The following is a 144,179-nucleotide window of genomic DNA, read 5'->3' as shown; positions in this document are numbered from 1 at the left end:
AAGTTACTCATAAATATATGTGTGCATCACATGGGTTCAAAATAAGGTATTTTTAAAATACCATTTTTATACATTTTTTACATATAGAAGGGTGTAATATAAAGGGGTTATTTACAAATTGAATAGAAAAGGGTTATATATTTTTTTAAATCACATATAAGGATATTTATAAATAGGCCTTGAATGCACGTGATGTAGAGGATATATATATAGTAACTTCCCCAAGCAAAATCAAGGGATTAAGTATTTTGCATTGGGTGTTGGTGAATCCATGGATATTGTTGTATGCATGCATGTATGTTAGTAATTTGATGTGTTACACATATTTTTTATTGTTACTTTATTGCTTTATTATTTTATGATTTTAAGGATTCTCCTCCATGGATAGGGAACATTGCATTGGTATCCACCATTAGTATCATTTGAAATGAAGACAATTTTTTGCATGAAAAATCCAAGGCCCATGAAGGGTATGTCCTTTTTGACTCAGGGAAGGATCCCCAAGTGCTTTATCATTGAGGTAGACCTCACAACCTTGGACTAGTTGAATTGCTTCGTGGAGGTGCCAAAGAGGGGCAGTAAAGTCAAGTGCTAGGATGTAAGGCCAAATTTCTGGCCTAAGTTCTGTACATTGTTTACTTCATACATTCTTGTCTTCTTTCTCCCACTAATGCCAAATTGTTAGCTATTAGTATATTGCAAGATTCACACCACATCATTTCAACTACCAATCTACTTCCATCTAACACTTAGCTAAAGCTACCTACCTTCCCAACAGAGGAATCATATAGTACATGCATGGTAACAATGAATATATTTGAGGATGCCCTTTTTAAGACTAGCCATCTTTAAAGGAGCTTTAGCCACATATCCTTATAAATGATTAGTTATTCAAGTTTTTTGGGAGGTTAAGGAAGGCAATGTGGATAGAAGCATGCATTTGGATTGTAAACTTGTGCCCAATGCACATGGATTACATTGTGTCTTTGGTTGCTCCTTGACAAATGAAAAGGCTATAAGGTGTAGGCAACTTTCATGCAATGCCTTTGGAGAAGATGTTCTAAAAAAACACATGTTTCCTCATGGGAATATGTTCACCTTGAAACTTTAGATGATGTAGATGATGATGAAATGGAAGATCCAGCATATGAAGAACATCATATGAAAGCAACATTCACCCCATCTATCTTGAGTATCTTTGAATCTATTGTCCTGCAAACATTTGAAAGCACTATCTTTCCACAAGTATATGTATGAGTTTGCAATGGTACTTCTTATTAGAGAGAGTTGTATGGTTTTTTAGGATCAACATTATCCTCATATATGGTGTCCAAGAAGGTAGTCAAGAGCTTGCTAGCACTACAAATGGAAACGTGTAACTAAAATAGACAATCAAATAAAATAAACAATTAACCAAAAAGCAAATAGTATTCCATTCAACCCACATTCTTTCTTGGCCATGGATACCACTTAGAGAGTTCATGAGGATAATTTCTCTGGTGAGTGTATTTGATGTAATGAAAAAAAATATGGTAGTTTGTGATGGAATCAAAATCTTTGAAAGACATTGCTATGTTTGAACCTCCAGATCTCGAAAACAATTCCATTGATAACACAATACATATAATTTTAGAGATTTATTGGCTAAGAGATGCAATCAATGTCCTAAAGCTAATAGCAAAAATAAAGGTGTGTTATTTTCAATCAATAGCACAATCATTCTATATACTAAAAAATTTTAGAGTCGAAATGCCTTACCTTATGCAACAATAAACTATAGAATCTAACAATTAAATATCATTTTTACAACTAGCATGGACTTGTCCTCAAGAGATATGCTAAGATAGTCCTCTTCCTTAGAAGTGCAAGAAACATTGATAACCATTTGTCCATACACCTTACCCATTCTCTTTTAATTAACAGGGCCAAGCATATCAATTTTTCTCTTGCAAACATAATCCTTGGTTTCTCTGACCTCTTGTGTTTTTTCTTCTTAGACAAACTCTTGCTAGGATGTAGTCCTTGTTGGGTATATATGTATCACATTCTCGATCTTTGGCCCTTTTTCTTTCCTAGACAATTTTGGGGTTCGTTAAAGATCTCAATGGCTTTTTTATCAATAATGGACAAGGGCCTCAGTACCTTGTCAAACATGTACCTTATTCTGCTAATCATATTAAAATCTTTGTTCATCAAGGTGATCTTATGAGCATGAATAGCAACAATGTAAGCATAATTCATGAAGTCAATAACAAAGTCTTCAACTGCCTCCTAAAGAGAAAGGATTGTTACAAGCTACCATTTCTTTTGCATGCCAATTTTAGTCAACACTCTTGAAAATCTATCAAAAATATCCTTGATAACTTTAATAAAAGTTGTCTTTGGAATGACATGTTGTAAATCTCTCTGGGCCTTCCTTATCTCAGTAAAACACTTCTACATCACTAAAATACTTCTACATATAGTAAAACCTAGATATGTTCTTTCTCCTTGGCTTGGAAGGCTCACTTCCTTGAGTAGAAGAGGGTCTAGATTGATTGGTTGGCTGATCAAGTACTCTAGGGGAGATTGGAACCTTGGCAGTTGTCTGCTTTGTCCTTGTCATCACTACTGCCTGAGAAAATGACATGAAGAGTAATAAAAAACGATTCACTGTTAGTATGGTCCATAAGACATGGAGAGGATAAGTTGATATGACACGAGAGTAGCAAAGCCAATCTTCACAAGGTCCTATTCGTGCCGTATTATGGAGTAGTTGATACGGCATGAACGTGGCAAAGCATAATGTTTGGTACTCTACTTCTCACTTCGTATCGTGGATGACCTGATATGGTGCAAGAGTAGCATAATGAAATCTCCGTAGGGGTCCTCCTTGCTCCGTATCCTGGGAGGAGTAAACATGTGTGTGCAAAGTACAACCCCCTTGTAATGTCTCATTTTTTGCGATATCTTAAACCTATCAAAAAATTTCAAAATAAAATCCATGAGGTTATTAGGCTCTAAAAAAAATAAAAAAAATTTAAGATTTTTTTGAGCTTTTTTTCTATTTAAAACTATTTTTAAGAAAAATGGATTTTAACTTAAAAATAGTATTAAAATAGCAATGAAAAAATTTTAAGATTTTTTTGAGCTCATTTGCTATTTTAAAACTATTTTTAAGAAAAAATAGCAAACGATCTCATAAAAATCTTAAAAGTTTTCCAATTTTTTTAAAGAGCCTAATAACTTCATAGAATTTTTTTTAATAGGTTTAAGGTCTCACAAAAAAATAAGACATTACAAGGGGGTTGTACTTTGTACACGCATGTTTACTCCTCCATGATATGGAGCAAGGAGGACCCCTACGGAGATTTTGTTGTGCCACTCTCGCACCATATCAGGTCATCCATGATATGGAGCGAGAAGTAGAGTACCAAACATTATGATTTGCCATGCTCGTGCCGTATCAACTACTCCACGATACGACACGAATAGGACCCTGCAAAGATTGGCTTTGCTGCTCTCGCGTCGTATCAACTGATCCTCTCCATGTCGTATTGACCATACCAGCAGCGGATAGTTTTTTATTATTCTTCCTGTCATTTTCTCAAGCAGTAGTGATGAAAAGAACAAAGAAGACAATTGCCAATGTTCCAATCTCCCCTAGAGTACTTGATTAGCCAACAAATCAATCTAGATCCTCTTCTGCTCAAGGAAGTGAGCCTCCCAAGCCAAGGAGAAAAAATATATACTACATTTTATTGTAGCTTGATTTATAAAGGCATCTTATTGTGGATTAAGGGGGAGCATCTTGTTATGCTTTATAATCCAATGTGGCATTGAGGGAGGGGGTGTTGAGAGTGTATGCATGTGAATCTTCCTAATGCTATAGAGGATAAGAGGAGTTGAGTGCGAATGGTCTTGAGGGGAAGGGGAAACCCTAACCCAAAAAAAGCACAAAGAAATCACAAGAAAAGGCCATCATGATATGGCGTGAATGGGGAGGTTGCATAGTGACCCAAGCCCCCTATTCGAGCCATATCATCATGATGACATATTTTTTGTGATTTTTTAGTACTTTTTTGGGGTTAGGGTTTCCCCTTCCCCTTAAGGCCACCAAAAATTAGGCCATCATGATATGGCGCGAATTGGGGGGCTGGGTGATCACCCATTACCCAACCCCACTATTCGTGTCATATCATGATGGCTTTTTTTTTTTGCTTTTTGGGGGTTAGGGTTTCCCTTCCCCTCAAGACCATTCACACTCAACTCTCCTTATCTCTTACAACACATAAGGAGGATTCTCTTCTCCTTTAAAAAAAAAAAAGCTTTAAAATAACAAATGAGCTCAAACTTTTCTTTAAAACTTTTCAAAAAGATTTAGAGTCTAATGTTTCTATGAATTTTTTAATGAACTTTTTAAATAGGTATAAGGTCTTATTAAAAATAAAGATTATAACATTATCAAAGAGTCACATGTGACCATTATCCTAAAGCTTAAAATTGTTTGGGCTATTCCTTTGTTTTTTTTCTACCTATCATTACATAATTTGGATCCAAAATAGACTATCTTTTTTAATAGATATTGCATTAGTATATATTTGCTATAGAAATTCTATCTTCTTTAAGAGCTTTAAAATATATATAAGAAATATGAATAGTTATCTATTTTTGAGATAATATATATTTTTAATAATTTATTTTCTAATCATTCTATCAATTCACTAAAATATTTTTATTTTAGAGAGAGTATCTTCTTAAAGAGTTATGGAATATAGTTTATATTTACTAAATAGTATATTTTATCCTTTTGAGCTATAGAAAAAGATTGAAGAGATATTGAATAATTATATCTATTATCATGGGTTTCATATAAGAATTTGACTACTATGACTTATTTATTCAACTCCATTTTAACTCCAATAATAATTTATTTATCTAACTCCCTTAACTTGTCAAAGGTTCATGTTATTTCATGTAGAGAACTTTATATAACATCATGTAATACTCTTTAAACTATTTTTAAAAAATAAATAAGATCATGAATGCTATAGAGTAAAGGAGATCTATTTACACAAAGATTATTTTGATGGCCTTTTTTTGTGAAATTGAGATATATTACATTTGAAAAAAGATATACAAGGATAAAGCATCAATAATTTAGTGATGCTTTCAATTATAAAATCATTCTATATTAGAATCAGAGTTTTAAGAGAAAGAAATAGAGTCAAGTCCTTTCTATTTCTTCTTACAAATCAAGGGAAGAGATCTTAAGAGATTTTCCAGGATATAATAGCATGAGTAGTATCGTCCCATGACATCAAGCCACCATTTAGATATTTAAATCTAATAGTGCTAATAAGAATCACAATTGAGGATATTGAAACCTGATAGTGCTATTAAGAATCATAGTTGGGGATATGATGAGAAAAAGACTCCCAAGAGCTAATATCAAGTAAGAAGTTGTATCCTTCATATTCTTCGAAGCATCTTGCACACATAAAATCCTCTTAGTCCTAAAGTTGACATGATACACAATATCAATAATACTTTTATCTATTACTTGTTTAATGTTTTTAATATTTTAAGAGACTAAAATTTGAATAATAAAAAATTTAAATCTATTACCAGGTATACATTTTTGTCTCCTAGAAATCAAAGTACTTCCTTTCTTCTAATTATAATATATTATCCTTGTCTTATCCATTAGTACTTGCTAAAAGTTGATATTACAACACTGTATAATGAAGATATTCTATTTTCAAGTGCCAAGATCAAGGTGAAAATTTTCACTTTCTATTCTATTAGCTTGAGGTTTATTCTTAGTATATATATCCCTACCAATTTGTATCAACACCATGGGACTCTTTTACCCATTTTCTTATGAATCAAATTGAAGAGATTGAAGAAAAATCTTGGATTTAGTTGAAACAAAATCTTACAGAATGGATGTCTTAGGGATCAAAGTAAATATGCGGCTTGGATGTCCCAACCTAGTTGGGTCTGCTAAAAACTAACAAGATGATCTCGTTTTAGGCCCATGAAGGACCATATCTCTATAGCTCAATCGGCAAGTAAGTGGTGTTGGTCCTCTATGTAGAGACTCTTTTGATTGTTGATCACCTTCTCAAGATTTTGTGAAAGGAGACAAAGGGAGATGAAGGTAAATGAAGGGAGACCAATGCAAACTACTGGTAAGAACCGGACATGATTTTGGTGAGAAATTTTACGACAGAGTAAAAGCTGCTTTAAGAACTAAGAAACAAAGTGAAGAGGAGAGAACAATGATTCAAATGAATGCATACGAAAAAAGAAGTGTGATTTTGGTGGAAGACATGATAGTAGAATATTTAACCATTCAAAAAGAAAGAATAATGGACGAAAAGTGACCCTTGACATGAGTTAATGTCCTTAGTCAATTAAAGGCCAACCTCTTAAATGAATAATATATTCTCTCATTATTCACATCTAAATGACCAAATTTAGAGGGTTCATTTTTTTAAAACCTCAACTAATTAGTAACTTAATCATTTTCTTACAAGTGTTGTTTTTGAAATGTTTTTTTTCCTAATTGGTGTGATGCTAGATGGCTAGCCTAGGGTAATATAGGTTGCATAAGGTAGAGTGTCTAGGGGGATCCTATGCAAATTAGCTCAATTGAATATATAGATATTTTGTGTCCCAATGCAAGGTTTTTGTTAGGCTAATGTGGTGACCTAGTTCTTTGGTGTTTAAAGGTTTGATTAAGGAAGGGTATAATTATGCCTAGGTTAGTATGTAGATTGATCTACACATGTGGTTATTGTCGGGACCTAAAATGAACCCAATAGACATTGGCTCTATGGCACTAGTTGGGCCTCTACTACACACCCAAACCACCCCTCAGAGCCTCACAGTGGCTAGGAGCATCTAAGGGGTATAGACATTGGATCTATGGCACTAGTTGGGCCTCTACTATACACCCAAACCACCCCTCACAATGGCTAGGAGCATCTAAGGGGTATACTACCCTAACCTCTAATGTAGAACTTTGCATTTGTATGGATTGTAATCCAACAGATAACCCTTTCCTCAGAGAGAGAGTCCCTACACATATCGGTGTAATAGACCACATAAGCACAAATAAAGGGAGTGCCCCTCAATTTTCCTTAAGCTTAATCCATCAAGCTTAGTCTACTTAAGACAAGTCATCTCTGCAAGTCAACAACTTCAGGCCACACACCACAGAAGTCAAGTTCTACAAGTAAATTCTAATCAAGTTCTGCAAGTTCCATAAGTCGGCTAAGTTCTGCAAGTCTGCAACTCTGCAAGTCACATAAGTCTGCAACTCTGCAAGTCAGACTAGTCAACTGGAGTCAGAACTGACTTGTGCTCAAAACTCCTAGAAGGACTGTTCCTGCGCAGAAACTCCGAACTGCAAAGTTGTTCATTGGAAGGTACTCTACCCATACGCAGGTTTACTGAAGCATTTTCAGCATACGAAGAAGGATAAATCGCAGAATTTCTGAAGATTGAGAAAGATATACCCAAAAACACATAAGCCTTGTATCCCCGAAATTGAGCTACGCTCATCCCGCTAACTTGATTTTGAGTGAGAAAGGTCTTTTGAGTTTTACAGGATGACGGAACCACATATGGATGATCTTATGGCTGAAGGTGGCCTACCTGAGCCTACGATGGAGCAAAAGCGGACTTAATCATGATGCAATTGGAAGAAGAACGAAGGGCTAGGCAAGCATTGCAAGCACGACTGGCAAAATTACAAAGAGCGTCTAGCGACAAAGAAGAACCTCAAGCTGAAGATCTGATTCGACGTACCATTGACGCCACTCTTGAAGCTCAAACCATTCGCAAGGAATCAAAGATAAGTAAACGAAGTTTCAAGTTTCGTACTTTCAATGGCATACGAGAAGGAAAAACTATTCTAGCATTCATTAGTCAATTTGACGACTATTTCCATGAGGAAACCTATGCAGAAAAAGATAAAATCAAGTGTGTTACTAATCATTTGGTAGACAGAGCATCACTTTGGTGGACTGTAGTATGCAAGAGCATAGATTGTCCTGCTACTTGGGAAGATTGCAAGAAGAAGTTCATGCAGAATTTCCTTCCACTACAATTTCATGAGAAAGCTATCAAGCAATGGGATCTTCTCCAACAACAGGATCATGAGCCTATTCCTTAGTATATAGAGCGTTTTTGGAATGCACTCCTCCAGCTACGCATGCTTGAAGACGTACCAAAGGCGACACATAAGCACAAGTATATGTCTGGACTCCTTGGGCATTACTACGTTGAAGTTAACATGTTCAAGCCTGCTACTCTTGAAGACGCCATTTCACTAGCTCACAACACTGAAGATAAGCTACGAGGTAGAGACAGACAACCACCACAAATCTAAGCCAATGGTAACTATGGATCTAAACAATTCAATTCCAATTTTAGAAGATTTAATCCAGGTCGTTTCTCTTCATCATCTTTCCGCAAAAATTGGGAAAAACCACCTGCATTACCATCCAATGTCAATCAAAACCCTAAGCCTATTCCACAGCCAAATCCAAATGTACCTAGACTTCCCGCCATTGCAAACAATGTAACCAAAGCCAAGCCAATAGTATGCTATAAATGCTACCATCCTGGACATCTAGCAGCAAATTGTCATTCAAAGAAGCCACCAGCTCATATCAACTACCTTGGAGCAATGGATGAAGACGAACATGAAGATATGCCTGATTTCACTGAAGATGAGGACGACACTACTACTACTTCCGACACTTTACCAGGTATGCCTACTCCACATTCTTTATTGACTATGAAATGTTTGGTGCATGGAAAGGAAAAGACTATTTTGCATGATGACGGTAGTACTCATGATTTTATCTCAGCAAAATTAGTAAAAGAATTGAAATTACAGACTGTACCTACTCATTATTGCATAAAAGTTGCATTTTTAGGCACTAGGTATAATAGTACACAGGAAGTGCAAGACTTAGAGATTCAAATTGGTCCATACACTGAAAGAACAAATTTTCTAGTTGTTCCATTACAGTTGAGTGACATTATTTTAGGTATGCCTTGGCGACACCAGCATAACCCAGATATAGATTATTCCACACACACAATGAATATTAATTTTCAAGGAAAATCTATTACATTATATGGTATGCATGCATCTAATGTTTTTCCATTGCTTTCGCATACTCAAGCTAAACGTTCATTACGCAAGAGTAGTAAATCCTATCTCATTTGGGTGAATGAACTGCAAGTAAAAGAAAATCATATGCATCCTAAGCATAAAGGATTTCTTGCATATTTTAAGGAGTGTTTTGCAGAAGACCTACCACCAGGTTTACCTCCTTCACGTCCAGAAGACCATAAGATAGATTTGATCCCTGGCACACAACCACCTTGCAAAGCACCATATAGGCATAACCAGATAGAGCAAAAAGAAATCCAGAGTCAAGTTGAGGAATTACTAAATAGAGGATTGATTAGACCTAGCAGTTCTCCATTCGGTACACTTGTACTGTTAGTCAAGAAAAAGAATAATACCTATCGTATGTGCATTAACTATCGAGCTTTAAATAAGATCACTGTAAAGAATAGGTATCCTATTCCTAGAGTTGATGACCTTATGGACAAACTGCAAGGATCTGCTATATTTAGTAAAATAGACCTTAAGTCTAGTTATCATCAGGTGAGACTAGATAAGTCTGACATATTCAAGACCACATTCAGAACACAGTTTGGTCATTACGAATTTTTGGTCATGCCATTTGGATTGACTAATGCACCTGCTATGTTTAGTAGAATGATGAACCGTATATTTCTGAAATATCAGTATTGTGTAATTGTTTTCTTTGATGATATTTTGGTGTTTAGTCAAAATGAAAAAGAACATTATGAGCATTTGTCATTGGTTTTTCAGTTATTGAAAGAAAATCAACTGTATGCAAATCCTGAGAAGAGTGAATTCTTTAAAACAGAAATTGAGTATTTAGGTCATATTGTATCATTTGATGGAATTAAAGTTGATCCTAAGAAATTTGATGCAATATTTAATTGGCATGTACTTAAAAACGTGCATGAGTTACGATCATTCCTTGGTCTTGCTAGTTTCTATAGGAAGTTTGTACGTAATTTTTCATTACTTGCTTTACCATTAACCAAACTTCTGAAGAAAGGAATTGTTTATCAATGGACCAAAAACCAATGGAAATCATTTGACTTACTGAAACATGCATTAACCAATGCCCCTGTTCTACAGTTGCCTGACTTTAATAGACCATTCTTTCTAGTAGTGATCGATGCTAGTGGATCAGGAATAGGAGCCGTACTTATGCAAGACAATCATCCTATAGCATATTCTAGTTGTAAGCTGAAACCCTCTGAGTTGAAATATTCCACATATGACAAAGAACTATTAGCAGTTGTACAAGTATTAAGACAGTGGAAACACTACTTAATGGGTTCAGAATTTATGATTAAGACCGATCAGCAAAGTATTAGACATTTACTTAGCCAACCCCAAATCTCTGACCGTCATATCAAATGGCCTTCCTTTATTCAAAGTTTTCATCCTATCATTCAATACCAACCCGGAAAAGAAAATGTAGTGGTTGATGCATTGAGTAGAAGACCTGCCATTCATAATATTTATGTCATATCTTTTGATTCTTTGATTGCTATGAAAGATACATATCACCAAGATATTACTTTTCATTCTGATTGGAATCAATTAGTTCAAAATAATTTTATTCTTGTTGATTCATTGTCATATAATGATGGATTTATGTTTTATGAAAAGAGATTGTGTGTTACAATTCCATTCCGATCTTTTGTTTTGAATGAAATTCATTGTCCCCCATATCAAGGTCATAGAGGTATCATATCTACCTTATGTATGTTAGCTGAAGATTTTTATTGGCCGCATATGGATGCTGATGTATCTCACTTTGTTTCTGAATGTTTGATTTGTCAAAGAGTTAAGAGACATCATGGTAAATAGTATGGATTACTTATGCCTTTGTCTATTCCATCTAAACCTTGGGAACAAATTTCTATGGATTTCATTACTGGTATACCAAATACTAAATCTAACCATGATATGATTTGGACAGTTGTAGATAGATTTAGTAAACAAGCATATTTCATTCCATGTAAGAAAACTTTAATAGCATCACAAGCAGCACAATTATTTTTTAAAACTGTTTTTACTAACCATGGATTGCCAAAAGTTATTATTTCAGATCGTGATTCTTGATTTTGTAATAATTTTTGGATTACTCTGTTTGCTAACCTAGGCACAAAGATTGATTTCTCATCTGCATTTCATCCAGAAATTAATGGACAAATAGAAGCCACATACAGCACCATTCTAGATCTTTTACGTGCATATACTATTTCTAAACCTCAGACATGGGACACTCATTTGCATTTATTACAGTTTACATATAACAATACACCACACACATCTACAAAGAAAGCACCGTTTGAAGTCATTTATGGATACAGATTATCTACACCTATTGCATCTTTGTCAAATAGAATTCAGAGTGCTAATGATATTGCTAGTATGCATAACAGTATTTTTGATGAGGTTAAAGATATGATTGCTAAAGCCCAGCAATCATATACCAAACAAGCCAACAAGAAAAGACAAGCCATGAATTTTAAAGTTGATGATTATGTTTGGTTGAGAATAGAAAAACGTAGACTGCAAAGTGTAGATAGACATCCAGTTGTTAAATTAGCTCCCAGATTCTATGGATCATTTAGAATCATTCATAAAATTAATGACAATGCATTCAAGTTAGAATTACCATCTCATTGGAAAATTCACAATACATTTCACATTAGTTTATTGAGACCATTTAGAGGCCAATTACCTGTACACCCTGTTTATGAAAACCCACCTTTATTAGAGGAAGAGACTGAAATATTTGAACCAGAAGCTATCATAGACAGTGACTTTATGACCACTAGAACTAGCCGAAGGTATTCTAGATATCTAGTTAAATTTAAGAACCATCCTGTAGAGGAAGCACAATGGATGCACACTAGAGACTTAAATGCTTTCCCCATTCTGTTAGCTCCACATTGAGCTAATAGCAATTGAGGTCAATTGCTATCCCACCCCGGGGGTATGATGCCAGGAGGCATATTTCACGGTGGATTCCGTGAGGTTTTACGGTGGATTCCGTAAACTTTGATGACCGGGGCTCATACACAAAGTGGATTCTTTGTGCTAGAAGTTGATGGGGACGCCTATCTTTTTCGGGCATTTCATTAATTTAGTGTGTACATGGGTGATTCCATAGCAGGTGATTCTGCAAAATGCATATTAAATTAATAAACGTTTATGAGTTTAGAGTGTGCACTCGTAATAAATTAAGGTTAGGATTTATTTCTAACCAGTTGATTTATTTATGTAGTTGAAGACTGCTAGGTATTCACTTTTGTCGGTTTAATTGTATTATTTTACTAACGATTGTGAATGCTTCAGTTGATGTGTAGAGATAATAGCAGTGGCGGAGCAAAGCATTGGAGTCTAGCGAGTATTCGATCTATGGATTATATTTTGATAGGCGCCACGCCTATATTTTGTCATGTCTATTGAGGCATCAATTATTTATTATTATTTTGTATGCGCCCATGCGCACAGATATGTTATTTCTATTTGGACATTGTATTGGGCGTGCTAGACTCTTTGGGCACCGTCCATTAGCTTTATTCCTATTTTTGTAAAAGCAAACTCAAAAGCTAAAAGCTTGATATATTTTTGTAAATTGGGCTATTATTGAGCATGAAGATGGAATATACATAAAATACATGCTTTGTGAAGCGCTCACACAAGGCATGGGGGGAGATTGCAACCAATTGGTCTCTTGCTCTTGTCGTTCATGCTTTTTACCTTGTAACTTGTGCAAAAAGTAGAGTTCATTGTTCTTGGGGACCTTCCGGGATTCACTACGTGAGCATACATTGACTGATCTGCGCAGCAATAACATGAAACCTTATGGGGATTAAATGGAGGGCCATCGGACTCTGATCGTCACACCAAGACTTGTATTGTGTTCTTGGCATTGAACTCTATTTAGGAAAACTCTAGCTCATTGATCCACAACCATTTCATTTTCCATGAAAATTTGATATTTTACGCCTCGCGGACCACTTTTCTGCTTCAAGAACGGGCTCTAAAAATCCACTCTCATTTGTGATCATGAGTGTAATGGATGGAAATACTTAGGTCAAGTTGACCTAAGTATAAAAGGGGTAAGGGACACTGCGTGGGTACCATTTGATGAATACGCATTTTTTCTTTCACCTTCTTCACCTTCTTCCCTGTCCTTCCAGGGCTGCCAACCATTTCTCTCTCCTCTTTTTACCTTTCTCTCTCTACTTTTAGTATTTCTCTCTCCTCGTTACCCTCTTTCTCTCTCCTCTCTGTAGTCTCTCCCTTCTCTCCTTCTCTCTCTAGGTTCCCTTCATTACAGTTGGTATCAGAGCTTAGTTTTCAGATCCTTCCTTTCTCTCTCCTTCTTTACATTTAGTTTCTTGTCAGTTTCAGGAAACCTTACTATGCATAGGTACAGCATTGAAGAACCACAGCAGTCAAGAAGTACTAGACATGGCAGCTTTCTTGGACTCCACACAAGCTATGCCAGGAGGTTTGATCAAATTTGAAGGCATGGAGACAAAATGGCAGCTTGTTTTCCAACTTTGAGGTAAACCACTGCTACTTTTCAAAGAGAAGCCTTCTTCTACCTCCCTCAAGCTCTGTTGAGAGCTCCCATGGAGGATCTCTTGCTCCTACCTTTCTCCTAGGACTCCCATGACTCTTAAGGCATACACGACTTGATTCCTTATGCTTAGAGCTCCACCTTGAGTACCATTTAACCTTGTCTCAGAACCTGGTGGTGAGAAGCATCGTCAAGTCAGACCGACTGTTGGAGGGATTGAGCTTGCAGGTGATGGGGGCCAGGGGCGGGACAGAGGCCTATTGTCAGGAGTAGGGGGTATATGAACGGTATAATTCATCTGAGAGGTGACCTCCTCTCCCTATTCATTGTCGTCCTACGCCATTAGAGGCACATAGCGACCGCTGGAGGTCCGCTTGCCTCCTGTGACTGCCACAGGGGATGACATATTCGACTTGGAGTGCTGCCTTGGGCTGCTTAGAGCAATCCCTCGCTGGCTTGTCAGGCTCGTGGTTGAATTCCTAAAGGAGAAGCATCGTCAGGTAATGCTGCTTGGCAGAAGCCATCTCCACCAGTGGAAACGGCACCAAAACCTCGGCAAAGACCATTAGAATGAGCAAAGGGACCTAGAAGGAAGAAAAGTGCCAAAATGGCTTGCTGTCTATTGCTTGATGTAGAGCAACTTCTAAATGGATCGGAGGGGCTTCTTGGGCAGCGCCAATAGCAGCAGCAGTCAAGCAGGTCTGGAAGATGAAGATGGCATTGCTGACGCCAGAATTGAACAGTCAATTGTGTACATCCCAAAACACCTCCACAGGTTTGCTGTCAACAAATACAGTCTGGTTGCCTTAGAATTTCCACTCCACGTTCTTCACATGAACAACCTCCTGCCTGTCCACCCTGATGTAGAGTTAAGGATCTTTCGAAGGTACATTGGTCTGACATTCAATGACAATGTCGTGAGTCTTACCGGAGCCATCAAATTGAGCTTTGGTGCAGAATAATTTCTTGCCAAACACATGTTCCTTCTTGGACAAGAGAGATGCTTCAATGACTAACGGCCTTGCCTTGATTCTCTTGTAAGCCTCCTTGGTCTTGTCCCCCAGGAGCAGCACCACCTCTTCATCCAGACGACGGCAACATAGTACCCATGCAGGGGCTCAGGGCTGCATAGGTATTTGGCAAATGAGAGGTCCCAGAAGACCTCCACCTTGCTCCCACAAACATCAAAGGCCGACCAGAAGCCTATGGTTTGGATGTGCAATTATCTGCTTTTGCCTTGATTTCTGTTAGTTCCTTTCAAAAATTAGCATAGTCTTGGCCAAGCTCCTACCAGTTCTGCCTTCTACCATCTCCAACCAGATTCAAAGGGCCGCTCCCAAGCCCTAAATCCCAAGACCAAGCTCTTTTTGAGGATGCATCAATACCAATGGCACCTTTCTTACCCTCCCTCAATTTATTGGCCATTTTGTTTTCCAATCGCTTGATAATGATCCCGAGGTCCTCGACGAGGCGCCATGTGCTGTTGTATGCGATGTTGTTGTGTGGGGAGGTGGCCCAAGGGCATTCTCACTGAACCCTTAATAAGATTTTCAGCTGCCCTGGTTCTCCTTGAAGCTGATGGATCTACTGTAGCTTTCTTGTATCCCCTAAGCCTCCAAAAGATGTTGTAACCGTTGGTTCTGCTGATAATTCAAGGGACACCTGAATAGCATTATGTGACGCTCTGGTCGATGGATTGCGTAGTGTATCTAGCCACGGGACTGCTGAACTAAAGGAGACATGTTATGGATATTTCTTGAAAATGCAGTAAATGCAAACATATAAACAACTTGGGATGTCGTACTTCTGACTGTTGAAACTTGGAACATACCTATGGATGATACAGTGTAGAACTTGCTAGTTCAGTGAATGCAATAGTATATACATCTTCATGTAAAATCTGATGTGACAGTGAATGCAGTATTCGTACATAAATTGTGAATACAATGGTTATGCATTGGATAATGTCATGCCAGTAATGCAGTCCTGTATACAAAGATTGGGGGCCTTTACAACATTCTATAGCTTATGATCTTTCTTACTGTCATGCCAGTAATGTAGTCATGTATATAGAGATTTGGGGCCTTTACAGCACCAGGGGGAAAAACAGGTGCAATTCCCAACAAAGGACCTGAATCAACTCTTGTATGCTTGTCCTTGGCATTATAATTCTGAACAGGTGAACTCCTTGGGCGATCTGTCCGACAAGCAAGTGTTCGTGATATAGAGGGCAGGGAAGTCTACTTTTGGGACTGACAGAGTTGGGACTGATAGATGTCAGCAGATGCTATTCACTGATCAGTGTTGTTTGCAAATGTCTGTGAAGCAGAGAGAATTACAGATTTTCCATTTCATTGGTTGCAAGTCACTTTGCAACTGAAGGCTTGGCTTTTGCTAGTTTTCTTGAGAGAGGTCAATTGTTGTGGTTGGTTCATGCATTGCAGGGTTACAGATTTGGAGCACATGTTCATAGTGGTAGCATAACTGAAGAAGAAAGCAACTCAACATAACTAAAGAAGACACATAAACAATTCTTTCACACTTGATGATGATGCCCTTATACTTGCAAGCTATGTCCTAAAATCTGTAGCTAAACCTTTTAGACTTCAAAAGGTCTTACCAAATGCAAGTTTGATACAATTGGAAATCCATATTAGTGGGGGTAGAGGTCCTAAAATTCACCAACACAGCAACTTGACTACAATGGCAACTGAGAACAATAGCTCCAGCTCTAGTGAACAAGGTTGGCTTCAAACACATGCTAATATTGACAAACTTGGAGTTTTAACTGATCGGTGTATTGCTCTTATGAAAGCGGTTATGGAGAAAATAGCAAGACATGACTCAAATGCTTCTGCTTATGGCCAACATGTATATGCTGATGGTACACTTGAATCAAATGCTTATCCTTATGGCCAACTTGTATATGCTGATGAGTATCATTCCATTGAGCGTTGGCAGCAGAATGGTTATTATGGTCAACATGCTTATGCTTATGAGCATCGACCTCTTCAATAATATAGTTATGGTTATACTTGTGAGGCTCTCTTAGTTGAGTAGCCCAGTTCTTATGGATGTGACAGAAATGGTTATGCTTATCAGTACCCTTCTAGCTTTGATCAGCAGCAAGCAATTGATTATGACCGACATCATGCCAATAACTATGCTCATGGACTTGCCAATCATCATACTTATGGACAGTCTAGGATGCAAGGACATCATTCTAATCATGTTGAACAATCATCATGCAATCTTGGGCAGCATGTTTATGGGCAACAATATGACCAAAGTTTTGGTAGTAGGCAACAGCAAATAGATGTATTTGGGCAGCAGCATGAACATTTTTGTGACATGCATTCTCATAGAGATTATGGACAACATGACAAATGTTTTGGGATCAATGATCAAATGCAGCATGCTTATGACGGCTGTGCGTGTGATGCGCAGCAGGGCTATTATCACCACATGCAGTATCGAGAGCATGAGTATCATTATGAGCAGCAGCCACATTGCTATGACCATCCATATGGACAGCATGCACATTATGGTCATGAGCATGAACAACCATCTATTGTATATGAGTAGCATGCTTATGTACGTGAGCAACAAACATCACTGGTGGAAGCAAATGCATATGCTCAACCACATTGTCCCTCTGATGCGCAGTAGGGCTATTATCACCATATGCAGTATGGATAGCATGAATATCATTATGAGCAGCAGCCACATTGGTATGACCATCCATATGGATAGCATGAGCATGGCTAGCCATCTGTTGTACATGAGTAGCAAGATGACTATGAGCAGCATGTCAGAACTATTACTGAGCTAACCAATGGTGATGAGCAGGTGTGTAAATTGCTATCTAAGGCTAAACGCATTAGACACCTTATTAGTGATATCATACGGGAATTGCATGCTGCGGGCTTATGCTATCGATGTGCTAAGCCAATATTTGTAATCAACAAGTCACATGTAGGGCAAAGACTGTCAAAATACTTTTGGTATTAGAGTTTTATGATGCAGAGGATGGAGAAGATCTTGTTGAAGACCATTTTGCTAAGGGTCCACAACAAGAACCTCAGCTCAAGAAAGAAGACCATGGGCAGCACGTGGATTTGGATGATCATGACCCCATGTGGGACCCCCTTCAGTCCACAGGCCTGTAGTTTAAATGCTTGGACATCACTAAGAATGCAGGGTCCATGAATATGCAGCACTTAGGGGCTGATGTAGTCCATGCAATGGTGACTTCAGCCTCCTATGCTTCAGTCTTACAGAGCATGGTGATGCCTGAGAGGCTTATGGAAGAGCTAGTGAATACCACCATGACGATCATGCTTCCAGTTGTACTTGACTTTGACCTTATGAAAGTTGATCCAATGCATGGCAGTGATACCACTTTCCCTTTTGATTCGGGTGGCTACAGGCTGATTTTGACCCTCTGCATAGACTAGTACTACTCTTGATTATTAGGCAATCTTTTACTAGGTCTATGCCAAGAAACCCCCCCCCCCCACTATCTTTTGCCACTTGTAATGCTGTACAGAGTAGTACTCTGTAGCCCACTACTTGGATGTACCAATAAGTCCGAACTTTGTTTTTGAGGACAAAAACTTCATTTTCAGTGGGGATGGATTGTAATGGAGGGAAATACTTAGGTCAAGTTGACCTAAGTATAAAAGGGGTAAGGGACACTGCATGGGTACCATTTGATGAATACACATTTGTCCTTTCACCTTCTTCCTTATCCTTCCATGGCTGCTAGTCATTTCTCTCTCCTCTTCTTACCTTTCTCTCTCTACTTTTAGTCTTTCTCTCTCCTCATCACCCTCTTTCTCTCTCCTCTCTACAATCTCTCCCTTCTCTCCTTCTCTCTCTAGGTCCCCTTCATTACAATGAGATAAAGTGACTTAGCCCTCGAATCCCACGAATTGATTTGCACAACCATAAAAAGCATCAAGCTGCCACAAAACAGAATACACAACAAAGCATAAGCACCTCTCTTACCCTACCCCCTAAAAAAATCAAGGCATAAAAATCCTCAAGGGATAGGCCCAACATAATCGGATAGAAATCTAGAGCAAGTTGCTAACCAACTGCTCCAACACAAACTGGCTAAAAAGAACCATCAAAGAAGTCATCCTAGGTGGTGGCTTGAACTACCTACCTAACTTAGGACAACTAGACCAGGGACTCCTACTAGGCAATGACTCCTATAGCTTGGTCATCATAACTTTTCCTTTGATAATATTTTTCCTTCAAGGTTTCCATACTCAAGCGTGTAAAAAGAAGAGAGTTGAGAGTAGTGACCCAAGGAGAACATGGTATCAGCTGCCTTAGGTGTCTTGACTCGATACCTAAGAACCTACCAAGCTCTCGTGAGACGACACTTAATCCTTTTCTTGCACTCACTTTTATTTTCATTCCAACCTTCCTTACTATTCTTTTTTCTAGCTAGCTTAGATTTGTTGTTATTGTTCTATTCTATTTTAGAGGTTAAAATCCCTTTTTAGGGACTCCTAGAACAACTGCATAAAAGGCTAGTAGAATAGAGGCACTAAAACAACCTTCTGAAACAGGTCTTTCAATGCTTGATAATGTCTTTACAAGTGGTAGACAACTACATGAACCCCCCTAGATATACCTAACCTAAGCGTGGGACTTCATGCCTTGATTGCCGGTTCCCAACAAAAGAACCATTCTCCCCAAGTACATAAACACATATAGCATAAAAGAAAAGTACTCATAAAGGAAGAACATCACCTAGACTTGGCCACAAAAAACTTCTGCGTAGCAAGAGGCTCTCTCCAAGTTTCATCAAATCTGTCTAGCATAGCACTAAAAAAACACCCATTAACTTCACTTGCACGAAACAGACATAAACAAACCCTTGGTTCGAATATAACTCCATAGAAGCCTAAGACTGACCAAGGATAAGGGCTCCTCAGGCCCTACACTAAATGCATCAGATTATTGGCTGACCCCTTGCATTTATGCAAGGGGTGTTCGATAAATATGACGATAAATGATCTTATGCATCAAGGAATTGCTACCTAACTCATAATCCAAACTAGTGATCGATAGTCAAAATAGGACATATCCACAAGAAGACCCCAAAGTATTCTTGGGCTAATGTTAGAAGGTAATTGTAAGAGCTCTCTCAAACCACAATTGAAAAAACCATCTTCAACAAAAGCATAATTGGGCAGATAATCTGCAAAGCAATTTCATAGTCAAGAACTAAACAAGTCACCGTCGCAAAAATATGCAACATATCCAAGGCTACACGATAGTACATCTATAAGATGGGATCCCGCATACTATAGGTCCCATTCAACTGATTGATCACTAACTGCGAGTCACCTTTCACCACAATAACAGGCGGATACCACCACATCATGCTACATTTAGTCCCATATACAAGGTCTTGTATTTTTGCCATATTCTTAGTAAAAGAATGTCTTAAATATACTCCCATTTTCATAACAACACGATGTCGGGGATCTTTAATGACCACATCAACACTTGCATGTTTAGCGGGCCCTAGAGAAGCTCCCCAGAGAAGCTTTGTCAAAATACAAAGTATATACCCATTCTTTAGTGATAAGCCATGCCTTATTAATTAGCTCACTCATACTTATGATAATCAATGTCAAGCTGAGAGAGAGGATATATAACAGGTACAATCCCTTATTCCTTGCCAAAATCGATAGGAACACTCATAAGAATCCTTTGGCCATGGTGACAATAGACCTTAATATCCCATGTAAAAGATCTGACTGGCCACTCATTGATATGATAACTTTTACTCCACCAAATCACTCGACCTTAGTTGTAATGTTTCTCTAAATACGAATGCTCAAGATAAGGAATGATTCTTCCCATATGGTTGTCTACGTGCAGGATATTAAAATAGGATTCAGCAACATTGCCCAAGGTCCCCCATATGCTAAATCATGACATTCCTCAAGAATGAATGGTACCTCATTAGGTACTACACATTGATGATAAATCACGTCCATCCCTTTCTGATACAAGACACTTTCTATAATTGAAAAGTGTAATGCTTGTTGCTTAATATTTCTCTTCTCAGACTTTGATAGAGTAGCCCCAACCTCTCTTGTCGATAGATAATGCATTATAGCTGCATACCAGGAAGGGATGGAAGCTGTATCGATTTTGAATAAGCCTTCAATATCACTTCCTTAGGCCAGAATTTCCTTTGGCTCCCCAAAATTCACAAGTCATTCTGCATTACCCTGCAACTTTGATGGCTTATTCCTAATCTCATAATCAAACTCCTACAAAGTGATTAACCACTTTACTAAATGGTCAAACAGTTGCATCTTGTTCATCAATAGTCTAAGTCCTTCCATCTTTGTGAAAAATACCACCTTCTCATAGAGAGCCTAAAGCTTGAATCTCTTTGTCATGAAAACCATTCCAAGGAACAATTTCTCCATGTAAGTATAGTTGACTTCAGATATTCCCAATTTATGACTAGCAGGATGATACTATTTCTCTTTCAAATTTTGGGCTAAACAATAACTAATACTATGCTTTATTGCTGCTAAAAATATATAAAATACCTCACCTCTTTTGGGTGATTTTAGGATTGACATTTTTGCTAGTTCTTGCTTCACATCCTCAAAAGATACCTAACAAGCTTCACTCCAATTAAACAAAAAGTTAAAAGATAACAAGTTTGTCAATGTCAACATTATTTCTATCAATGCATTGATAAATCTCCCATAATACCCCAATGATGATAGTAATCTGTGCACCTCTTCTGGAGTACGTGGCAGATTCATAGTGACTATAACCTTTCTCTTTTCAGGGTCAGTTGCAATACCCAGCCAAGCTAACCACATGTCCCAATAACAACCCATATGGCACCCCAAAGATGCACTTTTGTGGATTAAGAGCAATGCAAAACTGAAAGTCTTATCAGTTGTACGTTGCCAAGAACTAAGCGCATTGCATAGACCAAAGGCGATCACGTGATACGTTGTCATGAGGTTCTCTGCCCATTTTCTAAAAATAAAACTTTTGTTATCTACATATAGCTCATGGTAGCTTCTATCCCAAACATGATACAATATGATTTGCTTACTTTAATACCCTAAGTCGCATAGTTAGCTTGTGACATGATGTAATAATGCTGGGGTTCCCTACCTTGATAATAACAATACCAACTTGGAAAATTCACAGGAAGAAGTTGGGTTTTTATCCAAATTCTACTCTTGATTTGAATCTTTTGCTTAGAGCTGCAACAAGTTCTTTAAGTCATAAGGCATAAAACATGGTATGTATGGATCTAAGCACTTAGATAACTTGAAGGAGAAATATTGGAGTCCCAACACCATGTTGATAAAGTGTACTTTCAATTCATTTAGCTCATCAAGGTCTTTCATGATGCCTATCTTGCAAATAACCCCTCAAGTCCACAAAGTCACCTAGGTTTGCTTCATATGGCATAGTATACGAGTTGTGTGTGACTTATAGGGCCTAGGCATTGCTCATGAGTAAAAGAGGAGAAGAAGCATAGTTCATGCTGACTACTACGGGCTAATCCCAGGCTGAAATGGTGTGCAAGTTGAGAGAGATGGAAGGAGCTCAAAGACTACCACACAAAGGGAGATGGAGACATGCAACCACAAAGGAGGATCAAGCCATCAAAGGGCTGCAACACTTGGCATGTAACTACATCTTCTTTCCATACATTTGTTGCTTCCATGGCCACAAGTGGCTGCCCAAAAGAGGGCTGAACTGTGTATTTAAGGGCACCTTCCCATACTTGCAAGATCTCTTATCATTCTTGAAGAAGGTTTATTATGGACTTGTGTATTCATCTATATGCTGAGTTTGATCTCTCATGCCAAGAGAGGCATCAAATCCACTTTCTTGAATACTTCAAGATTTGAATGAGGGCTACTATTGGCTGTCCAAAACTATTATTTGGTGGGCTGAAGCTCATCTTCTTGCATTCTCATCTAATCTTGTCACATTAAGGGTTATTTTTTACTTGGGATCTTAACTACATGCTGGACATAAAGGCTCTTGCTAAAGGTTTCGTCAAATACACTTCTTGATTTTTTTATGGATTAAATGAAGACTAAACTTGGTTGTCCAAATCTGTGATTTGATTGATAGCAACTTATACCCATATTCTCTCTTCTACTTACAATCAATTCTTAATGGATTCTTGACTTGGTAACACACCTATAAGATGTGATTGGATCTCATTGAAGAGAAGAGGCTTTGAGAAAATTCTTGAAGGGTTTATATATTTCTTTTTGGGCTGAACGAGAAAGCTTCTTGCAAGGAATATTCAGGATACATCTCTCATCCATCATTCTTGAAGAAATTATCATCAAATTTGGTTGTGTTATTGACATTCAATGTATTGAATGCTTAGTGCAAGCTGACATTGCACTAGTATTGTTGAAGAGGACTCAAAGAAGCTATCTTGCTTGTCCTTTTAAATGCTTGGGTTGATATAGGCAGCCACAAATGGGGTAGGAAAGGGCAGGAAGATTACTATCCACCTCTATGCTTCTATAAGCATTCTATGTGCTCTATGTTGCTCATTACATGGTCTTTATTATAGGGCAGATTTGAGTAGTAGATCAAAGTGTTGTCTTGGATAATTTGTGTGATATATTTAGACTGATATAGGTAGTCCACATAGTCATCTTATGGGCAACAAGATAATTTCTTATTCTATTGAATTTTACAAGGAGTTTTGTACTTGCAACTCGATGCTCTAAGCAATTTTATGCTGCAGAAACTTGAGCTACCATCAAAGGTTTTTCTTGAATACATTTTGGGCTGAATTAGGACTAGTATTTTCAGCCATAACGAGCCCAATACCTACAGCAACCAGTTATTATTACCCCTCTTGCACCATACGAGCCCTCTTGATAAGATTTGTATCTTCCAGGAGCTCTTGTGATAGAGCACTACAAGAACCCTTCATCTAGCTAATTCCTCTTGATATAAGAATAAATTTTTATCTTCCAAATCATTGGTTGTAATAGTTGATTCCCTTGGGCTGAAATCTCAAATCATACCGCTTGAAGTTAGTTCAAATCCTATTGCCTTAGAAACATTGTCTTTGAACATAGTCTTACCTAATCTCCAATCTATATTGTGTCTCACTTAAGCAAAGTGGATTAACAGTTGTTTACATGAATGGGTGTTAAGATACAAGGAAGCCTATGGTAATGCATTCCAAGTGATTGAAGGATTACATGATCTTGATTAGTGCTTGAAGTTGGAGTTCTTCAATCCATTTTTGAAACCCTAAAACTCTTCTCTAATCCCATCCACCTCCTGATTCCAATCTTTCTTCCATCTTACTCTCTTCACCCTGTTGCCTCTTACCCCCATAGTAGGCCTTCGACCCAAACACTCCAACAATGTGAAGGTAACAAAGACAGTGATAAATGTTGTTTTTAGCTTATCTTAACTTCACAAAGAGAACTCGCTAAATCAAAATCATGATAATTAGCAAGAGGTTTTTTTCCCTGCCAGACCATTCTCTTCTTTGGTCTTTGAACAGGCTTTGATGCCTCTTTCTTGGCTTTTGCCTTCTTCTTTGGCAAATCCTTATCCTTCTTGGGGTTAGTTTTACCCTTGATGGCTTTAAGAGATTTGCCTTCCCATGTCAAGATTAAGGACTTGTGTCCCCTTATCATCTTGATTAGGGTCTCCCTTGACAGGTTTTATATTGTCTTTGTCAATGTCTTTACCTCTCACTCCATTGCCACTATTAGGCAACTCCTCTACAATGGCTTTTCCTCTTTGTAATATTTGTCTTGGTCCCTCATCTTGTTCGAGATTATTTCCTTTGTGCTTGATGGTTTACGAGACATGGCTGTTTACTTGCTTGCTAGAGAGACCAATCTTGCTCCAAAAGGTACTAGCTAAGTTGCCAAACTTTCTGCATATATCACATTTAACATTTGGACAATTCTTGGGAAAATGTTGGCCACCACACCACTTACAACCGAATCTTGAGGGGTCACCCTCTTCAAGGTGTTGAATCCCTATCAAATTCTGCTACTTCTTAAGGAAATTGACATCAACATCTATTTGCCTATATTGTTTGGTGATCATGTTAGTATAGTGGTTCATCATATCCTTAACTTTGCCAAGGATATTTGAGTCACTTGACTCATAGCTGCGATCATTTACTTATCATTCCATTGGCCTAACCACTTGATTAGGAATTGGATGTTTATTTCTAGAAACAACATTAACACCATATTAGAGATTTTGGGAATTTTCCAAGTCCCACTTTGAATGAATATCTTACTTTTGTGAATGAAAGAGAGCACTATGTTTATATTTATCTTTAAAGGGCACTTTGTATGTTACAAATATGAGATCACACATCTTGAGAGCTTAAATGATGAATGTAAGCTATGTGGCTGTTACGAGATTTGGATTTCACCTCTATCTTTTCTAGTATACTAACAAAATATGATGTTGTATGGTGGTGGAAACATCAAGGAGGCTTAACTAGTATATACCTAGGAAATTTCCAAGTTTAATGTAAGAATACAAAGGTTTGATGGGGTGGAGAGAGAATTTAGAATACAAGAGCCTTAAACATTGTATGAAAATATATTATCATGGTCAAAATTTATAATGCTATGGATTTGAAGATAGTATAATATGAGTTTTTTCTTTTAGATATAGCATCATTTAAAGTGACATGTATAAGTTTCATGAACTAGAACCTTAAAAGAGTCACCACTAACTAGGTGTGGTTTAATAACTTGATCTAATACCATATCGCAATAAGTTTGGATAACCTATGATGTGATGGTTCTTTTTTTGTGTAAACCAATAGACACAAGTAGGTCAAATAATTGCTCATTCCATTTATATTTTTTGTATGTATATGCATGATATATAAATATATTTTATTCAAATTTTCTATCTATCTTGACAATATATGGACAAGATGGATATTGACTTTGGCCAAAATTAACTAGCTTCACACTTTAACTAGCTAAATGAATTTTCATATCATAAAATAAAGATTTATATACCAAGCTAGAAGTTTATGATTTTTCTAAGACTAAAGATTTAACCTTTGACCAATGGTTTGTGTTTCCAAAGAAATAGACATAAATTTTATTATCAATCAAGACTTATTTGTTAGCTAAGACATAAAATACAAAATTGGACTTAAACCACTTTATAAGAATTTTCAACACAATTAACTAATGTTATTGAAAGAATAAAAAACATTAAGTAGATTCTCTCATTGATATTGGTGGCATTTAAAAACACCAAGGTAACTACACAAAACACTTTAAATTTTTAACAAGCATATATTTTATAGCCATGCAAAAGCCCTTAATGTAAGGGATATATTTACTATGGAAGTCAAAATTAGTCTATATAGAGTCACAGTCTTGTTGCATCATGTATATTGGAAAAATACAACTTTTGTAGATAGCTGCACTACCATTTATGAAATGTTTGTGATATCCTAACTCATGAGCAAGTTACATTGCTTCTATATCTTTCAAAGTAGAGACTAAAGGATTCTGCTTCAACATGGATAATTGTGAGTTGTTCAATGTAAATGATAGACGATGTGAGGCATTTGTTGAGTATGCTTGTATAGTAGATGGTTATAAAGTACAAAATAGGATTTAAACCACTTTATAAGAAATTTCAACACAATTAACTAATGTTATTGAAAGAATAAAAAACATCAAGTAGATTCTCTCATTGATATTGGTGGTGTTTAGAAACACAAAGGTAAGTACATAAAACACTTCAAATTTCTAACAAGAATATATTTCATAGCCATACAAAATCCTTTAATGTAAGGGATATATTTATTATGAAAGTCAAAATTAGTCCATATAGAGTCAGTGCCTTCTTGTTACATCATGTATATTGAAAAAATATAAATTTTGTAGATTTTGTATAAAACATTTAGGTACACTACCATTTATGAAATGTTTGTAATATTCTAACTCATGAGCAAGTTGCATTGCTTCCATATCTTTCAAAGTAGAGACTAAAGGAGTTTACTTCAACATGGATAATTGTGAGTTGTTCAATGTAAGTGATAGACGATGCGAGGCACTTGTTGAGTATGTTTGTATAGTAGACTATCATAAAGTAAAAAATAGGATTTAAACCACATTATAAGAAATTTCAACACAATTAACTAATGTTATTGAAAGAATAAAAAACATCAAGTAGATTCTCTCATTGATATTGGTGGTGTTTAGAAACACCAAGGTAATTACATAAAACACTTTAAATTTCTAACAAGCATATATTTCATAGCCATGCAAAAGCCTTTAATGTAAGGGATATACCTATTATGAAAGTCAAAATTAGTCCACATAGAGTCAGCGCCTTCTTGTTGCATCATGTATATTGGAAAAATACAAATTTTATAGATTTTGTATAAAACGTTTAGCTGCACTACCATTTATGAAATGTTTGTGATATCCTATCTCATGAGCAAGTTGCATTGCTTCCATATCTTTCAAAGTAGAGACTAAAGGAGTTTGCTTCAACATGGATGATTGTGAGCTATTCAATGTAAGAGACAGATGACATGAGGCATTTGTTGAGGATGTTTGTATAATAGATGGTTTCTTGAAGAAAGAAGCAATTGAAGATTGAACAAATGTACCATCTTTATCAATCATGGTCTCGTGCGGTGCTGATGATGAAGATGAAATACCATCATTCTCTGCTCTAGTCCATTCATCAATGACAACCTTGAATTGAGCATACAATTCATGTCCATATTGAACTGGATCATGTCCATATCGATCAAACTTGATGACTTCACGTGCATCATGGTATTTGCTTAAGCGAGTCAAGTATGGTAGAAGTTCTTTGATCAAGATAGAGTCTTCACGATCAATATCAAATGTTTTTGGATAAATGCAATTCTCAACAGGATTTGGACATCCTTTGTAAGGACTATTATCTATGAGAATAGTCTTGGTATGCTGACAAACATCTCCATATTGATCCCATACATACTTCATAGGCTTGAACATTGCTTCTACTCCCATCTTATCTGGCCTATATATGATTTTGAGTCGATGTCTATGACATTGTTCTTGGCCCCAAATCATGAAGAAAGGATACTTCCTTTTTGCATGGATCTCCAAGCACTTAATAACTGCCATGACATTCTTATGTAAAGCTGTTGACCAAACTCCCACTTGGAATCTTGCAAATAAGGCTTCAAGAAACTCCATACATCCTGGTCGAAGAACAAGCCATTGCTTTCCCATTTGAAAGCTTTGAAACCTTTTAGACTTAGCAAAGCATCGGTGTAAAAGAAGACCATTGAGATCAAGTATTACACATAGTTGTGTTGCATTTCTTATCAAGGAAACATCAATCACATCATCGTGCTCTACTATTGTTGAATCTGCTAGATATCCAACCATAGATCTCTTAGTTGAAGTTACAAAGAAGAAAAAGAAGCACATTAGATTCATTTGCTTCCTCATCATTCTACCTAATGTTTGAGCTATAAACTAGTATAGAACACTAAAGTAATTTAACTTCACATTGATAAATACATAAATAGGCACTACTTAAAAAATGATGTCTTAAGAAAAGAGACAGTTGACCATGTGGTCAAATCTAATCAAAATTAATATCATGAGGTGAAAAAAATATATATGACAAATTTTTTGAAGTAAAATCTATTCTAATAAAGTCATTTTTCCATACCTACTTTTTATCGCTAGTTATAAGTATACTTGAGATACTAACAATAGATGCTTGTAATTAGTTGCATAAATTATATTATCATTATAATATTTAACATACTCAATTTTTAAAAAGGCCTTCAAAATGGCATGTACAGAGAATATGTTTATTAGTCCTAATTATTAAAAGAAAATTTAAGCATGATACTTTTGACCATGTGACCAAAACTATGTCATATATAAGTGACACATGACAATTTAATTGAGATAAGTTATACTCTATTTGAATAAGTTTTCATAATTTCTTCTTAAGGACTAACCATTTTATTTTTGAACTAGTTATATCCTATAGATATTTAAACTCACGAATTGTAACAAGGATTTTACCTTAATATTCCATATACACATCTCAAAATATACATTGGAGAGAAATCTTTGTTGCAATATTTATAACTGAGGTAAAACTCCTTTGGGAGGTGCAATGAATATTTTTTGGGGTGTGCAATATATTGTTGGCTTTCTTATCCTAAGGTACATGCATAGACATACACTAGTGATGTAGTAAAAGAGGCTATAAGAGATAAGAGATTTGACCATGTGGACAAATCTAACCAAAACTAACATGACAAGATCATAACACAATACATATAAGAGTTTAATTGAAATAAGATCTAAAATAGACTTAAGTAAATTTTTCATAGCTAGCTCAAACTTTTCATTATGATAAGTATTCTTACACACTAGATTACAATTAAATAGTTATCCTTACAAAAGATTATAAATTTTAGTGAGCTCTTTAATACCGATTTGGTAAAATATTTACTTAAATAGATTTTTAAAACCAAACATGCTTGGTACCTTTTATAAATAATTAAAAAACCAAAGACATAGTTTCTTTAATTAATATCATCAAAGAAAGAAAATATTGCAAATGATAATGGAAGTAACTTCTCAAGAAAAAAATTCAAAATTACATCAATGTGTCTTCCTTGATGAAAAGAGAAGGAACGGAGTTTAAACACCTGAAGTAGCCCTTAATTTCTCTTTCATAATTAGACTTGCTATATCTTGGCTTGATTCTTCTATGCCCTCGGGTGGTACTTCAAGAACTTGAACTTCAGTAGGAGGAACCTCTTGGGAGTTTGAATTTTGTTTGGCACTCTCATGGATCCTCCACAATTGTGCTTCAACCTCTCTTTGCTCTTGAGTGTTGCAAACCACTGCAATAGTCTTCATATGATTCATCAATGCCACCTTAGATGCAAGTCCACCTGCATATACATCAAATACAACCTCATGAGCATCATTGAATGCTTTGATTGTAGTTTCCATAACTTTCATTTTCTTTCTCAAAACGGCCTTTGCAATCATTTGTTCTTCTTCAAGATCTTCATCATTGCACTCCTTGTCCAAGCCTTCAAAGTCCAAAATGGAAGGCTTGTTGACATTGTTTATATATCGCTCAAAATTGATGAAGCTTTTCTCCATGGTCACTAATGTCAAAACCACAAAAGAATCTATAGATCCAAAAGCAACTGTTCTATCCATTGGTAGGAAGTCAACACTACCAGCAGCATGCGATACTTGCAAGAAATGCTTTCAAGAGCATTTTCCAAAGCTGCCATTTGCTTTCGATCAAGAAATGATAACAACATGAATTTTTTAGGTTCACATGTCATTTGTAGTAGAGTGGATGCAACCTTTCCAAACTTTATAGAGTCCCATTTCATTCCCTCAACCCCATTTGCTGCATCTAGAACAACAACCCCAATGGTAATTGGATCTTTGTAAACATTATGTATAAGATCAAAGGTTTCTAGATTGCATTCGACAACATATACACGCCAAGGGGAAGTAGTGGAGGATTGAAAAGGATTTTTCTTTTTTCCAATTAGGAAGTTCACAATATCTTTTGCTCCATTTGGTAGGGACCCTGCATCAGCTCCACGTGTGAGCTTCTTTGATACCCAATCATTGCAAATGCCTAAAATCTTTGTGTAGACTTCATCATTGATATCATAATCATCAACAAGCTCTTCCCAAGTCTTCATCACATCGCTACTTTCTGGAACTGAAGCATTGAAAAGAGTGACTAATTCCTCCTTTAGGACCCTATCTTGCTTGATTTGCTTAGCCCTTGTTTCCATGTCAATCATATCTTCCTTATCCCATTTGTTTCTAAGAAAAAGGATATGACCTTCATTTATCTCCTCTTGTAGTGTAAGGATATCTCCATCCTTTAAACCCATAAGGCAACGAAATGCAGCAGGAGAAGGTTGCCTTCCCTTTTTTCTCGAACTATCCTCTTGGGATATAAGTTTACCTCTAGAGTATCTCTTCATGATTTTGATCCAACTATCAAATATTTCTTGGGAGCTAACAATCATATGGCAATCTCTAGATGCACAATTTTCTCCAATGTATGCCACAAATCTCTGCAAAAAAAAAAATCAAAATAGTGAGCATAGAACAAAAGAAAGAGCATCACACTAATCTTCACAAAAAAAGAAGGTAAGCTTATATGTGATTACCTGCCATGGTACTCTTTGAGAGCTTGTCTTAGAAAGCCCTTATTGGGGTTTTGGTGGAGAACCAAATGCTAGCCATTGATCTCTTAATTGTTGAAGTTGCTCAACATAAGGTGCATTCTTCATAACATTATGTGATTCCATATTTGTCATTCATGAAAGCTCAATGCACATATCCGCAGGACAATCAACTAATATTCTAGCATTTCTTGTGGTGTATAAATGCTTGGTTGCTAGACAACGTGTAGTATTACTCTGAATATATATCTTTGCTGCATGAATTGAGTGAAGCCCTAATATAATCCAATAACTATAAGTGTCCAACTTATTAGCATCCACCTCATCACGATGCATGGGTCTCTTCTCATTGTTGTCTTGTACAAAAGGCATAAGATATGCTGTTGTTGCTGGGTTCATGGGAGTCTTTATGAAAGATGTGGTTAGCTTCTCTACATAATCCCAACATAGTGACCTATAAGTATACAAAGGAGGTTCCTGATAACACCTATCAACGAGAATAGAAAATTGTGTTGTTGGACCAAATGGAAAGAATTTTTCAAACATGTGAAATCTTGATTCTTCCTTCTTACCCTTCTTCTTAACTATTTCAGGAAAATCGAATGTTCTTTCTACTCCCTTGACCTCAAGAGAAATTATTGGCTTTGTAGGTGTAACTTCTAACATGGAAGGTAAAGTGACATCATTCTTAGTAGTGTTAACAGCCATACTAACAACAAGAGCTTGTGACAAGGAACTTTTTTGAGGTGATTTTGACTTTGAGCTTGTGGGATTCCATGAATTATTTTCTTCTTTAGGAGAAGGTGAAGATCTCAAGTCTATTTGTTTATCTTGGAGCTTCATTCTTTTGTTGGGGCGATCACATTTTCTTGATAGGGAAAGTAGCTCACTATTTTGAATAGCTTGGAATGCTAATATAATGTCTTATGTGCCCTTTACCTCCTCAAATAAGGTCCATCCCATTGTTTTCAAAGAGTATTCTTCATCCTCTTTAATACGGGCAAAGTGAAATGACAAAGGATCAAGTTTGTATACTACATTTTTTCCCTTGATCTTAACAAGATTACATGGTATTCCCTCTTTTCCAGCACATCCATCTGTTATCTTCTTTATGACACCATCTTGTTGAAAAAATGCAATATCACTCTTCAAAGTGAATAAGAGAACATTGTCAGCCCTTTTTCCTTGACTATCATAAACATCCACATACCATGGATACACAAAACCACCACTAACTCCATCAATGGTTTGGGTCTCCTTTTTGGATGTGCTATCCTTCTTTGCTATTGAATAGTTCTACAAAGAGAAAAAGTTGTTAGAAAAAAGTGGATTTAAAAATATTCAAAATTCACAAAACCCAAATAAATGTATAAGATTTCCAAGTTGAAAATTGAAAAGACAACAACATAAGATTTTACGAAATACAAGACAAATGTACTGTAAAGAGACTCTTCCATAAAATGAAATATTGAAATTTGAGATTAAGTGTGGTATGAGATCCAACCATAAATATGGGCTTAACCAAATGGTCAAGTGATAATGAAATTTTGAGTGTGAGTGTGGTATGAGATATAGTGAAAAGTCATTATGGTTATGTAGAAAATGTCATGGATGATTTTGTCCCTAAGTTAATATTGGATTTCTTCTCCATGTAAGTTTCCTATGCAAGGATCATACTTTAGGAACTTTGCTAAGATTTTTGGCCATGTGGTCAAATACTATTTAATCAAAGAATGAGATTTAGTCCAATATGAGATCCACCTATATATCAATGTGGTTATGTAGCAATCTCACAATTCCATTTGGCCCAAAGTTAACATTTTAATTACTACACATGTAAGTTTCCCTTGAAATGAGCTATATTGTAGAAACATTGTCATTGGTTTTAGCCATGTGGTCAAATCCTATTTAGTAATAAGACTTATCTATCAGATTAGAAACTTTGCCATGGTTTTTTACCATAGGGTTCTTAAAGGCTAGTTAAAGAGAGGATGCGGTTTATTGTGATATGAGATTCACATATAAACAAATATAGCTATGTAGCAAATCCCATAGATATCAATATAAGATAAAGTGAAAAACACTTGAAAGGTGGATATTTGACCTCATGGAAAAACCTACAAGATAACACGATTTCTATAAACTAGTTTTAACCATATGGCCAAATCTAGTTTCACAACCATATGAAGAAAGTGATTCATTTGTTGTAACATGCTATGAAATTGGATTTGACTATATAGCCAAATATTGTTTTATAATGGAATGAAGAAGTGGTCTCATGGTTTGCAAGATTTATGAGATTAGATTTGATCGTATGGCTGAACAAAACAAGAATGTGGGATTCTTGGATACTAGCATTGATAACAAAATGAAAGATTTGACCATATGGCCAATTTTTATTTTGTAGTGGAATGGAAAAAGTGGCTAATTTGTGGTAAAATGATATGATATTTATAGGAAGTTATGAAAAATTGAAATGAAAGAAATGATTAATGAAAACAAAGTGGTTTGTTTGTTGCACAACAAGTTTTGACCACATGGCGAGACTTCCTATAAATATAGTAGGTAATCAAAGAGTTCCAAGTAGAACATGGTCTTCCTTTCTTGGAGATAATATAGAAGATGTTTTTCTTAGAACATTTTTCCATACAACCAAATCTAGCATACCCAAAATTTGTGTGATTGAACCCACTATAGATTTAGTCTTAATTTTTTAGGATCAAATTCTAAAAAAGTGGTTTGTTTGTTGCAAGACAAGATTTTACCACATGGCCAAATTATAGAAAGTAAGGAATTCTAAGTAGAAACTAGCCTTTCCTTTTGGAAGTAAGCAAGGGTTGATAATATAAGAAATAATTTGACCAAATGGTAAAATGTCATTCTTATAGTAAAATGAACAAAGTGCTTGATTGGTTGCAAGATATTGTGATACTACAAGAGTCCTTATTTTGGCCAAGAGATAGCTTAAAGAGAAGATTTGGCCACATGGCAAAATCTCACAGTATATTGGAAAAAAAAACATAGATTACTTCTTATATTTTAAGAAAAGATTTGACCTCATGGCCAAATCTCAGATTGTATTGAATAAAATAACAGAAAGTACTTCTTATATTGCAAGAAATTTTTTGACCATATGGTCTAATCTATAAATTTATGAAAGATCATGGTATGTGTTGTTAGAAAATCAAATTACATCCTATGGCAAAAGCATATTGAGTATTTGTAAGTATTGTATAGCCATATGCTTATTGCAAAATTATAAAGAGTGTAACCATAAAATCTGATGGTAATGCTTTTACTATGAAAATACAGTATAATGGAAAGTTCTATATAGTAAAGTATAATACAATGTATAATAACTTGATAAAATGCTCTAATATTACGGAATGATACAACAAATATAAGGCTAGGTTTAGCCTTGAGGCAAAATCTTGAGGTATATAGCATCACAAAATAGAAAGAAAGGCTAGTATTTTGAAAGCACTCATCATAGATAAAAGCATTGCACAAACCATTTATTCCATATTCACATCTAAAAGACTTTTTTCAACATTACACAAATCATATACTTCATATTCACAACAAAAAGAGTATTTTCAACAGTGCAAGAAGTCATGTTTTCAATATTGACGTAGAGTGAAGCTATCACTTGCAAGGTAGTGGTTGGACAACAAAAAATGCAAGCACTCCAGGAGATCAATCAAGGAATCGAGAAGAAGAAGAAGACATTGAATTCTCAAGAGTGAGCGCCTAATCTCATTGCTACAGAAATACATATACAGAAATACATATTGCATTTAGTTTTCAGATATGATTCTTATTTAGAAAATGCTTTTGGTGTTTGATCTTAATATTATTCAATACTAATCATAGAAAAGAGTAGTAGTGTGATTTGTAGTAATTGTATGGATTGAAATGGTCATAATCAATGTAGTCTAACTCAAAATCAGAAATGAAGTAGGGAAAAGTTAAAAACCTGTTGTAATTAGTAGGTCAGTAATGTGTGCCAATGTAACAGAAATCACCCGTGAAGTAGGAGTAGGCACGGTGTGGACTGGCGATCATTCACTACCTTGTTGAATTGCTGCAGCCTTGGAGCAAGATTTCTGATTTGAAGACGCACGTAGTTTTGGTCATAATACCCTGATTCGAACCAGAAATTGCACTGCAAAATTTGTTTCAGTTTGAGAAAATGAAACAGTGGAGAGTAGTTGAAGAAATACCCTGATTTGAACCAGAAATTGCACTGCACAATCTGTTTCAATTTGAGAAAATGAAACAGTGGAGAGTATTCAAAGAAATACCCTGATTCAAACTAGAAATTGCACTGCACAATCTGTTTCAGTTTGAGAAAATAAAACAGTGGAGAGTAGTCAAAGAAGAGGAGGGGGATAGAACTGCCAAAGATTAGGGTTGCAACACTTGTAGTAAGAGAGGGGCGATAGGAGCAAAGATAAATCTAGAGTGTATCATCATCCAACTTCTTTATTGATGTAGAGAGTCAATGTGATTTGAGTCATTACTGCTAGTGTCCGTAGCATAGATGGTCCAAAAATACTAAAATTTTGGACAATTTCAGCCTATTATTTATTGAAAATATCCTAAAAAGCTAGAAAAACTTCTAGATTAGAATGGTATGCAAAAAGCAAGTTGCTTTTTCAATCAGTTTTGGATTTTTTATAAAAAAAGATAGATGGGCAAAATCGCGTGGGCCGCGATCACTGTTGACAGGATGAAAACTACACTTTGAATTGGAAGAAGAAGAAGGAGTGAACAGGGATATTCTGGAGTAGGTGTCCTAAGGTTTTACCCCCCTTTTGGAGCCAATGGAGCTGTCAGATTTGGGTTTCAAGCAACACAGAAGGAGATGCTATTTTGATGCACATTTTTGGTCTACAAAGGAGCTCCAGAGAACTAATGTCTGGATATTGCTTTTGAGTAGTGCCAGACAAAGGATTTTGGGTTCTGTCAATACATATTGATTCAATTCATTGTGCTTTGTCTTTGTCGTGTTTACCTCTTGTCAATTCTTTTTCTTCCCTTCCATATATTCTCTCTACTTCCTTCTATCTCTGATCCCCAGTGGATATGACCTTTCAACAAAAATCCCTTCGACATTGGTGAACCAGACATGAAAGGTCGTCGCAAAGGAAAGACAAGATGGGGGAACATTCGAACACAATTTCCAGTGATGTTTTACAGTAGTTGGTGCAAAATATGAATGTGCTTATGCAGGTACAAAAATAACATGTGATGCAGGCTTCTGTACAAATAGAAAGTGTTGTGATGAATCCTTTGCAAGTAGTTGAGCATGAGATGAAGTTATTCAATGGTAGGAATGTATCTGCATATGTACATACCTATGCTCAAAAGATGGAATTATTTGATGTGACTCAACTTGCATGGAGCCGATATTTTGTACATATTACTATATATGAACTGAAAGTGTGAATTATTGAATTATACATGTAGGATGCTGACCGTGTAGCTTTCCAAAAGACACTCAGGGAAGAATTTTACATTGAGGATACCAATTTGATTACGCGCAAGACTTTTCAGGAGTGGGTTTTACAACTCAATAAGGGTCTTGTGGCTATAGAATTGTTAAGAGAATTTGAAAGTCGATTTGAGTAGTTAGATCTTGCAAAACAACAAGCTCTTTCAAGTCATAAAATTGAATTGTTTCTACAAGCAACAGATCTTGAGCTTCAAGAAAAACTTGATGATTTGCTAGAGGATCAGACTACAGAGACAAGTTTGAAAATAGAGTGGAGACATGTCAAGGAAGCTATCACTGCACTTGTGAAAAAGCATAGAAGAAGAGAAAGCTTGCATGTCTCTAGTTTGCCCACTATTACGGGTAAAAGAGTTGAAGTATCCAGTAAACCACCCACTTCTATGACTAACCCTATGGCTATACCTACTATTGTTCCCTCTGTTAGGGAAAACTTATTAGATGAATTGGTCAAAGGCATGCATGATCTTCAATTGAAGGTTGCAAAATTGGATGAAAAAAGACAAGAGGAAAGTGGATGGGCAGCAACCCCTAAGCTAGGAAAAAGATGTATGTGGGGTGATAGTTTGCAGCATGAGAGAAAGGATTGTGCTACCTATCAGGAGGCCTTAGCACAACAGCTCATCTTTTGGAAAGATGGCAAGATCCATGCACAAGAAATGGGACTTCCTCTTGCCTTGAATTTTGGAAAGGGTGGTATACAGAAGTTGTTGTTGGAAGACTTGGCTGTCCAAAATGCTTATGTGGTTGTACATGCTTCTACTTTTGGTCTACAGTTCCATAAATACATGGCCAAGTGACGGTTGGTCCAAACTTGGCTGAAATATGGACACATGCTTTACATATAGCTGAAAAGCGAAAAGTTACTAATAGTGAAATGTCTCATGCAAGGCAATGCATTTGTGACATAACTGGTTGGGAATCACCGGAAGATGCATATTCAGTGGATGCACATTTAGCAAAAGGGGAAAACACATATGTATTTGTGGAAGAGAAATAGAAGAGAGATGAAGATAATGCAGGGATATCTAAGGGAGTGACAAGAAAAAGTGTGGATTTTCCTAAAGCTGCAAATAAGCCACCTCCCAAGCATGTTATGGAAGAGATTGGGCACGAGCAAAAACAAGATTGCAAGCAAGAGGGCAAACAACTGGGATATAAGCTGCAGTCTGATATTGAGATAGGCACAAATGCCTTAGAAGATCCTCTAGTGGAAGAGTTAGCCATTACATCTACAAATGTTTTTAATGTATCTAAAGAGGTTTACCAAGATCATGTGTTACTTTTGATGCAGGGACTCAAACGAAGATTGGTGACTTGTTGGATGCACATGATTTGCAAGATGATGCAGTTATCGTTTCTGAGATAGTTCATGAGCTCGAGGATATGCCTTTAGAGGATGTTAGATATGATGCTCCACAAATGGAGAATGTTTCAAATTCTTTGTCAAAGGCCTTCATAGGCAATTCTAAGATGCTTCAAGATATGGATTGCTTTACTATTTTTGGTGATGGTGAGAATGCGTTGGATGCAAATGAGGCTCAGTTTATGTTTGATATGGTATGCAATTGTCAATATGAGTAGATTTCCATGCGCTCAAGTAGACATTATATTATGTATTTATTGATGGGTGCATTGATAGCATGTATATGGAGATTCAAAAACCTCTAGTGTATGATATGCACCCAAGACCTTATGACCCTATAGGGGGTACTAGGTATGGCGCAATAGTTATACAAATGCTTAGTATTTTGATCTATGATCCAAGGGGATGTCTTTTTATATGCATGATGAGCAATAAGTTGATGATATGGGTATTTGGACTTGGGTGCTGCATCGGTGGCACATACCAGAGGATGTGCAGATTCAGAGAGGGGGTGGATGTCATGCCACTGCACAGGCACAGTGTAAAAAACTCTAGAGTGCATCATCATCTAGCTTCTTTATTGATGTAGAGAATCAATGTGATTTGAGTCATTAGTGCTAGTGTTTATGGCATAGATGATCCCAAAATACTAGATTTTTGGATAATTTTAGCCTATTATTTATTGAAAATATCTGAAAAAGCTAGGAAAACTTTTACATTAGGATGGCATGTAAAAACCAAGTTTCTTTTTCAGCTAGTTTTGGATTTTTCATTAAAAAAAGACAGATGGGAAAAATTGCACAGGTCACGATCGTTGTTGACAGGCTGAAAATTGCACTTTGAACTAAAAGAAGAAGAAGGAGTGAACTAGGAGATCCTCGACTAGGTGTTTTGGAGTTTTACCCCCTATCGGAGCCAACGAAGCTATCAGATTTGGGTTCCAAGCAGTAGAGAAGGAGCTATTATTTTGATGCATGTTTTTGGTCTACGAAGGAGCCCCAAGAGAATTAATGCCTGGAGATTTCTTTTGAGTAGTGCTAGAAAAAAGATTTTCTTTTTCTTCCCTTCCATCTTCTATCTCTACTTTGTTCTATCTTTGATCCCCGACGGTGGATACGACCTTTTGACAGAAAACCCTCCAACACCATGACATCTAAGAGACAACACCTACAACATAGGTGAATACATAGCAAGAAGTGGACTTTCTACTATCTGCATGTCCTGTATAATCAGAGTTTGTGTACGCCACAACTCATGTATCCTAGCTGCCATAACAAATACGCATATTTGATGTGCCCTTTAGGTATCTCATGATACCCTTCATTGCCTCCTAATGCTTCTTGCCATGTGTAGCCATATAGCATGCCACAACACCAACTGCAAAGGCAATATCTAGATGAGTGGCTATCATGGCATACATAAATTTTCCCACCATAACTAATGCATAAGGGATCTTGGCCATCTTGGCCCTCTGCTCATCAATCTATGTCTACGGACAATTGGCCTCTGAGACCTTCACATAAGAAGGTAATGGACATCCAATAGGCTTCATGTCCTGCATGCGAAAACGCTCAAGGACTTTATGAATGTACTCCTTCTGTGTGAGGTAGAGTAGTCCTTGATGCCTATCGCAATTAATGCGCATACCAAGAATATGAGAGACATGTCCCAAATCCTTCATCTCAAAGCTTTTCTTCAACTTGCACATTAGGTGCTCCCTGCTAGGTTATGCAAAGCCCTTAGGCTACTCCATGTATATCTCATCATGCAAATCCCCATGCAAGAATGTATTCTTGACATCCATCTGATACATGTCCAAGTCAAGATGCACGACTAAGGCCAAAACCAAGCATAGGTCATCTTGACCATAGGAAAAAATACTTCATCAAAGTCAACTCCATGCTCTTGCTTAAAACCCTTAGCAACAAGTCTTGCCTTATAAGTCAGCTTGGGGAGTCCAGGGGTACTTTTTAGCTTGTATACCCATTTTCATGGCAGAATCTTCTTGCCAGTAGGCAAAGAAGCCAAATCCCAAGTCATATTCTTATGCAAGCAGTCTATCTGAGACTGCATAGCCCTCTCCCAGGAGTGACTATCACCCCTCTGCATGGCCTTATCATAGGTGAGAGACTCTCCTACATCTGTAACCAGTACATAATGCTTCAAGGGCTCAAATCTATCAAGTGGACATCTATCTCTAGTAGACTGCCATCTCACGGAAGGCTTTGCTTCCTGTCCAACACCCTGGCCATATGTATCAGCTAATGCTGCAAGCTAACCATCTGGTTGTGCAGGCTGTACTAGAGCACATGGCTCCTCTTTAAATATAGCCTTGCGTATCTCTACTACCTTCTCAGGCTGCCTATGCATATTGTCTTCATGGAAGACTACATCATGGCTGTGGATGGCTTTCCATGCCCACAGATCCCAGAGCTGATAACCCATCTCACTTGCATCTTCATAGCCAAGGAAAATGCATTTGACACGCTTAGGATCTAGCTTACTATGCTTGTCCTTGGGCACATGGCAAAATGCCTCACATCCAAAGACACATAGATGCACATAAGATAGAGGTTTTCTAGTCCATACCTCCTCTGTAACCTAGAAATCCAAACCATTGGAAGGTGATCTATTTATGATATTCATAGCTATAGTGACTGTCTCAGTCCAAAAGCTATGTGGTAGGCTTGCATGGCTAAGCATACTACTCCTAGATGGTTCTATTCATCCACTCAGCCAAACCATTTTGGGGTGGGGTATAGGGGGCTATCAATTAATGCTTAATATCCCTCTCATCACATAGATGCTCAAGGGTACGTGACACATATTCTTCCTCATTGTTAGTCCTAAGGCATTTTAGCCTATTCCCAATCTGGTTCTCAACCAATGCAAGCTATCTCTGAAATACATCCAAGACATATGACTTAAGCTTAATGGGATAAGCCCAGAATTTATGTGAAAAATTATCAATAAATGTCACGAAATACTTTGCACCACCCATAGACTAACAAGGCATGGGCCCATAGACATCTGAATGTACTAATGCTAAGGGCTCACCCCTGCATGTCCTACCAAACTTCTTATGCATATTCCTAGTCTATCTGCCATAAAGACAATGCTCACATGAATTAAAACATGAATAATCATGTCAAGAATCACGTGGTGGGGAGACTTGCTTGAGCTGCTGTGTCAAACACACACTGTATGCACAAGAGAAAGATCACTCAAGAACACAAGAAGAGAGATGGAGGCCAAAACGTTTTATTTTTTATTTCTTCTTCTTCTTCCACACACTATACAATGTACACAAAGTATAGATAAGATATAACATAAAGAAAAATGGCCTACTAAGTCAAACAATGCATAATAGACTACACTAATCGACTGGTGCTATATCTTTGCCAGCTATAGGTAGGTGTAACAAACTAAATATAATAAGTGATAAGTCATTGGCCATGTGAGTATCATAATGACCACCAATGTGCACCCTGTCAACAAGACCAAAGAATTTATTGAAAAGCCTATCAGGCCCAAAACGAAGTGAGAGTGTGTAAGACGCTTAGATATTGCTTGCCACACTCACCTTGAATTTCCGCACTTGAAGTACACTTAAGGAAAACTGAAAGCTTGATTGAGCACAAGTGCACGGGAAGGAACACATGCACTAAGAGGAGATAAATTGAGGATTGTATTTAATAAGTCAATGAACTCACTCAGATAAACAACTCAAGGAACCCACCAATAGGAGAAGACCCAAAGACAGACAGACTATCGACACACAGAGTAGGACCAAGCAAGTGGCGCCAAAGAGGTGGATTTGACAAACTTACTCAACCTGATCAATAGCTTGGTGGAGCACGAGAACACGACGATGGCAGAAGAAAACCTAGATCGCAGGCCGAATGAGGAACTTGACGTAGGAGTCTTCCTAGAGGTGATTCAACTGGTTAGTAGCTACAATGCACGCACCTAGTATGAGCACCGTGGCAGGATAGCAGATGCCATCATCGCAGACTTAGAAGAGGAGAGGAAGGTAGCCCACAAGGCATTGCAAAGCATAATAGAGTACAATAGAGACTAGAAGGCTAGGAGCCAAAGGCAAAGCACAGAATTGTGCGAGGTACAGCGGGTGCTAAACCTAGCCAGTAGAAACTGAACTAATCACAAGAGAGCCCTGGAAGGAGACTTAATGCTGAGCGAGCTTCTCATGAAGCGACTGCTAGATAACACAGCAGCAGAGCAAAGTTCCATAGCACTAGCGACATCACTGCTAGTAGGATTAGGAGCAAACCAAGGCTCCAAGAGCCAGTCCAAAATCCCAATCGTTGTAAAGCAACTCTACAAGTATCAGTCCCATGACGATCCATACAGTTTCGTAGAGCAATTCGAGCAAGTCTGTGAAGCCAACGGCCTCACCGACCTGACTCAGCACTCTCAAGCATTCAGGCTATGCTTAGATGACAAGGGTAGGACTTGGTATACAAGTTTAGATGCCGCAGAGAAAACCAACTTCAACGGCCTCAAGAATCTCTTCATCAAGAGATTTGTCGAGCTTGGATACTCCAACAATCTGTTAGTGCGACTTATGAACGTCAAGTAGAAGGAGAAGGACATTCGCGATTACGTGATCCATGTGAGGAGTCTCTTCAAGAGAATCCCTATAGGTGAATGACCAACTGAAAGAGTAGTGTCAACTGTATTCATTAGCAGAATTCAAAATGAGGAACTGTATAAGGTTTTGGCAGGCACTCAAGCTTGCACCGAGACGCGCTAGCTAGGGTTTTTGAGGAAGCCATCAGAGTTGACGACCAACAGAAAGAGAGAAGCTCCAAGAGCTTAAACTCAGAAGAAACCTACTCACAGAGGTCAGAGAGAGCTTCAACCTCTAGCAAAGGATCAGGCCCAACCACCCAAGATAAGGGGAAAGCCACCGAGACAAACCAAGACTTGGTTGATGTAAAGATGGAGATAGCCAAGTTGCAAGACATGTTGAGACGACCAACGCGTCCACACATCCAATACGTGTACTGTGGTGAAAACCACTTACCAGCCGAGTGTCAAGACCCTAGGTCAAGACCTTGCACTAATTGTGGTAGGTTCGGTCACGATGTCATGCATTGTAGATTACCAAGAAGACTTCCGTACTCGCAACCATATGTCCAGCCCTACCTAGCAAACAGGCCACAACCATTCTTCGGAAGGGGAGCCCCATTTGCCCTTCCTGCGCATCTAACAACATTAAGTCGGCTGTTCCTAGGATGGACATAAATCCTACAAGCATACCTAGACCACCTACCCCTATGTAACCCACCCACCAAGTGACCCTCTAGTCCACTATGTGGAAGAGCCAAATGAGGAAGAGACTAACATATAGCCTTACTTCTCGCATGACGATGAGGGAAACGCAGTCCTTATGGACTATTGACTAGTATTGATGATGGCATTAGGAAGAGGATGAGGTAGAGGCCTAGGAGGTCAGATGCATGATCCAATCATTTGTTGGACTTGTGGTCACCCAAGGCATGTCTCATTACGCTACCCTGAGACGGAGCAGAAGAATAGAGACAAAGTTGACCTAAGGTGCGTTGAGAGCGGGATCACTCATCTCTTTGTCGATTGCCCAAAGCAAAAACCATCTTTGACTTCATCCAATGTGCCATCTCTCCCATTGGGGCTGTTTGTTGTTAAGAACCTTGATAGGGAGGCCACACCTATCCCATTGCGGGTTATGACTTGTGCCCAAACGAAGCAGGCTGGCATATCACTACCAGGGCCTAGCAACCTTGATGCAGCATCGATAGGGAAGAAGAGGCGTAGACGGAGAAAGAAGAGGCTTGAAGCTAAGGTTGCACTGAAAAATGAGAGTGCTACTACTCTGCCTATTGGAAAGAAGGTCACGGATACAGAGTCAGAAACTGCAACCCCTAAGACAGTCAAAAAGGGAAGTGCTAAGGTAGGGGAATACCCGCATCCAAAGAGCCGAATAGAGGCCATAGAGAAAGTGAAGGAATGGGTGAAAGAGGCCCAAGAGAACCTAAAGGATGCTGAGCCCATCCTAGAGGATGAGATCAATGATCTCTCTAGCATAAGCACGCCAGTCTCATCCCCTCCCGGGGGATGCGACCACACCACAAGCAGTACCGCTTAGGCCTAGTCTTGATGTTGCAGGCCCGCAAATCAGTCACGGACATTGGCCAGGACAATTTGGATTAGGAGAGAGACGAGCATCCAATGACCTCCTTACCACACTGGTGACCACCCCTGTGACGCTAAGTCTGGGAGACCTACTTAAGCAGCATCCCACCCTATGGCAAGATCAGAAACAGTGGGTTGAAGGATCACGAGAGCAAGATGCTGATCTGCATGACCATGATGTAGATACACAAATACCGACTCTGACGCTACACTCTGTGCCAAAGTCCTTGCACATTAATGCCTTCTATGAGGGCACTGAGATGCATGCAGTCTTACCATTCCTAGCCCTAAGCGACACAATGAGAAAGGGGATCGTAGACATGGGAGCTATGATTAGTGTGCTTAGCCACACAGTGCTTCAAACTTGGGAAAACCCACTTGTTGAGACTGCTAAGTTCAATGTCACAGTAGCAAATGGTATGAGAGTGAAACCATTCGGGGTGCTAAAAAACTGGCCAGTGAAAATCACAGATGTCTAGTTCTCGATTGTCTTTATAGTCGTGAAGGGTGTGGACTATGATATCCTATTAGGCCGACCCTAGATGCGCAATGCCAGAGTCATCAAAGATTGGGGTAATGGCTTAATCTTCCTTGGCAATAGAATAGACACTGTGAGGGTAGAGATGGACACTTGGAAGACCTCACCAGTTGACTTGGATGCCATCTCCACAATGCTTAAAGGAAACACTCAAGTCAAGAAGTCATACGGACCCTTGACCAAGTATATTCCATGCCTAGAGGATGAGAGAAATTGGATGCATGTCCTTGCTACAATTGACCTGCCATTCTCGGATCATGAGGCATACGAGCAAGCCATCAAGACAATCGGTAAGTCTAAAGATGCACCCTCCGTACTAGTTTGCATGATGGCATGAACCCTTCAGGGGAGATCTAAACCTGTCACCTTCCAAGTGCCAAATAACAAGAGGGAACCCCAAGAGATTCTGGAATATTTAACAGGCAAGCTAGCTAGCAAACCAGTAGCAAACTTCAAACCACTCTAGGATCCAAGTGGCAATGGACCAGGGTGCATGACTTGAACCTCATGTACAACTAGGCCCTAATCCTCAATCAAAGACAAGAGATATACCAAGACCTAGGAGATAATGAGCAGTTTGACGAAGAGGACTCCAACGACGAATACGGAGACTGTCGATCTTTCAGTGACGAAAGCAAGGGAGAGAGGGATATACCATAGAATATGACACTGAGGGATGGGAAATATAAAAAATACGGGTAGATTCCAAGCCGTATAAAAAGAGTGCCTTTAGGATAGTACAACACTAGTGCCTAGGACAAAGTCACCATTTGAGTTGTGACCACTAGGGGAGAACACCTCTTCTAGCAAAGACGGGGAGTTCAACTCTGATTTGGAGGTACGTTTGGATTACAACCCAAAGATACCTAGGCTAGCCAAGACTAGACGCACCAAGGGGGACCTACCCATCCACTTGAGGCGCATATGGTTGAAAGAGGAAATAATAAAACAACCCAGGGACACACAAATGGAAGAACAGAGAAAACTACAGAACCTCCCTAAAAGATTTACGAAATTCAAGAAAGGCGATAGGATAGTGATCCTATTGGGTGTCAAATGTCAAGGGCAAATGAGTGAACCGATCGAGGGACTAGCCAAGGTCAAGGAGGCGAACCTAGCCTAAGAAGGGGAGACACCCTATCCAGTCTTCATTGCTGATGACTTGACCGAGAAAGAGGAAATGAGTCTTGTTGCTCTCTTGCAAGAGTACATAGACGTATTCGCTTGGTCCTTAGAAGAGCTTAAGGGGGTAGATCGGAGTGTAGTGACTCATAACATACCCATGATGCCAGATGCTACATCGGTCAAGCAACGACTATACCCTATGAATCCAAAACACGCTCACATGGTCAAGGAAGAGATTGACAAGTTGATGAGAGTAGGATTCATTTACGAAATTGAGCACACGGACGTGGTATGGTTGCAAAAGTTATTAGGTGATTTGGATATGTAGGGAGATGGTCCTGTTGTCATTCATTGTGACAACATGAGCAGCATACAGTTTGCTAGGAATCCAGTGTTCCATGATAGGATAAAACACATTGAGGTGCACTACCACTTTGTGAGAGAGAAGGTACTTGTAGGAGAGATTAACTTGGTATATGTCAGCACACATGATCAGATAGCTGACATTTTCACAAAGACATTGGGTATAGAGAATCTTCAAAAGTTCCGAAGCTTACTTGGAGTTGTAGAGATAGAGTTGAGCTTGAGAGGGAGTGTTGAGATGGCAAGCTCAACAAGTGCAGACATTGATGATGGACCGCCTGGCTAGATGAGTTCGCACGTCTACACTTAGCACGTTGGTGGTCATTATGATACTCACATGGCCACTGACTTATCACTTATTATATTTAGTTTGTTACACCTACCTACAGAGCTGGAAAAGATATAGCACCAGTCGATTAGTGTAGTCGATTATTCAGTGTTTAACTTAGAAGGCCACTTTCCTTTATGTTGTATCTTATCTATACTTTGTGTACATTGTATATTGTGCAGAAGAAGAAGAAGAAACCAGCAAGAAAACGTTTTGGCCTCCATCTCTCTTCTTGTGTTCTTGAGTGAGCTTCCTCTTGTGTATATAGTGTGTTTTTGGCGCAACAGCTCAAGCACATCCCCCCATCACGCGATTCTTGAAAATAACACCAGAAACTCTAAAACTAGGAGGCCAAGGCGCAGTTATAGAAATCAATGCATGATCAAGCCAAGATGGGTCCCTAATGCCGTCTTGCATGCGCAAGGCTACTATGAGGGAAATTCCTAGATATGGATCCCTAAGGCCCGCATGGCCGGAGGCACTACTCGCACGCTGTCCTCAATTTTGATCACACCAAGCCCCATAAAACCTCAAAGCTAGAAGCTGCAACACTTTTAAGACCCATATCCATCAAGCTCATCTGCACATATGCCCAAGAAAGTTGAACAAGCCTATCCTCCCAAACGACAAACACTGTCATATGAATCAACACCTGATAGAGCCGCTCAGACTTCCCTAATCCATACCGAAGGCAGTAGTCCATCAGACGTCATTGCTACTACCCCAGCCCTAATTCAAGAGGTCCAACCACAATCTCAAGAACACCCACAACCGCAACTATTTGTTATCAAAGGCTCTAGTTCTATCAAACCCCAAACGCCAAACAGGCCTTCGACCCCCTTATGACCGGAAATCATTCTTAACACTAGCTGCCAATCTGGCTGAGGACACAGAGGAGGATGTGGTTGATTGCATTAGATGACTCGATGCCACTTTCATGTCGTTAGCTCTGAGCTATGATTGCTTGGATTTAGGCCTACTACAAGAACCCTTTGCAAATGAAGTTCGAACGATGCCTTGTTCTTGTAAGACGTTTGAATTTGCATTCGCAAAAGCCTCTAACTCCGCTGCTGAATTGCTCACCAATGAGATATCCAAAGAGTAGTCCATCAAACAGTGCCTCATCATGTCCCATGATAAACAAATCACTTCTGCCATTACTACTGACCAAGAAATCACAAAATTATCAAAACTTGCTGATACTAAATCCCCATTCTTAAGGCACTAGTACACTCTTCAATTGCAATGGAAAGTTGAAGGATGCCAAATAATGACCAACGTTGAGTAGTGCCGAACAATCAAAACAACGGAGTATGACCCCACTTACGTTGAGCCAACCTCGTATAGAGTGTTAGCCACTCTTCGTGGCCGACCCATGGAAGAGCACATCAAAGGACACCCCTACCTCGATTGCCTACTGATTGAGGAAGAGTTACATATTTCTATCCGTGTCGATTCCGGTGACTTCCTAACAAATGTTCTCACATACATCGCACATGTAGGCATTCGACCCTTTGATCTAGACCGCGAAGCTCAGTTAGAGTAAAATCCCAATTTCTATACTTGGCTCCTATGCATGTAAATCCTATACCACATTGCAGAATGCCCTTGACCTCCTAACTTTCAATCCTAGGAAGGATTCTTCTCAAGCTGGAAGAGGAGGGGGATAAGGTGAATCAAACCAAAACCAAGGAAAATCAAGCAAATGCATAAACACGTAAAAAATAAGTGAGGTAGGGAAAATGGCACGAGAACTTTGAAATAAAGGGAAAAAAAGTCAGATCTGAAGGGAAGAATCTAAATTGAATTTTAATGCTTTCATTCAATAAACACATGGAGTCTTTCTTTTCCAGCAAATTATTATTTTGAAAGCACTAATGAAAACTTGGGTTCATTACAGGAATGAAAGATGTCACAGCAAGACCGTGCCCACCAACTCCCGTTCACAGAGGAGGAAAGGACGCAATATCACATCACCCTAGAAAACCACGCCTACAACCTGCTCAAATTTTGAACCATCCATAACATAGAGGGTGTGGTGGCCAAGGAGGAAATAGCCAAGAGAGTTGTCGAGCAGTGCAATCTCATAAAGTACCTTAAGAAGTTTGCACAACAGCCTAACCACATGAAGTGTGTGGAGTTTCTCAGGACGTATAACCCAGACTAGGAGTGCGGCATCGTGACTGTGGGAAGGGGAGAAAAGGCCAAGCAGGTGTAGGTACACTTAAACCTAGCCTTGGTGGAGAAGGCGATGGGGTTGGAGCCGAAGGTAGAGAAAATGCATAAGAGAGATTTTTATGCCATACTTAAGATGAAGAGGGAAGAAGTGCTGACCAATGACGGCATCAGCATCCAGGACATTCTTGATGCGGAAGCCCATCTACAAGCAAAGCTAGTGCATGCGCTCTTCTCTAGCCCCAGCGCTACAACTCCTTGATGCATCGAATCAGTGTGCCTATGCTAGAGAATATGGCAGCTCGCACCTTGGACGAAGTCGACTAGAATGGCTATGCACGTAAGACCATTGACCAAGCGGCAAAAGCATTAGCTTTGGACAGTAAACTAGCAGGTGGGGATTCCCCAGCGTCCAAGACCACAGAAAGAAAAAATGCCTCGTCCAAAGTCTCATTCATTGGCTACGGAAGCATTTTGACTGCCCTCATTCAAGAGGTGGTAAAATAGGCTTAGGATGCAAAGGAAGGAGAAGGAGAAACACCTAAGAGATCGCCCCTCATTAGGACAAAGAGGTATCCATTGATAGAACTGAGAGTGAAGAAGAAGGGGAAGAACAAAAGGAACATATGAGCAAGAAGACAGCAAAGAAACCTATTAAAAAGACGACACAAAAGAAGAAGTAGGATGAAGGCCGGAAAAAAGAGAAAGAGGATTTAGAGAGGGCAAAGAGGGAATCCCTCAAGGAGACCGAAGAGAGGGAGAAGAAGAAAAAACATGAAGCAAATAGATTGGAAGAAGAGTCTAGGAAAACAAAGAAAGAGAGGGAGCGAAGAGCTACTGAAGAAGAGGAGGAGCTAAGAAGGAAGGAGGAGGAAGACTTGGCCAAAGCTACATGCCGGTCAATCGAACAGCAAAACTGGGCAGATGACCTAGGGGCTATGAGCCCATCTAGAGAGGAGGGGCCCAGTTCCAGCATTCAGGTGCTAGAAATCGTATCGTTGGCCATCATTTAGGGCAAAGGAAAGGCTCCCATCCATCCTATTTCGACCCTCCTGGTGCCTCCCACCGAAGCAACAACCCTCACCCCGAGCATCCCCACTAGCGCAGATGTCTCAAACTTCGTGGCGTGGATGCAGTACTTTATTAACCCAAGGGAAGAGCACCGAGGCCACAACAACAAGGCAGAAAAGGCCAGCCATGGATGCCGAGTCAAGGCAGGATCCGAAGCACTAGAAAGTGGAGGCCTCGACCACTCCCATCCACACAACAATGACGCTACTAGCTAATTACGACGAGTACATCGTCGAGGTGCTCTCTCAATTAGAGAAGGCTAAGGAGGAAAGGAAGATAGATATGGCTGAGTTGGTGGTAGAAAAAGATTTGGTGGCTGCATTTGAGCTCGAAAAGACCCGAGTAATAGCCATGCATAGCAAAAGGAGATCTCTGATCTCAAACAGGAGTTGAAGGCTAAGGATGATAGGGAAGAGGACTGGAGACAGCTGGAGGATGAAACACAGGAACTCGTAAAGATGCAAAGAGAATACAAGCTCTTGATTGTGCAACATGAAGAGTTGACTACAAAAACCTCTGATCGAAAAGGTTATGGTTGAGTTTACCACCACGGACGAGAAAAGAAAGCAGGAGTTAGAGCAGCAATAGAAAGATATCGAAACAAGTTGGACCAAGGAAAGAAAGAACATGAAACCATGAGCAAAGAACTAAAGGACCGAGAGCAAAAACTTGTGTCCCTGGTCCAGAGGTAGGGTGAGAGCATGGAAGAGATGAAGAAGATAGATGAGGAATGGGCATGGAAAAATGAAAGAAGCGTGAAGACACTGGCACAGTGCCTGGCTCAGGTAGAGAAGGAGAAGATCCTTGTAGAGAGCAAAGCAGAAGCCACCCAGGTAGCCTTTAATACCCAGCAAAAGGCCTTCCTAGATACACTGATGGACACCACCTGCCCAGAAGAAGGAGAGTCATTGGAGGTGGTTAAGAAGAAACTCAGTATCGCATGCAGAGATCTGCATGCAGGGCTATAGATGCCACCCCAATCTGCAGAGGTTAAGCTGAGCCTAGATGATCAATGAAAGTACCTATTACTGGCCAGCCTAACCCCCCACGAAATTGATGCGATAGGGTTTGAAGAGGAAACACAACAAGGAGATCGGCAGGGGGATGAATCTGAACTTCAATTTGATATGGGAAGGTTTAGAGAAGAGGTGATCTCACAGCCCCCCTTGCCGCATTCCCAAGAGCAACAACCGGTTGACACATTTGCGAAAAGGCAAGCCATGCTCAGGGAAAGAAGGAAAATTTTAATAAAAGAAACCAGAAAGCAGCTAAGGGCCAAGCCAGTCGTGCAGCCCTCCGTGCCCCTCCCACCATGCCCCGATGATATTTCCGCAGGATTCCACGCAGAACTGGTAGTTTGGGAGTGACATGAAAGAGAAAAAGAGCCATTCACTTTTAGCTTTCTCATGCCCAATAGGTTGTGGAGGCTCTTACCACTCACGGTGGAGGAGGTGATTGGGATTGGTAGTAGCTGACTAGGATAGAAGTGGCTGGAAGAAAGAAAAAAGAACCCCACTCTTTGGGGAACTGAAGAAGTTGAATTCTGGTAAAATAAAGTGTTTAAAGTGCCACATTCCGTGTAAGGTTATAACTGCCAGCCCCTATGGAGGAGGCGGATATGCAACATCAACATGCTCGCCTGGATGGCTTTTTGCAACACCCTGCCCTACGAGAGGAACAACCCCACGTTTATGGCATACCCTCGTAGGGTAGGAGTGGATTTTGATGCCACCCTCCATGGGTGATATGATTTTTCCATTATCTACAACTCTAATGTCATATCTTTTAAACACACCCTCATCTTCAACTTGGAAAGCTTAGATGACTCCATGACTCGCTTCCTCACCAACTTCTTCTCTTGCCCTGATCCAGCTTTCATAACTACATGTAATTATCTTCGGCTTCTTAAATTATTACTTAAGCAAGACCCGGCTCCGCAAGAACGTGGCCTGCCTCCCCTCTTCTTTGATCCTAATGCCATTAATAGTTGTGTCATGGCGCGCCTGATCATGAGGGCTAGCCTCCTCCCTTCTTTTTGCCTAGCTCTCCTAAAAGACATGAAAGACATCCAGTTCACCAGATGTAATCATCCCTTCCTCTCCACCACTTCACTGCACGTTGCATGAATCTTAAAGGATACATGCAAAGCTGGCAATTTTTGAGCAAATCCATCCAACCCCCTTCTCCACCTAATTCAAACGATGAGAATTAGGCACTGGCTGTCATCCTACTAGTGTAATACTTTTTTTAAAAAAACGATGACGAAGAAAAAGAAGAAAAATAAAAGCATGAAAGGAAAAGCAAGAGGAACATCACACAAGGACATGGAAAAAATGACTCACTTGAAGAAGCACTTAGCACTACATAAAACACGATCACTACACTTAGAGATCCTCAAGTTAGGTGTGCCCGGTGGCTTCCATCGGCGGCTCTGCTCCTAACCCCCTAGCCCTTTTGATCCCCCACTTCATGTAAAATATTACACGGCGTAGCGAACAGAATCTGAGAAAGAGATAGAGAGTACACAACAGATAAGAGGAGAATCAGTAAATTCTTTAACTCCAAACAACTGATACAAAGATGGCTCTATCCACCCGTGTGCTTCCACTGTGTGAAGCTTAGATGGCGATCTAGACAGAAAATAGGTGAAGAGTTTAAGGCTAGCTGGAACAACAACTCTGACTGGGTGAAAGATGAGTGTATGATGGCTGCGAAGGGGTTTAGCTTTTATAGCCCGCGAAGGTCGTTAGGTCGGCCTGCTGACCAACCTACCATATGAGCCTCCACTAGTCGGCCAGGGAATATTCCAGGGGCCCCTTTTAACTCCCTTACACCACAACTCGATGCAATGCGCCTCGAGTTGCTACCAGCTTAACCACTCCGTCTAACCCAAAGATTAGACCCTCAACAGTCACCTTTTTGCCATCCGGTCACATAGACCTCATCTGATATACAAGTCAGGACTCAACCAATGTCCGGGCTCACACTTGGCTTCTCCTCATAATGGGGGCCTTACAACTTTGAGCACCATGGATCATTGGTAGCACCTAATGAGGGTGGGGCATTGATCATATCTAACACCCCCCCTCAATGTCCACCCATAGGTGAACTATCTCCTCGGCCCAATGCCGAGTCTCTGAAGATGAACTTGAAGCAGATCCTTCGTAAGTGCTTTGGTGAAGATATCTACTCCATTCTCCTCTGTTGGACAGTAGACCAATTCCACTATCCCATCCTCCATAAAATCACGCACATAGTGATACTGGATCTCTATATGTTTGGTGCGTGCATGAAACATTGGATTTTTGGCAATGGCGATGCAACTCTGATTGTCACATCTCAGCACAGTTGGTTCTTCATCCTGCACTCCCATATGCCATAGAATCCTTCTCAACCATACGGCCTCACATGCAACAAAACAAGCTGCCTTGTACTCTGCTTCGGCAGAAGACAATGCCACTGTTGGTTGCTTCTTACTAATCCAAGAGAAAATTCCTGAACCCAAAGAGAAACAATAACCAGAAACTGACTTCCTGGAATCAATGTCTCCTGCCCAATCTGAGTCACAGTTCCCCACAAGAGAAGTTCCGAAACTGTATGTGATACCATAGTCAAGAGTTTTCTTCAAGTATCTGAGCACCCACATCACAGCCTTCCAATGACTCTCATGAGGTTTGTTTGAGAACCTGCTCAAAACACCAACAGCAAAACTGATATCTGGTCTGGTGTTACACAAGTAGATCAGACTGCCGACCAACCTCCTATACCTCCCAATGTCTGCTAATGCTGATGTATCCTCGACGGATAACTTTGCATTCACCTCCATAGGTGTAGCTATCTCCTTGCACTCGGTCATGCCAAATGCCTTCAAGATCTCCCATGCATACTTCTTCTGAGAGATGAAGATCTTTCCTGGCTCTTGCCAGACTTCAATCCCCAAACAATAGTGTAGCAAGCCCAAGTCTGTCATTTCAAACTCAGAACTCAAAGCCTTTCGAGTTTGGTTGATCATATCTTCATAGTCACCTGTAATAAGAAGGTCGTCCACATATAGGACAATCACTACAGACTTTTTACCATCCTTGTAAACATACAAGTTAGCATCTGAGGCACATCTTTTGAAGTTTAGGTTTAAAAAGAACCTATCTATCCGCTGGTACCATGCTCTGGGGGCTTGTTTCAGCCCATACAATGCCTTCTTCAGTTTACACACTTTGTTCTCAGAATGGGGGGCCTCAAACCCTGGTGGCTGAGCCATGTACACCTCCTCCTTGAGGTCACCATTTAAGAACGCTGACTTAACATCCATTTGGTACACTGGCCACTTCTTGTGGGCAGCCACTGCAAGTACTGTGCGAATAGTGGTCATTCTGGCAGTTGGGGCAAATGACTCTTGAAAATCAAACCCTTCAACTTGTGAAAATCCTTGGGCAACTAGTCTAGCTTTGTACTTTTCTAAGGTACCATCAGCCTTGTACTTTACCTTCCAGATCCACTTGGTGCCAATAACCTTCCGCTTTGCTGGTCGATCCACTAGCTCGCAAGTGTCATTCTTCATTATGCTGTCATACTCCGCCTGCATAGCATCCTTCAATGATGGATCTGCAAGTGCTTCTTCTAAGTCAGTTGGCTCCTTTACTTCTCTCATAATCTCAACCATCAAGGCCATATTGACTATGTGAGCAGAAGCCCTCCTTTGCTCCTCTATTCTCTGAGACCTCCTTGGTCCGTCTGCCTTCTCCTCAACAGATGCAGGCATAGGATTATTGTGGTCATAGAGCTGCTTCACCCAGCGCGGCAATGGCTTTTCCGGTGGGGTGATGTCAGGTTGGTGAACTTTTTCCTCATCATCTGAAGATGATGCTTCCTCCTCCTTAAGGATAGGGATAGCTCTCGAGACAGGTTCATAATGGACTACTTCTTCGCTTGATGATAAAGTGGAACAACTTGCCTTCTCCTCCTCCACTATATGCGGCTCCTCCTTGAACACCACATCACGACTCGCGATGATCTTCTTTGCCTCTTGGTCATATAACTTGTAAGCCTTCTGCTCATCACTATAACCCAAGAAGATACATTTTCTGCTTTTTGGTTGTAACTTGTTTCTCTTCTCATCTAGAACATGTGCATAACATTCACATCCAAAAATTCTGAAATGTGAAACAGATGGTTTCTTACCAGTGTAAGCCTCATGAGGTGTTTTTCCCTTAAGAGCCTTTGTATAGCTCCGATTTAGAATGTAGACTGCAGTATTAATAGCTTCAGCCCAAAAATGGTTAGGCAATCCCTTGCCCTTTAGCATGCATCTTGCCATCTCCACAATGGTGCGATTCCTGTGTTCCACAACACCGTTCTGCTGAGGTGTGTGAGGCGTCGTCAATTGACGCTTGATCCCTTTGCTCTTGCAAAAGCCTTCAAACTCCTTTGAGTTGAACTCACTACCACCATCTGTTCTAAATTTCTTCACACTTTTCCCTGTTTCATTCTTAACAAGTATTAGCCATTCTTTAAACTTACCAAAAGCTTGAGCCTTATCACGAAGGAAGTACACCCACATCTTCCTACTGTAGTCGTCGACAATCAACATAAAATAAGAAGATCCCCCCAAGGTCTGTGTAGGCATCTTACCACACAAGTCAGCATGCACCAACTCTAGAGGAGCCTGTGCTCTATTCTTGCTTTCTTGTGGAAATGCCTTTCTCTGTTGCTTGCCCATCATACAAGCTTCACATGGTTCCTTCAATTCAGTTATTGTAGGTAGGTGAGCAACCATACCTTGCTTTTGCGTCTCCTTCAATACTGCAAATCCGATGTGTCCAAACCTTTCATGCCAAAGCTTACTTGTGCCCACTCCAGCGGTGGCTGTAAGAGCACTTAGCTCATACAGGTTGTTCCTTCTCTCTCCTTTGCCAACAATTGTGCCAGCACTATCAATAATTTCTGCACCTGTCTTCTTGAACCTCACTTCATGACCAAGATCAGTTATGGCAGCAACTGATAAGAGATTTCTCCTGATTTCCGGAACATACAACACATTTGAAAGCTTTTTGACTTCACCATTTGCAGCAACAAAAGAAATAGTACCTCTGCCCGCAGCAGGGCATTTAGCATCATTTCCAACCGTCACAGTGATGGATTCTTGTAGAGGCTGCATAGAACTGTATAGACCTTTCTTGTTGGTCATGTGACGGGAGGCCCCATTATCCAACACCCATGAGTCAGTGGTAGATTCTTCTTGCGCCGAGGAGCACACTTCCTCAATGGTCGCCATGAATAATTCCAACTCTGCTTCAGCTGTATTGGCTGTCTCTTTCCCTTTACTTTTAAGGGTACCATTCTTTTCATCTGCCTTCTTGACACGACAATCTGCAATTGCATGTCCTTTCTTCTTACAGTAGAAGCACTCTCCTTGAAACTTCTTCTTGCCACCCTTCTTCTTTTTGTCACCATCATTTTTGGTGGAGGAAACACCTTTGCCTTTTGCATTGGCAGAGAATGCAGCATCTCCATTGTTGCTTCCTTCTCGGGCTTTCAGCCTCAACTCCTCCTCCATTAATAATGCACAAAACTCCTCAAAAGTCAAAGCTTGAGGTCTCACCTGAGTATTAAGGGTAGTTACTAGTCCATCAAACTTTTGTGGACAAATCCGAAGACACCTCCGAGCTAGCTCTTCGCTAGTCTTTTGTATCCCAGCGCCAGCCATCTGGTCGCACAGATTCTTAATCCGAGTGATGAATGCTTCAACTGTCTCTCCTTCAGCAAACTTCTCCGCTGCTAGTTGATTCTCCAAGTTTTGAATCCTTGTTTGGTTTCGTGTTTCATACTGACTCCTTAGTACATTCCAAGCCTCTGACGCTTTGGTTGTATGCTGAATCAGAGTCAAAACACTGTCAGAACAGCTTGTAACTAAGGCACACAATGCATCTGCATTCCTTCGTTTCCAAGCTCGTAGAAGATCTGCATTCGGAGGAATCATCACACTAGGATTTGATGGGTCGGGGGTAGGCTGTGGTTCTACGTCAGTCCCCAGCACAGTCTCCAGAAGCTCATAAGAATCAAGGATAGTTGTAATTTTGAACTTCCACAAGGTGTAGTTTGTACCATCTAACTTGCCTTTGCTGAAGGTTGGTGGATGAATCCTCAGTGTTTGAATAGCCGGTACAGCAGCACCACCTCCTGCACCACTTCCTGATGCGCCAGAACTGCTTCCCGGAGTCGACATCGTTTCTTTTTGCTGTTGAAGCCTTTGCCTCTTGCACGCTCTCCAATCTCTAGAGCCCCCTGGGCTCTGATACCATGTAAAATATTACACGGCGCAACGAACAGAATCTGAGAAAGAGATAGAAAGTACACAACAGATAAGATGAGAATCAGTAAATTCTTTAACTCCAAACAACTGATACAAAGATGGCTCTGTCCACCCGTGCGCTTCCACTGTGTGAAGCTTAGATGGCGATCTAGACAAAAAATAGGTGAAGAGTTTAAGGCTAGCTGGAACAACAACTCTAACTGGGTGAAAGATGAGTGTATGATGGCTGCGAAGGGGTTTAGCTTTTATAGCCCGCGAAGGTCGTTAGGTCGGCCTGCTGACCGACCTACCATATGAGCCTCCACTAGTCGGCCAGGGAATATTCCAGGGGCCCCTTTTAACTCCCTTACACCGCAACTCGATGCAATGCGCCTCGAGTTGCTACCAGCTTAACCACTCCGTCTAACCCAAAGATTAGACCCTCAACAGTCACCTTTTTGCCATCCGGTCACATAGACCTCATCTGATATACAAGTCAGGACTCAACCAATGTCCGGGCTCACACTTGGCTTCTCCTCATAATGGGGGCCTTACAACTTTGAGCACCATGGATCATTGGTAGCACCTAATGAGGGTGGGGCATTGATCATATCTAACACTTCATGCTTAGAGCCCATCAAGGGCGGGACATATCTAGGGAGGTAACACTCACCTATCACCCTAAGCTACTTGCACCGCACCTCCCTTTGCATGAATGGGATCCTTAAGTGTGGGAAGTTACCCAGGCTTGCCTGTGGTTAGATCCACTTCCCCATTCCATTAGCATGATCACGATGCACCACACAATAAGGTAGACACTTCCCTTAGGTAGCGCACCGCACCTTCTAATTTCAGGCATTACAAAAGGCGACAAACCACCAACTTCGGAGGCCCCCATCATCCGCTTCGCATCCAATTGGCTTCTCTGACATACATCATTACCAAGCTTTCATAAGCACCCGAGTCTACATGTGTCCCTAACCTCACCCGAACAATCTGCCAACTGCCTACCATTCCCCAACAGTAGCCAGAAGTGCCATGGGACTGGCACCTGTCTCAGAGGGGGGTAATGTTAATCCCAAGTCGAGATGGCGGAGAAAGATGACAAAGAAATGAAAACACAATATTAGTGAATTTGGAAATCTTCCAATTCTTATTTTTTGAATACTAAAAAGGTGGCACCCAGATAACATGCCCAGAAGTTTCTCAAAACCATATGATGTGACCTATCATTGGAAAGCGCTTGAAAAATGGAATCTATTGAGCTATAGAGCGCTCGATTTGGAGTTATAGTGTTCAAGTTATGCCAAATCCAAAGATTTGACCATGTGTCCCAAACTTATTGAAAATTTTCATATTTCCCAATATGGTGTTTGAAGGAGAAAGTGAAAAAAATGTGAAAAATGAGAAAAGATATGCAAGCAACCTCTAAAGCTAAGCTGGGGCAAAAAGCGCAATTTTAAATGAAAGACACCTCAAAAAGCTCTAAAAACTCTTGTAAAAGAGCATCAAGATCCCTCCTATGCCAATTATAAAATATTAGACGGGTGTAGGCTAGAGGCATAAGGCTAGAAGAGAGAAATAGAGAAAGGACCTTGCCACAATGGCCGCTCAAGTAAAAAAGGGATGGGTGTCCATGGGATTTTAGGGCTTGTATATAAAGTTCAAAAAGTGAATGGAAGCTCATTCTTGTGGTGTGTAGCTAACAAGAGTTCTCTTCTTCTTCTCTTCTTCTCTTCTCCTTGCTTGTGTGTGGTCTTGAGAGAGGGAGTGTGAGAGTGTGTGGGAGTGAGGGATTAAGAGGGAAGCTCTTCACCATCTCCTCTTCTCTTCTCTTCTCTTCTCTTCTCTTCTCTTCTCTTCTCTTGCGCGCGCAGCTATGGTGGATGGAGCTTGGAGATGGAGGATGCTTGAGCTAGCATCTAAGATCGTGGAGCTACTGGCATATGCAAGAGAAGAGGCAACTCATTTCGACATCAAGGTAAGCTCACTACACGCGTAGGATCAACGACGTGTCAGCTAGGTTAGAGATAGCCATTAGAGCTTGCTTGAAACGCTTGAAATAATAAGCGGTCGGTGGGTCTTGGCGATTGAGTGTGAGCTCCCTCTACAGATCAACGTCATAAATACAAAATCCAATATTGATAAGATACTCTCCAATCTTTTCAGACCATGCTCTAGGTGCTTGCATCAACCCATAAAGTGCCTTCTTTAACCTGCACACATATGTGGGATGCTCTAAATTCTCATAACCTACTGGCTACTCCATATACACTTCTTCTTGCAATTCACCATGCAAGAAGGCATTCTTAACATCCATTTTCTGCAAAATTTAACCTTTGGCTGTTGCTAAGGCAATCACACATCTAACAGTTGCCATCTTAGCAACTGGACTGAATGTCTCTTCATAATATATGCCATATGTTTGAGCATAGCCTTTTGCAAACAGCCTAGCCTTATACCTACTAATTGAACCATCTACATTATGCTTGACTTTGTAAATCCACTTATAGCCAATAGCATTCTTACCCTTAGGCAAGGGTACCAAATCCTTTATTGGCTTCTAATGCAACCATCTCCTCATCCATTGCTGCATCCCTATCAGCATGACCAACAGCATTTGCAAAACAAGTGGGCTCAACATCCTCAACTAGTTTCACCATATAAGCAAAATGGTGAGCTGCATAACCTTCAAAACCAAATCTTTTAATAAGGTATCTGACCTTGCTAGACCTGCATACCATTGGATCACTCAATGGAACCTTTACATTACTATGAGTGTACACATGGTGTCCTGATTGAAGGAATACCAAGCTCATCATCCAAACTCTCTGAACCACTAGAATCTCGGTCAAATCCCAAATGACTAGTAAATGCATCATTACCATCCATCACTTTCTTCTTTCCTTTATCTTTTCGTGCAACACTTATAGATCCACCTGAAGATGTGGGGCTACCCCTTAGTCTCCTAGACCGAGGGCTCACTGTAGGTGTAGTACGAGATGATGTTTCTGGTCCACTTGCTTTTCTTTTTGCACATAGCTATCATGATCATTATCATCATCTAATACATCACCAGCAGGTGCATACCAACTACTCATCTCATAAAAAATAACATCCTTGCTCACTTTGAACTCACCTATGACAGGGTTATAACAATGATACCCTTTCTGCTCTAAAGAGTATCCAATAAAAATACATTTTTTAGCCTTTGAATTAAGCTTCTTCCTCTGTAGCTCATCTGGCACATGAACATATGCAACACAGCCAAATATATTCAAGTATGATACGTCAAGATTCTTGCCAATAAAGCATTCTTTAGGAGTCATCCCATGAACTACAAATGTGGGGGTTCTATTCATAATATAGACAGCAGTATGCACAACTTCAGACCAAAAATTTTTTGGCATATTCTTTTCAGCCATTAATACCCATGCAACTTCTGTAATATGAATGTTTTTTCTTTCTGCAATCCCATTTTGTTGTGGGGTATACCTGCAAGTAAATTCTCTTCATCCCATGAGTCCTCAAGAAGCCACTAAACTCACTAGAGAGGTACTCTTTCCCTCCATCTGATCTCAAGCACTTCACTTTCAAGCCTATTTCTGTTTCAAAAGTTACCTTGAAAGATTTGAAGTGCTCAAATACATCACTCTTTTCCTTCATGAAATATACCCATAGCTTCCTTGAATAGTCATCAATAAATGTGACAAAGTATTTGCTACCACCAAGAGAGACATTCTGTGTAGGCCTCCAAACATCTGTATGCATTACATCAAGTATTTTTTTACTCACTTCTCTATCATGCGAGAAGGGTTATCTTGCATGCTTACCAAACTAACATCCTTCACAGACTTTATGAAATTTTGCAACTCTAAAGGAAGGAAACCTTGTAACCAATCCTCTAGATTGCATTAATTTCAGCCTTTGCACATTTGCATGTCCAATATGTTTATGCCATATTTCAATGTCTGCAACCACTCCTTTTCCTTTAACATACACAGCAGCATCCATTGCAGGAATTCCAAAATCTAAAGTGAATATGCGGCCAACTCTACTTCCTTTTGCAACCAACCTACACTTATCATTAAATTCTTCTACAAAACAACCTTTTGCATTGAATCAGACCTACAACCCCTGCTCTACTGTTTAGCCAACAGACACTAGATTGTTTGTGATTGATGGCACATGTAATATATTTGTCAAACTCTTTGTTTAGCCATCATGCAAGGACAAGGGAACCTTTTCAATATGTGAAATTGGGTGGTATGAATCACCACTCGTCTGCACATAACTTGGATTTTTGAAGTCTTGCATCTCTCCAAACCATTCAACATGATTGGTCATATGATTAGATGCACATGAATCCACATACCATACATCATCATGTGTCCTCTTTCCTATAATTGCATTTATCATGTGCTGCATAACAGACAGACACTCATTTTTGTCTTCATTTTGTCGTGGAGACTATGCATAATTTTCTTGCTGTAATTTATTACTATGAATATCATCCTTGTTAGCATAACAATGGGCTACAATATGACATGGTTTTTCACAATAATGGCAAACAATAGCAGAATTGTCAAAACCTCCGTTCTGCCATCCACCTCTTCCTCTAGATCCCCTCTTGCCTCTAAAGTTTCCTCAGCCTCCTAAAACCTGCATTTCACCAAATTGCTGATTGAACCTGTTTTGTTGGTTATCGCGAGCACGTCCCATACCACAGTCTCTTAAAGAGGATCTACCATTTCCCCTTCCTAAACTTGAATAAAATGCTTGGACCTATTCACCATTTCTTTTAGACGAGCCACCCTACATATTAATCTCTTTGGTAATCATGAGAGAGACCAACTTATCAAAATCTGAAAATGGCTTCCATATATATATTGAAGTAACAAATGATTTCCATGCCTTCTCATTATTAAGATCACTCAAAGTGGATGAAACCAAATCATCATCATCAAGCATTGCATCAATTGTTGCTAAAGCATCTGCAATGCTCCTCACCTTCAAAACATACTCATTTACAAACATTTTTCCTTTCTTCAAAGTATTCAACTCTTGCTTGAGTTGAATCTTCTGTGCCTTTGTATTTACTGAAAATATGTTTTCAAAAAATTATCCAAGCTGCATGTGAAGTTTCTGCATTCTTGATATGTCCCAACATCGTATTATCAATGATTGCAAATAGCTAGTACATCACCTTTTTGTCTTTTGTGTTCCACTCTTTCTATGCCTTTAATTCATCCACAATCAGAGGGATACCTAGCTCTGACTCCTTTTCTTCACCTGAAACAAACTCATAAAGGTCCTTTCCAATGAGGAGGTTCATCACACAAAACTTCCATGAAGGTTAATTATTCTTGTCGAGCTTCTTAATAATGGGATTTCCACTATTCTCTACCATTATCACAAAAAATGATACAAGAAACATCCTTTCTCACAGCAATATGATATTTTCTCATACACTAAATCTCACAGCAATATGAGATTTTCACTCTACCCTGCTTCCGGTGCCTCCACAAGCACTATCCAAGAGAAAGAGTGGAAGAATGATAGAGCTTCTTACCTGTTGCTTGCTTTCTCAAACCTTGCTTCTTTTTCTTCACTTCAGCCTTCAAAATCAGTCTCTCGTAGTGGTGCAGCTTTGATGTCATGTCAAGAATCACGTGATGGGGAGACTTGCTTGAGCTGCTGCGCCAAACACCCATTGTATGCACAAGAGGAAGCTCACTCAAGAACACAAGAAGAGAGATGGAGGCCAAAACGTTTTCTTGTTGATTTCTTCTTCTTCTTCCACACACTATACAATATACACAAATTATAGATAAGATACAACATAAAGGAAAATGGCCTATTAAGTCAAACAGTGCATAACAGACTACACTAATCGACTGGCACTATATCTTTGCCAATTGTGGGTAGGTGTAACAAACTAAATATAATAAGTGATAAGTCAGTGGCCATGTGAGTATCATAATGACCACCAAAATACTAAGTGTAGACGTGCGGACCCATCTAGCAAGGCGTTCCATCATCAATACACACACGTGTTGAGCTTGCCATCTCAACAAATCAAGGGGCAGCAAGTGATGCAAACCAGAAAGCATTTTCATTCCCTTAAAATAAATATTTCCCAAATGGGCATGACAAAGAGATACATGTGGGATGGAACCCACTAACAAAACATGGTCAATAGAGGACCCATCACCTACAAGAGAATAGAGACTGCCAGCCTTGGCACCTCTAGCAAGCACAAGTCTATACGGGTGATCTTCCAAGCAGAATCCCCAAATGAAACATGAAATCCAACATCATCAAGCTATCCCATAGATATAAGAATGCATGTAAGTGTAGGCACATGACGTACATCATGTAACAAAAAAGTGCTACTAGTAGAGAATTGCAGTCATACATCCCCAATGCCAACAATAGCAAGTGACCTGTCATCACCCAAGTGAACTGAACTAGAGACAGTGTGGTAGGAGTGGAACCACTCATGGCATGGTGTAACATGAAATGAAGCACCAAAATCCAAAAGCTAGTAGTTTGCATACATAGAGTGAACCTCGGTCAACATTATAGCATCACAGGAACTATCTGCTAGTATGTATACCCCATCAGAGTCATTAATATACATGACATTTATTTCCTCGATTTTCACACTAGATTTCGCAGGCTGCAATCAGAGGAATGTTCTTGTACTTTGTCTTTCCCCTTTTCTTTGCGCTTCTCATTGCGCAACTCATGACATTGTGGGCGTATATGACCCTTCTTACCTCAATGATAACATGTCACATTAGCATTTCTCCCACGAGACTTGCTGCATGACTTACCATGCAACTTAGACCTAGACTTTTGCAAGTCTATGCCACGTCCATATCCACGGACATTCTTTCTAGTATCATCTCTGTCTCTAACAGTCAAAGCATGTGACACATGAGAGGCATCCAAGTTCTTACGGTTGATCTCTTCCTGCCAAAGAACACTCTCTACATCAGGCAAGTTCAAAACAGTGGCAGGAGCACATATGGTAGTGTAGAATACATCCCATGACTCACTCAAAGTCCCAAGAAAAAACAATGGAGAAACCTCATCATTGAAGGTAATGTCTTGTGAAGTCAAGTTCTTGAGAATAGCATGGAACTAACTCAAATGAGCAGACATCGTCATATTCTCCTTCATGCGTAGGTCCATAAGTTGCTTTAGCCAATACATCTAACTTGTTGGACTTTTCTTGTCATAGAGGTTTTTGATCTTATCCCAAAGCTTCCAAGCACTCTGTACATCCTCAACCACATTGTAATGCACCTGTTCAGTGAGAGACAAGATAAGAGTGGACTTTCATAACTCATCAAGCTCATCCCATTCATCATCAATCATGGTTTCAGGTTGCTCGTCATCCATCCTTAGAGGCTTAATCTACGATTTCTGCACCAAACTTGGCTCTTCCAATATGTATAATTCATACCATCAAGCTTAATGATGTTGAAGAAAGCACTATCAATGGAAGAAGATGCCATACTATAGTTCAAACTGGTGCAGATAGTTCAAGACTGCTTGCTGTTTTCTATTGTAAACAACCAAAATACCACCAAAACCAAGGCAAAATTACCACAAACTGATAGCTAATGATGTTGCCCACCAAGTACCATCAAAAGTACATAAAATCAGGATGATTTAGCATGAAAATTCCATGTCAGTTCATGCATAACTGCTTGCTATAATAAATTATAACCAAGTACAATGAGAGCAAATTGTAGGCAAAATGAATGCACCAAGTCAACCACTGACTATCAAAGCATAACTGGCATCAAGCAGGCATAAATAAGTAAGTGAAAGTCATAGGGATGTTGAGCAAACACTTACACATGTCAAATGAATGTGTCAGTAAGCTGACATACCCCCTATGTTATAAGGCAAAGTGTACACAACACTGGCAAGACCTGACACAAATAGGTGTATGCTTAGGAAGTGCAAAGCCCAAATCAGCCCAAGAACATCTATGAGGACCACGGCATATCAACCATGCAACATCCAAGTGAATATCCCAGTCTCAAGTATTTGAATGCTCGAGTAGCATAAATCGCCTATCTGTCAAGTGTATCAAGATGCTTCCACTGGCACAAAAGCCGTAAATATCAAGCAAAGAAGCTCAACAAGGGCATATGATAGAATCAGTTCCAGAAGATCCAAGAGCAAGCATCAATAAGACCTCATAAGCATATAGGCCATGTAGCATCGGTACATAGCATCCATAGACATTAAGTACATCCAAACTGCAACTTTGGCAAGCCGATAAATAGCCAAAGTAAGCTCCGCACAAAGCCAAAGCAAGGCTCAGTAGCGTCCAACTCCAGACAACGTAACCGGCATGTAGTAGTGGCATAGGCCAAGCATGTCAAGACCGGTCAGACATAGGTAAAGTACATGCCATAAGTACATCAAAAATGGAGATCCAAACAAAGTGAGATCAATCTCAACCAATGATCTAAAGCAATATCAAGCTCAAAGTCGATCCTCGATGATCAATACATCAAGGTACATCTCCAAAGCATGTCCCAATTCTGAGAGGCATGGACAAACATGAAGCAATAGGCTTCAGCCCACTGTTGTAGAACAGTGATTTATTGCTTAGAACTAAGTATTTGCAACCCTTATATTAGGCCAAAGACATGGCAAAGCACTAGCATTACATCCACCAATCAAAGAGCATTAATGGCCTAGTATATAGGCATCAAGTGAAGTGTAGATGATCTCCAATCTTCATGTAAAGGTCTGTGACAAACATAAACAACAGGTCTGCTATATACACAGTCAAAACTGGAGCTGAATATTAGTGCCCCAAAGCCTGTACAAGGCTCAAAGCATGATAGGGATCAATCCAAGTAGTGCCACAATGCCCAAGAGTCCAAGCATGATCATTAGCAAGAGCAGAGGAGCTATCTAGGGGTTGCACGAAATAGGTGCAAATCATGTTGATTTGTCGATGGATTCTGCTGCTGCTGCTAAGGATATACTAGGTGAAAGAGGGCTCAACCTTGAGCCAATGAAGGCCTAGTTCATTGGCTCAACCTTGAGCCAATGAAGGCCTAGTTCAAGCCTAAGGTAGCCTAGAAAGGCTTCAGGCACAATATGTTAGAAACAAACTTCAATGGTGGGAGCTATGGCTTCCCCTGATCTTGCAAATCCTACCATATCCGTGAACATCAATGAATACCTTTGTTGGAATTCCCTGATGATGCCCAAGGGGGCTGGGAAGGTGCTTAGGAAGCCGGGGAGTGATGGGAGCTCGAGAAAGTTGGCTATGGCTACCAGGAAGGAGACCCAATGAGTGTAGGTAATCAATAGGAACCTGAAGATGCCATGAACCAAGCTCGAGTAGTCATGAATCCTTGCGCTAATACCAATTGAAAGGAGAGAAGGATTGAAGCTTTCTTGGAAGAGCTATGGCAGGAGAGCAAGACCAAGAAAGATAGAGAGACCAAATGGGAACTCCAACAATCAAAATGTGTGACCGAGCCTTTCTTTATTCAAACTATCACTAAAAGAATAAAGAATAAAGTGACAATGAAGGGCGCCCACCACCTACAGTGTGCAATGGCAAGTACTATTAGTGTAGCAATACACAGGCGGCTAGGTGGAGGCACCTTTACCCCCAACACATGCTCTACTACTGGACCCTCTTAATTTTCAAAACCGCGAGTCTTATATGCCGTGCATCAGAGAAAAAATCCGAGTTTAGTGTATTACCAACCCTTAATACCCCCCTTTCCCCCATCGCTTCAGATTGTGCATTCGTCTCGGTGGTAGGTTTAAAGAGCATTTTTAATGTATTTTCATTTTATAAAAGCAATAAATACTAACTTTAACATAAATATAGGGCTGAACTAAAGCTAAACCTTATGATGTAGTCTTATCATACATTCACAAATACGAATGTGATTTTTTGGATGTAAAAAATCTAATTTTCTCTATTTTTCTATTTATTTAGTGATTTAAATTGATTTATCTTACGGAGAATTATTTTTCTACTATTACATTCCATCCTATACGAACACTATATGCACAACAAAATCCCAAAACTACATGATTTTCCTTAAAATCGTAATGTTGCGGGTTCTGCATGTTCATAAAGAAATTATTAAATGACTAATTTTTCTTGATTCCTTTAACATTTCTGATCAGTCATAGCATTGACAACAAAATGCAACCATTTTCAACCAAAATTATCATAAAACAATAAAATCTACCACTTACTCATAAAACCGCACCTTATAACGTATGTATCTCATGATTGGAGGCCTGTTGATGCTTTTCAACAGCTGCTAGCAATCCTTCCAACCTCGATCTATGCTCATTTGTGCTCTAGCATCATCCCACGATCAAAATCTCTCATCTCAGCCCACCCCTTCTCTTATAGAATCCATTGTGGAAACACACAACAAGAGGAGAGAGAAATATTGAAAATCAGCATTTTGATTCCTTGCATGATAATTTGTGTGTCCACGGTCAAATTGAAACCCTTGATGAGTAGATCAGAGATGTGCCATAATTCCTTAATTATTCCTAGCCTTAAAGAGGCACAAATTTAATAAATTTTGGGCTTAGAAAAATTTGCACCCCATCCTTGCCTTGATTTAGTTTTTTGAGTTTGAGCATTTGAATTAAGGCTTAAGGTTTAAAACTTAAAATATTTAGTTCAAGTTTTAAGGTTTCACATTGCATCAAGTGGTTTTTTTTTTTAAACAATGGAGGCCCAGACGAACTCCCATTCACGAACAGGCTAGACACCCAACTTCATGGCATTGAAATATATCAAGTTGGCCTCACTCATACACTTTTTGGCTCTTGAATCACATAGCTATTTTATAATGCGAAACCTTGCGGGGATTAAATGGGGGGAGGGGGGGGCAAACGGACTCCAATTGGCGAAGTGAGACTTGTATTGTGTTCCGTTTCATTTTCCATGCAAAATTGGTCTTTTTTGTCTGCAACCGTTTCATTTTCCATGCAAAATTGGTCTTTTACGTCTTGTGCGTCACTTTTTCACTTCAAAAATGGGCTCTAAAAATCCACTCTCAGTTACCTAAAGGTGCCTCTTGATATTATATGTTGCCTATATTCTTAAATGCAAGATTATATGCTAACTACCTATTGCCTTCACATTATGATCCTTTTTCTAATAAACTCTAAAAACCTCTAACTTACTATGGAATGTCAGGTTTTTTGAAACCTTGTACTCAGCTTTGGTTGATGCTTATGGATTTGGATAGCTAATGGAACTCAAACTTTTGACATCCTACGAGTTCAAAGGATGTTTGTCCTTTATATTTCCTAAAGCATGTAACACTTCTTGTCAAGTTTTGGATGCTTGTATAGGTAAATAAAGAGCACATCATAGGGGCCTCTTATATTCCTTATTATCATTTACTTTCATGCCATTGGACAGATGTACTTAAGTGCACCATCTCGATGCACATCATGACATGGATCCCATTGGAGCTATACCCAATAACCCTAGTTGTTGTTAAAATCACGGATCTAGAGCATGGCAGCTATGGAGGTTGGAAGATGAAGACCAGATTCATAGTGACATGGACAATGAATAGACCAACTGTTACACAAGTGAATTAGGTTCCAATATGGAAGCTTGGACTCATAAACATAATCTTGTGTAAGAGACTGATAATAACAATGATACTAACTAAAAATACAAAGCATCATGATAGTGCATTACTCACCTTGAAAGTGATAGTCAAGTACAATGCTTTATAGTAGTTGGGTTGTTCCATTCTCCTCATTGTGCATATAGGATTCAACAGATCTCTTCCTAGAGCATACATCATTTGTCATTTCTCAACACCCCCCCTCAAATGATGAGTTTCTACACTTGCTAGCTTTTCCCCCTCCTACATGATAACATGGCTTAGGAGACTAGCTCATAGACAGCTTAGTCAAGTTAAAGCTTGAAACTTTATATATTTGGTAAGGGTTTTCTTTTACAAAGTAAATCCACTAAGGGAAACAAAAAATCTACTATGGGAAAGATAATTTCTTCAAAACAATATGTCAAAGATGTTGTTGATGGCAGAAGCTTCTTCTTCTTCTTCTTCTCTTTCATTCATGAACTGATTCTGGTAGTTACCATTCTGCATCTATTGTGCTCTTTTACGGTGGAAACATTTACTGGCTATATGGCCACTCTTACCACAATAATAACATGTCATCCGATCTTTGTTGTCGGTATTGAATCCTTGATCTCTTCCTTTGGATCCAACAGCTCCTTTAGTGTATGAGAAATTTTCCCTAGATGATGGGACACCATCTTTTGCATTCTTGTTCTTATGTTTATTCTCTTCATCAAGAAGAGAGTGCTTAATATCTTTAAGTGAGAGACTTGGAACATTACTTAGGGTGGACACAAGATTCTCATATGGATCCTTATTTACACTTGCAAGCAGTACGGCTATTGCTTCATCTTCATCAATATTCTTCTTGAGAGTTGCAAGTTGGGTTTTTAGGCTCTTGAACTTGTTAATGTGTATGGTCATGGAAGCACTCTCTTTTATATCTAGTTTATAAAATTGCACGAGTAATTTTACCTTTTAATTCTTTGCTTGGGTACCAAAAATCCTGTCAAGTTCCTCCCAAGCAATTCTAGTATCTTTGATGCTAGAGATATGATGTAGCACATCATCACTTAGTCCCAAGGAAATGATATCTAGAGCCTTATTTTTCATCTTTTTCCACTCCTTTGTCTTGAGCTGCTCTTCTTCAAATGAACATGTCTTCATCTTCTTCCTTCTTGCTATCTGCATTATCCTCATACAGGTCCCACAAGTCCTTTCATATAAGGTGGTACATGGTCTTCTCCTTCTAGGCATGAAAGCCTTCTCCATTGAACTTGACTATTTGCTCAAGTTTAGACATTTTCAAGGAGGTCTTACCACGAGTGTACTCGGGCAGTGTCTATCCTTTTACAATGAGATTCAAGCTTACAAGAGATTTAATGAGTTGGGCATTCCACATTAAAAATCTTCATGTTTGTCATTGCAAGAATTGAAGTAAAACCAACAAATGAATTATTCTTGGATGTGCCAAGAAACACTAGGTTAGTATCAAGAGATACTAGCTTGATTTCAGGCTTGATGTTGCTTGATTTCAAGTGGTCTTCTTGATCTTCAGGTTCGCTGCTTGAATTCGGGTGAGTTGCTCTAGATCTTCTTCTTGAAGTTGCACTTGCTGGAATTACCTCCTTTGCTCATGTGATAGCCATATCAGTGCCAATAAGAGAAACATTACTCAATTGCACTTGAAGTCTAGCCCATGAAAAAAGTATTGGAGTTGAGAAACAACTGGAATGGGAATATAGGTTTGCAACTTATGAAATACTTCAATTTCTTGGCATAGCCTTGAACATTCTCGTGAGGTTCTTGAAATGTTGCATTGACAATACATAGCTAGTATTAATATTCACTTTGAGGGGGCCACAAAGAATAAATCAATCGTAGTTATGGTTCCAGCCTCTAGCTTGTGATACCATATTGGAGCTTGTCCTTTCAGAGTCATAATAAAGAACATTATCAAGTGTCTTTCTGATGCCAGGAGGCATATTCCATGGTGGATTCCGTGAGGTTTTGCGCGTGAGGTTTTGCAGTGGATTCTGTAAAATTTTATTTATTGTCAGGGCTCATACACAAGGTGGATTCCTTGTGCAAAAAGTCAATCGAGACGCTTGTCCTTTTCGGGCGTCTAGTTAATTTAATGTGCAAGTTGGTGATTCCATAGTGGGTGATTCCACAAAATACATATTTAAATTAATAGACATTTATGAGTTTAGAGGGCGCACTCGTAATAAAGTAAGGTTAGGATTGAGTTTTAACCAATTTATTTATTTTGTAGCTGAAGACTGCTAGATATTCACTTTTGTCAGTTTAATTTTATTATTTTCTAACAATTGTGAATGCTTCAATTGATGTGTAGAATAAGCAGCGGTGGCATTGGGAAGCATTGGTGGGTGATAGTGTGTATTCAAGTTATTTAAAAATTATTATTATTTTTGATGGACGCGCATCTTAGGCATAGCGCAAATATTTATTTTGACGCGTTTATTTATAGAAGCGCTTGATATTTATTTATTATTTTGTATGCGCATGGGCGCACGATTTAAATATTTGTATTAGACACTGTATTTGGGCACCATCCGACTCTTCGGACACCGAATATCTTTAATTTTTTAGTGGGACAAAAGTAAATACAAAAGCTAAAGCGTACTAATTGTAAGCTGGGCTATTTTTTTAGCTTGGAGATCAATAATATATCAAATACATGCTTTGTGGAGCGCTCACACAAGGCATGGAGGGAGATTGTACCCAATTAGTCTTTTGATTCATGTCATGCAAGCCTTCTCTTTGTTTTTTGTGCAAATGTAGAGTTCTTTTGTTCTTGGGGACCTTTTGGCACTCACTACATACACATAGAGCATCCAATCTGTGCACCAGTGGTATCAGAGTGAAGCTGAGATCGAGAGCTTCCAATCGCTTACTATGTTGCGCGAAGGCAGAGCTCTTGAAATGATCGGGCTCTATAGTTAGTCTCATGGCAATCCGTCAATACCAGCGTGTTCTTGGCAGTCAAGAACCCCCTGCTACGCACTTGGATCTCGAAGGACTGGTCTCTACAGGCGGAGGACCATGCAGAAAGCTTCTTCAATAAGACGTTTTTTTCTCTCAAAGAAAATAAGCAATTCATCATTAAGTTTGGATTAGCAAGCTTATTAAGCTTTATAAAAAGCTTAAGGCTCAAAATTTTTCCATTTGAGGTGGCAGCATATACTGTACATCACCGAAACTGCTGTTGACATCCTTTTTTCCTAACAATTTACAAAAAATCAATAAGCTTTATAATCCTAAAGCTTCAAAATCCCAAGCTTTCTAAGTTTCAAGTTTCAATTTCAACCCTTTTCCATAGCGGCAGTTCCCACTGGATTAAACACGAACTTGTCTTCAACCCTCTGCAAGCCCCTGTTCACACCTGTGGACTAACAGAGCCAAATTCCAGCAAATAGTTTGCAACACGCAGTCTGACACATGAATATCCTTTTGGAAGATGACCCTGACATCAAATTCTGCATCTGCAAAGAAGAAAAACTACAAAAAGCCATTTAAAAAAAGAAAAGAAAAAGAAATAAGCCTTGTAAACCTGACTTTGAGCTACGCTCATCCCGTTAACAACATTTTGAGTGTGTGAGGTCTTTTGGAATTTTACAGGATGTTCGATCAAACCATGGAAGATTTTATGGTTGAAGGGAACCTACCCGAACCAACAATGGAGCAAAAACTAGATTTGATTATGATGCATCTTCAAGAGGAACGAAGAGCACGCCAAGATGGACCACAATCTTGGTCGATGCAACACTTGAAGCGCAATCTATTCAGAAAGAAACAAAGATAAGAAAAATCAATTTCAAATTTTGTACTTTCAATGGGTCATGTGATGGAAAGATTGTACTTGCTTTTATCAGTCAATTTGATGATTATTTCCATGAAGAACAGTATGCTGAGAAAGACAAAATTAAGTGTGTCACAAATCATCTAGTGGACTGAGCATCCCTATGGTGGACAGTTGTCCGCAAGAGCATTGATTGTCCTACTACTTGGGAGACTTTCCAAAAGAAATTTTTGCAAAATTTCCTTCCACCCCAATTCCATGAAACATCTATCAAACAATGGGATCTTCTGTAATAGAGGGATCATGAGCCTATTTCACAATATATTGAGCGTATTTGGAATGCTTTATTGCAACTACGAATGCTTGAAGATATACCTGAGGTAACCCATAAATGCAAGTTTATGTCTGGCGGCTTACTTGGATATTTTTATGCAGAGGTAAATATGTTCAAGCCAACAACTCTCGAAGATGCAACTTCCTTGGCCCATGACACTGAAGAAAAAATTTGAGGACGAGAGAAACAACCACAACAATTTCAAACTAATGGTAACTTTGGTTCAAAACAATTCAATTCAAATTTTCGAAGATTCAATCAAAATTGTTTCCTTTCATCTTCATTCCGTAAATATTGGACACGACCACATGCTTTACCATCAAACACAAATCCAAACCCTAAGCCATCTCTCCAGCCAAATCCCAACATTTCTAAACTTTCTGCTATTACCAATAATGTATCCAAAGCCAAACCCATAGTTTGTTACAAATGTCATCAACCTAGACATCTAGTGGCGAATTGTCAAAACAAAAAGCCAACTATTCATATCAATTATTTGGGAGCGACAGAAGATGAAGAACATGAAGAAATGCCAGATTTCAGGGAAGAGGATGACGATATTGGTACTAACTTAGATACTTTACCAGGTATGCCAAATTCTCATTCTTTATTAACAATGAAATGTCTTGTGTATGATAAAGAAAATACTGTTTTACGTGATGATGGGAGCATACAAAACTTTATTTCTGTAAAATTAGTCAAAGAATTGAATTTACATACTGTTTCTACATATTATCGCATCAAGGCTGCATTCTTAGGCACTAGATACAATGGAACATAAGAAGTGCATGACCTAAAAATTAAAAATGGTGAATATGTCAAACGTAGAAATTGGTGATTAAGACGTGGCATCATCAGTACAATCCTAATATAGATTATTCCATGCATTCAATGAAGATTCATTCTAATGGGAAACAAATCACATTGCATGGTATGCGCACTTTCGATAATTTTCCATTGCTTAGTCATACTCAGGCTAAACGTGCATTATGAAAAGGTAGCAAATTCTAGTTAATATGGGTGAATGAAATCGAAGCTAAAGAAAATCAGATGCATCCTAGGCACGCACAATTTGTTTCACAATTTTAAGATTGTTTTGGTGCTGACTTACCACCTGGATTACCACCTATACGTCCCGAAGATCACAAGATAAACCTAATTTCTGGATCACAAATACCATATAAAGTACCAAATAGACATAACCAAATTGAACAGAAAGAAATTCAAGCCCAAATTGAAGAATTGTTAACCCGAGGACTCATTAGACCTAGTAGTTCTCCATTTGGTGCACCTTTCCTATAAGTGAAGAAGAAAAACAATACCTATCACATGTGCATTGATTATCGTGCCCTAAATATGATCACTATTAAGAATAGATATTCGATTCCTAGGGTAGATGATCTTATGGACAAGCTAGAAGGATCTGCAATATTTAGCAAGATAAATCTTAAATTTGGATACTATCAAGTAAGATTGGACACATCTGATATATTCAAAACTGCATTTAGAACACAATTTGGAGACTATGAATTCCTTGTTATGTCTTTTGGTTTAACTAATGCACCAGCCACATTCAGTCGTATGATGAATCGCATATTTTTGAAGCATCAGCATTGTGTCATTGTTTTCTTCGATGACATATTGGTTTTCAGTAAGAATGAGAACGAGCATTACGAACACTTATCTTTGGTTTTTAAATTATTGAAAGAGAATCAATTATATGCTAATCCAAAAAAGAGTCCTTTGATTTAGTGAAATATGCTTTAACTCATGCTCTTGTATTACAATTACCTGACTTTAATAGATCATTTTTTCTAGTAGTCACTCATGCTAGTGGATCTGGAATAGGAGCAGTTCTTATGCAAGATTCTCATCACATAGCAAACTTAAACCCTCTGAACTTAAGTATTCTACCTATGATAAGGAATTGCTAGCTGTAGTACAAGCTTTATGTTAATGGAAACACTATTTAATGGGATCAGAATTCATGATCAAAACTAACCAGTAAAGCATTAAAAATCTCCTTACTCAACCACAAATATCTAATCGACACATTAAATGGGTTGCTTTTATTCAAAGTTTTCATCCACTCACACAATATCAACTAGGAAAAGATGTTGCCAATGCTTTAAGTAGAAGACCAACTATTCATAATATTTATGTGATATCTTTTGACTCCACTACAAGGATATGAGGCTATAGCGATGCACGTTAGCGACGACAAATAGCGACACAAGTAGCGATGGTATCCAGAGAAAAAAAACGCGGGTCGAAATCCGAGCAGGTCATTTTTTGTGCATAATGAAAGAGAGAGCGCGAGAGGGAGAGCGACCATCTTGCTGAGAGGGAGAGAAAGAGAGAAAGAAGGCTTCTCACTGCCACCGCTGCTACTGCCGTTCGCGAAGACTAGGAGGAGGTGTACGGAGGGCGAAGAGGAGCCGCCCTCACAAAGAGGAGCCACCAAACCCTTCTTCGAGTCTTTACGGTTAGTGCATTGTCCATTCTTGCTTTGCTTTTTTGTTTTCTCTCTCTCTTTTACTTGTTTTTGGTATAATTCGTGTGTATTGAGAGAGACAGAGAGAGGAAATGAGAGAGAAAGAAAGGGAGAGGGAGAGGGAGGGAGAGGGAGAGGGAGGGAGAGAGAAAGAGAGGAAGAGGGGGAGGGGGAGGAAGAGAAAATGAGAGAGGGAGAGGGAGTTTTCTCTCTCTCTCTTTTACTTGTTTTTGGTATAATTCGTGTGTATTGAGAGAGGGAGAGGAAATGAGAAAGAAAGAGAGGGAGAGGGAGAGAGAGAGAGGGAGGGCTCTCCCTCAATCTTCCCTCTTTCTCTCTTTCTATACTCTCCCTAAATCCTTCTCTCCCCCTATCTCTTTTCTCTCTCTATCTCTCTTTCTATTTCTACCTCTCTCACTTCTCTCCTCTTCTTCTCTAACTTTACTCTCTCCCTAAATCTTGTCTCTCTCTTCCTCTCTATATAAGTAGTCATAGTCATAGTCGTGGTCGTGGTCATGGTCTAGTTGGAGTCATAGTCGTAGTCATAGTCGTGGTCATCGTAGTCGTAGTCGTGGTCGTGGTCGTAGTCATGGTCATGGTGGTGGTCGTAGTCATAGTCGTAGTTATAGATATGGTCGTGGTCGTGGTCGTGGTCGTGGTCGTGGTCGTGGCCATGGTCGTGGTCGTGATCATGGTCGTAGTCATGGTCATGGTCATTATAGTCGTAGTCATAGTTGTGGTCGTGGTCGTGGTCGTGGTCGTGGTCGTGGTCGTGGCCGTGGTCGTGGTCGTGGTCGTGGTAATAGTTGTGGTCGTGGTCATAGTCGTAGTTGTGGTTGTTGTCGTGGTCATCATAGTCATAGTCATAGTCGTGGTCATGGTCATGATTGTAGTCGTAGTCATAGTCGTGGCCATGGTCTTCATCGTAGTCATAGCCATGATCATTAAAGAAAATGAGAGAGGGGGAGAAAGAGAAAAAAGAAAAAGGAACGAGAGAGAGGGAATAAACATACATCATAATAAAGAAAGAGAAAAAGAGAGAGAGATGGAAGGAGAGGAGAACAATTTAAGAAAGAAAAAAAGAATGATAACAAAAACAAATTATTTGCCGTAACGTAGACAAAATGAAAAACGATGAAGGTCTTGTTGTTCAAGATTGCGAAGCATATCTTAATTAGTGTGTCCCATGTCCTTGCTCTCAATGCAAGCTCGCAATTAGATGAAAACGTCGATTGTCTATAGAGCACGTACGATGCTTCGGCGAGTTTCAATTTGAGATCATTGATCAAGCAATTCTGTATTTTCAGCAAATGGTAAGAAAAGTTAATATCAATCATGCATTATACTCACAAGATAATTGAATACCATATACAAGAAGGTTGGGTGTGGCTGGAAAATTTTCTATCCAGGGAGGTGACGTCTCGTCCCAAGGAGGAGTGCACCCTTTGTGGCCAATTAGAAGAGTTCGTGGGTGTGCGATGGATGGAGTGCATGAGCCAATCCACCACTTGGAAGGCACTACCCAATCTATACCGTCAATATCAGAGGAGACATGTAGCCTTCCAAACCTACCTACAATCATGGAGCCTGAGATGGAGGCAATGATCGATGCATTGATTCCCATGGATGTCGAGACTTCTGATCCGCTTAGAGAGAAAGCATCCATACCATTATATGATGGGTGCCGAGTATCTCACTTGAAGACACTGCTTGCACTCCTAAGTATGCAAGCAAAATACGAGTGGAGCGATGCAAGTGCGACCGAGTTGTTCAGGTACCTTGTACGTACGCTTCGTTGATTTCTTTTCGACACTATCATTAAAAACATTTGTGCTTTTTCAAGGTGTTTTATGATTTTTTTCAAGTTATTGAATCATATATTACCACTTGCAAATACCATGCTCGGATCTCGTGATGATGCATGACATGTTTTACGAAAGCTTGGCATGGACTACAACAACATCCATGCATGTATCAACGATTGCATACTGTTTCGAGGAGAATATGAGACTATGGAGACATGTCCAAAGTGTAATGCTCACAGGTATCCATGTGGTAAGTAGTTGACAGGTATCAACGATTGCAATGGATGGATACCTATGGATGGATGGATACCTATGGTAAGTAGTTGACAGGTATCCATGGAGGGCTCGGTCTTGCAATGGATGGCGTGAACCCATTCGGTCTGCACTCAACTTCTTACAGTGTGTGGCCTATAGTCGTTGTCAACTACAATATTCCTCCATGGATTTCTATGAAGAAAGGACATCTCATCCTTAGCTTACTTGTCCCCGGCCGCTACAAAGTCAAAAATATGGACGTGTATCTTCATCCATTAGTTGATGAGCTTAAGATTTTGTGAGAGGAGGGGGTCACCGTGCAGGATATGAGCAAGCGCGGTGGTCAATGGTCTGCCAATATTCGAGCCATTCTCATGTAGACGATGCATGACTTTTCAGGATTCGAAGAGTGCTCAGGTAAATAGGTTTCCATTCTCGTTCTCGTGTATCTATACTTTATCTCGTTCAAGTTTGTATTCACTGGATAGAGGTGTTGGAACAGGTCTGGTTACCTCAGGTTATCATGCATGTCCATTGTGCCAGCCATAGTTAGACTCCTAAAGGTCACGAACCATGAAAAAGATGGTATATCAAGGAAACACCGCTATCTTGCTAGAGGGTCATGAACTCAGGGAAGGTTTTCTTGGACGACCTCCAACACATATGAATGCCCTAAGCTGGTAAGAGCTGAAAATAGTCCACGAGGAGTCACATCCAAATGGAATGCGGCGGTTCTTAGTTTTCTATGAGTTGCCATATTGGACCCACTTACAGATCAACCACTTGTTGGATCCCATGCATATTTTCAAGAATGTGGGCAGCTTGCTATGGGCAACTTTAGGGTCAGGGAAATGCTATACAGATACGGAGGCAGTGAGCCCGTAGTCGGCACGGGATACAGGTGCGACTCCTTGCTCTCGTGGCGGTTCTAAGGAGCATGGCTCAGGTGGATGCTGTGGAAGCACGGACGCAGTGTCTCCGTCTCGTCATTCTGCTGGAGTTGCGTTATCTCCAGGATTTTTCACACCTGTGGGGACGTCTACTCCAGTTACTCTAGCTTTTGCTCAGCCATTTGCAGGTAGCACCCCTATGGGTGCTACTCCGATAGATACTACCCCCGTCGCTACACCAGATGTACAGGGGTCTCCTAGATATGCCCAGGAGCGTGGACACAGGTGGGAGAGGACCCATCTTAGGCATATCCCAGAGGGATATGCCTATCTTGTCGATGATAGGTCAAGAGCCATCATCATGAATGATGAGGGGAGGAGGGTGATGGCTCTCATGAGAGAGTTATGCTAACAAGTTTTTTGGCACAACGTCTTAGATCATTGAAAAAACATACTGGAGGGAAGCAAGGACTACATAGTAGCATCCTTGTATGAGGAGTTTCCAATTCCAGCCACAGCAAATAGATTTTTCACGGGCTGGATGATGGACTGCATGCGTGCATATATATCACACAGATGATCGGACGCACGCAAGGCACTTAAGAGTGGGGCTGCAAAGCTCGAGTGGCTAGACACGGATGACTGGCGCCAACTGAGAGAGGAGGCTACAGATTCTCTAGGACATTGGAGTCAGCAACGTGAGGCGGAGAGGGCACAACTAGAGGTCGAAGTGGTCCATCATCTTGGGAGTGGCGGCCACAGGACATATCTAGAGGACTTTGTAAGTTTTTCTTTTGTTTTGCTTACTTATTTTTTTGTAATATCCTTTGTATTGACAATCATGTTTCTAACAATTAGTATTTTATTTTCTTTGTAGCACTCCATTACAAATCGCGATCCAACTGGCCTTGAGACTCGATATGCAGAGAGGCACGGTCTCACTGCATTGATCGACTGATTGTATAGACATAGCAGCCCTATAAGTCACTCATCTTTATTGTCCGTAGTTACCATGTTTAATTAGAATGCACTATTGTATGGTGGACTGATGTGTAGTTGTTTCTTTTTTTGCAGAGTTCGTTCAATGCTCCTTTGTAGCGGGATGAGCTTTTGGATGGCAAGGATATGTAGCTCGCCCTTGGATCCCTGGAGCTCACACACCCTTCTTTTATGGTTGCCTAATATGTGTAGACATTTTCTATGTAGTAGTGATATCTTGTCATGATTATACCAGTCGCTTTGATTATGCGATCATGTATTTATTTTATATATTCGTGTTATGATTTCAGTACACTTTGTTTTTATTTACACGAGCATTGTACACAGTGCAGAAACTATCTGCCTTGCCACAAATTTTTTTTCCCCTATTACCGTCGCTATTAGCGTCGCAAATTTACTTGCACCCATCGTTATTTGCGTCGTTATTAACATTGTAGAGCATCGTTATCAACGTCCCTATTTGTGTCGGTATCAATGCGATGCTAATACCGACGCAAATAGCAATGCTGATAACGATGCTAATACCGACTGTTCTATGGCATCATCAATAACGATGCTTTTTGTGACAACGGGGGCAAATTTTATTATTTACATTTTCATTGCTTTTAACGTCAGTATAAGGCCTATATCTTATAGTGCTCTCTTTTCCCTATGAAAGATACTTAGACCAGGACCCTAGTTTTCAAGCTAATTGGAATAAATTAGTTACAAATAATTGGATTCCCATTGATTCATTATCTTACATTGATGGATTTATATTTTATGAAAAAAGATTATGTATAACTGTTCCATTTCGATCATTTGTTTTGCATGAAATTCATTGTTCCCCATACCAAGGCCACAGAGGAATTATTTCTACTTTGCATACACTAATTGAATATTTTTATTGGCCACATATGGAATCTGATGTATCTAACTTTGTCTCTGAATGTTTAATTTTCTAAAGAGTTAAAAGATACCATGGTAAACAATATGGTTTATTAATGCCTTCACCAATTCCAGAACGACCATGGGAACAGATCTTAATGGATTTAATCACTGGTTTGCCTAACACTAAAGCTAATCATGACATGATTTGGACTATTATTGATAGGTTTAGCAAACAAGCATATTTCATTCCATGCAAGAAAACATTAATTGCATCTCAAGCTACTCAATTATTCTTAAAAACTGTTTTCACTAATCATGGTTTGCTAAAAGTTATTATTTTTTACCGTGATTCTAGATTCTACAATAATTTTTGGATTACTTTGTTTGCTACTTTAGGAACAAAGATTGATTTTTCATCTGCATTTCATCCTAAAATAAATGGACAAACAAAAGCTACTAACAGTACCATTTTAGATCTTTTGCGTGCATACACAATTTCAAAACCACAAACATGGGATATGCATTTACATTTACTTCAATTTGCATACAATAACACACCACATACAGCTACACAGAAAGCACCATTTGAAATTATTTATGGATATAGATTACCTATACCTATTACATCATTGTCCAACAAAGTTCAAGCTATTGATGATATTGCTAACATGTATGCTACTATTTTTTATGAAGTTAAAGATATGATTGCCAAAGCCCAGCAATCATACACAAAACAAGCCAACAAGAAAAGAAAAGCTATGAGTTTCAAATTTGATGATTATGTTTGGTTACGAATTGAAAAGCGAAGATTACAAAGTGTTGACAAACACCCTGTTGTAAAGTTAGCTCCTAGATTTTATGGACCTTTCAAGATCATTCACAAAATCAATGACAATGCATTTAAACTAGAATTACCATAACACTGAAAAATCCACAATACTTTTCATATTAGTTTATTACGACATTTTAGATGCCAATTACATGTACATCCTATTTATGAAAACCCTCCTTCGCTAGAAGAAGAAATTGAAATCCTTGAGCCTAAAACTATTCTAGATACTGACTTTATGACCACTAGAACTGGCCGTAGATATTCTAGATATTTGGTTAAGTTTAAAAATCATCGTGTTGAAGAGGCCCAATGGATGCACGCTCAAGATCTAAGTGCTTACCCCTCACTGCTGGCTCCACATTTTGAGCTAATAGCAATTGAGGACAATTGATATCCCACCTCAGGGGTATGATGCTAGAGGCATATTCCACGGTGGATTCTGTGAGGTTTTGCGGTGGATTTCATAAAAATTTATTTATTTTCGGAGCTCATACACAAGGTGGATTCCTTGCGTGAAAAGTTGATGGGGACGCTGTCCTTTTTGGGCGTCTTGTTAATTTATTTTCGGGGCTCATACACAAGGTGGATTCCTTGTGTGAAAAGTTGATGGGGATGCTCTCCTTTTTGGGCATCTTGTTAATTTAATGTGCAAGTGGGTGATTCCATAGCGGGTGATTCCACAAAATACATATTTAAATTAATAGACGTTTATGAGTTTAGAGTGCGCACTCAAAATAAAATAAGGTTAGGATTGAGTTCTAACCAATTTCTTTATTTTGTAGCTGAAGATTGCTAGGTATTCACTTTTGTCGGTTTAATTTTATTATTTTCTAATAATTGTGAATGCTTCAGTTGATGTGTAGAGCAGGCAGCAGTGGAGTTGGGAAGCACTAGGCGATAGCGTGTATTCAAGTTATTTAGAAGAAATTATTATTATTTATTGGTGCACATCTTAGGCGTGGTACCAATATTTATTTTGACATGCTTATTTATTGAAGCACTTGACATTTATTTATTATTTTATATATGCATGGACGCACGATTTAAATATTTGTATTGGACATTGTATTTGGGCATCGCCTAACTCTTTGGGCACCCAATAGCTTTAATTCTTTAGTGGAACAAAAGCAAACACAAAAGCTAAAGCGTGTTAATTGTAAATTGGGCTATTTTTTGAGCTTGGAGATCAATAATATATCAAATGCATGCTTTATGGAGCGCTCATACATGGCATGGGGGGAGATTGTACCCAATTAGTCTTTTGCTTCATGTTGTGCAAGCCTTCTGTCTTGTTTTTTGTGCAAAAGTAGAGTTATTTTGTTCTTGGGGACCTTCCGGCACTCACTACGCGTGCATATAGCATCCGATCTGTGCACCACCTTCATCTTGGATTCCACAGTTGAACATTAAATTTTGAAATTCATTAATATAAAGTTCCACATCTTCCTCTATTAACCCATTAAAAATGGGTAGAGGAAATCCTAAGGCTTGCAAGTATGGCATTCCTACTGGGATTGCAATGGGTTGCACCATGGTACTGACAACCGGATTCACTAAAGGAGTTTGAATGGTGGGAACTATTACTCCACTCGAAGTGGACTAATGACTAACTAGAAGAGGAGAAATACTAGAACTTCTACCTCCTCCTACGGACTATGCATGGGGCTAGGGTTACTAAGACCCCTCCCTTGTAGGCTATTAGACCACTCTGCGGAGAATATCTCCTAATAATATCAGCACGTCATCAAGCCCATTTAGCTCTTTCTGACTTCTAAAGCTAGGCTTGATGGTCTTTTGGATCTATCTCATTGCCTTTTGGCATATACTAATAAGTCGGTCCCTATTGATCGAGATTCGGAGACCACCAGTTATTAGCAGCTCTCGGCAATGCACCATCTATTGGGACCTAAAATGGACTCAACATTGGCTTTATGGCACTAGCTGGGCCTTTATTACACATCCAAACCACCCCTCACAGCCTCGCGACCAGGAGTATCTAAGGGATATACTACCCTTACCTCTAATGTAGAACTTTGTATTTATATGGATTGTAATCCAATGGATAACCCTTTCCACACTCCTAAGAGGGAGTCCCTACACATGTCGGTGTAATACATCATGTAAGCATAAACAAAGGGAGCATCCCCCTCGGTTGATTTCCCAGCTCCACTATACGGCTCTCCTACACCTTGAGAATCAGCCCCAAGATGCACCATGAACACATAAAGTAGGTACGACATGCGCTTCACTCTTTTAATTGATCAATCAAAGAGATAATAGATAGTCCTCACTAAATACTCCCCAAAGGAATGAACCACTAATCCTACATCTTAGGGTAACTCATGTCCTCAATGTGCAATGCAATTGTGTATGGTTTATAGTGCTCGAACAATTTTCCTTATCGACAACTAACATTGTGAATGTGAAAAAACCATTTCTTTTCAAGCCTTTACTCTAAATGAGATTGTTGTGTTGCCTAGGGCATCAGTGATGAGCGTGCTAAAAGAAGAGAAAGATCGAAGCTTGCTTGGAAGAGCTATGGCAAATTACAACTACTCACAATTGGCCTGAGAATTGAGCATTGGCAAAGGGGGCGAGTCTTCAATTCCACAAAGCCCCTCGATTACCATGAGCCACCCCAATCGCAGCTCTACTTGCTTGGCAAAGGGGGCGGGTCTTCAACTCCACAGACTCGCCCCTCGATTACCAGGAGCCACCCCAATCGCAGCTCTACTTGCTTGCAGAGAATGAATGAATGAAAAGGAAGTAGCCTATTTGCCTGTAGGAAAGCTTCACACACCACTGTGGAGCAGGCTACCCTCTCTCTGATGAACTTTCCGGCACACTATCGTGAATTAGAGAATGGCCACATTTCTTTAAGGGACGGCGGACAGGGAGGCGCCACCATCTACAATGCCGTGCAACTCCAGTAGGATCTTATCAGGGACACAATGTAGCAATTGAATCACAAGGAAGCTAATCTCGTTCTGAAGCAAGAGGGAGGCGCAGAGTTCAACGTGGAGGGAGTCTTCTATAATTATAGCAGACAGGGTGCTTGCGCTGCAGTGAGAGGCAGCTCCATGTTGCAAGGACATTCTTATATCTAGAGGCCGGCCAGCCAGCTGGATACGAGCTGGGGGGGGGGGGCAACCGATCAAGAGCTTGAGAGGAGAGCTCGATCACAGGCGGCGGGCTTCTTGCCACAACAGGAGCAATATTTACCTTACCAGCTTGCAGTATTGTCATTTATCATCCATGCTGACTCCTTAAGGGGTCAAGAATAATTGCATGCTCTGACAGAGCTGAAAAGCACACTGTACGAAAAAGTGGAGCGTGCATCAAGCATCGACGAGAGTTGATTGCATTGTCCTCGGACTGTGAAAGTTATGTCATGAGACGTCGATTGCCTTTTCCTCTCTTCTGTGGTGAGTAAATGTCTGGTGCTCGACTCTTTCATGAAGAGAGAGATTGTAGTCTTGGATAGAAAGTATTTTCTTCTTGGTATTTTGATGGTTTTTGCTTTGCATGAGTGTTAATAGACTTTATTGATGTTATAGATGAAACGCATGCATTAATCCATGGAGTTGAGATTTAAAAGAACCCTCCTGCATGCACACACTGAAGGATCTAAGACCATTCGCTTTTATGAGAACTAAAAGCTTGAGTTTGTGATTCGTGGGGCTGTTATAGAATCTTACCTTTTATAGCTCTAAAAAGAACCTTGAAAGAGATGGATTTCATCCTCTGATGCTACTATCACTAAGGGCGGGTACACTCTCTTCTTCCTGAAATGGGCATCCACATCACGGTGTGTAACCGACCTAAGAAAGACAATAGAGAGTATGTTTTAATGAAAACCTTTCAACTACCGATGTTAAAAAATGGTTTCCTTGACTTCTTTGGGGTAATTTATTGAATGTCATCCTCCTGATTTTTGTGTCTTTGTTCAAGCCAACCACCTAGGATTGAGGTTTAAGGATTGAATCTTAGGGTCACACAATTCTTTGACATTCAAAGATTAAAGCCAGGACCTAAGACTCAAGATTGTATCTTCGTAGAGAAAGAAACCTACCTCAATAGAGAGGTTTGAAGCCATAGTTTCGAGGAAAGTATAGAAAATTCATGTTTAAGGATCCATCTTGCCAATAAAAACTTGTATACTTCATGAGAGACTCTAGAAAGAGATCAAACATGCTCATGTACTTCTATCTCAGAGTTATAGGACATTAGAGGTACATAAGGGTTGGTCCATCATGATCCAAAAAAGAGGGAAGTCATCTACCAGAGCTTTCAGATTTTGATGTTGGTCTTGTTCGATGGTAGATCAAGTCATACAAAATCTGACACCAAATCACTAAACCATACCAATACTCCTTAGTATCTCTTAACAATGCATTCTTATGTGGGTTTTCCTAGAAACTAAGCACCTGTCAACATGCGCCTATACTATGTATGTGAGGCTGCTATTTCATATGACCTAAGGAACCCTAATTCTTGTTTGTGAATGGTTTCTTATGCCCAAGTGAACAGTCCATCATGTGCACAGGTTCTAACTTCCCTATGCATATGAGTATCAAGTTTTCTATGTGTTAGAGTATGTAAGAATGTGCTCTATTGGGCCCTCATGTAAGTTACTCATGAGTATATGTGTGAATCACATGGGTTCAAAATAAGGCATTTTTAAAATACTATTTTTATACATTTTTTATATATAGAAGGGTGTAATATTAAGGGGTTATTTACAAATTGAATAGAAAAGGGTTGCATTTTATTTAGGAAAATTTTAGATATAAACATATTTATAAATAGGCCTTCAATGCACATGATGTAGAGGATATACATATAGTAACTTCCCCGAGATTGGGCCTTATGTGCATAGGTGCGCATATGAGAATGGGTATAGTAGGATACCTGTATAGAGGTGCTTAGACATGTGTGGCAAGAGTACCTAATCTATGTTTGTAAAAGTCCAAGCCCTACCAAGTATGAGTGAGTTCTACCTAAGTTATGTGTGTAAAAATGCAAGCCCTACCTAGGTTAGGTTATCATGTGGTCACAAGTTCAATAAAAGAATACATTGGGAAAGACCATCTATACAAATATTTTAACTATATGCATACAAGACATTATTTGCCTCACTTCACAAGGTGATAAGAACAATATTGAGACATGAATGGGAGTCTAACAAGAGTCCAACATGTGAAGGAAACATGAAGTCTTTTACATGTCTCAACCTATCGATAGGCATAATGCCCATACTTAGACAAAAAGAGGACTTTACTTCAATTAGCTATGCTTTTTTTAATTGTTTTGAATCATCATGGAGAAAAAACATAGATAGTAGCTCAACCCATATTTTTCACTTGTTTTATATTAAGAAAAAGGTGGATTATATGGCGAGCTTGCATAGGAGATGATTGGTCTTGGTCAGGATAGAAGAAAGAAGCATTCTATAGGGCATAGTTTACATATGTGAAGCTTAACAGTGAGAGATACTTCAAGGCTAATCGAGGGCTACTTTGAAATCTCTTGTATGCTAAAACATACTATTGTATATGTAGGAAAATAGGGTAGCACTACTATTCATAGAGTTTTCTCTCTGATCTATGTCTACATGTTGTTCTTGGGTATACCGAAACAAGGGAATAACTAGATTGCTTTGATGCATCTTGCTTCATTCATTGTATGGAATGCAAGTATAATATTTGGGGGAAATATATATTAAGAATTGCTGTTGTATATGTAGGAAAATAGGGAAACATTATTGCTCAGAGTTTTCTTTATGATCTATCCCTTATCTATGCTTGAAGACGACTCTTGGATGTCTCAATACAAGGCTTTTTGTAGACTGTCTTGATGCATCTTATTCTACTGTTGTAGTATGACAAAATATTTAAGTTTTGGGCCAAAACAAGAGCATATTAAGAACCTAGAATAGGGACCTATATCTCTATATGCATATGTTTCAAAATATTCATATGAATATATGGGCCTACTTTTGAGCCACAAATACATTGTTTGATATCTAAACTCATGTATGCTGGATTGAAAAGCATATGGGCTAAATATAAACAAGTTTATACTAATCCATAGTCTTAGTTCATACCTTATATGCTGATGTATATGTTGTATCTAGTTAAGGCATAAGCTTTTATGTAATAATCATAAACTACAATTGGTATTTTGGTATAGATTGTATTTCCATTGTTTCATACCACCTTCTTCTACAAAAATTCTTCTATTTATACTTTGAGCTCTTCTTACCTAAATCTCTAAGACTTTTGTCTATACACAATAAATATCCTAACATCTTTAACAAACTTGATGTGAAAGGCCAAAGGAAGACTTCTACAATATGATGGATAATACATGTCAAACTAATTATGGGGGCAATTGCTTTAGACTTTTACCATGTATTCGTAATACCAACAATAACAATAGTAGTAGCAATCTTATATAAGTATGAGTCAATTGTTACAAAAGCACTAGAAGTGATTAGGTAAGCTATATGATGAAAAGAATGCATCAAATTACTTCTAGGTGTATACAAAGAAATTATATTTTGTGGGATATCTACAAATTGGATGAGTTAATATTTTTATACCTTATAGTTTATGAATTAAAACTATGAATACATGAAATCTATATAAAAGGGTATATATGGGATGGCTTTATGAAAGCACTGAAAAAAGAAGACTTTGTTGAAGATGCATGATTAGTCATTTAAAAACTTCAATGGAGTGGATTGCAAAACCTAACAAATAGTTGGCTACTATAGACTCACGAAAAAACTCCTTTATTGTTTATTGTTAAGCCATCTGACCTTTATGAGACAACAAACAGCTTGCTACTATAGATTCACTAAAAAACTGCTTTATTGTTTATTGTTAAGCCATTTGACCTTTATGAGACATGGGGTGTTTGATGTACTTTGTTGTGCTTTCCTTTTCCAACCTTGATTCCCAATGTCTCTTTTATAAATTTCAAGTACATCCTATTCTTGACTGTTGATCTTTATAGCATGGTCAAATTCCAAGAAATAGATGAATCTTCTAGTCTTGATATTTGGATTATAAATTTTAATGAGAACCACATATATCATAAAATTAATGTGAGTTTCTATGGCCTTGACATAGTGGTTTAATCCATAGCTGGCTATGAGCTCCAAGTAGTTTGATACTTATCAATAAGGATTTTAAGATTGGTTAAGATTTGAAATGGTAGGGGACCCAATCCCCACACGCTTACGACCACATTAAAATCCTACCTTTCGTATGTATTAAACACTAATTTATCTTCATTCAAGAGGTTATCTAATCAATACTAGGATAGATGTGGCTCTCAGTGGAGAGGCTTGTTGAGCTACCATCTATAAATCAACCGAAAAAGAAAAGTGTCCATTATAATTATTTGTAAAAAAATCATCTTTACCTATTGACTCATTTGTCACAAAAAAAAAAAACTTCATGTGGGTGATCAAGGTCTTTATGTATGGGGGAGTTGGAAGATTTAGAGATTTAGGGAATACCCTATATCTATAACTTTTTCTCCCCCTACACAAAAGAATGCAAGACTCTAAGCTTGGGAACTCAATTAAAGTGTGTACATGATTCCTTTTTAGTTTTTTCTATAGCAATCATGATCCAATGAGATTTGGAAACATAATAGACTCTTTTGAAATTAGAAAATTATAGTCTATTTACTTTTCATGATATGGAAGCAAAGCAAGCTCCAAGGTATCATAATCAATTCGACTAAGCCAATGATCAAATTCATTCACTTCAAGCTCACTTAGCCTTATATAATGAGATATTGAAGGATAAAAAGTCTCAATATTTTGTTGTATATCAAATGAGACTTCATGTATTATACATCTAGTAAAAGTAGTAAGATAGTGAGTATATAGGGAAAATGATATTTCTAGAAAAATATAATTTATAAGAACAAACAAATTTAGATATGTTATATTTGAATCTAGCAAGAAGAATAGATTCATTCACTTCTCTCCTTTTATCCTTAAGGAATTAAACACATTCTTATTTGAAAGTAACATCATTTCTCTTATATATATCACAAAGCAAGAAGAAACACACATTGAAAACCTATTGGGTTAACTCTCTCAAGCATGTCAAAAAGCTTATCCTTTAGTGGTCCTATTTTCTTTGCTTTATTTTATGTTTTCTCCATTTCTTTGCTTATTCCTCTATAGCATTTTCCTTCTTCTTACGCACTCTTGTGTTTCTCTCATGTGTGATATCCTCTACTTTAGAACATATTTCTTGCACCTTCTTTAAATATGGTGGCACATTAAGAATCACTACAAGATATAGGCCTTATACCGACGCTAAAAGTGACGAAAATGTAAATAACAAAATTTACCCACGTTATCGCAAAATGCATTGTTATTGGCAACGCCATAGAATTGTCGCTATCAACGTCAATATCAGCGTCGGTAACAATTTGCGACGCTGATACCAATGCTCTGCAATGCTAATAACGACGCCAATAACGACACATGCAATAAATTTGCAACGCTAATAGCAACGGTAACAGGGGAAAAAAAATTTGTGGCAGGGCAGCTATTTGGGCCATACAAAATAGTTTTCGCACTGTGTACAATGCTCGTGTAAACAAAAACAAAGTATACTGAAATCATAACACTGATACATGAAATAAATACATGATCGCATAATGAAAGTGACTTGTACAATCATGACAAGATATCACTACTACATAGAAAATGTCTACATAGATTAGGCGACCAAAAAAGAAAGGTGTATAGGCTCCAAGGATCCAAGGGCGAGCTACATATCCTCGCCATCCAAAAGCTCGTCCCGCTGCAAAGGAGCATCGAATGGACTCTGCAAAAAAAAGAAACAAAAACACATCAGTTCACCATACAATTTTGCATTCCAATTAAACATGGTAATTACAGACAAGAAATATGAGTGACTTACAAGGCCGCTGCGTCTATACAATCGGTCGATCAATGCAGTGAGACCGTGCATCTCTGCATATCAAGTCTCAAGGCCGATCGGATCGCGATTTGTAATGGAGTGCTACAAAGAAAACAAAATACTAACTGTTAGAAACATGATTGTTATTACAAATGATATTGTAAAAAACTAAGTAAGCAAAACAAAAGAAAAACTTACAAAGTACTCCAGATATGTCCTCTGTCCGCCACTCCCAAGATGATGGACCAGTCCGGCCTCTAGTCGTGCCCTCTCCGCACCTCGCGATGCTGACTCCAACGTCCTAGAGAATCTGTAGCCTCCTCCCTCAGTCGGCGCCAGTCGTTCGCATCTAGCCACTCGGGCTTTGTATCCCCACTCTTGAGTGCCTTGCATGCGTTCGATCGTCTGTGTGATATATATGCATGCATGCAATCCATCATCCAGCCCGTAGAAAATCTATCTGTGCTAAGGCTAGAGCCAAAAACTCCTCATGCAAGGATGCTACTATGTAGTCATTGCTCCCCTCCGGTACGTTTTTCCAATGATATAAGACGTTGTACCAAAAAATTTGTTGGCACAACTCTCTCATGTGAGCCATCACCCTCCTCCCCTCATCATTCATAATGATGGCTCCTAACCTATCATCAATAAGATAGGCATATCCCCCTGGGGTATGCCTAACATGGGTCCTCTCCCACCTGTGTCCACACTCCTGGGCATATCCAGGAGACCCTTGTGTATCCGGTGTACCAACCAGGGTAATATCTGTCTAAGTGGCACCCATAGGGGTGCCAACCTGCAGACATCCCCATAGGTGTGACAAATCCTAGAGGTGATGCAACTCCAGCAGAACAATGAGACGGAGACACCACGTCTGTGCCTCCACAACATCCACCTAAGTCACACTCCCTAGAACCGCCACGAGAGCAAGGAGTCGCACATGTATCCCATGCTGACCGCGAGCTCACTACCTCCATATTGCTATAACATCCCCTTGACCTTGAAGCACTCCCTCCCTCTGACCCAAGTCTAGAGCATCGACCTCCTCTGCTCGAAGCTGAAGCATCTGCTCGTGCCGAAGTAGATCTAGCAGAGTGGCCTGACGATGTCCGAGACAGCTTCTGGTATGCCTTGTCTTTGAATCTCGTGATCTGATCTGGAGACATGCGCGTGAAAATATCTTGCAACTCCTCATCGCTCATCCCTCGACTCATCCTGAAAATGTCACTTGCACAAATAAAAAATGATGTTAGCATAATCAATTTAAATTATACAATGCATGGTAATATAAATCCTAAAAAAATGATCTCACTTAAAATGCATATCTTATGTATCCTTATAAGCGGTTAGTCAACGAATTGAGTAAGTGGATGCTCCAAGTATGAAGTATCCTATGGTCCCATGTCAATCTCCTGCCACATACACTAGAAGGTTAATAGACATGTCACCACAAAAGAATGAGTCCACCTCGTTCTCAAAAAATTCTTGGACTCCTATATTTCCATCATTGTTAGTTGATGCTGGCTCCTCTACATGCTCCAAGCTTTCAATGGCCTCCACCCCTTGCAATTTCGACCCCTCTATTTGCATATTGTCCTCATCTATACTCGAAACATCGCTTTGATCATATACTCTGGCACTTCGGGGAGCTGAAGGTATAACATACCACCATTAAGGTTGTCGAGGGTTTGGATAGAAGATTATCTATTCACGAACATGTACAAGAGAGATTAAACTATTGTGACATGTACCATGTCGTAATACAATTAACAAACAAATGAGTTCATGCACCTATTCACAATGGGCCAATCACACAAAGGTGTCGCACAAATCTGTCCATTTTTTTTCCAAATCTATTTTGAGAAATCTAGATGGACCTCGGCTGTTACTCTAGCTCCTTCAAGTACCACTTTGAACCACTGCACATCGAATAGTATCATGGAGAAGCTACAGTAATCCACCGTAACAATACCTTGCAAGTTTCCAAAATACTCCATCTCATCTATAACCGTGTTTGGATCCATTGCTCGTCGCCGGCTCTCCTACTCGAACCTTGCCATGATACCACAATCCATTGTGGAGTGCATTTTGTCAATACGCTCCACGCCAAAATGCTGTCCGCATGACTACGCTGCACTATATATTTTATACTGTACATTGAAACACTAAAATTAGTTGTTGCATATAAAATATAGATATGACAAATCCTAAACATCTCATTAGCTTTGGACTACATCCCCTCGAGAATTTCCACTTCTCCATTGAGACCTCTGCCACTTCGCGAGACATTGCAGTCAAAGCTCCATGTAACCATCGTGTTGACATGAACCGCGGCATCTCCTTCATACCCTTCGGATATCGAATCAGTTTGATGGCGTGTACTACGTCAAAATTCAAATCGCACTTCCTCTCGATCTTGCCTAGCGATTTGGTACTTGACGAGCTACGTCTCCATAGAGTCATGGTGCAACATACAAAAGCGATTCACCTTCTCCTCCATTGCAGCATCTATTCTTTTTTCTACCCCATTTCCAACCACCACATCTCCGGTCAGTCTATCATTGTCCTTTAGCGACCATAGCATTTTGTTGTTTGGATCCAGCGTTGGTAGCCATTGTGAAATATGTTGAGATATCGAGCTCCACTCATGATATGCCAGGGTGACCGTTGTGCATTTATGTCACCGACGTGTCAGTTGCAGATGCGGTTGGTACACCGCCCATGAATAATAGCTACATGACAGCTATCCTTATCTACTCTAGTTCGTGGCTCAGTTAGTATGCCACCTTAGTTAGTTGAGTTTGGTTTGAGACCCATATATAGGGTTCTTCTATTTCTTTGTATCAGTGTTCTTTTTGGCTTACACAACTAAGAAGAGGAAAACTATTTTCAGCCTCCACCTTTGTGTGTATTCCCCCATTGTGCAAGCAAGAAAGCTACAAGTGAGATTCCTTCCTTCTCTCCCACAATCTTGACTTGGTATCAGAGCCTTGTTCATGGTAAGGAGCTCAAGAAAGCAAGCCAAGCTCGCGATGTTCTGGTAAGAGGAGCAGTGTTGCTTTCATTTTCTATTTTCGGAGCAGATCTCTGCAAGTAGCACAGTCGGAAATTGCAAGAGTGCATTGTCTCAGGTTGAGACGCCCTTCGCGGTGAAGCAAGAGGGCAGCATATGCTGCGGGGAAAAGGGCTTTAGCCCCAGGCGACCATGTTTTTTTTATTTGAGGCCATTTCGGGGCCTGTTTTGGAGGCGGAAGTTTTCTGCAGGCACTCAGAAAAAGGCCCAGTTTTATACTGTGCGACCACTGTTCTACAAGTCGGTGAAAAGTTACTGTAGAAATTGCATCGTATGCCTGTGCATAGAGACATTGGGAGTTACAAAATCATCCTTGTTGCTTGTTGATGCAAAATCGTCACTAGAAAGTGACTATGTGGTTAAATACCACTTTCGTCAGTTTTGCAGATTTGCCCTTGTGAGGCTGAAGCTGTGTTCTTTGCAGTGACAATATTTTTTTCAGTATTCTGTAATGGCATCTGATTCTCTTTCACAAATTGTAACTGAAAAGCTTGACAAGAACAACTTCCAAGCATGGAAGTTTAGAATGACAAATTTCCTTATGGGAAAAGGATATTGGAAATTTGTTGCAGGAAATGAAGAAGAACCAGTTCTTCCTAATGTTCCCAATCAACAGTAAATGCAGGCATTCAAAGCATGGCATGAGAGAGCCAGGAAAGTTATGTACTGGCTATCTATCAGTATTTCAAACTCTATGATTGTGCATATTCAAGATGCAAGTACGCCAAAGGAGGCATGGGATACTTTGTCAAAAATGTATAGCACAAATACGCAAGCCAGGAAAATGCAGCTCAAGCAAGAGTTGCATAATGTGCAAAGAGAAAATATGAGCATCAATGACTACCACATGAAGGTGAAGAAGATTGCAGATGCACTTTCTTCCATTGGGTCACCAGTGGAAGATGATGATTTAGTTTTTGTGACCTTGAATGGTCTAGGAAAGGATTATGCACAGCTCCGAACATCCATTTCCGTCCGTGAAAGATTTCCTGATTTTGAGGAGTTGATTGCTCTTCTAATTTCTGAGGAGCAGAGAAATGGTGGTGCATCTTCTTCAGGAGGAACTTCAAAAGAAGCTGTATTCTACTCAAATGTTGGAAGAGGTAGAGGCAGAGGTAGAGGAGGCCGATTTGGAGGCCGTGGTAGAAATCAGAATATGCAGCAAACTCAAGAAAACCAGTCCTATGGAGGAGAACGTGGTAACTCTAGAGGCAGGGGGAGCCAAAGAGGTCGTGGTGGATGGCAAAGAGGCCAAAATGCAAACAACAATGTTGAATGCTACTACTGTGGTAAAATGGATCATATGGCTAAAGACTGCTATAAAAAGCAGAATGACATCATGAATGGGAAATTGCAACAAGGGAATTATGCATCTTCTAGTAGACAGGGTGATGACATAAATGAGCATTTGTTTATGGTGCAGCACATGAACAATTCTGTGACAAGTGCAGAAGAAAGAAATGATGTGTGGTATGTTGGCTCAGGTGCATCAAACCACATGACAGGTCATACAGAATGGATGGAGGATGCAAGGAAAATGGAAAAACCAGGATTTGTGGAGACTGGTGATGATACTGCACATCCTATTGTGCAGATTGGAAAAATTCATTTGTCTATGCAGGATGGGAAAAAGAAATACCTGTCCGATGTATTTCATGTCCTGAATATCACCAAGAATCTGGTTTCTGTTGGTCAAATGGTTGAGCAGGGCTTGCAGGTCAGATTTAATCCTCATGGATACTTTGTTGAGGATATGAAAAATAAAGGTCTCTTGATAGCAAAAGGAAATAAGAAGGGTAGAATGTTTACATTGGATGCAGACATGCCTGAATTGAGTGCAGCAATGTTTGCACATGGGACCGGTGTAGTTGCAGATATTGATATCTGGCATAAACGCATTGGTCATGTTAATGTACAACGACTTAAATCAATGCAGGCCCAAAATATTGTTGCAGGATTGCCTAAATTCAAGGTTGCAGAAATGCATAAGGTATGTGAAGCTTGTCAGTTTGGAAAACAAGCAAGGAAACCATTTCCTAGACATGTTCAAGAGAGTAAAAAGCCATTGGAATTAATCCACTCTGATATGTGGACTACTAAAGCTGCATCTCTTGGAGGCTGTCATTATTTTGTCACTTTTATTGATGACTATAGCAGAAAAGTTTGGGTGTATTTTATGAAAAAGAAAAGCGAAGTGTTTGGGCATTTCAAAACTCTTAAAGCTATGGTTGAAAAAGAAACAGGCCTGCAAATAAAATGCCTAAGGTCAGATGGAGGGGGAGAGTACCTCTCAAATGATTTTGCAAGGTTCCTACAGGAGCATGGCATAAAGCAGCAATATTCATGCAGTCATACCCCACAACAAAATGGAATTGCAGAAAGGAAAAACACGCATATTGGAGAGGTATCTCATGCCATGCTCAACGAAAAAGACTTGCCAGATTCTTACTGGGCTGAAGCAGTTGCTACAGCAGTCTACATAATGAACAGGACTCCCACTGCAACAATACATGGGATGACTCGAGAGGAGAGGTATACTGGTAGGAAACCTGATATTTCTCATTTGAAGATTTTTTGTTGCATTGCCTATGTTCATGTGCCAGATGGGTTGAGATCCAAGTTGGATCCAAAAGCTGAGAAGTGCATCTTTATTGGTTATTCTCTGCAGCAAAAAGGGTATAGATGCTATAACCCTTCTACTCGTAAGTTTACAATAAGCAGAGATATTGTTTTTTTTGAGATGAGTAGCTGGTATAAACCAGTAAATTTGATTGATAATGTAGATGCACAAAATGGTAATGCTGCACAGAATTCACAGCAGCAGTCACAAGATATTAGTGGACCTGGAGCGTCCTCTAGCAGTGGTTCACATTCTTCACCATGGACAGGCAGATTGAGATCAGGAGAATCTTCTCAAAGCAATGCAGATAGTGGTATGCAGGTATCACGAAAAGGAAAAGAGAAGGTAGATCAGCCCATGTTTGATGTGAATGCAGGTCACTCTTATGTGGATGGTGAATCCAGTGGCTCAAAACAGAGCATTGATGATGAGTTGGGTATTCCTTCTATTGTTACACCTGGAGTAAGGAAGACGAGGGATTTTTTGAGAGCACCTGGGAGTGAACCTACTTTGCGCAGGTCTACGAGAACTAGGTATCCTGTGGATAGGCTGAAATATGATGGATTTATAGCCATTCACTATGCATATATGGTCAAAGTGATACAGGAACCAGAACCCACTTCTTTTGAGCAAGCCATGGGAAAAGAAAAATGGGAGAAAGCCATGGATGAAGAAATTGATGCCTTGGAAGAAAATGCTACATGGGAATTGGTACCTTTACCTAAAGGTAAGAATGCAATTGGCTGTAAGTGGGTTTATAAGGTGAAGCACAATGCAGATGGTTTTGTGAACAGATACAAGGCAATATTAGTAGTCAAGGGGTATGCACAAACATATGGCCTTGATTATAAAGAAACATTCAGTCCGGTTGCAAGGATGGCAACCGTAAGAGCAGTCATTGCTATGGCTGCATCAAAGGAATGGTCTTTACATCAGATGGATGTAAAGAATGCCTTCTTGCATGGTGATTTGCAAGAAGAGGTCTATATGGAGCAGCCAGCAGGTTATGTGCATGCTGTTCATCCTGAGTTTGTTTGCAGGTTGAAGAAAGCATTTTATGGCTTGAAGCAAGCACCTAGAGCATGGTCTGACAAGATAGGACAATATCTTGTCATTATTGGCTTTCAGATTTCCAAGGCAAACTTCTCATTTTATGTGAGAAAAATAGAGAAAGGTATTATGCTACTTGTCATTTATGTTGATGATTTGATTATGACAGGTGACAGTGATAAAGATTTCCTTCATGTGAAAATGCTATTGAAGCAAAAGTTTGAGACGAAGGATTTGGGAGAGCTGCATTATTTCTTGGGCATTGAGGTGATTAGATCACCAAGTGGGATACAGCTCTTGCAGAGGCAGTATGGATTGGACATGCTGTCCAAATATGGGATGACAGGCTGTAAACCTATTTCAATTCCTTTGGAGCAGAATTTGAAGCTGAGTGTAGATGCAGGTGAGCTTCTGGAAGACCCTACTATGTACAAACGCATAGTAGGAAGCTTGATTTATACGACTATTACCATGCCAGATTTGAGCTATGTTGTTGGACTGGTAAGTCAGTTTATGCAGGCTCCAAGGAAACCGCATTTGGATGCGGCTAGACACATACTCAGGTATGTGAAGTCCACATTGCAGTATGGACTACTTTATGAGACTGGGGTTTAGATACAGTTGCATGGATACACTGATGCTGATTGGGCTGGTAGTATTTCTGATAGACAATCAACCAGTGGATATGTGTTCTCTTTTGGGAGTGCTACAGTCACTTGGAGCAGCAAGAAACAACCTACAGTTGCCTTGTCAAGCAAAGAGGCTGAGTACAGGGGCACAGCAATGGCTGCATGTGAGGTAGCTTGGTTGCATAAGCTACTTTATGATATGCATCAGCCTACAGAGGGCGAGTTGTCATTTATTGTGACAACATGAGTAGTATACACTTGGAAAAAAACCCAGTCTATCATGCTAGAACAAAGCACATTGACGTGCATTATCACTATGTGCGGGAGAAGATTTTACTAGGTCTTATTGATCTAGTTTATGTCAGCACAGAGGATCAGGTAGCTGACATATTCATGAAGGCATTGGGCTTAGGAAAGCTGCGCAAGTTCAGAGACCTGCTTGGTGTGTAGGAATTGGGATTGAGCTCGAGGGGAGTGTTGAGATATCGAGCTCCACTCGTGATATGCCAGGGTGACCGTTGTGTATTTATGTCACCGATGTATCAGTTGCAGATGCGGTTGGTACACCGCCTATGAATAATAGCTACATGACAGCTATCCTTATCTACTCTAGTTCATGGCTCAGTTAGTATGCCACCTTAGTTAGTTGAGTTTGGTTTGAGACCCATATATAGGGTTCTTCTATTTCTTTGTATCAGTGTTCTTTTTGGCTTACACAACTAAGAAGAGGAAAACTATTTTCAGCCTCCACCTTTGTGTGTATTCCCCCATTGTGCAAGCAAGAAAACTACAAGTGAGACTCCTTACTTCTCTCCCACAATCTTGACAAAATATGCACTAGCGCCTCAGACACCAACGAACCTTCAGCCATACTACCTTCAAGCCGAGCTCGTTATCGCACAAAGCCTTTCAGGGTTTTCATGAAGCGCTCCAAGAAGAACATCCATTGCGTATGGACAAGTCCAACAATCTCCACTTCATCTACAAGATGCACAAGAAGATGGATTTGTATCGTGAGCATGCTGGTAGGCAGGTATTTCTCAAAGAGACAAACCGTCTCCACTGCTCCCCGCCTCACGAATTCAATAGAGGATGTCTTAATCTCCTTTTGTGAGATCCATTGCACCAAAGTTGACAATTTATATATGGCCCTGCGTATTTCTGGAGTAAGACATCCTGCGATCGCGATCGGTAGTACAAACTGCCACAAATGAGAAAGCATTATGAACAATGGCTACACTCCAAATAGCAAAATGCGCATGCCAATTGCAATCCATTCGTAGTACAAACCTGACATATCTTATGCCAGTCATGGGATTTTAGCCCTAATAATTGGTCGTCTTTAGAAAATGCAAACTTGAGAGAATGCATCATACCCGTCAGAGTGCGGATAGACTTGACTACTTGCTTCACAATGCGCTCTTCTTTAGTGGACAAAACCCAAGGAGTGTGTGGTAGCTACACACGACAATCAAAACTCGACTCCGGCCAAAGCGCTTCCATCTTGCCTACCTCCTTCAAATCCATTCATGCCCCTATAGTGTCTCTCTTTCCTATGATGTGGTCCCATAGCAAGCTATCCACATTCTTGAAAATATACATGGGATCCAACAAGTGGTTGATCTGTAAGTGGGTCCAATATGGCAACTCGTAGAAAACTGAGAACCATGGCATTCCATTTGGATGTGACTCCGCTTGGACCATTTTCAACTCGTACCAGCTTGCGGCGTTCATACGTGTTGGAGGTCGTCTAAGAAAACCTTCCCTGAGTTCATGACCCTCTGGCAAGAAAGCGGCGTGTCCTTGATATACCGTCTTCTTCATGGTTCGTGACCTTCGGGAGTCTAGCTGTGGCCCGCACAATGGACATGCATGATAACCTGAGGTAACCAGACCTGTTCCAATACCACGACCCAGTGAATACAAGCTTAAACGAGATAAAATATAGATATTACCAACGAGAACAGAAGCCTATTTACCTGAGCACTCTCCGAATCCTGGAAAGTCATGCATCGTCCACATGAGAATGGCTCGAATATTGGCGGACCGTCGACCATCGCGCTTGCTCATATCTTGTGTGGTGACCCCCTCCTCCCACAAAATCTTAAGCTCATTGACTAATGGAGGAAGATACACGTCCATATTTTTGACTTTATAGCGGCCGAGGAAGAGTAAGCTAATGATGAGATACCCTTTCTTCATAGAAAGCCATGGAGGGATATTGTAGTTGACAAGGACTATAGGCTACACACTGTAAGAAGTTGAGTGCAGACCGAATGGGTTCACACCATCCATTGCAAGATCGAGTCGAAGATTCCTTGGCTCTCACGCAAAGCCTGGGAAGGTAGAGTCAATGTGGATCCATGCGCGTGAATCCGCTGATATTCGTTGAACTCCATCTGTGGACCTATTCTGTGCATGCCACGTTGTCAAGCTCACCATGCCGGACGTATGAGACATGTGGTTTATGCGGGGGATAAGCAGAAAGTTTCTGAGAACTTTTTGAGGGATAGTTTGCCCTTGTAAGTCCTGTTAATACTTGTGAGCACCACACTTTGGACATGTCTCCATAGTCTCGTATTCTCCTCGAAACAGTATGCAATCTTTGATACATGCATGGATGTTGTTGTAGTCCATGCCAAGCTTTCGTAAAACATGTCATGCATCATCACAAGACTTAGGAATGGTATTTGCAGGTGGTAATATATAATATTTCAATAACCTTTAAAAAATCATAAAACACCTTAAAAAAGCACAAATGTTTTTAATAATAGTGGTGAAAAGAAATCAACGAAGCGTATGTACAAGGTACCTAAACAACTCGGTCACACTCGCATCACTCCACCCGTATTTTGCTTGCACACTTAAGAGTGCAAGCAGTGTCTTCAGGTGAGATACTCGGCATCCATCATATAATGGTATGGATGCTTCCTCTCTGAGCGGATCAAAAATCTCGACATCCATGGGAATCAATGCATCGATCATTGCCTCCATCTCAAGCTTCAAGATTGTAGGTAGGTCTAGAAGGCTACCTATCTCCTCTAGCATTGATGGTATAGATTGGGTAGTGCCTTGTAAGTGGTGGATTGGATCATGCACTCCATCAATTGCACGCCCACGAACTCTTCTAATTGGTCACAAAGGGTGCACTCCTCCTTGGGACGAGGCGTCACCTCCCTGGATAGAAAATTTTTGCCAGCCACACCCAATCTTATTGTATATGGTATTCAATTAGCTTGCGAGTACAATGCATGATTGATATTAACTTTTCTTACCATTTGCTGAAAATCTACAATCGCCTGATCAATGATCTCAGATTGAAACTCGTCGAATTGACGTATATGTTCTATATACAATCGACGTTTTCGTCTAATTGCCAACTTTCATTGAAAGCAAGGACATGGGACACGCTGATTAAGATACGCCTCGCGATCTTGAACAACAAGACCTTCATCGTTTTTCATTTTGCCTACGTTACAACAAACAATTTGTTTTTGTTTTATCATTCTTTTTTTCTTTCTTAAATTGTTCTCATCTCCTTCCATCTCTCTCTCTTTTTCTACATTACGACTATGACCACGATCACGACTACGACTATGCCTATGACTATGACTATGATGGCCACGGCCACAACCACGACCATGACCACGATCACGACCACGACAACCACAACCATGACTATGACCATGACCATGACCATGACCACGACCACGACCACGACCATGACTACAATCACAACCATGACCATGACCACAACCACGACCATGACTACGACTACAACTACTTATATAGAGATGAAGAGAGAGACAAGAGTTAGGGAGAGAGTAAATTTAGAGAAGAAGAGGAGAGAAGTGAGAGAGGTAGAAATAGAAAGAGAGATAGAGAGAGAAAAGAGATAGGGGGAGAGAGAAGGATTTAGGGAGAGTATAGGAAGAGAGAAAGAGGGATGATTGAGGAAGAGAGAAGGGTTGAGAGAAGAGAGAGGAGAAAGAGAGAGAGATCTGACTAGAGCATTTGACACCCATAGTCAACACATCGTGGAAAACACAAGCACAAATTGACATTGAATTATGGCAAGAAAATCCACCACAAAACAATAGTTATAATACTCGAGGTAGGATTTCAAAGTCTTACTGATTTCAATCAGTCATGGATGCCATACTATGGGTAGGTTGCACTTACTAAGAATAGAATTGGTGATTCACCTCATCTTCTTTTCATCATCAATAGAATTCTCATTTATCATTTATAACTCACCCACCTTCTCTCCACATTATTGCACACTACAATCTCTATGAGGGCATGAGATTGGAATCTCCACAAATACCAAAGCATGATTTCTAGCTTGATGGTTGCATATATACTACTACTACTCATGGAATAAACCTTAAAATAGTTATTATGCTCAAATATATGCTTGTTAGTGCAGAAATTTGTTCCTAAGACTATTCTAAGGAAGAAAGAGGGTTAATGATAAAAGAGTGCCATTCCTTGCGATTTTATATTATATTTTTTAATTAAAATTCATAGTTGAAGATGAGTTTCCTAAGAGATATTGTGGTGATATTGTTTTAGTTTTGCGAAGCATATGAATGATGTTGTTTTAGTTTTTTGTATTTGTCTTTTTAAGAAGAGATTGATTTTTATGGAATATCCAAAGTTATTTTTGGATTTATGTTATGAAAAATGAATGTTTTTCTAACTGATAGGCTGATTTCCTTCGTTGTATACTTGCGTGGTGGAGGCTAGGACAAGCCCCATGTATGAGAGGTCTCTTTGTAGGAAGAATATTATGCTAGGAGACGCAAGTGTGCTAGGGTTCTCTAGCCATATATCCCTTAGGTTTGTTGAGGATCGGCCTAACCCCTATGAGCCTAGGATGAGCTTATTGTAAGGTCTTATTTCCTTTTCTCTCTTTCTCTCCCTCTCTCATTTCCTCTCCCTCCCTCACCCTCACCCTCTCTTTCTCTCTTTCCCTATTAGGTTTAATGATTTTTCTCTCTTTTTCTCTCTCCTCTCCCTCTCTCATTTTTTCTCCCTCCCTCACCCTCACCCTCTCTTTCTCTCTTTCCCTATTAGGTTTAACGATTTTTCTCTCTTTTTCTCTCTCCTCTCCCTCTCTCATTTTTTTCTCTCTCCTCTCCCTCTCTCATTTCCTTTTCTCTCTTTCTCTCCCTCTCTCATTTTCTCTCCCTCCCTCACCCTCACCCTCTCTTTCTCTCTTTCCCTATTAGGTTTAATGATTTTTCTCTCTTTTTCTCTCTCCTCTCTCTCTCATTTTTTTTCTCTCTCCTCTCCCTCTCTCATTTCCTTTTCTCTCTTCCTCTCTCTCTCTCATTTCCTCTCCCTCCCTCACCCTCACCCTCTCCCTCTCTTTCTCTCTTTTCCTATTATGTTTAACATATTTTCTCTCTTTTTCTCTCTCCTCTCATTCTCTCATTTTTTCTCTCTCCTCTCCCTCTCTCATTTCTTCTCCCTCCCTCTCCCTCCCCCTCTCTCATTTTCCTATTATGTTCAATGTCTCCCTCCCTCTCCCTCTCCCTCTCTTTATCTCTCTCTCCCTCTCCCATTTCCTCCCTCTCCCTCTCTCTCATTTTCCTATTATGTTTAATGTCTCCCTCCCTCTTCTTTTCCCATTTCCTCCCCCTTCTCCCTCTCCCTCTCTTTCTCTCTCATTTCCTCCCTCTCCCTCTCCCATTTCCTCCCTCTCTCTCGTGGCAGTTTGGAACTGCAATGGCTCCCTATGGTCACGACCGGACAGACTTGAGGAGATTTTACTCGACCATGATGTTATATGCCTCACAGAGACACATGAGAGCCCAAAGAGAGGGCTCCCACGCATTATAGGATTTGAGTGGGTATCTACATATCGGGCTACTACTAGGCAGAGCACATCTAGGGGCTCAGGAGGGGTGGCAGTTCTATTCCATCAAGGGATACAGAGACATATCCAGTCAGTGAGACGAGATGAGGAGGCCAGTTACATATGGATCAGAGTGCAGATATCAGATGAGAGATGGATCTATATGGCAGTATGCTACTTTTCACCACGAGGGTCCAGATATGCTACTACGCAGGGTGATATTCAGGCCAGAGATTCCCCCTCCCCTTATTCACAACTCTCAGAGGACATTATTCTGTATTCTAGTTTGGGTGAGGTCTTCCTTATGAGGGACTTCAACGAGCGCACACAAAGCCGACAGTGTGAGAGTTTTGATATGGAGCAGCCAGAGATCATGAGAGCATTAGACCCTGTGGAGTTGGGGATCAATAGGGAGTCAGCAGATACTGGGCCAGACGCCACAGGGTATGGAGGGCATTTACTTGAGCTTGGTAGTAGACATCATCTCATTATTTATAATGGGATAGCACGATGGCCATATTTAGGAGGTCCTACATGCTTCCCACATGGGGGGGCGAGAGTACTGTAGATTATCTGCTCAGACTGATCGATGGGATGTATACTATTGAGTCCTTTGGCCTTGGGAGACTTCCACTTGGTGCCGATCACACCTTTCTCAGTTTCTCACTCCTCACCTCATTACCATCACCACCTGCAGATATCATACCCCACATGCATACTACCATACACTTCACTCATGAGCTCTCACATGTTTACTCACAGCATCTGGAGGAGCACATCACGTCACTTGATCCATACGCACCCCTTGATACACTGACCACTGATATCACATGCATTCTGCATGACACTCAGTTTTCCACATCAAACATACACGCACCCCCCTCGGACCAGTACCATGCCACAGAACAGGTGGTATGATGATGAGTGCAGAGATCTACGTCGACAGCTACGCGATTTGGAGGCCAGAGGAGAGATCACACACAGACAAGCCCAGAGACGCATGCACCGCTTGACCCGCCATAAAAAGCGGGAATGGGAAGAGGAGAGATATTGGGATATATACCACCTTCTTATGAGCAGAGATTGTGCAGAGGCATGGAGGCAGATCAGAGAATCACGCTCACCCACACTGATACATGACCCTACATTATGGCATGGATACGCACAGAGTTTATATCATGTACCCACACAACCGCTGTTACCCACACCATGTACACCAAGACTAGGTATTTCATCCTTTTTCACCACTAGTATGGTGAAACATGCTATCTCACGGTTACAGCATGGCCGCGCTCAAGACCAGTTTGATCTTCAGGTAGAGCATATTATATGTGGCAGAGACACGTTGGCTCCACTCATTGCTCACGTCTTCAACCGTGCATTGTCTGAGGGGTTCCCTGACTCGTGGACAAAGCACACCATTGTACCTATCCACAAGTCACGGGATCCTATGGATCCTAACACATATAGGACCATCATGATTGGGCTAGTTTTGTTCAAACTTTATGGCACGGTGATGGAGGAGGAGCTCAGCACGCTGGCAGAGAGAGAGTGCATGCGCACACCCGGACAGGCAGGGTTCAGACGGGAATTTTCTACCATAGACCACATCTTCACTCTCCGTTGTCTGATCGACCAGACACAAGTGAAGAAATAGAGATTGTACTGTTGCTTTGTGGATTTCCGCAAAGCCTTTGACACGGTTCTGAGAGAGAGGCTTTTCAGACGCCTACTTGATCTGGGGGCGGATGATGACACGATGTGGGGTATTTATGCACTATATGAGCGGGTTACTAGCAGAATCAGATGTCCGGGAGGTATATCACATCCCCTTGTGAGCACCATTGGTGTGAAGCAAGGATGCCCACTCTCACCGGCTCTATTTGGGCTATACATTGATGAGATAGCAGAGTTTATTCAACAGCGAGCCGGTGGAGGTATAGATCTCAGTGGAGCCACAGTTCATATCTTACTATATGCAGATGACATTGTGTTAGTCTCTGACTCAGCTCAGGGATTACAACAACATTTATTAGCATTGGATGATTTTTGCATACAGAGAGGCATGACAGTGAACCTTGGTAAAACCAAGGTTCTTATATTCCATACATAAGCTCAGATATGCAGACAGATTATTTTCATGGCAGCAGGAGGGAGTATTGAGGTCACTAGATCATATGTATATTTGGGAGTCACCTTTACAGCAGCTTCAGGGACTTTCTCGATGACATAGGCAGCTCGTGACCGCCTCACTAGAGGATACTCAGCATTGGCTCTTATGGAGCAACAGTGTCATCAGGCACATTTCCAAGAGCCCTGCACCAAGGGGTGGCTCTTTGATACTCTAGTCACTCCAGCACTGATGTATGTAGCAGCTACATGGGGGCCAGGCCTTGCCAATTATGTATGGACATTGATGGAGAGACCTCAGGTGATCATGATATCTAGATTGATTCGCAGCAAGGCCTCAGTCCCACATGACATTGTGCGAGCAGAGCTTGCCACACCGCCCATGCTAGTCGAGGCATTATTTCAGATAGTATGCTTCCTACATAGATTTCAGGATATGGATAGAGATCGCATTGCATATAGAGAATATATGGCATCTCAGGAGATGGCTCGAGAGGGGGATACCACATCATGGTATGCACAGACTAGAGCTTGGTTTGACAGACATGGGCTGGACATTGATAGACTCCCACCTCTTCTATATGATACTCAGGCTCCCACTTACACCCTCTCTCTCTCTGAGAGGAACAGAGTCATCAGACAGGAGATATGGCATATTTATATACAGAGGACATGGGTCAGCCCTGCATAGCCACTGCCATCGAAGATGCACATTATTATACACAGTTCTTGAGGATATTAGAGCAGGGATTCATAGATATTCCGAGATATATGCAGATCTATATGCCACATCGATTGAGAGTTCTTATTGGACAGCTTAGGGTATCATCACATCAGCTTATGATTGAGAGTGGCAGAGCCAATGGCATCCCGCGGGAGGAGAGGATATGCCCCCTTTGCAGATCAGAGGTGGAGAGTGAGGAGCATTTTGTTCTCAGATGCCCGGCATACTCAGAGTTGAGATCTAGATACACATTGAGCAGCTCACTTCAGGGATGTATGACTGATATGGATCAGAGATCATTTGGTCATTTTCTGGGAGAGGCATGGCACATCAGAGAGCAGAGCACACAGTGGGTCCCAGTCAGAGAGGGGCCCACCCAGACGACTATTACACAGTTCTTTCAGACAAACAGAGTGAGAGCTACTATACTAGCCTCCAGCCAGACCTCCGGGCTCACACTACAGCAGGCTGAGGACCAGCGTACCCGACGCCGCACGAGGATCCGTGGGTTTCGGACCCCACAGCCACATCGACAGGAGATCCGGAGGATTCTTGATCTACATCGACAGCAGACTGAGATCCGACGACACTCGACACATTGGATCTCAGATCTCGAGTTTGCTCTTTGTCCACTGCCGATGTACCACATCCTGCATCCAGGAGGGATCACCTGCTATTAGCGACTTCGACGACTACTACTACATCCCAGGATAGTATATCTCCCTGCATCTATTACATATAACATCGCACTACTTTATCACAACCGACAATTGTTCCCCTATCACAGCCGACATTTGTTCCCCTTTTGTAGCCATTATCTGGAGTACCAGAGCTACATACGCACATACACATACACGACACTTATCACACTCACAGCACCGTATTTTCAGTTTCCAGTTTTTAGCTTTTCATTTAGCACTTTTATTTTGGATAGCTGGACCTCATCAGTTGTATCACAGTTTGTCTCATAGGCCAGTTTTGGTCTTTAGAAGACGTTAATATAACTTTCTTTCTTTTCTTTCTTTCTCTCCCTCTCTCTCATTTTCCTATTGTGTTTAATGTCTCACTCCCTCTCCCTCTCTCATTTCCTCCCCCTCCCCCTCCCTCTCCCATTTCCTCCCTCTCCCTCTCCCTCTCTCATTTCCTCTCCCTCTCCCTCTCTTTCTCTCTCATTTCCTCTCCCTCTCTCAATATACACAAATTATACAAAAAACAAGTAAAAGAGAGAGAGAATGCACTCACCGTAAAGACTCGAAGAAGGGTTTGGTGGCTCCTCTTCGCGACACCGGTTCCTATTCGCCCTCCGTACACCTCCTCCTCTTCTTCGCGAACGGCGGTGATGGCGGTGAGAAGCCTTCTTTCTCTCTTTCTCTCCCTCTCAGTAAGACAGTCGCTCTCCCTCTCGCTCTCTTTCGTGAATGCGCAAAATGTAACGCGCTCAGGTTTCGGCCTGCGTTTTTTTGCTCTAGGTACCGTCCCTATTAGTGTCGCATTTGCGACACTAATAGCGACGCAAATAGCGACACCACTATTTGTCATTGCTAATCGGTGTCGCTATGGCCTGATATCCTTGTAGTGAATATTGTATGTCTTCTCATCTATAAAAGGAACTAGTTCTAAGACCTTGGAGAATCTATATCTCAATGTTCTTAAGATAATCATATCCTTATCTATAAGTGTCACCCTATGTGCATGGATAGCACAAATATATACATCCTAGAAAAACTTAATTAAGAAATCCTCTATAACCTCATGGATACAATTGAGGCACTTCTTATCCACCTATAACTATTGAGACTATGCCTATCACAAATCTCCTTGACCACCCTTTGGAAATGCATTACCAAGAGCCTTCATTGCCTTCCTAATCTCTTAAAGTCATCTCAAACTTGTGAAAATCTCCTCTTATGTTTTTTTTGCACATTGGATACTTAGAGGACGGATGGATTTTCTCATCAATGTTCTTAGAATCAATCTTCTGCTTCCTTGTGATAGCTTTAGTTCTAGCCATAGGTTAACACACCAACTACAAAAAAAATATAAGTAAATATAGTTACTAACCACTCATTTGTACATTAATGTATGATATGCAAAAGCAACACCTAGCAATAAGAGGATCCTAAAATCACATTTCACCTAGATAGGCATCAAAGTCTGATGAAAGAACATATGAAACATGAAAATAATGACAAAGCAAGCATATTATTTTACATTTCATATGACAAAAGCAACACAAGTAAGCAAGAGGACTCATACATATAGAATGTGAGCCTTGGACTACATGTAGAAGGTCAACTAATCCAATCATATTTCATTCAACATGTATGCATAAAAAACCCAGTAATATTAGATTCTTTCAGCCATATGTAGGGACTTGATAAAGTTTTTAACTTGGAGGATTGAATTTTTCTTATAGAGAGTTGAGTGTTGCTTGGATACTCTTACTAGAGATGGAGAGCTTGTTCTATTCAAAATGAGCTTCCCTTGGAAAGACCAGGTTAAAATGAGTTTTTATTAGAAAGTCTAGGATAAAATGCTCAACTTTATTTCAAGTTTAAAAAAAACATTCATTACAGTGGTGTTTGATAATAGATACTCTCATTAACCACTTTCTGTAGATCCCAAAATAGCCTCAAGTGTGAAAAGTTACATTTAAATAAGAAAAAAAAATTAGAACTCTTTTTTAGGTGAAAAAATGTCATTTTGACACAAGTTCCAAGAATAACAGCTCTATTATTAGATGCTTTTTTTGGATTCTTTTAAGAGTAGCATCTCACAAAAAGTCACCATTTCTAGATGCAATCTTCTTGTATCACCATTAGAGTGAAGCAAAGTTATCCTATGTCCTATTGCAAGAAAAAGTAAGCATCCATTACCAAATCACACCATGTAAGTGATCAATCCAACTCATTTTTTATCTCAATGTCTTATGAAATCCAATTTTTTTAGTGATGAGTATGTTTCTCTGACTTCTAACTATGTTTCATCTAAACCAATTGTTAGTTAAGTTGTCTTAGGTTGTGTAGTATGAAACATGAGTTTAATATTGGCGTTCTCTATTGGTTGCATATTTCACATTTCATATGTCAAGCTTTTGTTGTGTGCATATCCCACTTAATTTTTCAACTTTTCTTGCTCATTAGGATATGCCTTGTAGTTGTCTATTTTTGCAAGGTTAGAATATCAAAGAGAAACCTATCCCTTAAGGGAATCGAGCAAGAGAATTTGAAAGACAATTGTAATGATAAACTCTTTGGTTTTCTTTAGGAAACTTGAAACTCGTCCAATTTTATGCACATGATTAGGAATATGCTCAATGCCCCTTTTGATTTGCAAGAGCTCTTGGGAGATCTTGAAGAGAAGCTTGAGGAGTACATGAAATTTTATGGTAGAAATGCAAAGTCTCTCACAATTAATAATTTCATTTCAATTATGTGATCCAAGAAACCACTACTCCTAAGATAACTTTTATTACCATCTATTATCTTATTGATGAGAAGTTTAAAAGGTGTGAAATAAACTACTCTTTTGATAGGGATCAACAACATTATGTTTTGACCTAAAAAGATAGGTTTTCTTGTGTATCTCTAATATATATATATATATAAATTTAGAGAAAGTGCAAGAAGAGAAGAAGGGAGAAGATGATGTGAAGGATCGGTCTTTAAGAAGCTTGTCTAGGATATATAAAGCTCTAGATATGGATGTGAATAAGACAATGATGATTGGAAAGTCATCACAACATCTTTTAGATAGTAAGATTTTCCTCTATAAGTTCATGTATATAGTGCCTACATCAATTAATTCATATGGTTTTCTTGAACTACTTAGGCTTGTCCATCTATCAATTCTTTGGAATGACTCATTTCGAATGTGTGGTTGCTTCAAACATTAAAATTGAAGATTACACATGACATTCATGGCTCACTAAAATTCAAGAGAGCTTTAAGATTAGTGGATCTTTCATGGTTTGTGTAGATTCATGCTTTTACTTATATCTTCAAAAACACTAATATGCATCAATGTCCCTTCATCTTTATTTATAAGTACATAAGTGAGAGTTTTCCTAATTCTAATTTGAAGAAGGATGGAATGAGATAGTGGGGTGAACAAAGGTGACTTCTTTTCATGTAAATATGGCGGTTCTCCCTACTAGTGTTACCTTTCATTATGTGATTTCACATTCATCATTATACATGCACTTCTATTAGGGGCATTGAATGAAGAAAGAAAGCTAGCCTTAGATGTAGAGAGGACACGAGTAACCCTAGCCTATCTAGCATGTTATGCATGTCTGCCCCTATCTAGCATGTTAGGAAAAGATAGCACAAGAAGAATTGCCTAGTGGTGGGGACATGAGTAACCCTAGCCTATCTAGCATGTTATGCATGTCCACCCCTGTTGCCTCACACACCTTCGGGAAAATATCTACGAGTCATAAAACCAAGAGCAATGATAGGAGAAACCCATGCACTGATCAAGATATAATATAGGGCATTGACAACTCTAGTTCCAAAAGATTGAGCCTAGCATCATTGCATCCTTAGCCTTCACAAATGTCACAATTCTATTAGAAATCTTGCAAAAAGTAATTTGAAAAGCCTTTAAGAATTGGATTGATGAAATGGATGCACCTCAAGTAGCTACTCTAGAGCTGCAACAACATAGGATACCTAATCTAATGACCACTCCAACTCTAAGATCCTTAGGTGTGAATACATTTTGGAATGTATAGAATGTTATGCAAATCTATTGCTTAAAGCCTTAGGACACTCCATAAGGTGAGGAATCATCAATATAGGAGAAAGAGTAGGAATCATTAACCAATAAGTTTTGCATGTCTAGGGGAACCTTCCTATTGAACAAGTCCACTTTAATATAACCCCATCTAATGGAATTAAGATTCATCCTTTAGAATTATTTAAAGTACTAGCTATTCAAGGTTACAAAAGTTAAATTTTTTGTTAACTTTGTCATAATAAAACCAGCTAATTATGAATTGTTCTCAGATATCCCAAATAAGGAATACAATACTTATCAAGAGCTACAGCAATGGTCAAGTCTTCCTAAGTGATAGGAAAAATACAATGAATATTGAAATGGAGACCTAGAAAACCACTTAAATCAACCTAGATGCAATCTCTAACATGTTGCATGGAGACACCACCTATCTTGTTTCCTACAAATCACTTAATCAATACATACCTTACCCCAAGATGAGCAAGATTTGATACACATTATTATCACCTTCAAATCTTTTTTCATGGAAGAAGGAGAATATCACAAACCCTTCGAGAACATGAGTCCAAAAGGAGCATAAGAAAACCACAACATAAACGAGTGAACCACAATTAGAAACCAGCTTAGTATCACTTCTTATGGACTTTGACTTAGCAACACCAAATCTAAAGAATACATCACCCTTATAAATAAGCTTGAGCTTTCAAACTTCTTAGTGAATAGCATTGTTTTCCCCAAGGAGCCAAAAGTGAACTTGTCGATATTTGAGGAGCTATTTACCAATCCTAATTAGCAATGGACTGAACTCCATCAAGTCTTATTTTATTATTACAATGACCTCTTTATCTTTCTAATGCAAGTGCAAGGTGTAGACAATGAAATCATCTCAAGAACACTTATGAAAATTCATATTGCATTTGCAAGGAGAATGGAGATTGCATAGAGTTGGAGAGAGAGAGAGAGAGAGAGAGAGAGAGAGAGAGAGAGAGAGAGAGAGAAAGAGATAGAGACGGAGAGAGAAGATGCTACATTTGTGACGCCTCTAATAGCTCTCTTGTGAGCAGTAATTTATTATGGTATGAGTCAAAGAATAAAGAATGAGTGTGTACATATATAGTTAGGATTAGTGAGTAAGATGGGCAATCAGCCACATTGGCCTTCACCCCAAAAATCCACTTAAAAACTAATATGCCTTTAAAAAATAAGAGAATATGTGATATATAATACATGTGAGTTATCCTCACATGATGCCCATCAACTCTCTGTAATGTGCAAACTTTTCAAAGGATGGACTCTGGGTGTGAGAAAGTCTACAAGATTATCATCAATATGCACTTTGAGAAGCCTAACTCGCTTATCCACAAGCACTTGATAAATGAAGTGATATCTCACTTCTATATGCTTAGTTTCTACATAATACACGATTATTTGCCAACATGATGGCACTGTGACTATCACAGTGCAACAATGGCATGCCTTCATTGAGGTCTAAGTATCCCACTAGACAAGTAAGCCATATGGATTCTTTGCATGCTTCTATGGCTATAATGTGTTGAGTTTAGGTTGTACATAATGCCGTGCATTTTGGCAAGTGAGAGATCTATGAGATTGCACTACCATATAAGGTAAAAACATATTATGTAGTTGACTTTCTATTGTCAACATTCCCTGCATACTCTGCATCTATGTATCCAAGTACACCATTGCTACTTCTCCCAAATAATATGCACATATCTCTTGTAGAACTCACTTACATCAAGATACCTTTCACTACTTCACAATGCTTCTTGCTACTATTTCTAGTACAAATGCAATGTCCAAACAAGTGGCAATCATAGCATACATAAGACTACCCACATATAATGAATATGGAACCGTGGCCATTTCAACCTTCTTCTCATCAAATTTTGAATGATCATCAACATTAAGTTTCATATATGGAGGCAATGGAGTATTAATTGCCTTTCTCTCCTCCATATTGAAACAGGTCTGAATGGTTGATTTTTTATGGATTTTGAGTGATGTATGGTTGTTAATGGAAGTGTTTGAGAGTTTTTTGGATGATATTGATTATGTTTTGGAATTTCATGATAATTTTTAGTGAAAATATGAAGCTCTGTGATGTTCTGATAAGTTCCGTTGAGGTTCTGATTGGTTTTGATACCTTCTGTATACCTTCTATTTTGTTCTGATTTTCTTCTATATGAAGCATGGATTAATGATTAAAGAAGGATAAGGTCTTTTGGAAGCTTATTAAAAAGTTTTTGATAGTTGGGAATGGTTTTAGTATGAGTTATGAGGATTTGTTGTTCTCTTATGACCTTCTGTAACCCTATGTAAACCTTCTGTAGAGCCTCTGTTTCTATTTTGTCTTTGTTCCGTTCTATTCTGTAGATCTTCTGTAAGTGTTCTATAGAATGTATGTGTGACTTTGGAAAAGTTTTATAACTTTTGGAAAGGATAAATATAAGTTCAAAAGAGCTAAAACAAATGGCAAAAGCAGCTACTAAAGAATGAAGAGAAGACTAGAGTGACAGAGACAGGAGTGAGATATGAAGGGTTACTGTAGTGGCTCTGGTGCCTCTTCGACACAGACATACCTCTTGGCAGGTGTTATCCACGACCAAAGAAGGATTATTGAGAGTCATTATTGAGTATTTTAGTGAGGAGATGATGTATTATTGAGAGAGAGAGAGAGAAAGAGAGAGAGAGAGCTAGAGATAGCTAATATATGAAAACTATGTATCTTTCTATGAGAGATTGAAAGAGAAAACTATGAAGACATTGAAGATGAATACTATGTAATTTATTTCCATTCAAAAATGGTGTATTATTTTATGTTCCTTATTCTATTGATGGATTTTATGAAGATATTGAAGATTATGGTTGATTCTATCAAATCCGTGGGAGATATCTACTATGATGCTGCGTGAAGATTTGTTGTTTTCTTTGTTTTGGTCATCAAAAGAATGAAACAAAAGCTTGTTGATGTTACAAGATAGATTTTCTTGCAGTAGAATCCATTTTTCCTTGATTTCTCTCTTGGGGCTCCATGTTTTTTATGCATAGCTGGGGAAGCTTACTATCAGCAAGCATCAGAAGAGGCTGAAAATGAAGGAAATGGCATTGCCAAGAAGAGGAGAATTCAATGGATGCTTGCAAAGTTCCTTATTCCATTGAAGAGTTGGAGATTCTTATTGCCAAAGCCACTTTCCACAATAATTTCATCCCACAATGGCAGAAACATGTTACCATCATGATGCAAGCTCTATGTGGTGGATTATTTCCTCTTCCTGTTGAAGCAACAGAGACATGCATCTTGATGGCAAATTGGTTGGGAATAAACTGAAGAGTAGAAATAGAGAGAATGACTATCCATGGAAGATTTGGTATTCATTGAGAAGTTTCCAAACATCATCAAGTGGGAGATTGTGAAGAAGCTTCAGGAGTCATGGTCTATGGAGGTTCACGAAAACAAAAAGGAAAACAGTTGGAATTTGTTCGTGGATGCTCAACAACAAGATACATGGGATGCTTGGTGCACTGACAATCTTATATTTGTCCAATTAGCAACCCACTGGAAGTTGGTAGATAGAGTGTTTTTCACAACATACACTGTTGAAACCCTTAGAAGCTGGCATTATTATAATGATGGCACAACAACAATCCTAAGAAGAATGAGTTTTGATACTTTCAGAATAGAATATCTCCCCCTGTGTAGTGGTTTGAAAGCCGAATTAAGAGATGTTGAAAAGAAGAAAGTAGAAGATATGTTGGCCAGAGAATCCCCTAGAGACTGAAGCTCCTCTCTGATTCTATTCTATTGAGTACTGAACAACTGGTTGAAGCCAAGCCCCCGATGAATTATGCAATCAAGAGGCAAGCATTAGAACGAGTCCAGAGGTACGTGAGCAAAGATAAGGCAAGAATCAAGGCTGAGAACAAGCTCACAGTAGAAGCCTCCTTTGACACCCTACAAGTATCTTTACAGAAGCCTCCTAGTCAGATTCGTACTGGAAATATTGATGACAGGCCAGCAAACGTAGTCCCATTGCCAAGTTTTAAGGGAGAGTATAATGAAGACCCTGATCTTCATGTAACAAAATTTATGTAGCATGTGTGGCTAACAATGCCAGAACCCCTGACCATTGGTTACCAAGCTTCCCCACCACTTTCAAAGGCGCGGTGTTTCAGTGGTATGAGAGACAAGCAGCATGAATTTTTGGCACATGGGATGACCTGAAGTTGGCCTTCCTCACTAAGTTCAAGTGTGAAGGTTTTGAAGAGCGGATGCGAGAGGAGTTCATGAACCTAAGTCAGTCCTCTAGAGAAAGAGTAGAAGCTTATGTCTCGCGAATGAAATCCATCCTGAAGAGATGGACTAACCATCATTTGGATGAAGGTATCCAGAAATGAGTGTTTCTCAAAGGCCTATAACCAGTCAATCTGCAAGCTACAGTGGAAGATGCAAGATTGTATGACAAAGTTGAAGCAAGGTTGTCAATGACTCCAGGAAGAGGAGTCTTACCTCCTGCCATGCTAGGAATGGTATACCCACCAAATGCAGTTCCAAGGATAGCTCCCTACCCCTATCCCCAAATGCAAACAGTGCCATAGTATAGTGCACCTAATTCACTATAGTCACCACAGACGACAGTGCCTCAAATGATGGTTCAACCATAACAACAGTGGCCTCAAACAGTTCCTCCAATGGCAACTCAACAATAGTGGAACCCTACCAAGTGGAATCAACAACCCGAAGTCTCAATAGGAGCTCTGAATCAGAACTAGAATAGAGGACCCTCTGGATCGACCCAACAAGTGTATGCAGTAATTACAGAAGTTTCACAAAACCCTACTATAAGTACTTCAAGAGGTGAAAATCTGAAGGACTACTTATTCCACTCAGTTGCAAGTATCAAGAAAGAGCTTATGGATGTGATTATAGAGCAGCTACAGACACTGAAGGTGAATACCGCTAATATATCTACTCCTGTGGGAGCTGGGAGAGATGTGATGCATTCTAATACATGGTGTGGAAAGTGCTATCATGTGGGACATTTAGCCACTAAATGTACCCGAAAACCAACTATTCCTGGAGCCTTATGTTCCTATTGTTTGTGAAAGAACCATATAGAGGATATTTACTCTCTGAAAGAGATGCACGAATGAAGACAGAAGGATGAAAATGCAATATTCAACTTGCTAGAATCCAAAATGATAACACACGATATTGGATCAAAGCCTAGGGAATTTGGTCCTAATTTCCGTCCAAGGAGGTTTCCCTCTCAAAGTTACAGAGGAAGACAGTCTGGTGGTAGTCACAGATCAGAGGTGGAATGTTATAGGTGTGGAGAAAAGGGTCATACCTTTCCGAATTTTCCAAACCCTAGACAATCTATGGATTACAAGCCCTTATGCAGCCGGTGCAAAGGAGAAGGCCACACTGCAAAGGACTGTCCAAGTCCAGAGCCAGTTGTCCAGAAAGACTATGAAGTTTAACCTGCCAATAGAGGGATAGAGCAGTACAGGACAGAACAGTGCAATACAGAGCATTGTAGTGCTACAAAGAGTCACAGAGACATTCCCAAAAACAGGACCAGAGGTCCAAGAGATAGACGATAGAGAAGCACTTTTAGAAATAGAGGAAGTGATGATGCTACCATTGTTATAAGAAAAAAGAAATATGAAAATGGATGTAGCCCCATTCCCCATTAGGTTGGAGAAGCCTGTGATCCTATCAAAGATTATGACTTGGTCAAAGACCTAGACACCTTTAACCCAAACCTAACATTCCGACAGTTGCTGATGATGTCTCCTAGCTGCCGAAAGAAACTCAAAAGCATCTTGACAAGAAGATGGATTGCTCCTTCAACAGCGACCAAGACCAATAAGGCCCCGGAGCCTGTAAAGGAAGTAGATGTAGCTAACGTCTTTCTAGATCATCCGAGAACCCCAGAGATTAGTGTATGGATAAAAGAATGCTTTATTTCAGATGCATTGATTGATGGAGGCTCATCAGTAAGCATAATGACGGATGTGACAATGAAGGACTTAGGGGTGTAGGGAATTCAACCTACACAATGGCTTATCAGATTGGCAGACCAAAGCAAAATTAAACCATTGGGCATCCTCCCATACGTAAAAACAGCCCTTGCAGGAAAAGATTACTAGCTCACCTATCTGGTGGTTAAACCAAATTCTTATGGGACCTCATACCCTCTGCTATTGGAAAGACCTTGGCTTTTTGAAGTAAGAGCCAGGATGGATTGGTTCAAAGGAACCCTAAACCTCGGCAGAGAACCCAACAAAGTGGTGTTGAAATTATATGGATCACAAAAAGGCAATGAATCCACATCCATTGAAGTCATAACTGACTCCTCCGATGAAGTAACAGATGGTACATCACGAGATGAAGAGGCTGTTAAACAAATCTTTCCCAAGAAAACAAAGGCACAGTCCCTAACAGTGGGCACTGTAAGCCAACTATTGAAGGAAGCAAAGTCTTTGTCCATGGGAGAATACCTCCTGCCTCAACTAGAATTAACTTTTGAAATCACCTCTGACAATGAAATAGAAGCATGGATGTACTATTCTCCCTGTTATATCACAATTGCAAAGACAAAAGCAGAGATAGAGCCAGAGACAGAAGCAGAAGCAGAAACAAACAGAGAGGCAGAAGATATGTTCTTCTCCTAGAGAGCCTCTACAAAATCAGAGACAAAGCCTCCAGAGGAAGAGGATGAAAATGATGAGGAAGAAAACGAAGCAGGATATAAAAGTGCAGATGAAGAATTTTCTTTGATAGTGGACAATCTTGTTGATGGCCCTACGGAGACCTCAGAGGTCGAAGATCTCAGGGTGTCGGATGGAATGACCATGGTTCCATTTGGGTTGACCAATGGACCACAAAGTATGCAGATTCTGCATAAGCAATGGATTAAAGGCATAAAAATTAACTTCACTAGTGGCTTCTGTCGCCCTGACCGTTCAGTCTAGAGAAAAGATGATGATGATGCCCCCTGCCAACGAAAGCCAAAGCCATCAAAGCCATGGCTTCTAGAAGGCCCGTGCTATGTGACATTCCTAGATGCGTCCTTTGAAGATGAATCCCTAAGTCTAGAAGAAATCACCACTCACACAGAAGCAAACAAAGCTCTGCAACAATTTCAACAGACAAATGAGTCATCTGTTCAAAAGGAGGACACTAGTTCTAGTGGAGCATCACATGATGACACTACTCTATTGAAAGAGTCAGACCTCTATCCAAAAGCAATCCGTGGGACATTTATCCACGAAGTGTAAGGTGAAAGACAAATGATGTTCCACAACACTGACTGTAATGAACGTCACCTAAAAGTGGGTCTCAATCTTCCAGAAGAAGAACTAGTGGTCCTGCGAGATCTACTAAAGGAGAACTTAGACATGTTTGCTTGGTTGTACAAAGACCTAAAGGGGATTGATCCCACAATATGCCAACATCACATTGACCTAGAGCTTGATGCCAAACCTGTAAGGCAAAGACAAAGGCGTATAAATCCTAATTACTCTACTGTGGTGAAGGCTGAATTATTGAAACTTCTTGAAGCTGAGTTCATTTATCCCATGGTTAACAATGAATGGGTTTCACCCATTGCAATTGTATCCAAGAAGAACGGGAAACTTCAAATATGTGTGGACTTTCGAAAGCTCAATTTGAAGATGAAGAAGGATCATTTTCCTATCCCTTTTACAGACCAACTGTTGGACACAATGGTAGGCCATGAGCTGTAGTCCCTCTTGGATGGATTCAGCGGATATAACCAAGTCCAAATAGCAGAAGAGGACCAATCCAAAAAGACCTTCACCACAGAATGGGGGACCTATGCCTATAGAGTAATGCCATTTGGGCTCTGTAATGCAACTTCCACCTTCCAACGAGTAATGATGGCTACCTTCCAAAATCATTTGCATGATTTCATTGAGGTGTATCTTGATGACTTCTATGTCTATACTTTAATCCGCGAGTACTGGGGACACCTAGAGCAATGTTTTGACAAATGCCGAGAGTATGGGATTTCTCTCAACCCCGACAAATTCGTCTTTCGCATCTCATTGGGAGTTCTTCTAGGCCATATTGTCTTTGCACAGGGGATTGCAACAGACCCGGTGAAGATTGAGAAGATTGCCACCTTGACGGCACCAACAAACCTCAAGCAATTGAGAGGATTTCTTGGCCATGTGGACTACTACATAAGATTTATTGCACATTTTGCAACCAAGGTAGCCCCTCTGCACAAGCTCCTAAGGAAAGATACAGTTTCCTTTGGATTAATGATTGTGAAGGAGCCTTTAATACCCTAAAATAATGCCTTATCCAAGCATCTATCTTGCAGCCTCCTGATTGGATGAAGGAGTTTCATGTGCACATAGATGCATCAGTTGAAGGGCTAGGTGTTGTCCTATGTCAAAAGGGCCCCTCTAAATTAGATCAACCAATATATTATGCAATCTGAAAAGTCAGTGATAGGGAACGGAACTACATGGTGACAGAGCTTGAGTGCTTAGCAATGGTATTTGCACTGGAGAAGTTTTGACACTATCTATTGTCAACGCAATTCAAGTTCTACGTGGATCATGAAGCCCTGTCCTTCTTGATGAACAAAGTAAATGTTAAAGGATGACTGATGAGATGGTTGCTCCTATTTCAGGATTTTGATTTTGAAGTGGTCACTAAGCCTGGTCGTTCCCATGTCCTATCCAATCATCTATCACGGATCCCTCAAACTGCAAGAGAGGAATAGGATGATCCAGACCTTCCTGATGCTTCCTTGTTTCTAGTTGAAAATTTTACTCCCTGCTACACAGACATAGCCAACCTCCTGAAAACTCAACAGTATCCTCCTGGCATCTCAAGCCATGAGAAGAAGAAGCTTCTGTTAGAATCAACCCCCTACACTTTGCTAGGTGGTGCACTATACAAGAGAGGCAAATATAAAGTGCTGAGAAGATGTGTTGCAGGAGATGAAAACAACTTAGTATTGAAAGCATTCCATGACGAACCATGTGGTAGACACTTTGCAGGAGAAGCAACAACCAAGAAGGCTGTGTTGGCAGGATACTGGTGGGCCGACCCTCCATAAGGATGCATATGACTACTGCAAGAGATGTGATGCTTGTCAATGAATGGGAAAACCCACCAAAACAAGTGCCATGCCACTGCAACCCATTCTCCCCCTAAATCTGTTCAAGAAGTGGGGGATTGATTTTGTGGGTCCCATTGATCCACCCATCAGATGAAAGCAGAATAGATATATCTTAATATGTACGGATTATGTCACAAAGTGGTGTGAAGCTAATGCTCAGAAGCGGGACGATGGCAACAGCATAGCCTTTTTTATGTACGAGAATATTATCACCCGTTTTGGCAATCCCCTCGAGCTGGTAAGTGACAGAGGTACTCATTTTCTTAACCAAATCATGGAGGAGCTGATGGAGCCATATAAGATTCGCCATTGCAAGTCCACTCCTTACTATCCCAGAGCCAACGGCCAAGTTGAAATCACCAATTGCATCCACTGCCTGATCCTAACAAGAACGATTGTCGCACATCGTCATGACTGGGACAATCGACTTATAGAGGCCCTCTGGGCATACAAAACCTCCCATAAGGCAGCTACATGACAGACCCCTTTCCAGCTAGTGTATGGTATAGAAGTTGTCTTCCCTGTTGAGCTAGACTTGCCCTCTTTGCAAGTGGCAGTTAAAGAATGCTTGGGAGATGATGAGCCACTGCAATGCCGCCTCCTACACTTTGAATGTTTGGATTAGATACGGCAAATGGCCTACAGTGTATGGAAAACACTCAAGCGTGATGCAAGGCCTATCATGACAGTTTCATCAAGCACAAGGAGTTCTAAGAAGGTGACCTTGTCCTAGCCGGCAAGTTTCCCGGCAAGCTTCAACAACAATGAATGGGCCCGTACAAGGTACTTGCTATCAATCCTAATGGCTCGGTTCAAGTGCATACCGTTGATCCCTTTGATGATCCTTTTCTGAGCAATGGCTATCATTTGAAGAAGTAGTTCCCTCCTTGGGGATCTTGACAATCACAATCGACCTACCCTCTCCCTTTTGGACATCGCACTGTCATTCTCTTCATGCTTCTAATAGCCCTTATGATTTTTCTCATGAGGCGGTCTCATCTTGCTAGCCCCTTACAGATACCTCTCAACCCTACCTTGATCTCTTCTTGTCTGATCCAACAATGGTGGTGAGGTTGGTCCTAACACATAGTATTTCTACCATTCTCTTTCTTAATAAAAATAAAATAAACAAACTATTATGGGAAAAAAGGAAGAAATTCCCTATCATAATAGGCCTTGTTCCAAGAAAATGTGACACCCTTGGGCAAGAAGCTAACTGTGGAAAAGGTGGTAACACCCCGCAATTCAAGATAGCTAACTCACCAGTAGAACCTTTCCAGCAAGTAATTTGACGTCGCCTCCCTTGGTGCGATGTCTCTGCAATATCAATCCGTTTGCCCTTCTTAACAGACGACCTTTCTTATAAATCATTGAAGTATCTAACTTGTTTGTAGTCTCCCTGGTTACGCCTCGTCTTCAATCTCCTGATGACAACAACAGTCGACACGATCTTCATCACCAACCCCTTGAGTGATGTGAGCTTTCATCCTAACAAGATGGGAATGTGTGTATGGGCTGCCGTCTGTATCTATCAGAGAATGAGACAGAGGGTGGGGTGAGTGACCAGTTTTTTCCTTCAAATCAAATGAGATGTGAGATGTGTGAATGAAGTGTTGCACGCAAAGGATGGGCCTCTCAATGCACAATGCACGATCTGTTCATGTGCACTGCACCATAAGGCTCACTAGCCTTCCTTCTCGCACTATATGCCGGCACAGGGCGGGATGCACTATTGCACCATCAAATGCGCATAAGGCATACAACCTCTGCAAAGTGATAGTGAGGATTGCATCAATGGGTTTCAGGAATGGGCTACCCTCTGAATATTTCAATAAAGTGTGAGACAGAGGGTGGGATGAATGTGACAGATGGTTCTTCAATCAATTATTAAGAGGTGAGGATTGAGGGACGTTACGACCATTGGAGTTAGGTATGTTTCTGTTTCCCTATGCACCCACAGGATGGGTCTCTGCCATCAGCACAAGACACATCACTCTGTTTTGTACATTGCACTGCAAGGCTCCCTGTCCTTCATGCTTGCACCTATGCCAGACGGGTTGGACATACTAATGCACCATTAATTGTGCACCTTGGCATACTCCCTCTGCCCCACCCCCTTGTCGATTCCTAAATTGGGTGTGAGATCTAAGTTTCCATCAATATTACCTCGAGTGATGTAAGTTATGGGGCGAGTGACTGTTCTCTCATTCCATTTGAGTGCTCGTGAGTTGAGTGACTATCCTTCATCAACAATACCTCCCCCGATGGACTTCATCAAAACTAGCTACCTCCCTGGGTGCTGCTGCATGGTCCTTGCCATGCTGGCTGAATGTTGGAGCAAGCCGTGGTACCTCCTGCAACCGACTCCAACCCTTCTGTAACAGTGACTATTCCTTCAACCATATGTGAACCGGGCCAAGTCTTTCTAGCCTTATCCTTATGATTGCACGTGTACATTATGTTTTAAGTGTGGGGACGCTAGCATTCAGTCGATTGACGAGTCCTAGGTTATGTTGTTGTATCTAACTCTGCCCGTCTTAAGTGTGGGGGCGCGTCCCTACGCATCTATTCTGTATCTCATCATGGAAATACATCTATCCACCTCCAAATGCAAAAATTAATTTTCTATGCTCTGATGGGGTCCCTTCCCCACTCATCCGTTCTATTTCCCCTATCCCCAAAGTTGTTCCTTATCTGTTTACCTTTATCCTTTGTTTTGCTATTTTTCCATGTGAATGCATCCTACGTTCACTGAGACTCACATCCAACTTTATATCCTTGTTTTTCCCTCGAAATTGGCCATTTTTCCTTTTTATACACCCTAGTTCTAACTTACGGTTCATCCACTATCCCATTTCGAACAGTTTTATGTATTTCCATGTGAAACGCATCCTACATTCACTAAACCTGATATCTGATGTCATAACCCAGTTCGTTCCTTTGACTGAGACACTTTTCCTTTTTACATCCCTTGTTTCGGCTTAGTATTTTTGAGTTATTAATTTTTGAAGCAATTCCCACTAATTGTATATACTTCCATGTGAACGCATCCTTCTCGCTTCAAAACAACAATCTAACATACTAGCCCTGTCCTACGCCTTCCCTTGGACATATTTCCTTTTTACACCATGTCCTTCTACTGTACGGGTTGTCCGTTATTAATTTTTGCGAGTTTTTGTGTCTTTTTCATGCATTGTTTTGTCATTTTTTCATGTGAACCTGCCCTATTCTCTTTGGAATTCCATTCTGACTGGATAGCCTTGTTCGTCCATCCTTCTTGCACAATTCTTCTTTTTTATCTGCCCTGTTTTGCTCTCTAGATTTTTTGTTATTAATTTTCATTGGTATTTTTTAGCTCTATTTTCTTTTTTTTTCATGAGAATGCCTCCTAACCCCATCCAAACTAAGATTTGATATGACAGCCCTGAAAATTATATGTGTTCGGACATTCTTCCTTTTTATTGTCCTCCATTCCGACGCACGGATCATTCCATATTAATTTTCGAATCCCTTTTCGGGTACGATTTTTGGGTTTTTTCCATGTAAATGGATCTCATCTTCATCGGAACTATGTTCTAGCGTGATAAGCCTGTTTGGCATACCTTTTTGCACATTTTTTCTTTTTCCCGCCTTTCATTCCGGTGCACGGTTTGGGTTTTATAAAATTTTCGGCTCATTTGCGCCTTTCGTGCCTCTTGCGTTGCGCGTGACCACCCGTTTTTTTAATTTTTAATCATGATGACGCATCCGTCGCATCCTCTCACACCCGTGCTGCCAGCCTGCCCCCGTTGCTTCCCGTCACTACAAATTTTTTTTGCCCTCGCCCCGCACTTATGCGCGGGACGAGGGGGTGGGCTTCTTTTCATTATGTCCCTTAATTTTATTTATTTATTTATTTATTTATAATATATTAATTCAATTTTTATTTTTTTCAAACCCCCCCTCCCCGATGGTTTCCCACCCCTCCCCTTCTCCTCTCTCTCTCCTTTTCTTTCTCCCTCTCTTCTTTTTCTTCTCTCTCCCTGACCCCTCCCTCTCTCTCCCCTCTATCTCTGCTTCTTCTTCTTCCCCTTCTTCTTCTGCTCTTCCCTCCCTCTTCTCCTCTTGCAATCCTCCTTGCCCTCCTCCTCCTCTCTTTCCCTTCTTCTTTCTTTCCTCCTCCCTTCTCCTTCTTCCTTCCTCTCCCCCTCCTCCCTTCTTCTTTTCCTCCTTCATTTTTCTTCTTCCCTTAACCATGTACAAATTAGATTGTAGTTCATTATTAATTAACCATTAATGCATAGTAAGTTGATTCCGCAATCCCAACCCCTACTTAGACTGACTTGACTGACTAGGGGTCTCTAAAAATGCAATTCATTGTTACAACTAACGTGATATGTGGCGCAAAGCGCATGCATACGTGACGGCGAGGGTTCATTTTAATTACAAATAAATTGTGTTTGTAGCACGTATGCACGTGCACTGTGGATTTCTTTTTAGAAAATTATGTGGGTTATTGTGCCATGTGCTCCTGCAATGGCGGGGTTTCTTTTACAATTAACGATCAGGTTTCTTTTAAATTAAAAATTAATTAAGTGCATTCTGTTTATTTGGTGGGTGCAACGGTCAGTTGATTTTATTACAATTACATGTGTGTTACGGTGCAACGTGAGATAGGGAAAAATAGAAAAAACTTGGCAATGGGTGGGGCTATCTGCAAAGTCTGATACCACGTCCTCAAAAGAAAAAGAAAAGGCGCAATCCACAAATATTCCACACAACGGACAAAAGGTTGACTAAAACTAGTCATCCTGTCATGTAGAAAAATGAAAAAACAAAAAACAAATTAGCCAAAACAAATAATGAAACAAATGATACATATGACCAAAACAAAAAGATGGATATGTGGGGATGTTGAATTGATTGGGATTTATGAGTATGATTTTTTAATTTTTTTTAATAATAGATTTTGGTTTTTTTTAAAAGGAGGTGAACATGAAATTTCAGCAAACCAATCATGAACATCAAGTGTGAAAAAGATAATCTAATTTACTTCACATTATTTAGCTCATTTTTTAGATTTAAAATGAATTTTACATGAATTTAGGCATCAAAATCAAGATTTTGTCTTCAAATAATGCTTTGGCCAATTAAGAAATCATTTTCAATCGGTCAAATATTCTCAAAATGTACAAGGGAGTTTATGAAAAAATTTAAAAATTTTTAAAAATTGTCAGTATTTTTATCAAATTTTAATAAATTTTGACTAGTTTTTTAATATTTTTTAAAATAATTTTCAATTTTCGAATTTTCTACAAAAAAAATTCTGAGATTTCTAGTTTGAAAATTATTTCAATTGTTTGCAAAAATATTGGAGATTTTTTAGGAAATATTTTGTACATTTTTTTGATTTTAAGACAGATTGCATTCGTCGTGCTGGTCTTCGTTCTTTTGTGGCTTTGAAGTTTCCGCCAGTGGGGACAACAAGATTTGCTACTCCTTCATGGCATCTTACAAGAACTAGTCTGGCTTGATTTATAACCGACGCTTTTTCTTATCCACATCCAATATTAGTGATGCGTTGTGTTTGCCCCTTTCAGCGTCTTTCGTCCCTAGTGGAAATCAATTATTGATAGTTGAGGAGATCCTTTCTCTCCTGTAGAAAGAAACATCTACTCCTTTGGTCTCCAGCAAAGTTATCACTAGTTCTGGGGTTTCTGTAGTAGCTCACATCTCCTCCTCAGTATGGAAGAACTTTGCTAGTTTCTACAAGACAGGTTCATGTCAGGGAAGCCTACTTCCAAATGTCTATCCAAGGAGTTGTTCACTACTTTTGTTAGAATCCTGGAGGGAGCCAAAAATTGGGCAACATTCATGCTCGCAAAGATGGATCATCATTTTCAAAGAGTTCCAAAAGGTCAGGGCAGTAATGTCTCCTACAGTGTTTTTCTTCAGAAGATTATCAACCTTGCACCTCCTCCTGGTGGTGTGCTAGTTCCTGATCCTGCTCCTCTTCCGAAGTAGCCTCCACCTTCTGTTCCAACTCCTGCTAGATTCTCTCGCAGTAAAAGAATACGTACTAAAGGGCCCCTTAGTCCTATTTCTACTTCAGTTTCTGATTCTCCTGCATAGGACTCCATTCCTCATGTTTCTACTAGTTTCCTTCCTTCATTCTTGTCATGTCCTAATCTATTTGTAGCACAAAGGGATGGGCAGTTGGATAAACAGATCCCTGCTTCCTTACAAACAATGTTAGTTGGACCTTTTCTTCCTCAGCTAGTTTCTGGTATCCAGGCTACATTGGAGACTTCACTGACGACTTGTCTTCAATCCATTTACACAGGGGTGTATACTTCCTTACATGACAAAGTGGATTCCCTAACTAGTCAATTAAGTAAGGCTTTGGAGGATCTAGCATCTGAGAAAGCCGCCCTCACGGATATTCACAAACAAATGACTGAAGCTACTACCCTAATGGATTCCCAAAAGGCCACCATTCAGAAGTTTGAATCTCAAGTAGTTACCTTGGAAACAGAGAATGCGTCTTTGACTAAAGAGAAGAATTCTGCCCTTGAGGAGATGATCGACTTAGCCAGTAGGATGGGTACTTGTGAGGGTCAGCTACAGTCTTCTCAAGAAACTATTGAGTTACAGAAGAAGATGATTGTAAAGCTTAATCAGAGATTGTTCCTCCACCTCCTGTGGTTTCTTCTATAGTATCTTACAACAAGGAGCTTGACCAGTTATAGCAAAAGGCGAAGTTGTATAATGGTTTTTCTGCTAAGGTAGAACGCCTTCAACAATGTATGAACTATGTGCAGGATTATTTTACTAGTTATGCTGAGATGGTGTCACCCCCACCATCTTTCTAGATCAAGTCTAATCAGCGATGTTTTGCCTTGTACATCTCTTTGAGCAATGTGGATTTAGAACCTCCAGAGAATGTGTGGCAGAATTTGTGGTCTGCAGATTTGTTGAAGTCTGTGTTTGACAGATTTCTTGATGAGCTGATTTCTCATGAAGTACAATTGTTGTCTTTCATGTATCTTACGGGGCATTTGCAGATTCATGATGAGGAGGATTTGAATTTGTATGTGGGAGATGTCATCTTACAAGCAGTGATGTATGTGCACTGAGTTGAGCTCCTGCTCTAGCAGATAGTTTGAAGCATCATCATGAGCAGACATCTTGGTATAGAGGACAAGCCTGGCATCTACCTTTGGAAGATGTTGCTTTGGAACCTCGTCGTCTCAGGGGTGTATTCCACAAATCTGATATCCAGCCCTTGCAAACTCAACGGTTGCGTCATATTGTTGATCATCCATTATTCACTGATTGTTTTTTCCAAGATCTTACTTATCATTACTCTTTTTATCCATTAGATTCCACTGATCTTTTGTCTTATTCTCTTATGTCCTATCGTTTTCCGTTATATATTTCCCTCCTCACTTCCAACCCACCCTCACACTATTCCTCTGTTGTCTTTTACTCCTTCTAATTCCCCTCACGTTCCTATTTTTACTTTTTGTCCTTTCATTGCCAATCCGACATCATTGCCTACCCCTTCTGAACCTCCTCCTGTAGTTCCTCATGTTCCTTCTATTTTCTTAGCAGATTCCCTTCATAAGTTTTTGCTGAATTTTCCATCTCTTTCATCTTCCTTATCTCTTCATTTCCCTTCTTTTTATGATCTATCCTATCCTCCTTTACAATGCTCTCCTCTTATTCCATTCCCCTCTCCTTTACATTAACCTTCCTCCTCAAACAGTGCTGGATATACTAGGGTATGATAGTGATATACTTCATCGACAACAATGGACACTGCACGATTCTGTGACACGACTAGTGTTTAACTGGCCTTTCATTCCAGGGTCCTGAGACACCTATGCAGCATGTTCGAACTCTTACCTTCATTTTTCTTAGGTGCATGCTCATTCTGAGGATACCTCTATACGTCTTGCAGCTCATTTTTGCTGATACCTTGTTTTATGCATCAATAGTCTAATCTGAACACTCGCAAGTGTATCCCCTGTTTGATCATCAATCCGAATGTGGATGTGACTGCTGCTCAGATGAATATTCTGTATTACTTCGCACAAGATTTTCCTACCCTGTTTCTTATTTTGCTAGAGAGGATGTGTTGTATATAGTTCCTCTAGAATGTGCCTTTGCATTTTGTAGATGAGAGTAAAACTCTAGAGCATCTCAAGTCTAGCATGCAGTTTAAGAAGAAGTGTCTACATCCTGCTTTTAGCAGTGGAGTTCTTTTTGGATGTATCAATTCTTTTTCTTTAATGGAAATCTTTTTCTGTACTCTCCATTTTTTGGGGCCATGTGCCATTCAGATTACCTGGTATTGTGTTTGTGTGAGTTGTATATGTGGTATATATATATTGTTTATCTTTGTTGGATGGAGTTGAAGTTGAAGATGGATTGATGAAGAAAATGTTGGACTACAAGCTAGCAGAAGATGATGTTGATTCAAAGAAAACTCTTATATCCTTTATGACTTTGTGATTGCTAACATTTTTTTTAAAAAATAGAGATAATATCCAAAATGGTGTAAAATTCCTTTCGTTGTAGTATTATCAGATGTACAGGTGATAAGTTGGGGTCGTGGTGGAGTGATTATTGAAGATACTAAAGAATATCAAATTGAACTATTTATTGAACTTACATTCTTCTTTTCCTTAGGTCGCGAGGACGCTTTCTTTCTAAGTGTGGGGATATGTTGAGAGTGGAAAAAGACTGAAATTTTGACTGATTTTTGTTGTTTTTGAGGTCTGAATGGTTGATTTTTTATGGATTTTGAGTGATGTATGGTTGTTAATGGAAGTGTTTGAGAGTGTTTTGGATGATATTGATTATGTTTTGGAATTTCATGATGATTTTTAGTGGAAATATGAAGCTCTGTGATGTTCTGATAGGTTCTGTTGAGGTTCTGATTGGTTCTGATACCTTGTGTATAGCTTTTGTTTTGTTCTGATTTTCTTCTGTATGAAGCATGGATTAATGATTTAAGAAGGATAAGGTCTTTTGGAAGCTTATTGAAAAGTTTTTGATAGTTTGGAATGGTTTCAGTATGAGTTATGAGGATTTGATGTTCTCTGATGGCCTTCTGTAACCCTTTGTAAACCTTCTGTAGAGCCTGTGTTTTTGTTCTATCTCTATTCTGTTATGTAGATCTTCTGTAAGTGTTCTGTAGAATGTATGTGTGACATTGGAAAAGTTTTCTAACTTTTGAAAAGGATGAATCTAAGTTCAAAAGAGCTAAAACAAATGGAAGAAGCAGTTGCTGAAGACTGAAGAGAAGACTAGAGTGACAGAGACAGGAGCGAGATATGAAGGGTACTGTAGTGGCTCTGGTACCTCTTCGACACAGACATACCTCTTGGGAGTTGTATCCACGCCTAAGAAGGATTATTGAGAGTCATTATTGAGTATTGTAGTGAGGAGATGATGTATTATTGAGAGAGAGAGAGAGAGAGAGAGTCAGAGATAGCCAATTCTATGAAAACTATGTATCTTTCTATGAGAGATTGAAAGAGAAAACTATGAAGACATTGAAGATGAATACTATGCGATTTGTTTCCATTCAAAAATTGTGTATTCTTTTATTTTCCTTGTTCTATTGATGGATTTTATGAAGATGTTGAAGATTATGATTGATTCTATCAAATCCGTGGGAGATATCTACTATGATGCTACGTGAAGATTTGTTGTTTTCTTTGTTTTGGTCATCAAAAGAATGAAATAAAAGCTTGTTGATGTTACAAGGTATATTTTCTTGCAGTAGAATCCTTTTTTCATTGGTGTCTCTCTTGGGGCTCCATTTATTGACATAATTCTTTTGGGATGGATAGATCAATCTCTTTGTTCTATCTCTAATTATACACATTCCAAGAATGTGATTTACATATCCAAAATCCTTCATTTAAAAAGTTTTGATTAACCTTTTCATTAGGGCATTAATCTTATACTTGTTTTTGATAGCTATTAAGATATCATCCACATAAAGTATCCACACTATCAAGCTTCCATCTTTAGCATTTCTAATGTAGTCTCAAGTCTTCTCTTATAGCCATGAGATTACATAAAGGCATGAAACTTATTGTACCATTTCCATGGATATTTCTTTAATCCACAGAGACATCAATAAATTTGAAAAAATATTTGCTCCCACTGAGACATATGTTTTGTATAGACCCTTATGTATGCACGGCATCAAATATATTTCTACTCTCATCTCTATCATGAAAAAAAGGTTGTCTTGCTTGCATAGCAAATTGGCATGCCTTACACATTTTATAAAATTGTGTAACTCTAAAGGCAGGCAATCTTGTAAGCATTAATAAATGTGACAAAATATTTTCTGCCACCAAGAGATATATTCTATGTAGGCCCACAAACATCTATATGCACAACATCAAGTATATTTCTGCTCACATGTCTATCATGTGAATGATAATGCCTTGCTTACTTACCAAACTGACAAGTCTCACACACTTTATGAAATTTCGCAACTCTAAAAGCAAGCAACCCTCTAACCAACCCTTTGGATTGCATTAATTTCAACCTTTGCACATTTGCATATTTAATACATTTGTGCCATATTTCAATGTCTGCAAACCACTTCTTTTCTGTTAGTATACATAATAGTATTCATAGCAAAAATCCCATAATCTAAAGTGAACATGTGACCAACTCTACTTTCTTATGTTTCCAACCTACACTTATCATTAAAATCTTTCACAAAGTAACCTTTTATATTAAATCGAACCTACAACCCTTGCTCTACCATCTAACCAATAGACACTAAATTATTTGTGATGGATGGCACATGTAATACATCTGAAAGACTCTTTGTTTGACTATCATGCAAGGAGGACAAGGAAACTTCCAATGTGTGAAATTATGTGGCATAAATAATCACCCATCCACACATAACTTATATTTTTAAAATCATATATCTCTCCAAACCATTCCGCATGGTTGGTCATATGGTTAGATACACCTAAATTAACATACCATACATCATCATATGTCCCATTTCATGTAATAGCATTCATCATATGCTACATAACAAAAAGATTCTCATTTTTTTCTTCATTTTGTCATGAAGATGATGCATGATTTTCTTGTTGCAATTTATCACTATGGATATTATCATTCTTGGCATAACAATGGACTACAATATGACTTGTTTTGTCACAATAATGACAAACAATACCAAAATTTTTAGAACCTCTATTTTACCATCCACCTCTTTATCTAGAGATTTGAGAGAGATTCCCTTACCTCTAAAGTTTCCACAACCTCCTAAAACTTTCATTTCACCGAACTGTCAATTCAACTTATTTTATTGGTTATCACCAATACATTCCATACCATAGCCTCTTGAACAGGATCTACCATATCCCCTTTCTAAAATTGAGTAAAAATATTGGACCTAATCACCACTCCTTTCATATGATTCACCTTCCATTTGATCTCTTTAGTGATCATGAGAGAGACCAACTAATTAAAAACTGGAAATGGCTTACGCACATACACAAAATTGACAAAGGATATCCAAGCCTTCTCATTATTGAGGCCACCCAAAGGAGATCAAACCAGATTATCATCATGCATTGCATCAATAGTTGCTGAGGCATCTGCAATGCTTCTCACTTTCAAAACATACTCATTTATAAACATCTTTCCTTTCTTCAAGATATTGAATTGAATCTTCTATACCTTTGTATTTACTGAAACATGTTCTCAAAATTGTCCAAGCTCTGAATGTGAAGTTTGTGCATTTCTGATATATTCCAACATAGTGTTGTCAACAATGACTAAAAATTGCCAATACATAATCTTTTTGTCCTTTGTGTTCCATTCTTTCCACACCTTTAATTCTTTTGCAATTGTAGGGTCATTCATCTCTAGCTTCTTTTCTTCACCTGAAACAAAATTGAAGAGGTCTTTTCCAATAAAAGGAAGTTTGCCACATATAATTTTTATGATGAATAATTGTTCTTATCCAGCTTCTCAATAATGGGATTTCCACTGTTCTCTACCATTATCACAACATTGATACAAAACAACAAGTCTTATGCAACCTTTCACATTAAGTGCACAACAATACACTAAGAAACCTTTTCACATATGTAATTTGCAATCTATTTGTAGATAAAACTTGTGTTTGCTTCCTAGAAAACACCTTAGAAATTACACATTGGAAATCTATAACCTGTGCACTCACTTTCCATCAATCTAACTAAAATCATCGTATGCCTAAAATTATTATTCACAACCTTTTGGGTCTAAAATAGGGTCTCAGACGGTCTTAGATGGCTAACAAATAATATATAGTGCTCTGCTTGCACACCAAATCTCACAACAATCTAAGACTTTTGCTTTGCCCTACTTCCAATGCATCCACAAGCTCTATCCAAAAGAAAGAGTGGAAGAATGGGAGAGCTTCTTACCCATTGCTTGCTTGGTTGAATCCTTGCTTCTTCTCCTTCGTTTCAACCTTCAAAACTAGCCTCTCTTAGTGGTGTTGCTCTGAGAGCATGTCAAGAATTGTGTGGTGGGAGGGGACTTGCTTGAGCTGCTACACCAAACACATACCATATACACAAGAGAAAACTCACTCAAGCAAACAAGATGAGAGATGGAGGCCAAAATGTTTTCTTGTTGGTTTCTTCTTCTTCTTTCTCACAGAATACAATGTGCACAAAGTTTGAATAGGATACAACATAAAGCAAAGTGGTCCACTAAGTCAAATAGTAAATTCTTATGCACATTATTGTCTTCTATTAAAGTTGATATAAAATGCATGTATTGTACTCAATACTAAGGTATAGTCTATGATTTCTTGATCAATAATTTTTGGGTAAAAGTTATCATATCATCTGAAATGCTCTATGGACAAATGATGGTTCTAAGTGAGGGCTATGGGGGGATAAGGTAATTGAGATATGTCTCTTGATCCCCAATATGCTGGTCCTCATAATTACTCACTTTTGCTACAATGCAAGTAACACCAAAATTTTTATTGATATTTGCTAACTCTATTGCCTAATTTCCTTCCTCTCTCTCTCTCTCTCTCTCTCTCTCTCTCAAGAGTTATATATATATATATATATATACCCTTCCCTCTTTCTTTGTCATTTCCTATCTCTATCTCACTTTCTCTATGCATGTGTGTGTTCCTCTCTATCTCTTTTCCTCCCTATCTCTCTTTTCTTTTGTGAAGAAGTTTAAATTAATGTATGGAAATATTTACATTATGCCTTTAGGCCAACCAATCAACACCACACGTGAAGCCAAATGGATATTACAAGAACACTCTGCGATAATAAAAAGCCTCTAAGAGGCTATCAAGCACCATTTTATAAGAACCAATGAAGGGCATCATCAAGAAGACACAATTGGGATTGAGCAAAAAATATCCATACATGGAGTAGGCACCTCTCCAATTATGAGTTCAACTCAAATCATTGAAGAAATATACCATAAAAGCATATCTTACAGTTATCCCACATGGCCATAGATAGTTGAGCTTGAATCAAAGATAAAAACATTGTGAGTCTACCATTTGTGCCAAAAGACTAGTCCATCACATGAACTAGAAGAGGCAAGGATGATGATACTATAACCTAGCCATGGAAGAGGACTTGCCTAGGACCCAATAACTAATATGCATTCTCTTACCCATCAATGAGGTCTACACTCTAGAGATGAATTCCCAAACTTATCTGGCAATTGGGCAAGAAATTAAAAGATGAATAAGGGTCTCATCACAAGTAGTACAAAATACACACTTGCCTCTATATATCTTTTGGGCCCACAACATGTTGCCAGTTGGGTAGACCCCCAATGAGAAGCCTCCATAGAAAAAAATTTCCTTGATAAGGGAAGCTTTGACTTCCATAAGTGAAGTAGTTGATCGTGTCACTTAACTACACTATCATGAACTCACTAAAATTTGTTAGCTTTCTCGGTGATCCATCTCTTATCCTCCACCAGTTTTTGGTAAATTTGATTAGTTGAGCACATTAAATCACAAAGGGCCAATCCAACCATGATGATAAGGGTAAAGAACTAGGCAAGGAAAAGTGCCTCTAAAGTTGGTCCTAAAAGGTGGACGAGAGCAGCCTATAACCTCTAGGTATTTGGAAGTATTGGTGAATGCGATGGAAAGAATAGACCCTCCCACCCTACCTGAGATAATAGCATCTTGGATACTTGTCAAGCCAATCTTGCTATCCTATTAAATTTAACCCTTTGCAATAGCTAGTCAAGAAATTGAATGTAGCCAAAACCTTTTCTTGCAAAGAATTCTCTTCCTTTATAAAATCCAGAGAGCATTATATAGTAAGGCGAAGGGACTTTGGTCATGATCCAATTAGAAGGTGGGTAAGAAGAAAGGATTTCAAGGTTTTAAATGGCTAAGTGAAATTAAAACTATTCCACTAGGAGGCCTAGAAGCTAGTGCACCCATGCAAAATGCCAACCTTCTCTATAAAAAAACTTGGCAATATCAATTCAAGGGTGATGTTGAATACACAAAGCTTGTTAAAGAGAAAACCTCAAACCCATCATGTCCATTTCAATATGAAATAGGGCAGCATCACCCAACTATTTTAGCATAGTAAAATGTTTCTACGATACCCACACTTGGCCCATTTGATTTCCTAGCATTTTCTAGAGCATAAAGTGGATAGCTAGCACTAGATCATGCAATGCATTTTGCGTCCATGGAAGCAATGGAAAAAAATATCAACTCATGCTCATCATAATTCTTTGGACACTTTCAGTTGCACGTACAAATGCCAAAACCTTGGGACTTCCAGTACATTAACTTATCATGATTATGTAAAGATATGCAGTTGAGCTAAGGGGATGAGGATCCACATCCTGCCCCATGAGATAACCTAAGTATCAAATTATCTCTGGGAAGTTACTATATGTATATCCTCTACATCACATGCATTAAAGGCCTATTTATAAATATGAAAGGTGAGAAGGATCGAAGCTTGCACTCGAGAGCTATGGGGGGAGAGCAAGAACATTGATAGGGCCTTCCTTTATTCAAACTGTCACTAAAAGAATAAAGAATAAAGTGACGGTGACGGACGCCCGCCACCTGCAGTGTGCACTAGCGGTGACTGTCAGTGTAGTAATACACGGGCGGCTAGGCGAAGGCACCTTTACCCCCAACAACCTCCCACTTAAAGGCAAATCTGCCCTAGTGAGGAGTAAAAAGAAAAAGAAAAAAAGACATTACAACATGTACACATGTACAACAGGATGAGGAAAGACGTCATCTCATCCCACGTCCATCAACCTCCTGAGGAAGGCAAAGTGCTCTATAGAGAGGCTTTTCATGAGCAGATCTGTAGGATTCTGGTCAATCATCAAGATCTTGACAAGATCAACAGACTTGTCCTCAACGAACCCACATATGAAGTGATACCTCACCTCAATGTGTTTCGTCTTTGCATGGAAGACCAGATTCTTGGCTAACTGAATAGCACTCATAGAATCCGAATGCAGTGTAGGGATAGCATCAATACCAAGGTCAGCAACCAAACGACCCAACCAAATGGCCTCCTTGCAAGCCTCAGTGGTTGCAACATACTCGGCCTCTGTAGTAGTAAGGGCCGTGCATTTCTGCACCCTAGACATCCAATAAATAGCACCTCCAGCATATGTGAATACATAGCCGGAAGTGGACTTCCTACTATCTACATGTCCTACATAATCAGAGTCAGTGTACCCCATGACTCATGTATCCTCGCTGCCTTAGCATATGCACATATCTGCAGTGCCCTTCAGGTACCTCATGATACCCTTCATGGCATCCCAATGCTTCTTGCCAAGTGTAGCCATATAGCGTGCCACACACCAACTGCAAAGGCAATATCTGGAAGAGTGGCTATCATGGCATACATAAGACTGCCCACTGCGGATGCATAGGAAATCTTGACCATCTCGGCCCTTTGCTCATCTGTATGCAGACAATCATCCTGTGATAGCTTCACATAAGAAGGCAATGGATAGCCAATAGGCTTTACGTCCTACATGCGGAAGCACTCAAGGACTTTATGAATGTACTCCCTCTGTGAGTAGAGGAGTCCCTGATGCCTGTCATGTCTAATGTGCATACCAAGTATGTGAGCAGCCTGTCCCACATCTTTTATCTCAAAGCTCTTCTTGAGCTAAGCCTTAAGAGTATCTAGCTCATCATGAGCTTTACTTGCTATTAGCATATCATCCGCATAGAGTACCAAAATCAATAAAGAACCCTCATGGGCTTTCTTCGAGTAAAGACACGGATCCATAGCACTCCTGCTGTAGCCCTATGACTACATAAAGGCATCAAACTTATGATACCACTCCCTAGGTGCTTGCTTCAAGCCATAAAGACTTTTCTTCAATTTGCACACTAGGTGCTCCCTACTAAGTTCTGCAAAGCCCTTAAGCTGCTCCATATAAATCTCATCATGCAAGTCCCCATGTAATAAAGCCGTCTTGACATCCATCTAGTATAAATCCAAGTCAAGCTGAGCAACCAAAGTCAAGGCTAAGCGCAGGGTGGTCATCTTAACCACAGGAGAAAAGACCTCATCAAAGTCCACACCATGATCCTACTTAAAACCCTTTGCTACCAATCTAGCCTTGTATGCTGGCTTGGGTTGTCCAGGGGTACTTTTCAGCTTGTACACCCACTTTCATGGCAAAGCATTCTTGTCTGTAGGCAAGGAAACCAAATCCCAAGTCTCATTCTTATGTAAGGGGTCTATCTCTGACTGCATAGCCCTCTCCCAGGAGTGATTGTCACCCATGCGCATAGCCTCATCATAAGTGAAAGGCTCTCTTGTATCTATAACCAAGACATAATGCATCAAGGGCTGAAATATATCAGGTGGACGTCTGTCTCTAGTAGACCATCTCACGGTAAGCTTTGGTTGCCTGTCCAACACCTTGACCATGAGCATCTGCTGTAGCTGTAGGCTATCCAACTGGCTGTGTGGGAGCTCTCAACTCCTCCTGAAATATGACCCTGCGGATCTCAACAACTCTCTCAGGCTGCCAATGTATCTTGTCTTCATGGAAGACTACACCATGACTGCGGATGACTTTCTACGCTTGCAGATCCCAGAGACGGTAACCCATTTCGTGTGCATCCCCATAACCAAGGAAAATGCATTTGACACTTTTAGGATCCAGCTTACTTCTCTTATCCCTAGGCACATGGCAAAATGCCTCACATCCAAAGACACAGAGATGCACATAAGAGGGAGGTTCTCCAATCCATACCTCCTCTGTAACCTGGAAATCCAAACCACTAGAAGGTGATCTGTTTATGACATGCATAGCCGTACTAACTGCCTCAACCCAAAAGCTCTATGGTAGGCCTATGTGGCTAAGCATACTATGTACACGCTCCTGGATGGTTCTATTCATTAGCTCCATTCTTGGGGGGGTGTAGGGGGTGGTCAACTAACGCTTAATACCCACATAACTGCTCAAAAGCATGTGAGGCATTCTCACCCCCATTATCTGTCCTTAGGCATTTTAGTCTATACCCAAACTAGTTCTCAACCAATGCAAGCCATCTCTGAAACACAGCCAAGACATCGGATTTCAACTTAATGGAATAAGCCCAAACTTTTCGTGAAAAATCATCTATGAAAGTAACAAAATACTTGGCACTACCCATAGACTGACAAGGCATGGGTCTGTTAGAAAATCAAGCTCTTTCATTTGCGTTTGACCATGAGCTGGACACAGCTAATCTAGCTATATTAATGATGGGACCTGAAATGGGCCGGCACTGGCTCATACACTAGCCGAACCTCTATCATGCGCTCAACAATCCCACGGCCTCGCGGCCAGGAGCGTGGATGACACATACATCATCTTCCTAAACATCTTGTGTTTGTATCACGTATCATAGTCCAAATCTAACCCAATTAACACTCCTAAGAGGGAGTCCCAGCACATTGCCAAATAGCATGAAGTACAAACATAGAAGGTCCTCCCACGGCTGACTGTTGCTACCTCAATGTGACTCTCCTACACCTTGGGGATTGGCCCCTCGATGCGTCGCTAAACATATACAACACATAGAAACACAAACTTCTCTCTTTTATGATTCGCGTATTTCCAGGAGATATACCATGCTTCCTCACTTTACTTTCCCTTAAACCCAACGCCTAGCCTACAGCTTGGACAACCTTACTCACTCAACGTTGGTCATGTTCCTCTAGAAAGCAATTGCCATGCATCCAAGAGGTAGTGTCTAATACCTTTTATCATTTTATGCTTCATGCAAATTGTGAATGTCCACGTGCTCAAACAATTAAGAAAATCAGCATTGGTGCAGATGTGGAAAACATTTCTTTCAATGATTTTCACTATCGCTCATATGCAGCGTTGCATGAACCTAGCACCGAGAAGACCTCGTGCTACTAGGTTCTTAATTTTGAATTATCGAACAACCTAAATGGTATGCATAAAAACTAGCAAGATTTTCATCATTTCATTCAACATTTAAACACTTTTTATACACTCCACCCCCTCACCCGTTTAGGTTGTGCATGGTGTATAGGTTTAGGGTTCATTTTCATGTTTTTATTATATGAAAAGCAATAAAAACTCACTAAAACATAGAGGTGGGGCTGAACTGAGGCTAAACCTCATACTTCAAACCCCCCACACATCCACAAACATGAATCTTATTTTTCCTTAATTTTCAGCACTCAAAATCTATTTTTTCCCTATTTTTACCCATTTTTCCTATTTTTCTTGTATTTTTTCACAACATTAAATAACTGAAAAAACAAAGTGAGTTATGGGCTGTGGCCCTTAGGTTCATTTGTAGAAAGTACACAAGTTTAGTTGGTGTGTCTTATTATATTTTCCATTTATATCTCAAAAACACCAAATTTCTCCATATTTCACGTGTTTTATGGGTTTTACACTATTAATTCCATCCACAACACTTATGATTTTCTGATTTTCTAATTTTCTAATTTCAAACAGTTGGAAGATATTGCAAACAACATTATAATGCATAATCATCCCATGGGAACAAGTATCCATGAAGCAAATTGCATAAACCATCAATTTCCTTTGTAAAAATGAGATTACCGTTCTTTGCGGGTTGCGGGTTTTTATTTGCCATATCTTGGGACTGATTTCCAGCCACCATTAATGCTCACGACAGTCCTCAATCAGTAATCTTCCTTCCTCCTGAACCACGGAGCAATCCAGTCTTCATTGGACAAGCATCCGTCATCCATTCTTCTTCTTCTTCTTCACCACATGAATCTGCCCTTGGAAGAGAGAGAGGGAGGAGAGAGAAATACTAAAATCAGAATTCTTCATAGAGACCGCCATTGGAGGAGCGAAGCACGGCGATAGAGTCAGCATCCAAGGGGGATTGAAGCCCCATGATCAATTGGGGGGGTTGTTTGCAGCAGCCATGATGCCTCCTCCATCCAAGAAGCGCAAATTTCGGGCGCTATTTTCCTCCATGCCTCCTCCACGTTTTTTCACTCATATGCATGAAAAGTTTCATGCTACATTTAAATTTTGGGCTCCCAAGGGTCACTTGCCCATTTTGGCCAAATTTTGTCCACCTCTTCACATCTTGACCTGTTTCTTGGCCATTTCCCCGTCCGGACTCCGAATTGAGCTTTGAAAAATCCTGGGCGTCCAGCTCGACATCCCACATTAGCTAGTAACTCTTGTCAACCCGCACGGCAGTCTGAAAAATTATGCAAAATCAACAAGTGTCGCTCGGGCGCCTTTAAAGCACTTTGACGCTTAAAATCGTCCTAGATCGATCCGCCACCTTCGACGTTGAATATTTTTCCCTTGATATTCATAATTTTTAGCTATTTTTAAGCTCTTCTCGGCACCAAAATTCCGCTCTCATTGGCGACCATGGGATAGGGCAACTCAGTCCGTCAAACCCCACAGTAGATCTGCACAAAAACAACCAAAGGAAGCATCAAGCTGATACAAAGTAGATACATACTAAACACAGCACAATGCTTACCCTACCCCCTGACAAAACCAAGGCATGACATCCCCAAGGAGTAGGCCTAGCATAATCTGATAAAAGATCCAAAGCTAGTCACTAACCCACTGCTCCAACACAACCAAACTAAAAAGAACTGTCAAAGAGGTTGCCCTAAGTGGTGGTCTGAACTACCTACCTAACTAAGGACAACACAATTAGGAGTTCCTACTAGGCGAGGACTCCTATAGCCTGATCAAGAAGTATTTTCTTTAAGCACATCTCTTCTTTTAGGGTATTTTATTTTATTGACATACTCGGGTATGTAAAAAGGAGGGAGCTGAGCGTAGTGACCCAAGGAGAACAAGGCATCGGCCTCAGGACTTGTCTCGGTACCCAAGAACCTACCAAGCCCGCGCAAGGCGACACTTAATCCTTTTTTTTACGCTCACTTTTATTTTCACTCCATCCTTCCTTGTTTCTTCTTTTTCAGCAAGAAGCCACCCCTAGGAAGACAAGGTATCGGCCCCGGGTTTGACTCGTCCCCAGGAACCTACTGGCCTTCGCAAAGCAATGATCGTTTGCGGATACATTTTCATTTCTTTTCTTATCTATTTTTAGAGAGGTTAGAACCCTTTTAACACACCTTTGTATTTATTATCTTGTCAGATATTCAGGGTTTTTTTCCTTTATCATCTTTATTTTCCTTCCGCAGGCTTTTCTAACTGCCTCACAAGTAACAAGAACTCCTAGAATGGCCGCCTAGTAGGCTAGCAGAACAGGATCACTAGAACTCCCTTCTGAAACAGGTCTTTCAATGCTTGACAATGTCTTTACAGGAGGCAACGACTACTCAAACCTCCCACAAACATACTAAACCAAAACCTCAGGACTTCATGCCTTGGACACCGGTCCCCAACAAGAAACGAAAAATGCCTTAACAAGTACACAAACACATATAACATAAAAACCACAGTACTCATAAAGGAAAGATATCACCTAGATAGGGCAATGAGAAGCTTCCATGCAACAAAAGGCTCCTTCCAGCTCCACAGAATCTGTCTAGCACAAAACTCAACCAAGAAACCATGAACCGTACCTGCACTAAACAGTCAACACAACTGGCCCTCTTGGCATAATGAAATAAAACACTTCTCTACAAAACTTAATCGGCCCTCTTAGCCTAATGAAGTAAAGCATTCAAAACCTCGCAACACTGGCCCTCTTGGCCTAACAAGAACAAACAAAATAGCACCTACACATCCCTCCTTGGAAGAATCCATATATATAATAATAAGATCCTTTCCAAGGAGAAAAAACAAGCTCGTAGCCCTAAACTAAATGCATAAGGTTATGACCCATCCCTCTTGCATAGATAGCAAGAGGCGTACCCATAACATGTTGTCTAATCAACCTATGGGTCCTAGATAATAACAATAGATTGTCTCGGCTACTCTTTGCATCACCCATATCAACCATCGTCTGCCATATATTGCATCTTCTGATAACATACCCCACAAGCTACCGGGTCCTGTTTCATCACTGATAACAATATCCAAACTAGGACCACAATTAAAGAAGAGGTCTTCTTCATAAGCAAGATTTGCTAATGAATCCGCAAACTGATTCCACTAATGTGGGATCAGCTGAAAAGACACTCTCTCAAACTCTTCTAGTAGGGTCGTTGCAGTCCGATGATACATACGAAGAATGGGATTCCTCACTGTGTATGTCCCATCTAGCTGATTCAGGATCAACTGGGAATCCCCTTTTACTAACAACCGAGGAATACCACCTTGCTTGGCAATATGAAGTCCCATAATCAAGGCTTTATACTCCGCCATATTGTTAGTGAATCCTACCCCAAGATAAGCAGCTAACTTCATTGTCACTCTACTTCAAAGATCTCGGATTACTACTCCAACACTTCCTTTTTTATTAGGGCCCCTGGACGCTCCGTCAAAATATAATGTATACGTCCACAATGGGTTTACACAGTCGGCCATCGCGAACTCCTCTATTCGTAATTATGATAATCAAAGTTTAGCATGTTGAGAGGATGAACTGACGGATCCATCCCACCTTCTTCATTGAACTCAACAGGGATACTCGTCAACAGTCGTAAACAGTGATGGCAGAAGACTTTGATCTCCCACACAAAAGTTCTGTCTTCTTGCTCAATCACTTTATATCCTTTGCTCCACCAGATGAGTTTCCCCTGATGGTATCTCTGCTCCAGATATGGGTGCTCCAAATAAGGGATTAACCGACCCATCAACCGTCTTTTAAGCTCTTTCACAAGTCTCAGATCATCCCCAGCATGGACCTGCAATGCATTTCTTTGTATTAGCAGACTTAGAAATAGTAAGGTTTAATCTTATTAAGATTAACCTTATTCTTAAACTCTACTCCCTGTAGATCAGCTAATAGGGCTGTAGACCTATTCTTCCCTAGCCTGACAATCTTGTAGGGCTCATCCCATTTAGGCTCCAATTTTCTTGGGAAAAGCTCCCGACGCACATCGTAATACAAAACCAGTTGCCCCTTCTTAAAGGTATACTTCTTCGCTTTCAGGTCATGCAACTGTTTCATGCGACGTTTAGCCACCTCTTGGTGTAATAGACTTTGCAACTTAATTTCATCTAGGTGTGCTAAGGTCGTAAATCGCTCTAATAGGGCGTCCTCATTACCCAAAGAATGGTTTATTGCGAATCTAATGGTCGGCAACTCAATTTCTAAGGGTAAAACGCACTCCTCACCATAAACTAGTTTGAACGGCGTGTGGCCAGTGGCTCGCTTGAACGTGGTATTATATGCCCATACTGCCACATACAGCTTCTTATCCCAGTCTCGTTTCTTTTCAGATACGACTTTTGATAGGATACCCACAAGCTACTTGTTGGTACTTTCAACCTGCCCCTTTGTCTGCGAATTATAAGGGGTCGTTTTATTGTGCTTGATTTGCCAAGCCTCAGTCAAGCTTTTGATCACCTTATTCAGGAAATGGGTTCAACGGTCCGACACTAATTCTTTCGGGGGACCAAAATGGCATATTATCTGCTCTAAAAGGAAACTAGCAGTTTCTTTAGCATCATCTTTCCTTGTTGCACGTGCTTCTGACCACTTTGTGAAGTAGTCAGTTGCTACAATAATATACCTCTTTTGCGCAGTCGACGACGGAGTAATAGGACCCACAAAGTCTATTCCCCACTTCTCAAATGGAAGTATCACCATAATAGGGGTGAGTGATCTTTTCCTATTCTCTCGACTATCATGTCGTTGACAAATATCACATCTCTTAACCTACGCGAACGCATCCTGGAAGATGGCAGGCCACCAGTAACCTGCTCTTAAAGCCTTTTGTACTATAAGCTGTCCAGCAAAATGACCTCCACAAGCGGAATCATGGCACTCTTCCAAAATGAATGGCACCTCGTCAGGCATCACACATTGGCGATAGATGTCATCAACCCCTTGCCGATATAGTGTACCTGCGATCAAGGCAAACTTTAATGCTTGCTGCTTAATTTTCCTTCTCTCAGCTTTAGATGGTTCGGATCCAGCCTCTGCTGTCGATAAATAATGCGTTATTGCAGCATACCAGGATGGAATAGACGCTGTATCTATCTTAAATAATGACTCCATGTCACTACTTTTAGCCACAGTTTCTTTCGGCTCGCCAAAGTCCACAAGACATTCCACAATACCCTACAACCTTGGTGGCTCACTCCTGATCTCATAATCAAACTCTTACAAAGTGATTAACCACTTCGCTAGACGATCAGGCGGCTGCAGCTTATTCATCAATAATCAAAGCCCCTCCGCCTTTGTATAAAGCACAACTTTCTCATAGAGGATATAGTGCCTGAATTTCTTGGTCCCAAAGACTATCGCAAGACACAACTTCTCCATGTAGGTATAATTGATCTCTGAAATGCCCAATTTTCGACTAGCAAAGGCTATTGGATGATACCACTTTTCCTCCCAAATTTGGGCTAAACAGCAGAGCTGATACTATGCATGGTGGCTGTTGAAAATATATAGAACACCTCGCCTCTTTTAGGTGCTTTTAAAACGGGAGCTTTGACTAGCTCCTGCTTCACATCCTCGAAAGCTACCTTACAGGGGTCGCTCCATACAAACACACAACTGAAGGACAATAGATTTGTAAGTGGCAAAGTTCTTTCTGCCAAGGCGTGACAATCCTTATCCTTGTTTGGATTGTCAAACAAATGTTGTTGCTGCCATGAGCCTCTGCCATGGGAGTTAGATTTCCCCCTGCCTCGAAAATTTCCACCACCTCTTGCATTTGATGAT

The 144,179-nt window shown here is 39.8% G+C and overlaps 1 pseudogene; it reads left to right on the top strand.

Annotated features, from left to right (window-relative positions):
• The first annotated feature begins 37,601 nt into the window (after positions 1-37,601).
• On the top strand, positions 37,602-126,975 carry LOC148024247 (uncharacterized; annotated as a pseudogene).
• Positions 126,976-144,179: the final 17,204 nt, after the last annotated feature.

The sequence above is a fragment of the Lygodium microphyllum genome, chromosome 15, assembly GCF_053477565.2.
Source record: "Lygodium microphyllum isolate KBCC chromosome 15, Lygodium_microphyllum_v1.1.10, whole genome shotgun sequence".
Taxonomy (NCBI): Eukaryota; Viridiplantae; Streptophyta; class Polypodiopsida; order Schizaeales; family Lygodiaceae; genus Lygodium; species Lygodium microphyllum.
Note: the sequence above shows the minus strand (reverse complement) of the source record. Positions and strands in the feature narration are given on the sequence as shown.